Source organism: Mastigoproctus giganteus, chromosome 3 (assembly GCF_048544385.1).
Source record: "Mastigoproctus giganteus isolate SK-2022 chromosome 3, ASM4854438v1, whole genome shotgun sequence".
Taxonomy (NCBI): domain Eukaryota; kingdom Metazoa; phylum Arthropoda; class Arachnida; order Uropygi; family Thelyphonidae; genus Mastigoproctus; species Mastigoproctus giganteus.
In genome coordinates, this window is record NC_143577.1 from 100,624 (window position 1) to 244,802 (window position 144,179).

General features: G+C 38.9%; 1 protein-coding gene across 2 annotated transcripts; it reads right to left on the reverse strand.

The window, feature by feature from the left end:
* Positions 1-22,753: 22,753 nt before the first annotated feature.
* LOC150087597 (actin-related protein 2/3 complex subunit 5-like) lies at positions 22,754-91,390 on the reverse strand. 2 transcript variants are annotated; one of them, XM_090369877.1, is made up of 4 exons: positions 91,121-91,390; positions 76,708-76,779; positions 49,173-49,349; positions 22,754-23,006 (listed from the first exon to the last, which is right to left on the reverse strand). In XM_090369877.1, exons 1-4 carry the CDS (start codon positions 91,265-91,267, stop codon positions 22,944-22,946), a joined length of 459 nt encoding a protein of 152 aa, XP_090226003.1. In that variant the 5' UTR covers positions 91,268-91,390; the 3' UTR covers positions 22,754-22,943. The 2 variants fall into 2 exon arrangements, with proteins under 2 accessions (XP_090226003.1, XP_090226005.1); XM_090369879.1 differs by lacking the exon at positions 22,754-23,006 and adding an exon at positions 24,060-24,181.
* Positions 91,391-144,179: the final 52,789 nt, after the last annotated feature.

The window sequence follows — 144,179 nt, forward strand, 5'->3', positions numbered from 1 at the left end:
AATGTTTTATCGCTTTTTAGCATTAGCATTAGCATTAGCATTAGTAGAGGCATTTGATGCAAGAAAGCAAGCTTATGCAGCATCAGCCAAAAAAAAAAAAAACCCACTTCCACTTCACCCCTCTGTTCGTTCAAAATACCTGTCCAGCTGAGCCTTAAACTTATTTAGGCTATCAACCTCCACCACAAGGGATGGAAGTCTGTTCCACCAACCAACCACCCGCTGGCTAAAGGCAAATTTCCGCACGTCTATCCTACATCTGTCTTTCCTCAATTTGAATTTATACCCTCTCAGGTGATTTTTCTGAGCTAGAGGAAGAATCCCATCAGCATTGAGCATGCTTAAACCATTCAAGGCTTTATACACCTCTATCAGTTCACCTCGCTGGTGCCTAGTCTCCAGACACTGTAATTTGCAAAACTTAAGCCTTTCTTCGTAAGAGCACCCCTTTGTTCCATTCACTAATCTTGTTGCCCTTCTCTGTACTCGTTCCAGCAGCTCTACATCCTTCTTGAAATGAGGCCTCCAGACCTGTATACAGTACTCTAGGTGTGGCCTGACCATTCCCTTATACAATGGAATAATCACCTCCTTATCCCTCCTGGAAAAATTCCTGTATATCATTGACAATACTCCATGAGCTACTCTTGCAGCCCGCCTGCAGTGCTCAGAGAACTTCATATCTGCCTGCACAACCACCCCCAAGTCCCTTTCATTCTTTACCACTGTCACTGTAGTACCACATAGTTGATACGTTGCTCTGGGGTTACTGTTTCCCATGTGTAGTACTTTACATTTGTCATTGTTAAACTTCATTTGCCACCTCTCAGCCCATCTGCTCAACCTTTCCAGATCCTGTTGCAGCAACATAGTGTCAGTAGTGTCCTTGACAACCCTGCCAACCTTTGTATCGTCTGCAAACTTGGGCATTGAGCCCGATATACCATCATCAATATCATTTATAAATACAGAAAACAATAATGGACCCAACACTGAGCCCTGAAGGACTCCACTAATAACATCAGTCCACGATGAGCAGTGTCCATTGATTACCACTCTGTCTTCTTCCCCTCAACCACCCCTTTATCCATAGCAGCAATTTGCCTCCAATGTCACACTGCTCCAATTTGTGTAGCAGTCTTCCATGTGCAACAGTATCAAAAGCCTTTCTAAGATCCAAGTATATAATATCAAACTTATTCCCTGCATCCAGTTCTTTTGCGACTGCATCATAGTATCCAATCAAGTTCGTCAGGCAAGACTTCCCCTTAACAAAACCATGCTGTGTCTGAGCTATAACTGAAGTCTTGTCTAAATGATCCTGCAGTGCTTCTTTAACCAGTGCCTCCATTAATTTTCCTGGAACAGAGGTTAAGCTCACAGGTCTATAATTACTTGTGTCAGCCTTTGATCCTCCTTTGTGAATTGGGGTCACATTGGCACATTTCCAGTCTATGGGTACCTCCCCTGAGTCCAAGGAAGCTCTCATAATTATGGCTAAGGGTTTGCTTACTTCCTTTGCTGCCTCCTTTAATATATAACTGGATAGATCCCATCAACCCCGGGTGCCTTTCTTGTGTTTATCTTCAACAGTTTCTCCTCCACTTTACTCCCAGTTATTTCAAGATTCTGTAGCTTACTGCTAGAGTTGAATACACCTCTGGCATTCCCCTCGCTGAATAACTCCTCATGTGTGAATGTCAATGCAAAATATTCATTTAGTTTGTTAGCTATCTGAGCAGGATCATCAACAGTTGACCCATCAATATCAAGTGGACCAATCTGATTCATCCCCTTCCTTCTAGAGTTTACATAAGTAAAGAACTCTGCTGTTTTTCTTTGCATCCCTTGCCAAGGATTTCTCGTAATCTGCCTTCGCCTGCCTAACCTCCTTTGTAACTTGGTTGCATATCAATTTGTATCTATCATAGGCTTCTGTGTCATGTGTTTATTTGTAAGTATCCCATGAATTTTTCTTCTCTGCCATATGCCTTATTAGTTCATCTGACATCCATTTTGGCCTAAACCTTGAACAATATTAGTTGGTATGTAAAGCCTAGTAGCTTCCAAGATAAGTTCTTTGAATGCTTCCCATTTTGAATTTGCTGTTGGTAGCATCATCAGTTGGTCCCACTGTATAGAATTTAAATACTGTCTCAGTCCATCTAGTCGCCTTAACGGAAGCAATAACCCTTCCCTTTACCCCTAATAGTAGTTCCCTCTTTGAGTAAATCCCACTTCAGCACACTGTGATCACTGCCACCTAGTGGTTCATTTATCTCCAGATTCTTAATGGATGAAGAATCACTACTGATAATCAAATCAAGAGTATTACTCCCTCTAGTTGCCTCCCGAACATGCTGATGTAGAAAACAATCATCCAATAAATCCACAAAAGCCCTGCTAGTGTGTGAGTAACCAGCCCCCAAATTCCAGTCAATATCTGGGAAATTAAAATCTCCCATTATAAGACTCTCTGATTTACTGGCCCCCTCTATTTCCCTGTACAGTTCCTTATTATACTCATCAGAGTCATTAGGCCTATAGCACACTCCTATTCTCAATTTTGATCTCCCAATGTTCATGTCACACCAAACTGACTCAACACTGCACTGTCCAGCGATGTCGACTGGCTTCACTTCCTTGGTTTTTATGTGTTTCTTAACTAATAGCATAACCGCTCCCCCCTTCCTATCCTGTCTATCCTTTCTGTAGACCTTGTACTCCCCAAATTGCAGTTCTGCATCCCTTATATCTGTGTGACACCACGTCTCTGATATCCCAACAATATCTGCCTTCGATGTTTTGAGCAATACCTCAAATTCATCAAATTATTTACTAAACTCCTAGCATTGGTGTACACGCAAGTATACCTGCACCTGTTTCTATTCTTAGCTACCCTAACACAACCCATGTGTTTACTTGTACCGCAATGGCTCCCAGCAGTCTCTGAAATACCATGCATCTTGTATTTCAGTAAATATTCTTGCACCCTTTCTATTTAAGTGTATCCCATCCCTGTAGAAGCAATCCCTCCTGTTAACAAGTACAGTCCAGGCTGAAAAAAATTCTACCCCTTGAGCCTTGCACAATCTTTCCAGGGCCGAATTGATCGACAAGGCTCTCATCATATACTCCCTCCTATCGTGTCTGGGCAGAATTGCAGACACTTTCAAATTCAACCCTAATTCTCGGCTTTTGTTCAACAGTGACCTGTACTTGTTAAGTAATTCTGCCGGTCTCCTACTCTTAATATTATTAGTGCCAACGTGTACAACTATATCGCCTTTTGTGCTCTACAACGTCATCAACCTTTGCCCCTGGCAGACATACCCTGGTCCTGTTCCACCTATCTTTTTTACAAAGCATGTTCCCCGTTTCCCTGACAATAGAGTCACCAACAACTACTAGTTCCTTCGGGACCAGCGCATTCTGCTTTTATCTTTATTGTATTTTAAATATTTTATTTATTTATATTTTATTGTATATTAAAGTTTCATCGTATATTTATTTTGTAAATCGGTCTTTTGCATATATCATTTTACAGTGTAGTATCGTTTGGTACATTTTAGTTTCTAGTATTAAACCATTATAATTAAACGGTTGGTGTATTTGTTTTAAATTCTGGATATGTTGTTGATGATCCTGCTCAGATAGCAAACAAACTGAATCAGTATTTTGCATCTAAATTCACACATGAGGAGTTATTAAGTTTTGAAAATGCCAGGTTATCAAATTGTAGCACAGTGCTTAATGATTTTGTAATAACTGAGAGCAAAGTGGAGGAGAAATTGTTTAAGTTAAACCTTGATTTTTTTTTTTTTTTTTTTTTTTTTTTTTGATTTGGTAGTTGTTGGCGCATTGGCTTCTGTGGCCATATTGCACCTCCCAAGGTTTTTGCAGTACTTTGATCCAAGCCCGAGGCGGGAATCGAACCCGCGACCTTGGGGTTGCCGGGCAGGTACTTTACCCACTCGGCTAGCCCGGTCGGCTAAGTTAAACCTAAGAAAGGCACCAGGGGTGGATGGGATCTATCCAGTTATATTAAAGGAGGTGGCAAAGGAAGTAAGCAAACCCTTAGCCATAATTATGAGAGCATCCTTGGACTCAGGTGAGGTCCTCACGGACTGGAGATGTGCAAATGTATCCCCAATTCACAAAGGGGGATCGAAGGGGGACACAAGTAATTACAGACCAGTAAGTTTAACTAACTGGTCTGTAATAATAGCGAAAGACTTGTCTGACAGATTTGATTTGTTATTATGATGTGGATACAAAGGAACTGGATGCAAAAAATAAATTTCATATCATATACTTGGATTTAAGGAAAGCTTTTGACACTGTTGCACATTGAAGACTACTGTACAAATTGGAGCAGAATGGTATTAAGGGTAAATTGCTACAATGGTTAAAAGGATGGTTGAGTGGGAGAAGACAAAGGGTGGTAATCAATGGGTGCTGCTCTTTGTGGAATCCCACAGGGTTCAGTGTTGGGTCCACTGTAGTTTTGTATATCTATCAATGATATTGATGAAGGTATATCAGGCTTAGTGTAGAAGTTTGCAGATGATACAAAGGTTGGCAGGGTCGTTAATGACAGTAATGGCAGTGTTCTACTGCAACAGGATCTAGAAAATTTGGGCAGATGGGCTGGGAAGTGGCAACTGAAGTTTAACCTCGAAAAATGCATATGGGTATAAGTAACCCCAGAGAAATGTACCAACTGTGTGGTGCTACACTTAAGTTGGTAGAAAATGAAAAAGACCTGGGAGTAATTGTGCAATCAGATATGAAATTTTCTGAGCAATGCAGACAGACTGCCAGGGCAGGTCATGGGGTTTTGTCAATGATATATAGGAATTTTGCCAACAGGGAAAAGGAGGTGATTGTCCCTCTGTATAAGGCAATGGTCAGGCCATGCCTTGAGTACAGGTCTGGAGGCTTCATTTTAGGACGGATGTAGATTTGCTTGAGCGTGTACAGAGAAGAGCAACAAGCAACAAGATTGGTGAGGGGAGTGAAGGGATCCTGTTATCAATAGGGTCTTTTCTGCAAATTTCAGCGGCTGGAGACTAGGCACCTGCAAGGTGATCTGATTGAGGTGTATAAGGCCTTGAATGAGTTGAGCATGCTGAATTCTGATGGGATTCTTCCACTTGTTCAGATTACGAACCTAAGGGTGCATAAATTCTAATTGAGGAAAGGCAGTTTAGGATAGATGTGTGGAAGTTTGCCTTTAGCCAACAGGTGGTTAATTGTTGGAACAAACTTCCATCTGTCGTTGTGGAAGTTGATAGGTTAAATAAATTTAAGGAGGAACTGGACAAACATTTAGAGGGAATGGTTGTGTGAATTTTTTTATTTTTGGCTGATGCTGCATAAGCTCATACACTTGCTTTCTTGCATCACATGCCACTACTACTACTACTGCAAGTAATTATAGACCAATAGTTCATCTTCTGTTCCAGGGAAAGTGATGGAGTCACTGTTCAACAAAGCAATGCAGTAATAGCATTTTCTTAGTAGAAGGAATATGATGCAAGAAAGCTAGCTTATATAGCATCAGTCAAAAAAAAACCCACTTCCCATTTCACACCAAATGCTTCTTTAGTTCTGCCTTGAACTTATTTAAGTTGTCAACCACTACAGCATATTAGAAGTTTGTTCCGTCAACCACCTGCTGGCTTAAGACAAATTTCCGCATATCTATTCTACAATTGACTCTCCTCAATATGAATTTATGTCCCCTCAGGTGAGTAATCTGAGCAAGAGGTAGAATCCCATCAGGATTGAGATTGCTCAAACTATTCAAGGCCTTCTACACCTCAATTCTATTGCCTCACAGGTGCTAGTTTCCAGACACTGCATTTGCAGTACTTAAAGCCTTTCTTGGTAAACAGTAATCCTTTGTTCCACTCGCCAATCTCGTTGCCCTTCTCTGTACTCGTTCCAGCAGCTCTACATCCTTCCTAAAATGCGGCCTCTAGACCTGTATGTAGTACTCAAGGTGTAGTACCCTGCCAAATTCATGTATATCATTGACAAGTCACCATGCACTATTCTTGGAGCCTATCTACACTGCTCAGAAAACTTCATACCTGAATATACAATTACCCCCAGGGCTCTTTCATTCTCCACTTCCCTCAGTGAAGTAGCACCCAGTTGGTACGTTACTACCCATATGCAGTACTTTACATTTGTCAATGTTAAACCTCAGTTGCCCCCTTTCAGCCCATCTGCTGAAATTTTCCAGATCCCGTTGCAGTAGTATACTGCAACGGGATCTGGATGTCATTAATAACCTTGCCAACCTTCGTATCGCCTGCAAATTTGCACATTAAAGCTGATATACCCTCATTAATATCATTGAAAAATACAGCAAACAACAATGGGCCCAACAGCAAACCCTAGGGGAATCTGAGGATCAAGACAAGACTACAGTGATAGGTCAGACACAGCATGGGTTTGTTAAGGGGAAGAATCTTGTGTGGTCAGTTTATTTGGATGCTATGATGAGGTCCCAAAGGAAAAGGATTCAGAAAATAATTTTGATATCATATACTTGGATTTTAGGTAAGCTTTTCATTCTGTTGCACATTAAAGACTGCTGTGAAATTGGTGCAGTATAGCATTAAGGGCATGTTGCTGCTATGGATAAAGGGATGGTTAAATGTGAGAAGACTCTCCTTTGTATTATAATATGTTTTCTTTGTAAAATTACCTTTTTGTAAATAATTGTTCAATTTTCCCAAGTTTGGGAAACTGTAAGCCCCTGGCTTTATGGCCGTGAAGGGTAATAAAGATTATCTCTCTCTAAGACAGTGGTAATCAATGGATACTGCTTTGTAAACTGAAGTCCTTAGTGGAGTTTCCCACGGTTCAGTATTAGGCCCATTGTAGTTTTCTATATTCATTGATATTGAGGTAGGTATCTCAGGCTTAATGTCCAAGTTCACAAATGATATAAAAGGTGGCAAGGTTGATAATGACAGTAACGACAGTACAATACTGCAACAGGATGTAGAAAAGTTGGGTAGGTGGGCTTAGAAGTAGCAATTGAAGTTTAACATTGAAAAATGCAATGTATTACATATGGGTAGCAATAACCCCAGAGTTACGTACTGTGTGGTTCTACTCTCAGAGTAGTGGAGAATGAAAACAATTTGGGATAATGGTGCAGTTAGATACATAGTTTTCTGAGGAGTGCAGCCAGATCATCTAATGGGGTCTTTTCAATGATAAATAGGAATTCTGTAGCAGGGATAAGGAGGGGATTATCCCAATGAATAACACAATGGTAAGGCCATACCTTGAGTACTGCATTCAGGTCTGGGGGGGGGCTCCATTTAGGATGGATGTATAGCTGCTGGAATGAGTACACAGAAGGGCAAGACTGGTGAGGGGATCAAAGGGTTGCTCTTACCAAGAAAATTCTTTCTATCCTTACCAAGAAAATTCTTTCTTGGTAAGGATTAAAGGGTCAATCCTGTCTTACCAAGAAAGGATTAACTTCTGAAAATTGCAGCATCTGGAGACCAGTCACTTGTGAAGTCATCTGATCTGATTGAGGTGTTTAAAGCCTTGAATGGTTGGAGCAAGCTCAATGATGATGGGATTCTTCCTCTTGCTCAGATTACACACTTCAGGGGTCAAAAATTCAAACTTAGGATAGAGAGTTGTAAAATAGATGTGTGGATATTTGTCTTTAGCCAGCAAGTGGTTGATTGTTGGGACAAACTTCCATCTGCTGTGGAAGTTGATAGTTTAAATAAATTGAAGGCAGAACTGGAAAAATATTTTGAGCGAATGAATAGGTGAAATGGGAAGGTTTTTTTTTGTTTTTTTTTGGCTGATGCTGTATAAGCTTTCTTCCTTGTCATATGCCAATACTAATGTAATGGTAATTTCTACATTTGAATGTAGATAACAAAATACTTATCCACTTTGTTAGCAATCTGTGCAGGATTTTCAATAGTTGAACTACTGATATTAACCCATTGACGCCTATAAAAAAACTACTTATCAAAACTCATTTCACTTAATATTATGGTGAGATTATAGGTCAAGGAAACAAACAAACCCAAAATTTCAAAATAAATTATTTATTTTTTCAGAAAAACAGTCGTCTCCAAATGGGGACATTTGGCAGATAACTGGTACTTTTTGAAGCAGCCTTTTTCAATGCACATTGTTTTCTGACAGTTCTTACATGACTACCTAGCTTTCCAATGAAAACACATTTTAATTGTCTATAAACGTTTTCTGGAAAGTGATGGCTTTCGCTAATTTTCATTGAACTTCCGGCTTTTCGCTTCTTATTGCTTCTGGTTGATGCAGCACCTTTCAAATAACTACGTACGATGTTTTGATGAAAATCTAATTGATTCTTTTTTATCTCTGCTGTCATTTGGTGCAACTTCATCACATTAGTGATGATCATATCTAACATGTATCTAAACAGGATACACCACCATTTCTTGCCTCTTACTGCTCTCCTGTATAAAGATATGCATTGGTCATGGATATCTACGCCACCCATTCCACCATTGTAGGATGGAAATTAGCATTACCATTAGAAGAGGCATATGATGCAAGAAAGCAAGCTTATGCAGCATCAGCCAAAAAAAAAAAATGGTTCCCATTTCATCCCTTCGTTCATTCAAAATACCTGTGCAGCTCAGCCTTAAATTAATGTAGGCTACTAACTTCCACAACAGAGGATGGAAGTCTAACCAACTACCCGCTGGCTAAAGGCAAACTTCTGCACATGTATACTACATGTCTTTCCTCAATCTGAATTTATGCCCTCAGGTGATTATTCTGAGCAAGAGAAAGAATCCCATCAGCATTGAGCATGCTCAAACCATTCAAGGCATTATACACCTCAATCATATCACCTGACAGGTACCTAGTCTCCAAACACTATAATTTTCAAAACTTAAGCCTTTCTTCGTAAGAGCAACCCTTTGTTCCATTCGCTAATCTCGTTGCCCTTCTCTGTACTCTTTCAACAGCTCTACTCTTAAAATGAGGCCTCCAGACCTGTATACAGTACTCAAGATGTGGCCTGACCACTGCCTTACACAAAGGGATAATCACCTCCTTATCCTTGCTAGAAAAAATTCCTGTACATCAATGACAAGACACAATGAGCTACTCTTGCAGACCATCTGCACTGCTAAGAAAACTTCATATCGGCCTACACAATTACCCCCCAGGTCCTTTTTGGTCTCTACCACTATCAGTGTAGTACCACAGAGTTGATACGTCACTCTGCAGTTATTGCTTCCCATATGTATTACTTTACATTTGACAATGTCAAACTCAGCCCATCTGCTCGACTTTTCTAGATCCTGTTGCTACAGCGTACTGTTAATAGTGCCCTTAATAACCCTGCCGACCTTTGTATCGTCTGAAAACTTGGACATTAAGCTTGATATACCATCATCAATATCTTAAATACAGAAAACAACAATGGACCCATCACTGAAACATGAGGTACTCCACTAATAACATTAGTCCTAGATGAGCAGTGTCCATTGATTACTACTCCCTGTCTTATCATACTCAACCATCCCTTCATCCATAGCAGTAATTTGCCCCCAAAGCAACAACGCTGCTTCAATTTGTTCAGCAGTCTTCCATTTGGAACAGTATCAAAAGCCTTTATAAGATCCATATATATGATATGTAATCAGTTCCTTTGTGACCACATCATAGTATCCAATCAAATTGGACAGGCAAGACTTTCCCTTCAAAAAACCACTGTGTCCGAACTAAAACTGAACTCTTGTCTAGACGATCCTGCAGTGCTTCTTTAACCAGTGCTTCCATTAATTTTCCTGGAACAGAAGTTAAACTAACAGGTCTATAATTACTTGTGTCACCTTTTGATCCTCCTCTGTGAATTGGGGTCACATTTGCACAACCAAACTCCTAGCATTGGTGTACATGCAAGTATACATGCACCTGTTCCTATTCTTATCTACCCTAACACAACCCATGTGTTTACTTGTACCACAATGACTCCCAACAATTTGTAATACCCTGCATCTTGTTTTCCAGGCTGCTGCTTATTCCAATAGAATCAGTGCAAGAATCACTTTCACCTCTGCCAGTGGCTACTGTTAATCTATTAGTCCTTGTATTCCCCCAAGGTAGCAGTTTTTCGACCCACCTAACACCGCCTCGATAGCATTAGCAAATATTCTTGCACCCTTTCTATTTAAGTGTATCCCATCCCTATAGATGTAGTCTCTCCTGTTAACAAATACAGACGAGGCTGAAAAAAATTCTACCCCTTTGAGCCTTGCACAAAATTTCCAGGGTACAATTGATCGACAAGGCTCTCATCATATACTCCCTCCTATCGTGTTTGGGCAGAATTGCAGACACTCAATTCAACCCTAATTCACGGCTTTTTTTCAACAGTGACCTCTACATGTTAAGTAATTCCGCAATCTCCTACTCTTAATATCATTAGTGCCAACATGTACAACAATACCACCTTTTTTGCCCTTTAAAGATGATATCCGCTCTACGTAATCAACCTTTGCCCTTGGCAGACATACCCTGGTCCTGTTCCACCTATCCTTTTTACATAGCATATTCCCCGTTTCCCTGACAATAGAGTTAACAACAAATGTTCCTGTGGGACCAGTGCATTCTGCCTTAGGGGTTGCCGCTGTGTTGCGTGATGATCAAGTGCAAGCTCTGGCATTGATATGGGCAGCTGAGATCTTGATGGGCCCCTCAAATTTAGATCCTTCGAGGGAATCCACCCTGTCCTATAACAACGCTGAGTTGTCGCCCGATTTCCTCACACTCGTTACATCGCACAAACACACAAAGACATCCCCTTGGCGATATCATGTCCCATAACTGATTGCTCCAGAAACATCAAGCAAGCAGTGCATTTTAAAAGGCTGTGATTCAGAGGGCAACTGTCCCCTCGGTTCTCCCCTGAATCACAGCACTCCATTTAGCTTTAGCCTTTTGCTTTGCTGCTGTGGTCTGAGTCATGATTTTGATTCACTTTCAATAAAATTTCAATTTCAGTACAAAATTATAACCCTAAACTTGTATCCCAAAACAGTTATAACATTATATATCTATATATATTTTTCAGTATCGAGTATTATCTAAGAGTTCCATTTATATAATTCCGTATCAAGTTATGTATTAACTATGTTAATGCTTGTAAAATCTAAGTCGTTATATGTATTTAGTTAAAAAGTACAATTTAATTGACAATGAAGTTTAACAAGATTAATAAATTTTACTGATTAATTAATATTATATACTATACTATACTAAGCTAACACTATCTAGTTGAGGATATAACGTATCGTGTAACAATGGTGGCAAGTTAAGAATGGTAAATCTACGGACACTTAAGTATTAATTAACTTCCGCAATCTCACTGTCTCAATTCAGAATAAACCAAGGATCTTGACTAGGTCTATAAGCTACTTATAGAAAATAATTTAATAGAACAATTAGTCAATAAAGCGACTAAATATAGCTAAAAAACTTCCCATTCAGCAGCTCTGCAAAATTTGTAAAACACGTGGATTGGATACCCTTACCAATACTATGTAATAACCTACAAAATCTCTATCTAAGTTAAAATTTAAACTAAGTATCGTAACTAGGAATATAAAGCTACTCTAGAAAATAAGTTAATATGCCAATTTAACTTAATAAAACAGAAAAAACTTCTATTTTCCGGAGCCATAAAAACTTCGCCTGCACAAGGCTACTCTCATTCCCAAAATGTTGCAGGTTGTTCTCTATTGACCTTAGCTTTTGCAGTTTTTGACCAACATTTTACATATTCTAATGGTTCAACAAAATCATAATTGGTAAGAATAGAACATACGTTCTTATCTTTCCATTTTATACATAATCTGCCATTGATGACATCAAATCTAGTCATAAAACTGAGAATGAGGGTAGCCTTGTGCAGGTGAAGTTTTTACTGCTCCTGGAATAGAGAAGTTTTTTCTGTTTTATTAGATTAAATTGGCATATTAACTTATTTTCTAGAGTAGCTTTATATTCCTAGTTAAGATACTTAGTTTAAAGTTTAACTTAAATAGAGATTTTGTAGGTATTACTTAGTACTGGTAAGGGTATCAAATCCACGTGTTACAAGTTGCTCTGCTGAACGAGAAGATTTTTAGCCATATTTAGCGCTTTATTGACCAATTGTTATATTAAATTATTTTCTATAAGTAGCTTAAGACCTAGTCAGGACCTTAGTTTATTCTCAATTGAGACAGCGAGATTTGGAAGTTAATTAATACTTAAGTGTCTGTAGATTTACCATTCATAACTTGCAGCCATTGTTAAACGATATGTTATATCCCGAACTAGATAGCGTTAGCTTAGTATAATATATAATATTGTCAATTCATCAGTAAAATCTATTAATCTTGTTAAACTTCATTGTCAATTTAATTGTACTTTTTAACTAAATACAGTGAACCCCCACTATTCGCAGTATCTGTTTTCGCGGTCGCTGATTTAATATAAAATGAAACCTAAAAAAAAATGTGAATTTTAAAGTGCCTTGAACATTTTCTGCCATAAAAAAACATGGGCGTGGCTAAAATTATCTTTCCCGGTTAAAGCAGTGCTCGGTGGGTGGGGGGAGAGGGGTGACAAAATCGCGAGTGTGGATGTTTCTCACTAATCCTTGTTCAGTATCTGATATGCGCTTGTCATGGACGGTTTCGTCATTTGCTTTTAATTTACATGCTTATAAATTGAATAAATTTATCAATTTATAAATTGATATGCTTATAAAAGTGATAAATGTACCGTTTTGCAGTGTAAAACAGACTTTTTCGAGTATGTTAACGGAAGAAAGTGACTTTATTGTGGACAAGTTCTTTCTAACCCGTACAAAAATATGGCTATGAATAACAAGGGAAACGTGAAAAGATCAAAGGTGATGACATTAGCAAATAAAATTGAGTTATTAGACAAAATTTCTAATGGTGAAAGTGTCCCCTCAGTGGCAAAACATTATAAAATCAATGAGTCAACGGTACGATCAATCAAAAAATCGGAAGAAAAAATCCGCTGTAGTGTCCATGAAAATGCCCTAATTGCTTCAAAAATTTGCTCTGTAACTTGTAAGGTTAAATTAGAAAAACTGGGAAAAGCTTTAAATCTGTGGATAGAAGACCAAACTCAAAATAAAATTCCGTTAAGTTCACTCATCATTCGTGAAAAGGCAAAACTCCTTTATCAACACTTTAGCAAAACTGGTGATAGCACTGGCGGGATAAGTTTTTTAGCTAGCAAGAGTGTTGGTTTGAAAGATTTGTTTGAAATTTCTAATATTACATTTAATATTAAACTGTTTCTTATTTTCATTTCGATGCCATATGCTTGCATTTCACTATGTACTGTCTATGTACATAGTCATATTTTGAAGGTACATGTACTGCGAGACTAAGTATGTAATACATACTTAGTCTCGCAGGTCATCCCATTTTGCATTCTTGTAATGCCAAACAACACGAGGTTGGGAATAGCCATGAGATAAAGGTTCCATTGGAGAAGAGACAATCATCAAGTTGTGATCTGAAGTGCCTAAAGGACCTCTCACTTCGACCGTGTACTTAGAAGGGTTGTTTGTGAGAAAAAGATCAAGCATATTGGCTGTATGATTAGGATTATCCGGTATTCTTGTAGTTAAATGAATAATCTGTGCTATGTCATTAGTAATGGCAAAAGCCTCAGCATCTCAACCTGCTGGGTCAGTGTTACTAGAAAATGGAAGCCAGCTGGCGTTGTGACCATTAAAATCACCAAGGAAAATTACCTGACTGTTAAGAAAGTTGGACTGGAGAAAGTCAAGTTGCAAAGAGAGGAAGTCAAAGAGCTCCAAGTGATTAGTGGAGTTGGGAGAACGGTAGAGACAACAGATGAATTTTACACATGGAGGTAGAGAGATTTTAAGCCAGAGAAGATCAAAGAGAGGAGATTCCAAATTGCCAAGTCTCTGACAGGGAATATCAGAACGGACATATGCACAAGTACCACCTTTGAGGCGAAAGGAATCATACAGCAAATAATTTGGGCATCTGAGATGAGCAGTAGTTGAATCAACCGATTCTGTCAGAAAAAGTACATCTGGTTTGGCAGACTGCAAGTGGAAATGGACATCACTGAGATTAGAATTGAGACCACGTATATTTGTGAAATGAATTAGGAAGTGCTCGGGAGGTTTAGACCTTTTCGCATATAAGCTTGCTCTATTAGTTTGACAATTTATGGTGTATTCAATAGTGAGAAAAAGTGGGTGGGACATGCTGTATAAGTAATGAAATTTTTGGATATGGCATACATCGATCTCTTAACGTGGCATTATAAATGCACGAGGCACCCAAGTCCTCGTCCAGTGATCAATACATTCTTTGCCAACCGGGCTAGCCGGGTAGGTAAAGTGCCTGCCTGGCAACCCAAAGGTTGCTTGTTCGATTCCTGCCCCTCGGGCTGGATATCACGATGGTGCCGAACCAACCGGTTGGTTGGATACCCCGGCCACAATACACGAAGGAAGCAAGAAAAAACTTGTTTCTTCGTGTATTGATCACATCATACGAAATAAATAAATACATTCTTTCTTTAGGAAGGTTGTGATATCCTGTCAAGAGCAATATTGCAATAAAACTTTGCATTTCTTTGTTGGTGATAGTACATTCATTATTGTTTTTTTTTTTTCGAGCATATATTATCGTTTGATGACAATATAGTCAATGACTTCATCACTAAAAAGTTTTTTGAACATTTTGGATTCACTATAAGCACAAATAAAACAATATAGCAAAGCCTAACGTGCCCGTTGGAGGACAGTAAGATATAAACAAAATAAAAAAAAAATGTAATAAAAGAAATTTTGTTCATACATACAGCATATATTGTGTCCCTAAATTTGATTGTAAAACAAAGACAATTAAAAAACACTGTATTAAAAAAAATTTGATAATTTCCATGGGTCACTATAGAAATAAATCAACCTCTTGCAATGGTTACAAGATCGATACTAAAGACATCTGGCACTGACAGTGGTATATGAATCATTTCTTATATTTATAGTTAATATAGAGAAATATTTTATGGAATTGCGACAGTTTCAAAATAATATTTTGAATTAGCATTCATATAAGAGTACGGCCAGTGCTAGGGGGCTAAGAGGACCAATATGATTCAGCCTTTCCTTCTTGTGTTTATGTAAGTAGTCTTTCCTGGTTTTCGTTACATCCTGTGCCAAAGATTTCTTATAATCTGCCCAAGCTTTCTTACCTCCTTTGTGACTTGTTTAAAGACTAGTTTATATCTACCGTACGCTTGTGTAATCTACCGTAGATGTGAGTAGTCTGATTAGTTTATGTGCCATCCATTTAGGCCTATACATTGAACATTTCTTAGTTGGAATGAAAAGCCTAGTAGCTTCTATCATGATTTTCTTGACTCCTTCGCATTTAGAGTTTGCTGATAGTTACATCATATTTGGTCCCACTGTATAGAATCTAAAAACTCTCTGGGGCTCACATCTGGTGTGAGTGTGGGCTTGGCACACCCAGGGTCCTGAGCTGGATATCATCATTCTTCTCTTCCTTGGTGATTCCCTTTTATCTCTCTCTCTCTCTCTCTCTCTCTCTCTCTCGGGGTAGTTCAGAAATTTTTAGTTTTTTTGGCTGGTGCAGCATAAGCCCCAGGCTTCCTTGCACCATATGGCTAATAATAATAATGTAGCCTCAGAGAGTTTTCACCTTTACGAAAGCAAAAACCTTTCTCTTTACCCTTGATGGTAGTTACATCTTATTTAAATCCCACATAAATAGACTGTGATCACTGCCTCCTTGTGATCTGGGGTTTCTTAATGTAGTCACAAAAGAACTGGATGCAGGGAATAACTTTGATATTATATATTTGGATCTTAGAAAGGCTTTTGATACTGTTGCACATGGAAGACTGCTGCACAAATTGGAGCAGTGTGGCATTGGAGGCAAATTGCTGCTATGGATAAAGGGATGGTTGAGTGGCAGAAGACAGAGTGGTAATCAACGGACACTGCTCAACGTGGACTAATGTTATTAGTGGAGTTCATCGGGGTTCAGTGTTGGGTCCGTTGTTGTTTTCTGTATTTATAAATGACATTGATGATGGTATATCACGCTTAATGTCCAAGTTTGCAGACGATACAAAGGTTGGCAGGGTTGTTAAGGACGCTACTGATGCTATGCTGCTGCAACAGGATCTGGAAAGGTTGAGCAGATGGGCTGAGAGGTGGCAAATGAAGTTTAACATTGACAAATGCAAAGTACTACATATGGGAAACAGTAACTCCAGAGCAACGTATCAACTCTGCGGTACTACACTGACAGTGGTAGAGAATGAAAAGGACCTGGGGGTAATTGTGCAGGGAGATATGAAGTTCTCTGAGCAGTGCAGACGAGCTGCAAGAGTAGCTCATGATGTCTTGTCAATGATGCACCGGCGAGGTGATCTGATAGAGGTGCATAAGGCCTTGAATGGTTTGAGCATGCTCAATGCCGATGGGATTCTTCCTCTTGCTCAGAATAATCGCCTGAGAGGGCATAAATTCAAATTGAGGAAAGACAGATGTAGGATAGATGTGCGGAAATTTTCCTTTAGCCAGTGGGTAGTTGGTTGGTGGAACAGACTTCCATCACTTGTTGTTGAAGTTGATAGCCTAAAGAAATTTAAGGCTCAGCTGGACAGGTATTTCGAACGAATGGAGGGGTGAAATGGGAGTGGTGGGTTTTTTTTTTTTTTTTGGCTGATGCTGAATAAGCTTGCTTTCTTGCATCATATGCCTCTACTAATGCTAATGCATGAATAATCACTGCTGATAATCAGATAAAAGCATTATTTCCTCTTGTTGTCTCTGTAACGTACTGGTGTAAAAAAGTCATCGAATAAATCCACAAAATCTTGCTAATGTATGAGCCCACAAGTTCCAGAAAGTTAAAATCCCCATTAAAAACATTTTGATTTACTATCCCACTCTATACAGTGTTTGTACACATGATGTCAGTGACATTATTCTTGAAGAGATGAAATCCTTTAGTTGTATATTCTGTTCCAAAATCCTATCTTCATCCGAATCTTAGTTTTCCAATAAATGCGGTAAGGCTATTCAAAACGAGAACAAAGCATATTGCAATATGCTTTTATCCAAACCTGTAGCATCATTTTCTGCTTACACTAAACTCACAACAGTTGTAAAAATATAATAATTACTCCAAAAAAAAACAGGATTTTCTGACAAGTTCAAGTATGAAATTTGTTTCCTACTTTAACCTGTTTAAAATCCAGTTTGGATTATTTAATTGTGAAATTGTGACCAAACTGTGGCTTAATTCACATTGCATCTGAACTTAGCCACAATCTGAAATAAGCTCTAATAAGTTGCTCCTCTTGCAACTGAACCTAAGTTATTTTCACATGATGCAGAATAAAATTGATCATAAACAATGCCAGTGAAGAGGACCCATGAGTCGTATTAGCATTAGCATTAGCATTAGCATTAGTAGAGGCATTTGATGCAAGAAAGCAAGCTTATGCAGCATCAGCCAAAAAAAAAAAAAAAAAAAAACCACTTCCACTTCACCCCTCCGTTCGTTCAAAATACCTGTCCAGCTGAGCCTTAAACTTATTTAGGCTATCAACCTCCACCACAAGGGATGGAAGTCTGTTCCACCAACCAACCACCCGCTGGCTAAAGGCAAATTTCCGCACGTCTATCCTACATCTGTCTTTCCTCAATTTGAATTTATGCCCTCTCAGGTGATTATTCTGAGCTAGAGGAAGAATCCCATCAGCATTGAGCATGCTTAAACCATTCAAGGCTTTATACACCTCTATCAGATCACCTCGCTGGTGCCTAGTCTCCAGACACTGTAATTTGCAAAACTTAAGCCGTTCTTCGTAAGAGCACCCCTTTGTTCCATTCACTAATCTTGTTGCCCTTCTCTGTACTCGTTCCAGCAGCTCTACATCCTTCTTGAAATGAGGCCTCCAGACCTGTATACAGTACTCTAGGTGTGGCCTGACCATCGCCTTATACAATGGAATAATCACCTCCTTATCCCTGCTGGAAAAATTCCTGTATATCATTGACAGTACTCCATGAGCTACTCTTGCAGCCCGTCTGCACTGCTCAGAGAACTTCATATCTGCCTGCACAACCACCCCCAAGTCCCTTTCATTCTCTACCACTGTCAGTGTTGTACCACAGAGTTGATACGTTGCTCTGGGGTTGCTGTTTCCCATGTGTAGTACTTTACATTTGTCAATGTTAAACTTCATTTGCCACCTCTCAGCCCATCTGCTCAACCTTTCCAGATCCTGTTGCAGCAGCATAGTGTCAGTAGTGTCCTTGACAACCCTGCCAACCTTTGTATCGTCTGCAAACTTGGACATTAATCCCGATATACCATCATCAATATCATTTATAAATACAGAAAACAATAATGGACCCAACACTGAGCCCTGAGGGACTCCACTAATAACATCAGTCCACGATGAGCAGTGTCCATTGATTACCACTCTCTGTCTTCTCCCCCTCAACCACCCCTTTATCCATAGCAGTAATTTGCCTCCAATGTCACACTGCTCCAATTTGTGTAGCAGTCTTCCATGTGCAACAGTATCAAAAGCCTTTCTAAGATCCAAGTATATAATATCAAAGTTATTCCCTGCATCCAGTTCTTTTGTGACTGCATCATAGTATCCAATCAAGTTGGTCAGGCAAGACTTCCCCTTAACAAAACCATGCTGTGTCTGAGCTATAACTGAAGTCTTGTCTAAATGATCCTGCAGTGCTTCTTTAACCAGTGCCTCCATTAATTTTCCTGGAACAGAAGTTAAGCTCACAGGTCTATAATTACTTGTGTCAGCCTTTGATCCCCCTTTGTGAATTGGGGTCACATTTGCACATTTCCAGTCTATGGGTACCTCCCCTGAGTCCAAGGAAGCTCTCATAATTATGGCTAAGGGTTTGCTTACTTCCTTTGCTGCCTCCTTTAATATAACTGGATAGATCCCATCCACCCCGGGTGCCTTTCTTGTGTTTATCTTCAACAGTTTCTCCTCCACTTTACTCCCAGTTATTTCAAGATTCTGTAACTTACTGCTAGAGTTGAATACACCTCTGGCATTCCCCTCGCTGAATAACTCCTCATGTGTGAATGTCGATGCAAAATATTCATTTAGTTTGTTAGCTACCTGAGCAGGATCATCAACACTTGACCCATCAATATCAAGTGGACCAATCTGATTCATCCCTCTCCTTCTAGAGTTTACATAAGTAAAGAACTCTTTGCTGTTTTTCTTTGCATCCCTTGCCAAGGATTTCTCGTAATCTGCCTTCGCCTGCCTAACCTCCTTTGTAACTTGGTTGCATATCAACTTGTATCTATCATAGGCTTCTGTGTCATGTGTTAATTTGTAAGTATCCCATGCATTTTTCTTCTCTGCCATATGCCTCATTAGTTCATCTGACATCCATTTTGGCCTAAACCTTGAACAATATTTCTTAGTTGGTATGTAAAGCCTAGTAGCTTCCAAGATAAGTTCTTTGAATGCTTCCCATTTTGAATTTGCTGTTGGTAACATCATCAGTTGGTCCCACTGTATAGAATTTAAATACTGTCTCAGTCCATCGTAGTCGCCTTTACGGAAGCAATAACCCTTCCCTTTACCCCTAATGGTAGTTACCTCTTTGAGTAAATCCCACTTCAGCACACTGTGATCACTGCCACCTAGTGGTTCATTTATCTGCAGATTCTTAATGCGTGAAGAATCACTGCTGATAATCAAATCAAGAGTATTGCTCCCTCTAGTTGCCTCCCGAACATGCTGATGTAGAAAACAATCATCCAATAAATCCACAAAAGCCCTGCTAGTGTGTGAGTATCCAGCCCCCAAATTCCAGTCAATATCTGGGAAATTAAAATCTCCCATTATAAGACACTCTGATTTACTGGCCCATTCTATTTCCCTGTACAGTTCCTTATTATACTCATCAGATTCATTAGGCCTATAGCACACTCCTACTCTCAATTTTGATCTCCCAATGTTTATGTCACACCAAACTGACTCCACACTTCACTGTCCAGCGATGTCGACTGGCTTCACTTCCTTGGTTTTTATGTGTTTCTTAACTAATAGCATAACACCTCCCCCCTTCCTATCCTGTCTATCCTTTCTGTAGACGTTATACTCCCCAAATTGCAGTTCCGCATCCCTTATATCTGTGTGACACCACGTCTCTGATATCCCAACAATATCTGCCTTCGATGTTTTGAGCAATACCTCAAATTCATCAAATTTATTTACTAGCTCCTAGCATTGGTGTACACGCAAGTATACCTGCACCTGTTTCTATTCTTAGCTACCCTAACACAACCCATGTGTTTACTTGTACCACAATGGCTCCCAGCAGTCTCTGAAATACCATGCATCTTGTTTTTCAGGCTTCTGCTCATTCTAATAGAAGCAGTGCAAGAATCTCTTTCACCTCTGCCAGTGGCTACTGTCAATCTATTGGTCTTTGTCTCCCCCCAAGCTAGCAGTTTTCCGACCCACCTAACACTGCCTCGATAGCATCAGCAAATATTCTTGCACCCTTTCTATTTAAGTGTATCCCATCCCTGTAGAAGCAATCTCTCCTGTTAACAAGTACAGTCCAGGCTGAAAAAAATTCTACCCCTTGAGCCTTGCACAATCTTTCCAGGGCCGAATTGATCGACAAGGCTCTCATCATATACTCCCTCCTATCGTGTCTGGGCAGAATTGCAGACACTTTCAAATTCAACCCTAATTCTCGGCTTTTGTTCAACAGTGACCTGTACTTGTTAAGTAATTCTGCCGGTCTCCTACTCTTAATATTATTAGTGCCAACGTGTACAACTATATCACCTTTTGTGCCCTTAAAAGATGATATTCGCTCTACAACGTCATCAACCTTTGCCCCTGGCAGACATACCCTGGTCCTGTTCCACCTATCTTTTTTACAAAGCATGTTCCCCGTTTCCCTGACAATAGAGTCACCAACAACTACTAGTTCCTTCGGGACCAGCGCATTCTGCCTTGGGGGTTGTCTCTGTGTCACGCGATGCCCAAGTGCAAGCTCTGGCGTTGATGTGGGCAGCTGAGAGCTTGATGGGCCCCTCAATTTAGTTTCTTCGAGGGCATCCACCCTGTCCTTCAAGCTCTCATATAGGCCCAAAAGAACGCCGAGTTGTTGCCTGATATCGATACACTCCTTGCATCGCGCACACACAAAGACATCCCCCTTGGCAGTATCATGTCCCGTACCCGATTGCTCTGCAAACATCAAGCAAACAGTGCATTTTATAAGGCTGTGAGTCAGAGGACAACTGCCCCCCTCAGTTCTGCTCTGAGCCACAGCACTTCCATTAGCTTGAGCCTTTTGCTTTGCTGCTCTGGTCTGAGTCATGATTCTATTAATTTATTAATTAATTATGTTATGTTATTAATTATATTACGTTTGTAATCTAAGTCGTTATATGTATTTATTTAAACGTACAATTTAACTGCTAACGAAGTTCAACTAACGCTATCTAGTACGGTATATAACCTACGGTATATCTAGTACGGTATCACAATGGCGGGAAAGTTAATAACGGTAGCGGTAGTTACGAACACGTGGAAACCCTTACCGATACTTTTACAAGGCCGAGTAAAGAATAAATACACCAAATTAATCAAAAAATCACAAAATAATGTTATACTACTAAATTTAAATCAAAAGTTTTAGAAAAATAATAATTTCAAATCAATAAATAAGAAAAATCCACTTAGCGGCTTAGAACACGACCGTCACTAGTAGCCTCGTCAGCAGACTCAGTATTATATAAATCAATTCCTAACCTCTGGCTGTGACTAGCTAATTCACAATATTCAAGTCCCCAATAGGTTCTTCATATCATGGATGATATGAAGGATGATTCAAACTCAAACATTTCCAAATGAACGACAAGAAATAACATCATTATCCTGCCATATTTTGCAATTAACTATTTTTATTTGAGGATAAGCAAATGTTTGTTATTTAGGAGCATTAGCAACTAAGGCTATATTGCTCCAGGGATATGCGGTCATTCCCTGACCTTTCAGCATCCTCCGTATTTGGTGGTCACAGGCTCGAACTCCAGTCTAATCAAGATGCGTGTGCTCCACACTGCTGCTCCTGCCCACCTGGCTATGAAGGCGCCGAGGATAAGCAAATACAAAGTAATGTTGCAAGGAGATGCAAAGAAAGGCCATAAAACTGATTTATGGCAATTAATTTATTGGCAATTAACTGCCAATATTAGTAAAGTGGAGTAAAGAAGACACACTACTGATTTGTCTGTCACTCTAGGGGGCTTACACAACATGGTTTAAAGACAATATGCAGTGGAGCTAGAAAGTTCCAGGAATGGTAAAGTAAGGCTAGGGACAATTGAACTACTCTGAACTGAACAAAAGGAAATAACCGGTTAGTTCAGTTGACTTATTTATAAAGTCATTCCTGGCTTTATAAATAATATATCTTATAGCTCCAGGATACAGGTGCAATAAAATATGAGTGAAATAAAGTACTACAACTGATCATATGAAAGTTGAAGAAAGATTCGTGCTGTGTCACTAGGACATTCAAAGAATCCCTCCCAATATTTTTTTCAAGAAACTTCATAAGTGAAAGCAAATTAAATATTTTAATTTCAGTACAATTTGTTTTATGACCATGTTTCAATTTATAAACATTAATACATTTTGAGACAAAAACTATGCATTATTCATTTACAGAATGGCATTCTGTTGAATTTGCCAATTCACAAAAACTGGAATTCAAAGTTAAACTTATGTAAATCTACAGCATCCTGAATTCATACTCGTTTGCGATCTGTTAAAACTCTCACTATAGTACCTACACCACCAGCAAAGTACACCTGTAAAGACATAATAGCCTATTCAATAGAATTCAGAATTCAATTTAGAAATGAAATATTTAGAATTAACATAAAAGGGGAGATTGAAAAGTTTCTAGCCTCTTATAGAAGGAATGCTGGAAAGTTATGAAAACCCATTTATTTTTTTAAGAAAGTCCTACCTTAAGTCAACACACTTTCTGGCACAATCTATTAGCTTTTGTAAGCCACTCAAACAAAATTCAGAAGAATTTGACTCAAACTAGTTGTTGATTGCATACATCATAGCGATTTTCACTGTCAAATTTATATCCTTTCAAGTGGTTTTTTAGATTTGAAAATATAAAAATAGCCTGAAGGAGCCAAATCTGCTGGGTAGAGAGGATGCTGTAATAGTTCGAATGCAGAGTGACTATGTTGCCTCAGTCACAAACACTGTGTGCACCAGTGCATTGTCATTATGCAAGATGGCTCCTTTGGCCAATTTCAGCACCTCTTGAGCTTCAATTCCTTGTGGAAATGTCTCAGTAGGTTAGAATAATGCTTGGCATTGATAGTGGCACCTCGTTTCAGGAAATCAACCAAAATCACTTTTCCAGCTGACTTCTAAACGTGAAACTTTTTTAGAATGGGGGAGAAGAGGGGGATGCTTCCATTGATTCGATTGTTCCTTTGTTTTCAAGGTTGAAGTGGTGCACCTATGTTTCATCAATAATGTCCCCAAAACTGAGCTTCATTAACCTCAAAATGCTGCACAATCTAATTACATCGCCTCACTCTTTCCCACTTCTGATCTGCATCAGTGCTTTAGGGACCCACCTAAAGAAACATTCATTCCTAAAACATTTGTCACAATATCACAAGCCTACTCACAGGAGACTTCAAATGTCATCTCAAAGTGCTCCAATGTTATTCTGTGGCCTTACATGTTTGGGTCATGAATGGCATCCACATTTGCAGGTGTCAACATGGTAACAGGCCTCTTATTGCAGGGTGCACTTTAACTGTCTCATCCACACTTAAGTTTGTTAACCCAGCTTTTGACCATGGCATACGAAGGACAAGGTTCCCTGATGTTAGCTACATGTCTTCATGAATTTCTTTCGGTGACATTCCCTTTAAATGATGGTACTCACTGCCTGCTTGATTCTCTCAATGGTTGCCATCTTCATTCACCTTCCACACTTCAAAGCCCACTGCAAAGGAGAATATAGTTACAAATACCAGGAATTTTTTGTGAACACATAAGAAGAGTTAGCACAGATTGACAAAAACAAGACAACCTTTGCAATTAATACTGGGCTAAAAACTTTTCAACCCATCAAACAAATTACACTAAAAATTTAGTAACAGCCTTTAATATTATTTAATTCATAAATAAAATGACAAAATTATATTAAATTAAAATAATTTTAAAATATTGTTTAAATAAAAATTGAAATAATTAAAATTTCATTCATTATTATTATTATTATTAGCTATATGGTGCAAGGAAGCCTGAGGCTTATGCTGCACCAGCCAAAAAAAAAAAAATTTTTCTCTGTGAGAGCAAGTGAGAGAGAACAAGAGTCAGAAGTAGAAGGGAATCACCAAGGAAGAGAAGAATGATGATATCCAGCTCAGGACCCTGGGGTTATAATATTTATGATTAAATATACAATGAAGCATCAAATATCTTAACTGGCATCTTTTGCATTACAACAGTCTTGTAGCTAAACAAAGAAAGCTTATTATATCCTTTTATTAATCCATAAGGAGTCAAGATAATACTGAAGAGTATTTATAGTTCACTAAATCTCAACAGCAAACTCGCCATACAATTAGGATTCTGATTCTCAATCCACAGTAAGTATTACTTAAGGTAGAGCTTTGCAAAGTTGGGGTCATAGTGTGCCAAAGGGTCTTGCCAAATTTCAGCATCATATCAGCAATGTTTTTCACTATGATTTCCTTTCACTGCACATACTCATGATTGCTTGATTAAAATACAAATATTAATTAATACATTAAAATTTAGGATATTTAATTAAGTTACACAGTAACTTAATTAAATGGAATTAATTTTTCAATGGAATTAAATTTCAATATAACTTTACACTGCTATATGTCAAGCAGATATAATTATAATATCCTGAAAGAGGCCTCTGAGGTCGGGAAAACTCATATCTAGGAAATAAACTCATACACCGACCATTGAACAAAATTTACTGTAACTAAAATTTTTACAAATAGTATAAAAACAAATTATTTACAATAAACTAATAATTGTATATTGCGGAATACTAAAAACTGTAATAAAAGATCGTTTACCATAAAATAAGCTAAAATATAAAATTAAAAGCGCTAAAAACCTGGAGCTTTCGAGAGCATCAGCTCTCTTCTTCAACAGTAATATGACTTTCTGCAACATCTCCTTAAATAGCAGGTTCACGGTACCTCCACACGTGGTATTTCTCCACGTGGTTCAATCGGCACATGGTCAGAACCGGAAGCGGAAATGTCTCGAGTACATGGCAAATAAAATCGTTCATCCGAACTTAATACAATTGTTTCAAAAATAGGATGAATACGCATGCCTCTATCTCTATTCATGGTATTCTTACTGGATGAACCAATCCGTAAACCCTCGAGCCATTTACGCTCCCAGTATCCGTGTGCACGATCCAAAATAATAGCATCCTCCGGGGAGATTTGATGCTGCTTCTCCCAAAAATGTTCGGCCACAGCAGACTTACTGAAATCAGCGGTTCTTATGGCATTTAAATGTTCCCCCAGACGATCCCTAAGTCGTCATTTTGTTTCCCCCACATAACACTCCCCACAATCCGGGCATTCTATTCTATAAATAACTCCGCTACTGAGATCTTTTGGTATACGGTCTTTGACCTGAGACACAGCTGTGCACAGCCTCCGCCCAGGAAGCTGTACAAAGCGTGTCTTATAACCCCGTAAAATTCTTGCCAGATGCTCAGTAAGGCCCGGATAGTAGGGGATGTATGCGGTGGCTACCGGGACGAACGACTCCCTACACCCAGACACCCCTCTACTATATCTATACAGGATCCTCTGGGGGTATCTGCACTTTCTAAGTTCTGCCGTGACACGATTAATTTCTTTCTCTTTATCCTCAGAAGTGGTACAGTGTGATCTTACTCTGTCAAATAAAGCTTTTGCTACACTATTCTTGTATTGTCCAGCTTGTGCTGAATTATAGTGGGTGTATTGGCCTCTACACATGGGTTTTTTAAAAACTGTCTCTTAAGCCTAGAACCCACCCTACAGACCAATACATCCAAAAACGACAGAGTACCGCCCGTTTCCACCTCTGAGGTAAATTGTATAAATTGGGAGAAGCTATTAAGCCAACAAACGGCATCATCCTCCCTCCCCTTCTGGACCAGGGCAAAGGTATCATCAACGTATCTTCTCCAATTCCTGATATGAAACGAACACCCACTAAAAACCCTACTTTCCAACTCCTCCATGGCCAAGTTGGCCACGGTGGCACTAATGGGTGAACCCATGGCCGTACCGCTTATACATAGTTCCTTGAAATAACATTTATAAAAAACAAGGTGGTCCAGAGGAACCCATTGGTGGGTCTGGAACGGCGAGTCAATAAATTGGTACAATCCTGGTTAAACATGGAGAAGATTTCCAAGGAGAGTTACTGGTCATTACACACTACAGGTAGTCAACTCCCGCGATTCTATGGACTGCCAAAAATTCATAAGGCAGAAGTACCCTTGAGACCTATAGTTTCATTTATAGGGAGTCCTTCCTATGCGCTATCAGGGTACTTGGCCAAATTAATTGCACCCATAGTGGGGCAATCCGAGTATGTTGTTAAGGACAGTAGAGAGTTTGTGAATTTTGTGGGGAATTTGACTATAAATGATGATGGGAGCATGATCTCTTTTGATGTTGTATCTTTATTTACATGTATTCCTATTAATCATGCAGTATATTGTGTAAAAATGGCATTGACCAGGGATGCCTCACTTGGTAATAGATCACTGCTCGGTGTGGAAGATATTTGTACCGGGGTAGAATTATGTCTAGCTAGCACTACCATGTTATTTCAAGGAACTATGTATAAGCAGGTTCGCGGTACGGCCATGGGTTCACTCATTAGTGCCACCGTGGCCAACTTGGATATGGAGGAGTTGGAAAGTAGGGTTTTTAGTGGGTGTTCGTTTCCTATCAGGAATTGGAGAAGATACGTTGATGATACCTTTGCCCTGGTCCAGAAGGGAAGGGAGGATGATCCCGTTTGTTGGCTTAATAGCTTCTCCCAATTTATACAATTTACCTCAGAGGTGGAAACAGGCGGTACTCTGTCGTTTTTGGATGTACTGGTCTCTAGGGTGGGTTCTAGGCTTAAGACGTCAGTTTTTAAAAAACCCATGTGTAGAGGCCAATACACCCACTATAATTCAGCACAAGCTGGACAATACAAGAATAGTGTAGCAAAAGCTTTATTTGACAGAGTAAGATCACACTGTACCACTTCTGAGGATAAAAAGAAAGAAATTAATCGTGTCACGGCAGAACTTAGAAAGTGCGGATACCCCCAGAGGATCCTGTATAGATATAGTAGAGGGGTGTCTGAGCGCAGGGAGTCATTCGTCCCGGTAGCCACCGCATACATTACCTACTATCCGGGCCTTACTGAGCATCTGGCAAGAATTTTACGGGGTTATAAGACACGCTGTGTACAGCTTCCTGGGCGGAGGCTGTGCACAGCTGTGTCTCAGGTCAAAGACCGTATACCAAAAGATCTCAGTAGCGGAGTTATTTATAGAATAGAATGCCCGGATTGTGGGGAGTGTTATGTGGGGGAAACAAAACGACGACTTAGGGATCGTCTGGGGGAACATTTAAATGCCATACGAACCGCTGATTTCAGTAAGTCTGCTGTGGCCAAACATTTTTGGGAGAAGCAGCATCAAATCTCTCCGGAGGACGCTATTATTTTGGATCGTGCACACGGATACTGGGAGCGTAAATGGCTCGAGGGTTTACGGATTGGTTCATCCAGTAAGAATACCATGAATAGAGATAGAGGCATGCGTATTCATCCTATTTTTGAAACAATTGTATTAAATTCGGATGAACGATTTTATTTGCCAAGTACCCGAGACGCTTCCGGTTCTGACCATGTGCCGATTGAACCACGTGGAGAAATACCACGTGTGGAGGAACCGTGAACCTGCTATTTAAGGAGATGTTGCAGAAAGTCATATTACTGTTGAAGAAGAGAGCTGACGCTCTCGAAAGCTCCAGGTTTTTAGCGCTTTTAATTTTATATTTTAGCTTAGTTTATGGTAAACGATCTTTTATTACAGTTTTTAGTATTCCGCAATATACAATTATTAGTTTATTGTAAATAATTTGTTTTTATACTATTTGTAAAAATTTTAGTTACAGTAAATTTTGTTCAATGGTCGGTGTATGAGTTTATTTCCTAGATATAATTATAAACAATGAATTGAATTTTAAGACATTCAGTTGTTCCCTGTTAACAAAGATCTTGACATCTTTATGTGGTTCAATCAATTTTCAATAAAATAAAATTCTCAATTGATTGCAATTATTTAGTAAAGCCTAAAACATGCAAGGAAGCCAGTTTTTCCGGATTGTCCAAAAAAAAAAAAAAACACCTTCTCTATGAAACTTGTATTCCTCTTAATTATACACACACTGGCCATAAAATTATGAACCTTTGTATTAAAGCAGTCACACAGAGAAGAAATGCAAATAGATGCAAACAAAACTGATGTGTGTTGATAATATGCCGCCTCAGTGAGTAAAGACTGCAAAAGCTGTTCTCTACAGTCCAAATGGGGAAAACACATGAACCATCAGGCCTGTTGAATAAGGTCTTCTTGTGGGTGCAAGAGCCATGATTCAAAAAAACAAAAGAAATACCTGGTTTCTTAAAAGGGTCCATCTCGAAAGTTTTAGAACAGGAAAGCTAGCAGTTCTTCCTCATCTCAAAGGCATAAATATGACAAGAAAACAATACTTCAAGAGCAAAGCCATCGTAGTCTAGGAAGAAATGTACAGAAAAATTGAGCACCCGGTGTGCAGCAAATAACATCTAAAATTCTGCCAAGCCCACAACTGCCTTATTTCAATCTGTAACATTTGCAGGGAATTGAAGAAATTGGGTATTAGCAGTCACCTGACTATTCAGAATCCACTTGTTTCAAAGAAACAGAAAAATCTGCTCTTGCAGTGGTGCCAAGAACTCATGATTACAAGTGAAACAACAATGAAAGAAAGTTGTGTGCTAACACAAATCACAATACACTTTCATTTGCGCTAATGGTAGGCAGGTAGAGTGTGTGGCGAGAACCAAAGAAAGTGATGGCCCATGCCTGTTGTGGTATGGGGAATGTTTTGTTGGTGTGGACTAGGTTTTTGATACTGGTGAAAGGTCGAATGTCATTCATAGATTACCTGAATTTTAAATTGGACCTACAAGGCTAAAATTTTATTCTGAAGGGGATGGCCATTTCATAGATCCCAATGAAACAGTGCATCATGCTAAAATCGTGCAAGAATGGTTCGGAGAACATTAGAATTAGTAAAGGCACATGATGCAAGAAAGCAAGCTTATATAGCATCAGCCAAAAAAAAAAAAAAAAAAAATTCTCATTTCACCAATCCACTCACTCCAAATGTTTGCATAGTTCTGCCTTGAATCTATTTAAGCTATCAACCTCGATGACGATAGATGGAAATTTGTTCCAGCAATCCACCACCTGCTGGCTAAAGGCAAACTTCCGCACATCTATCCTACAATTGTCTTTCCTCAATTTGAATTTATGCCCTCTCAGGCATTTATTCTGAGCAAGAGGAAGAATCCCATCAGCATAGAGCATGCTCACACCATTCAAGGCTTTATACACCTCAATCAGATCACCTTGCAGATGCCTAGTCTCCAGACACTGTTATTTGCAAATCTTAAGCCTTTCTTCATAACTTTGTTCCATTCACTAATCTTGTTGCCCTTTTCTGTACCCGTTCCAACAAGCTCTACATCCTTCTTAAAATAAGGCCTCCAGAACTGTATACAATACTCAAGGTGTGGCCTGACCATTGCCTTATACAAGGGAATAATCACCTCCTTATCTCTGCTAGGTGGAGCAATATGGCCTTAGTTGCTAATGCTCCTAAAAACCAAACAACAACAACATCTCTGCTAGAAAAATTCCTGGATATCTTTAACAAGACATCATGAGCTACTCTTGCAGACTGTCTGCACTGCTCAAAAAACTTCATATCTGCCTGCACAATTACCCCCAGGTCCTTTTCATTCTCTAACACTGTCAGTGTAGTACCACAGAGTTGATACGTCACTCTAGGGTTACTGCTTCCCATACGTAGTACTTTACATTTGTCAATGTTAAACTTCATTTGCCACCTCTCAGCTCATCTGCTCAACTTTTCTAAATTCTGTTGTAGCAACGTACTGTCATTAGTGTCCTTAACAACCATGCCAACCTTCATATCGTCTGCAAACTTGAACATTAAGCTTGATATACCATCATCAATACCATTTATAAATACAGAAAACAACAATGGACCCAACACTGAACCCTGAGGGACTCCACTAATAACATTAGTCCATGATGAGCAGTGTCCATTGATTACCACTCTCTGTCTTCTCCCACTCAACCATCCCTTTATCCATAGCAGCAATTTGGTTTCAATGCCACACTGCTCCAATTTGTGCAGCAGTCTTCCATGTGCAAAGCAGCAAAAGTCTTTCTAAGATCCAAATATATGATATCAAAATTATTCTTTGCATCCAGTTCCTTTGTAACCACATCATAGTATCCAATCAAACTGGTCAGGCAAGACTTTCCCTTAACAAAACCATGCTGTGTCTGAGGTATAACTGAAGTGTTGTCTAGATGATGCTGCAGTGCTTCTTTAACAAGTGCCTCCATTAATTTTCGTGGAACAGAAGTTAAACTAGCAGGTCTAGCAGGTTGTGTCGCCCTTTGATCCTCCTTTGTGAATTGGGGTCACATTTGCACATCTCCAGTGCATGGGTACCTCCCCTGAATCCAAAGAAGCTCTCATAATTATGGCTAAGGGTTTGCTACAGATAATGTTGTTGTTGTTTTTGGATTTATTGATGCAAGGGCTACTAAGGCCATAATGCACCTATTTCAATCTTATTTGATACATGATTGTTATATTAAATAAAAGGATTCAGATCAGGTGATATTTGTTTATCAATTTGAGGAAGGTAACAACATCATTAATATCTTGTCGGTCTCAGAGAATCTGTGGTAAGGTTAGAAGAATATAGATGTGAAGAGAAAGCTGTTTTTCGTTCTCTCAGATATAATGGGCATTCAATGATCAAGTGGTTTACTGTGAGTTGAGTTTGACAGTTGCTGCATAGTGGAGGGTCATCCTGAGTGAGTAAATAACTATGAGTTAGGTGAGTATGTCCTATTCGAATTCTAGCAAGTACTACTTCTTCCTTTCTATTGCCTCTTAGGCTTGATAGCCACTTCTTGTGATCGTTTTTAATCTGAAAAAGCTTATTGCTTTTTTCTCCCTGCCAAATGGATAGCCATTTTTTTCTAACATTGGTATGTATGATGCGTTTTAAATCTGTGTAAGGTATCTGCATGTCTGATTTTATGTGACTGGCGTTCTTGGCTGCAAGATCCGCTTGTTCGTTTCCTCTGATTCCAGAGTGCCCAGGTATCCAACAGAAAATTAATTTTTGCCCGTTTGCAAGAAGCTGCACTAACTTGGTTTGAATTTGTTGTAGAAATGGATGACTGGAAGGAAATTTACAATGAAGAGCAGATACAGCACTTAAGGAATCGGTGTAGATAATAGTTTGAGGATATAATGACTGTTTTACATTGTCCAGAGCCATCAGGATAGCATACAGTTCTGCGGTGTAAATACTGTACTCCAAAGGGAGCTGCTGGGATATTGTATTGTTTGGTAGAACTGCAGCTGCTCCAACATTACTATCTGTCTTGGAACCATCAGTGTAAATTTGGGTAAAACTAGAGAACTGAAAAGAGTGAGTTGCATGGATCTGCTGAATACTGAAATTTGGAAGTGCATTCTTTCCCCATTGTTGGAAATGTTGGTCAACATTGGCCAAGGGTATTTGCCATGGTGGCATAGCCGTGCTAATATCTAGAATTATGTCATTCATATTTAGTTCCCTGCACGTAGTTATGCTTTGTAATCTAATGCCACATGGTTTATTCTGCAAAGGTTTATTTTGGTACAAATTATGCCATTTTGGGGTGAATAAATACTGTTTTATAGGATGATGTAGGAAACTTCTGATTTTTGCTGCATAACTTAATAACAGAGCTTGCCGACGAAGAAATAGGGGTGGTTCATGTGCTTCCGTATAGAGACTCTGAACTGGCGATGTACGAAAAGCTCCCAGTGCAATTTGGAGGGCATTGTGATGTACTGGGTCGAGCCATTTTAATACACTTTCTCTAGCTGAGGCATATACAGGTGACCCATAGTCTAGTTTGGATCTTATGAGCGACCGGTATAAGTGCAGCAACATGTACCGATCTGCACCCCATGACATAGCGGAAATTGCCCTGAGGAGATAGATTCAGCTTCTTTAGACAGGTTGTACGAATATGTTTAATATGCTCTAAGAAACTAAGTTTTCTATCCAGAATTAATCCAAGAAAGCTAATACTCTGTTGAAAAGAAATTGGATGAGAATTAAGATGTAAATCGGAATCTGGATGTAAATTCCGTTTACGGCAAAAATGAATTGCTGTTGTTTTTTGTTTTGAAAGTCTGTATCCATTATTTTTGGCCCACTGAACAAGCTTGTTAATTGTACCTTGAAGCTGCCTTTCAATGAAACGCATGTTTTGTGAGTGGCTTGAGATCGCCAGATCGTCGGCATACAGTTAAGTTTCAACTGTGTCGGGAATACATTTTGTAATGGAATTAATCCTGAGAGAGAAGAGCGTGGCACTAAGCACAGAACCCTGAGGGACCCCCCTCTTCTTGCACAAATGTTTGTGAGAGAGCAGAGTGAAATCGTACCTGAAAGGTCCTATTGCTCAAAAAGTTCTGGATAAATTTTGGAAGATGACCACGAATACCGGATTCATAGAGATCGTGAAGAATTCCATACCGCCAGGTTGTATCAAAAGCTTTTTCGATGTCAAGACATATCATCACTAGGTGTTCGTTCCTGAGAAATGCATTTCGGATGTTTCCTTCAGCTTTGACCATAAGGTCAAGTGTTGATCTAGTTCTTCGAAATCCATATTGATTTTGACTTAGAATGCATTCAGTCTCTAGGAACCATGTCAATCTGGCATTAATTATTTTTTCTAATGCTTTTTCTATACAACTAGTTAACGCTATCGGTCGGTAATTTGCTGGATCTGAATGGTCCTTTCCTGGTTTTGGGAAAGCTAATACAATAGAATGACGCCAACTGGTAGGGTAGTAGTCTTCGCCAAAGATTCTATTATACAGTTTTAGCAGAGCAGAAAGGGATTCTTCACTCAAGTGATATATCATGGCATAGTACACTCCATCAGGGCCAGCAGCACTATTTTTGGATCTTGCAAGTGCGCTACGTAACTCTGCCATGGTAAGGGGTACATTATATGGATGCTGTCGTGAAGTACTGAAAGTGAGATTATATTTTTCTACTTGTATTTTATGTGCCTGGAAACTTGGCTCAAATGCGGTTACAGTGGAGATTTTTTCAAAGGTTTCACCTAATGTATTAGAAATATCGAGAAGATTGCAGATTTCTTTGCCTTTAGATATATTATCGGAGTGGTTATAGGTGGATATTTTCCATTAATTCTTCGAACTTTAGTCCAAACAGTTCTGATATTTGTGGTCCTGTTTATAGAGGAGGCATATTTAGACCATGTCTCTTTTTTGCTTATTCCTTGTATGTGACGAGATTTAGCTCTAGCTTTCTTGAACTGTATGAGATTAGCTGTGGTTGGGTATTTACGAAATAAGTTCCAGTATCTATTCTTCTCTTTTTTTCGCATTGCTAAAGGCTTCATTCCACCATATTTTTGGGTGGGAGCGAGTTTTCATGGATGATCTGGGTATACTGGTTTCTGCAGCTGCTATCATTTGCTGAGTTATGTAAGTTACGGCAGAGTCAATGGTGAGGGTCTCAATAGTCTGAATATCTAGATGTGCCAGCTCTTGATATTTCTTCCAGTTAGCTTTGTCGAATTTCAAAACAGTTTTTATCTCAGTTTGAGGAGGAGAATTAGCCGATAGTGTGCATATTACTGGAAAGTGGTCACTATTTCGCAGGTTATCAGTGACCGTCCAATCAATAAGAGGAAGGAGGTTTGGCGAGCATATTGAAAGATCAATTGCAGAAGTTGACCTTGAGGAAAGATGCACGTACGTGTGAGTCCCATTGTTTAATAATGTTAAGTTGTGCCTTTCAAGAAATTTTTCAATTAACTGACCTCTCTATCAAGGTGCGAGGAACCCCATAGGAGGTGATGCCCATTCCAGTCACCCAAGATACAGAAAAGCTGAGTAACTAAATCATTCAAATCTACTAGAGAGTATGAATAGTTTGGCGAAAGGTATATGGAAACAACTGTTACCGCTATCTTAACCATAACTCTAGCAGCAATTGCTTCTAAAGTTGTTTGCAGTGGGACTGGTCTGAATGGAGTTCACTAGCAATGCTACACCTGTGCTGTATTAGAGTCGTTCCTATCCTTTCTAAGCATTATATGATGTTTTATGCTCATAGTTATTTTAGGGGTCAGGTTTGTTTCCTGTAGACAAAGAACAGCAGGCTTATATTCGGTAATTAAGTCATAAACATCGTCTGAGTTAGCTTGGAGTCCGCGACAATTCCATTGAATGATTCTATGCATTATTGAGGATTATCGGGTGTGTCTGCTTGCTTACGGGATGTGGTCTGTTTCTGCCTGTCTAGTCTTTTTTCCCTTTTTGGGAAATTTGGTCTAGTGACGTCCATGTACTCCTCTTCTGCATGAAGTTCAAGAAGTGGGTCATCTCGGTGTGAATTTCTATCTATGTCCATGGTATCAGTACTGGTCTTTTGATTATTTCTTTCATAGCTTGTTTGATTAACTGGCTGTTGTACAGAATTTTTATCTGGCGGTATTGTCAATGGTGTGTTTACCGAATGAGTTGATTGCTGTTGGGTAGGCTGTTCTTTTAGTGTAGAGAGGACTGACCTGGCCCAATCAGAAATTGAGATGCTTGGCGGAACTGAACAATCTGTTTGTACTGTTATGGATCGTTGCTTTTTTACAACTGAAGAATAAGATGGCAATTTATTTGAAATTAAACAATTTCAAATAAATTGTTTCAAATTTCAAATAAAAAAAAAAAAAAAAAAAAAAAAAAATTTCAAATAAATAGCAAGAAGCAAAATAAATCTTTTTGCTTCTTGGTATGGCACCTTGTGTTCCACTTTGTACTTTTGTATTTCTTTTCAGTCTGCCACTGGATGCACTCCTTTGAAAATGCTGAATGATTCCCCTTGGGCAGCTTTGTATTTCAGTGGGGCAGTCTGTGTGAACATGCTCTTTTGAACCACAGGAGGCACAGGTGGTTACACCCCTGCAGACTGCTTGTGAGTGTCCAAATTTTTGGCATTTAAAACACCAGACTGGGTTTGGAATATAAGGTCGAATTTTGCACCTTAAATATCCAGCTTTAACAGTTGTTGGTAAAATTGGTGTTTTAAATGTAAGAATGACCGTTCGGGTAGGAGTAAGAACCTCATCTTTCTTAATGACTATCCTTTTGGCATTTATTACATTTTGATCGCCTAATTCCTGAACGATTTCCTCCTCAGATACGTTAAGGAGATCCCACTCGGCTATTACCCCTTTAGAGGGGTTTAAGGTGGCATGCGGGGTAACCTTTGTGGGAATTCCACCAAAAGTCGATATTTTTAATAGTTTTTCCGAGTGTTTATTCTCGTTCATCTCCACTAGAAGGTCTCCGGATTTTAATCTTCTAACCATTTTTGGTGGGCCCGCCACATTCTCAAGATATTTCTGTATTAAGAATGGGGAGAGCTTACTCAAAGGATTGTCAGTCAAAGAATGCAGTATCAAAAAAAGAGGAGCAGGGGTTTCTGTTCTTTCTTTTTTCTGCCGTTTTGCATTTCCTGCATTTAAGTCTTCTCTGTTTGAGAGATCTGGATCATGAGATCCATAAGTGGCATGTCTATTTATGTCCATCTTTGCTCCTTTTTGCCCCGGGAGAGTGTTTTTCTTCTCCCAGGTTTCCAGCCCCGCCACATGGAGGCAGGAGCGGTGCCACCAGTGACCAAGCGGTTTAGAGGTTTAGTTAGGTTAGTACGGATTATATATATATATACACAAGGAAAGAAAGGTGTATTTCCTTTCTGGATTCTACTTCAAAGCTTTTAAGTAAAGAATCACTTAAGAAAAACAAGAAGAATAGTGACACTGGAAAATAAATATAACTAATCCGCTGAGAAAGAACGCTATGTATCGCACAAAATATCGCTTGGGCACTATCGCTTGGCACTCGGGGCCGTGTACAGATAAGGGCAACAAGATTGGTGAGGAGAATGAAGGGATCCACTTAAGTTCTGCAAATTGCAGTGTCTGGAGAAGACTAGGCACCTGCACGGTGATCTGATTGAGGTGTATAAGGCCTTGAATGGGTTGAGCATGCTGAAATCTGATGGGATTCTTCCACTTGTTCAGATTACGAACCTAAGGGGGCATAAATTCAAATTAAGAAAAGACAGATGTAGAATAGATGTGCGGAAATTTGCCTTTAGCCAGTTGGTGGTTAACTGCTGGAACAAACTTCCATCTGTCGCTGTGGAAGTTGATAGGTTAAATAAATTTAAGGAGGAACTGGACAGGCATTTGGAGGGAATGGTGTGATTTTTTTTTTTTGGCTGATGCTGCATAAGCTCAAACTTGCTTTCTTGAATCACATGCCACTACTACTACTACTACACTAAATGCGTGTTGGAAAAATGTTTTGCCAGAGTCAGTTCATTCAGGAAATATGGTCGAACCAACAGAAAGAATCCGTGCAATAGTAAAACTTGCTAAGTTAGTAGGAGGGGAAGGTTTTGATGATATGACTAGTGAGGCCCTTGTAGGTAACCAGTTTTTAGCATTAGCATTAGTAGAGGCATTTGATGCAAGAAAGCAAGCTTATGCAGCATCAGCCAAAAAAAACAAAAAAAAAAAAAAAAAAAACCCACTTCCACTTCACCCCTCTGTTCGTTCAAAATACCTGTCCAGCTGAGCCTTAAACTTATTTAGGCTATCAACCTCCACCACAAGGGATGGAAGTCTGTTCCACCAACCAACCACCCGCTGGCTAAAGGCAAGTTTCCGCACGTCTATCCTACATCTGTCTTTCCTCAATTTGAATTTATGCCCTCTCAGGTGATTTTTCTGAGCTAGAGGAAGAATCCCATCAGCATTGAGCATGCTTAAACCATTCAAGGCTTTATACACCTCTATCAGATCACCTCGCTGGTGCCTAGTCTCCAGACACTGTAATTTGCAAAACTTAAGCCTTTCTTCGTAAGAGCACCCCTTTGTTCCATTCACTAATCTTGTTGCCCTTCTCTGTACTCGTTCCAGCAGCTCTACATCCTTCTTGAAATGAGGCCTCCAGACCTGCATACAGTACTCTAGGTGTGGCCTGACCATCGCCTTACACAATGGAATAATCACCTCCTTATCCCTGCTGGAAAAATTCCTGTATATCATTGACAATACTCCATGAGCTACTCTTGCAGCCCGTCTGCACTGCTCAGAGAACTTCATATCTGCCTGCACAACCACCCCCACGTCCCTTTCATTCTCTACCACTGTCAGTGTAGTACCACAGAGTTGATACGTTGCTCTGGGGTTGCTGTTTCCCATGTGTAGTACTTTACATTTGTCAATGTTAAACTTCATTTGCCACCTCTCAGCCCATCTGCTCAACCTTTCCAGGTCCTGTTGCAGCAGCATAGTGTCAGTAGTGTCCTTGACAACCCTGCCAACCTTTGAATCGTCTGCAAACTTGGACATTAAGCCCGATATACCATCATCAATATCATTTATAAATACAGAAAACAATAATGGACCCAACCAATAATGGTTTTGTAGAATTGCTGTCATTCCCACACCGAAAAGACATAAGTTCAAATCCTATAGATGACAGGAGGAATTTTTATGGGTCCTTTTCACAACGGGGCTGAGTTATTCGGTCTCAGACAAGGGTAGCATGGTTTTCCTCCCAGGAAACTCAGGTTTTTCATCCAGAAAAATAGAAAATCGACCTCAGAACACACAGAGCAACACAGCCTTAGTCGCCGATTCTCCTGAAAAAAAAAACAATACGACTACTGAAAACATTCAAGAATTACTGGTAGAAAAATAAGCTGGCGAAGCGAATTTAGTGGAAATGGCATCGGAGAAAAATCAAATAAATTCAGAGGATGATAGCACTGATGAAAATTTTGAACTTCCAAATTTACACTAAAAAGTATAGGGAAAGATAAAATTATTATTATTACCTATATGGTGCAAAGAAGCCTGAGGCTTATGCTGCACCAGCCAAAAAAAAAAAATTCTCAAGTTACCCTGAGAGAGACAGAGAAGTAGAAGGGAATCATCAAGAAAGAGAAGACTGATGATATCCAGCTCAGGACCCTAGATGTGCCAAGCCCATACTCACCAGATGTGAGCCCCTGGGGTTGTTAGCTGAGTAATTAGAATCTTATTTTTTGAATTCATATTCTTCGACTGAAAGGAGACCAAGTTCAAAAGGGAGCTTCAAAAAAAAATGTTTAGTTCCATATGAAATTACAGATCTATCAAGCAAAAGCAAACAAACCCAGATTAACGATTTTTTAAAAATAGCAGAAGATACATGAAATCTAGAATGGTATATATTTTCCAGTTTTGTTAACATAACTGGAAAATATTGGTGTATTTTTGTTAGCTCTTAGAGCATATCCACCCCTTTTTGTACTGGTTCTTAGTCCCATATAACACAGTTTCACACTACACAAGATTTTATGGGAACCCGACTACTGTGTTATATGAAGGTTATCTCTATTATAATATGTGAATTCTATGCAAGAATTCAGTGTATTATAACACGTGAATTCTGTGCGACAATCCTGCATATAATATGTGAATTCTATACAAGAATTAAGTGTATTATAATATGTGAATTAATTCTGTGCAAGAATTTGGTGTATAGTGATATAAGAATTCTATGCAAGAATTCGGTTCATTTACAGCATGCCATGTTGAATAGTAAATAGTTAATTTATTGATGCTTGAGTTGTTCTTATTTCAAGTACAAAAATGTCCATGTTTATACTTCCAGTACAGCCACCGGGTCAGAGAACTTTACAATAATTCATGAATACAATCATTCATCATATTTGACCATCACAGGGTTGAACCATGGTCCACTCAAAGAGTGTATGCTACTGCACTCTTATTCTTGATCACTTGGTTATGTCGGGGTTCCTTATATGACATTTTTGATAAGGTATGTAATATCCAACTTTGCACATTCTCGATTTTTTACGGTTATCCTATAAAAATAGTACCGTGGACAGGTTAAAGTTTGAGAAACAAGAAAAAACTTTTTTAAACTTTATTTTCACTTCAGTTAGCATTAGTATCAGTAGTGCTACATGATGCAAGAAAACAAGCTTATATATCATCAGCCAAAAGAAAAAAAAAAAAAACCACTTCCCTTCCCATTTCACCAATTTCCATTCCCTCCAAAAGTTTGTCTAGTTCTTCCCTGAATTTATTTAAACTATCAACTCCCCCCAACAACAACAGACGGAAGTTTGTGCCAATCAACCACCCACTGGCTAAAAGCAAATTTCTACATATCTATTCTGTAACTTATCTTTTCTCAATTTGAACTTTCATGACGCTCAAGTGTGTAATCTGAGCAAGAGGAAGAATCCCAACAGCATTGAGAATGCTCTGCTCTTAGCACTGAGGCTGCATCTTTAGAAAATAGATACTGCAGTTGAGTTCTTCCAGAGATCAAAAGTAAAGACCAGCTAGTTAAAGCAAGTCTTCTGACATTTGCAACATCATTCTGACAGTTGAAAGCAGTAAAAGTTAATGCTTTTAATATTCATAAATTAGCACCATGGAGGGATTAAGAGCAGAAGTGTTGAAAGGACACAGGTGGCTGAACGTCCTTACACATTGTGGAAGGAGGTCCCAGAAATGGACTCCCTGACAGTGAAACACTTGGCCTAGTGAGGTGTCCCCCAGGAGGCCCTTTCTAACTTCTGATTAAAGGTGGGTAATTAAAAGTGTATTCATCTTTTCATCAAACAATTAAAAACTTTGAGGTATCCATAATATAACCAACAGCAAATTCAAAATGGGAAGCATTCAAAGAAATAATCTTGGAAGCCACTGGGCTTTTCATGCCAACTAAGATATATTGTTCAAGATTTAGGCCTAAATGGATGTCAGGTGAACTAATTATATATGTGGCAGAGAAGACAAATGCATGGGATACATATAAATTAACAGATGACAGAAGCCTATGATAGATATAAGCTGGACTGTAACCAAGTCACAATGGAGGTTAGGCAGGCATAGGTGAAATTACAAGAAATCTTTGGCAAATGATGCAAAGAAAAACAGCAGAGTTCTTTACTAATGTAAACTCTATAAGGGGATGAATCACACTAGTCCACTTGATATCGATAGTTCAGCGTTGATGATCCTGCTCAGGTAGCTAACAAACTAAATGAATATTTTGCATCTACATTCACACATGAGAAGATATTCAGGGAGGGAAATGCCAGAGGTGTATTAAACTCTGGCAGTAAGCTAGATAATCTTGTAATAACTGAGAGTAAAGTGGAGAAGCAGTTGTTGAGGATAGACATAAGAAAGGCACCTAGGGTGGATGGAATCTATCCAGTTATATTAAAGGAGGCAGCAAAGGAAGTAAGCAAACCCTTAGCCATAATTACGACAGTTTCTTTGGACGCAGGGGAGGTACTCATGGACCGGAAATGTGCAAATGTGACCCCAATCCACAAAGCAGGATCAAAGGGGAGACAGGTAATTACAGACCTGTTAGTTTAACTTCTGTTCCAGGGAAATTAATGAAGGCACTGGTTAAAGAAGCATTGCAAGATCATCTAGACAAGACTTCAGTTATAGCTCGGACACAGCATGAGTTTGTTAAGGGAAAGTCTTGTCTGACCAATTTGATTGGATACTATGATGTAGTCACAAGGAACTGAATGCAAAGAATAATTTTGATATCATATATTTGGATCTTAGAAAGGCTTTTGATACTTTGCACATGGAAGACTGCTGCACAAATTGGAGCAATGTGGCACTGGAGCCAAATTGCTGCTATTGATATGTGGATTGTTGAGTGGGAGAAGACAGAGAGTGGTAATCAATGGACACTGATCTTCATGGACTAATTTTATCAGTGGAGTACCCCAGTGTTCTGTGTTGGGTCCATTGTTGCTTTCTGTATTCATTAATGATATTGATGATGATATCAGGCTTAATGTCCAAGTTTGCAGACCATACAAAGGTTGGCAGGGTTGTTAATGACACTAATGACAGGGATCCAGAAAACTTGAGCAGATGGGGTGAGAGGTGGCAACTGATGTTTAATATTGACAAATGGAAAGTACTGCATATGGGAAGCAGCAACCCCAGGGTAACGTATCAACTCTGTGGTAATACACTGACAGAGGTAGAGTGAAAAGGATCTGTGGGTAATTGTGCAGGCAGATATGAAGTTTTCTGAGCAGTGTAGATGATCTGGAAGAGTAGCCATTGGTGTCTTGTCAATGATATACAGGAATTTTTCTAGCAGGGATAAGGTGATTATCTCCTTGTATAAGGCAATGGTCAGTCCACACCTTGAGTACTGTATACAGGTCTGGAGGCTTCATTTTAAGAAGGATGTAGGCTGTTAGAATGAGAACAGAGAAGGGCAACAAGATTAGTGAATGGAACAAAGGGTTGCTGTTACAAAGAAAGGCTTAAGTTTTGCAAATTACTTTGTCTGGAGACTAGACACATGCGAGGAGATCTGATTAAGGTGTATAAAGCCTTGAATGGTTTGAGCATGGTTGATGCTGATGGGATACTTCCACTTGCTCAGAATAATCACTTGAGGGGGCATAAATTCAAATTGAGGAAGCACAGTTGTAGGATAGATGTGCAGAAGTTTGCCTTTAGCCAGCAGGTGGTTGATTGCTGGAACAAACTTCCATCTGTCGTTATAGAAGTTGATAGCTTAAACTCAGTCTTGTCTTATATCTCACAAAAAAGGATTCTCCTGCTCCTATGCTTTTCTTTGGTGACACTCCGATGTCTAGGCAAAATGATATATCTCTTTTGGGGATTACCCTGACTTCTAATCTCTCTCTTGGCACAAGCACATTACAAATATTGCTTCCTCTGCATCTAAAAAACTTGGTTTTCTCTTTCGCTCTCAGCCTTACTTGTCTTCCAAACAGCTGTTCACTTTGTACAAATCACAAATCCGCCCTACCATGGAATATTGTTCCCACATCTGGGGTGGTACCCCCAAAACCTCTCTCAGGCTTCTAGATTCCCATTCAGAAGAGGGCAGTTGGGTTAATTAATGACTCCTCTTTAACTGAGTCTCTCCACTCTCTGTTTCATAGACGTACTGTTTCTGCTGCATGCCTTTTCTACAGATACTTCCATGAGCACTGTTCTTCTGAATTGGCTTCTATAATTCCTGCTCTCTCTTTGAAAGCAGTCCGAACATGTGCTGCCACCAGCCAACATCCATTTGCTGTCCAACTTCAAATTCACAAAACCAACTTTTCATCTTCCTCGTTTATTCATTCAACTGCTGTTTTCGGGAACAACCGTCCTTCGTACGTATTTCCTGAAAATTACAGTCTTTAGAAGTTCAAGTCTAATGTTAACAAATATCTTCTTTCATCTTCTCAACCTCCAACCCAAGCACAGTACCAAGTACTATAGGTTCTAATACCTCTCGTGTTTGGGGTTTTCATAAAAAAAAAAAAAAAAAAAAAAAAACAGATTCAAGGTAGAACTAGACAAACATTTGTAGTCGGTGGATAAGTGAAATGAGAAGGGTTTTTTTTTTTTTTTTTTTTGGCTGATGCTATATAAACTTGCTTTCTTGCATCATGTGCCCTTGCTAATGCTAATAACAGTTGTAAATTGCATGTACTGTCAGTTTCCTTGTTTGTTAAAAAAAAAATTGCTAAAAGGGGATGAATAGCTCATTAAAATATTCCTTCTGCCATGATGAGATTTGATCAAGCCCTTTTCCATAGAGCATAAGAGGTCAGTTATCCTAACTACTGTGATACCAAAAGGGTATTAATATGGAGACCAGACAAATTTACGCCAAATTATCATGCACAACACTCACAGTCTGCAAATTATATTTTGCCCAGTTGTCATATGATATATTCTCACACACACACTGAACTGTCATACAACAAATTGTGTTGCAAAGCTCCTGAGGTCTAATGTATTAGTAACCACAATAACTTCAGTGGAATTGTCCTTGCAGACCAGAGATGTGAATATGTCTTCCCTATACACAAAGGGAGATAAAAGGACAAAGAGAGTAATCAGAGACCTGTAAGCATGATATCCGTGCCATAAAATAATGGTTAAAAAGCATGGAAAAATAATGGTTAAAAAGCAATGGAGGATCACCTTCACAGGTATATGGTAATCACAGTATGGATTTGGTAAGAAAGAATCTTGTCTCTCTCAATGACCAGATTAGCAAGTGTGGAAGAATTACTTATTACATTCCTTGCTTTGATAGTTACAAAATGTCTTCCCTGGGCAATAATTAGTATAATGTCGATATCTGATGTTAAGTTCGTAACCATACGCCTAATTAGTGAAACTTACTGTTTGCTAAATACATAATAAAAAAGGAAATATGGTTGCAAACGATAAAGAGAAAAAAACATCTGTACTTATTATTATAAATAAGGCTTATATGATCAATATTCAATATTCAATTTCCCTTACAAAAAGTGCATTTATGTGCACTTTTTGTAAAGGAAAGAAACTACATTTTCTTATTTTTAATACTTTTGCACTTATGACAGGCATAAATTGGCACCAGCAACATATTTATTAAAAATATAGACAACAATCAAAGTATTAGTGTGCTTCATAAGATGAAGTAAAAGACATGGCTAGTAATGCTGTTGTAATGAAGGAAAAGAGAAATTTACACAGCAAAGAATGAAGTTGAAGGTAACTGTGTGAAAGGATTAAAAATTCAGTTTATACACTGTGAATTACATAAATGCCAGATACAAATGCCATCCACAAGGATGGCATTTGTATTTGTTTGGGTCGCAAATGCAACCCATCCTTGTGGATGGGCTGCATTTGCATTCAGTAGTGTGATTTTTGTGCTCCTTAATAAAGTAAAATTTAATTACTTTTAATAATACCCTTCAGAATATTCTTAACAAAAATCCTCTCAACCGCCAGTCTTCAAAGGAAACATTTGTGGAACAATTCAATATTTTATCTGCTTGTGGTAAATTAATTTTTCCTATGTGGTAACTTTGAATTTGACAATGGAGTAACAAATGAATATCAAATTTTGCTTTAAACTGGGAAAATCTGCAACAGAAACTTTTTAAACATTAAAAACTGTTTATGGTGCTGAAACACTGTCATACTTGTGTGTGTTTGTATGGTAGTTCAAAGATGGATGTGAGGATGTTTGCGATGAACCAAGAAGAGAGTCCATGAATCCCTCAAAATGAGGACCTAGTTGCAAAAGTTAGGGAAATTGTGTCAAGAGATCATCATTTGACCCTCATGATGATGGCTGATGAGTTAGTTGGATGTAAATAAGGAGATCTGTCAAATTCTATGTGAAGATTTAGGGAAAAGAAAGGTTTATGAAAAATTTTTGCCACAGCCTCACAGAGAAGCAAGGAAGGGTGTCACTGCGTGAAGACTTCATCCCGACTTCTCAAGACAATCCTAATTTCCTTGACTGTACTGTCACTGGAGATGAGTATTGAGTGTTCCAGTACAGAGCATATAGAAGACTACAAAATCAGCTCAAAACATTTCATTTACGGAAGTCCAGGATTAGAATGAAGCTATCATGTTTTTCAACAAACGGTATACAGAGAAACGTTTGTCAAACCAAAATGTGGAGCATAGCATACTATATCTGCAAAACTATACATCATCATCATCAGCCATTTTCAATCCACTGCAGGATGAAGGCCTCTCCAGCAACTTTCCAGTTCTTTCTGTTTTGAGCACTGGCCATCCATTTACTACCCAAAAACTCATGAATTTCATCTATCCATTTCCGCCTTTGTCTACCATGTTTTCTTCTAGCTCGTCTGGGTATTATTCTGTTATTTTCTTAGTCCATCTGTCATCACGTCTTCGAGCTATGTGTCCTGCCCAAGACCATTTTAGTTCTTTAGTTTTGATAAGAATGTCCGTTACTTGAGTTTGCTGCCTAATCCATGTATTTCTCTTCTTATCTAACAGTCTGATTTCCAATATAATTCGTTCCATTCTTTGCTGTGTAGTTCTCAGCTTCTCTTCCATTCTTTTGGTGACTGCCCAAGTTTCACTTCCATAAGTCATGGTGGGGAGTATACATTGGTTCATAATTTTATGTTTCAGACAAACTGGGATATTGCTCTTCAGTACGTGACTATATTTCCTGAATGCTATCCATCCAAAATTTATTCTTCTCTCGACTTCCACCCATTTATCATTATTACAGCTAATAACTTTTCCCAGATAAGTATATGAATCCACCTTTTCAATTACTGCTCCTTCAATCATTATTTCCCTTTCTGTGGCATACTTGTTCATCATTACTTTTGTTTTAGCCATATTCATCTTTTGTCCAAAATCCTTACTAACTGTGCATAACTGATTAAAATTTTCCTCTAATTCTTTGGGATCGTGGCTTATGACCACAATGTCATCTGCAAATCGTAAATGGTTTAGGTACTCTCCATTCACATTGACTCCTTTCTGCGACCAGTCTAATCTTCTAAAAGCTTACTCAAGGGCAGCAGTAAACAGCTTCAGAGATATTGTGTCTCCTTGTCAAACTCCTTTCTCAATTTTAAATTTCCTGCTGTCTTTGTCTAGTCTAATAAAGGAGGTAGCACTGTCATATATTTTCTTCAAAATCATAATATATGAGGTATCTATGCCTTGTCTTTCCAGTGCCCGAAACATTGACTTATGCTGTATGGAGTCAAATGCCTTTTCATAATCCACAAATGCCAGGCATAATGGTGTTTTATATTCATTTTTTTTTTTTTTTTATGTGAACCCCAAACACGAGAGGTATTAGAACCTATAGTACTATAGTCATTTGCTTTCTCCATTAGCTGTGATATTACGTGAAGGTGATCCACAGTTGAGAATCCTGTCCTAAAGCCAGCTTGCTCTTTCGGTTGATTCTCATCAAGTATTCTTTCTAATCTGTTAGTAATGATCCTTTTGAACAACTTGTAGATGTGGGATAACAAGCTAATTGGTCTATAATTTCCAATTTATGATTTATCTCCTTTCTTATACAGCAAAACTATGATTGCATTATTCCACTGATTAGGCGTCACACCTTTTCTAATGCACTTTGTGAAGAGCCTTGCCAGTTTTTGTGTTATGTCTCTTCCTCCCAATTTTAACAACTCTACAGTAACTTCGTCTTTCCCTGGGGCTTTCTGATTCTTCATTTTCTTCAATGCATGTTATACCTCATCAGGAAGAATATCGGGTATGTCGTATGTGTTGCTACTTTGCAATCCCTCTTCCCCCACTGCTGGCATCATTCCCTCGCTCCTTGTATGAATCTCTATAGTAGTCTTCTGCTATTTGAATTATGCCTTCTCTGCTGTTTATAAGTACACCATCGCTATTCTTCAGTTTCAGTATCATTTGTCTTTATGTATTACTGCTCATGGCTGCTGATTTAAATCCTTTGTTTTCCCTTAATGCTTGTTCTACTTTTCTTGTGTTAAATCTTCTTATGTCCTCTCTGAGTCTCTTTCTAATGGCTTTGCATAACTCAGTATACTCAATTTTCTCCCTTTCAGTGTTTTTCTTGCTCTTCATTTGTCGTCTTTGGTTCATCATGACAAGTGTTTCTTGACTAATTTTTTCTTCTTTGGATTTCTTTTTCCCTATAGGTTTCTTGGGCTTTATCACTTTCAGAAAATTGTAATATTCCTCATCGATATCTTGGTCCTGAGCAGTCTGCAGAAACTCAAACTTGTTCTTAAGTTCCGGTACATACTGCTTTTTCTCCAAAACTATACATAGGATATTAAAAATCAAATTGGAAAGTCTCATTACAAAACAGGAGTAATCACCATTCAATTTCTTTTATAATGCTTCTGCAGTCTTCTTCAAATTTAAAGGCTTGTTTGTTTGTTATTTGGTTTTTAAGAGCATTAGCAACTAAGGCCATATTGCTCTGGGGATATGTGGTGGTGATTCCCTGACCTTTCCGCATCCTCCGTATTTGGTGGTCATGGGCTCGAACCCCCAGTATAATCAAGAAGCGTGTGCTACACACTGCTGCCCTTGCCAGTCATTCCCTGACCTTTCCGCATCCTCCGTATTTGGTGGTCTTGGGCTCGAACCCCGGTGTAATCAAGAAGCGTGTGCTACGCACTGCTGCTCTTGCCCACCTGGCTACGGAAGCGCCCAAATTTAAAGGTACAAATTCACAAGGAATTTGTACCTGAAGGTAAGACTCAATTAGATTTCTTCAGAGGTGCCTAGTCTCCAGATGCAGCAATTTGCAGAACTGAAGCCCTTCTCTGTATTTATTCCAACAGATCCACATCCTTCCTAAAACAAGGCTACCAGATTTGTATGCAGTACTCGAAATGTTGAGATGTTGCCTACCCATTACTTGGTACAAAAGGATAATCATCCCCATATTCCTGCTGACAAAATTTCTGTATGTCATTGGCAACACCCAATAAGCTGATGCAGCAGCCTGTCTGCATAATTACTCCAGGTTTGTGTCATTTTCTACTACTCTTAAGTTTGGAGCTCAATTGTAAATGGCTTTAGATGATACACATTTGAAAAAAAAAAGAGGTTGAATTTCAAAGATATGCAGAAAATGAGCAATTATGTAATAGAGAATGCAAATGGAGAGAGAGAGAGAGAGAGAGAGAGAGAGAGAGAGAGAGAGAGAGAGAGAGAGAGAGAGAGAATGTATGTGCATGTGAGGTGAGAGAGATTGTTAATTAATTAATTAACCTGAATGCTCAATTGTGAACACAGCACAGTCTCAAAAAAATATTGAGGATTAATATTACACGGCAGGAAAGATCAGTGACTTGTTTAGTTAGCAGTTATTTACAATAAAACAGATGCCAAGACAAAAAGTCTCTGTGTTGGGGGGGAAAAAAAAAAAAAAAAGTTATTGCTTAGGGATGAAAACTTAATATTGCAAACTGACTTCAGAAACTAATAATACACATATTGGTATAACATACGTTACTTAAAGATTGCTAATAGAACTGCACAAAACTTTTCATGTGATTTGGCAAGAAAGATCAGAAGTCAAGCTAATTCTAATAAAGATATGTATTCCTTAGCACTGAAGAATTACCTGTAGATTAGCATTTAGGAAACTGGTGGTAAATATTCAAGACATTGTGGCAGCTATATACAGAGAAATGTTTGTCAAACCAAAATGGGGAGCATAGCATACTATCATCAGCAAAACTATAGATATGATATTAAAAATCGAATTGGAAAGTCTCATTACAAAACAGGAGTAATCACCATTCAATTTCTTTTCATTTCTTTTATAATGCTTCTGCAGTCTTCTTCAAATTTAAACGGAACTGAGGGTGAATCATGCAAGTATATTAGGTTCTTCCATAAATTATTTAAATGCTTTATGATACTAAAGTTTTCTGATCATTACCTGCCATCACTGATTTCAACCGAAACCTACACTTCAATAGTTTATATAAACAAAATAATTTTTAAAAAGAGAAAACACTGAAAACAGAGCAGAACTACTTCAAAAATGCATCTCAAATATCCCCTTCTATAAATCTAATCATTATAAAATAGAGTTACAAACCTTCTCATGCCATGCCAGCAAATGGCCACTGCTCCCCTCAGATGGGCTTTCAAACCCACGATATATATATTTCATCAAAGTATCAACCTGGTCTCTATCTAAAGTGTTGACTGCTTTGTCAATGTCACCAGCTTTAATTGCGAGTAGTACCCTCAGGACTAAAGTGAAGGCTGAGTCCTATAAATATTGGAAGATTTATATAAGCACTGAAGAAAATCATGTACATGCATTAAATATTATATATGATATTACTATGCAGGAAGAAATCGTTAATATTCTGAAATTTTTTTTTTTTAATTTAGATTTTGTAGGTTATTACTTTAGTATTGGTAAGGGTATCAAATCCACATGTTGGACAAGTTTTTGCAGCTCCAGAGAACGCTAAGTTTTTAATTATATTTAGCCATTTTATTGACCTAATTGTTATATTAAATTATTTTCTGTAAGCAGCTTATAGACCTAGTCAAGCTCCTTGGTTTATTTTGAATTTAGATAGCGTGATTTTTAAAGTTAATTAATATTTAGTGTCTGCAGATTTACCATTCATAACTTGCCGTCATTGTTATAAGATAAAACATATATCCCTAACTAGATAGCATAAGGTTTAACGTAAAAATTCATAGCGAAACATGCAGCACTGTATCAGAAATCTGGTAGCTTAGTATAGTATAGTATTATCAATTAATCAGTAAAATTTATTAATCTTATTAAATTTCATTGTTAATTAAATTATACTTTTTAACTAAATACATATAACAACTTAGATTTTACAAACATAACATTATAAATTAATATATATAACTTGATACCAGATACGAAAGTCATATAACATTAACTCGGAGATAATACTCGATACTGAAATATATAAACACACACTGGCTCAAAGAAAGTGCATCACCCTTAAAATTGTAATTGTCATCCAAATAACATAAGTATACGTCAATATATCTTACACATTTCATCAGATAAGATTGGCAAGCGTAGGTGATGATGTAATGTTGCATCAGCTGTTACTTTCAGCTATATAAGCACGCTCTGCAAGAGTTGCAGACATTCCTTGCTTGTGTCAGGATGGCGAGGAGTTACGTGCAGTTGACACCATGAAGAAAGAGTGCAACTGTTGTTATGTGAGGAAGGATGTTCTTCCCATCATATTTCTTATAGAGTGTCATGTAATCAGTCGACAGTGAGTAGGTTCTGCTGATAGGAAAAAAGGAACCGGACCCAAATGAGTCTCTACGCCAAAACAGGTTCACGTTTTGAAGCGCTTATGCCTTAGAAACAGTAAAGCTTCTTCGTCTGAGCTGAAAAGAGAATGGGAAGAACATACAGGAGTAGCAAGTGCAGTAACAGTCAGCAGACGCCTCTTCAAAAATGGACTTGTAGCCCATCGCTCTAAGAAGAAGTCCCTCCTCACACAAAAAATTATAAAGGCCGGATTAATTTGGTGCAAGGAGCATGTCAAATAGACCCGCGAGCAGTGGAAGTCGGTTATTTTCTCGAATGAGAAGAAATTCAACCTGCATGGCTCTGATGGGACACAAACAATTCGCCGTAGACGTGGTGAAGAATACCAGCCAAAAGAAATTCAACCTGCCAAATAACTGCATCTTTCAGGATGACTCTGCTCCTTGTCATCAGGCAAATAGCGTAAGTAGGCACTTCTGTAGTTACTTTAGCTTCATTTCTGCATTACAGGTTTTACAGGAATGTGTTTACATTTGTTACAGGTTAAAAAATGGTTGGAAGAACGGTCTATTACAACTCTTAGCTGGCCAGGAAACAGCCTGGACCTGAATCCTATAGAGAACTGTTGGCATCGTGAGGAATCTGCAGCTGCCAGAAAGAAACCAAAGACCCTTCGTGAACTTCAGAAAGCCATAATTCATGTTTGGAACCACAAACTATCAGTTAATTATCTTCAGAAACTGATCCTGTTAATGCCTCGACGGTGTGCTGCTGTCATCAGGACCAGAAGCGGTTCAACTAAATATTAGTTTGCACCTGGTGAACTTTTCATTTTGTTTTCCATTTAAAATGATAAACTGAAGCAAATTGAAGGCTTCTGATAACATTTCAGCCATAATTGTCGTGTTTACCAAAACTGTTAAATAAAGGTTGCAAATGCTCACTTTGGAATATTTTCCAAAATGAGCATTTACTGAGAGTACTTAGATTTGCCTTAACTATTAATAAATATCCTTTGTTTATACAGGAGACCCCTGCAAATTCAATTTCAAAGACAAATTCAAATATTTGTACATATAAAATATTTTGCATTACATACGTATATAATTATGTGGTAACTACTTACATATCAAAATTAAACTTAAAATTCCAATTAAAATCATGAATTTAACTGATCTAAATTGATTTTAATTGATTTAATTTAATCGATGTTAATCATGAAAAATGTGTCGATTTTGGGTTGTACTTCGGCCCTCTTCCTGGTAAACTAAAAGGGGTTTTAATTTTAAATCCCCCACAGCGTTACCACCCAACAATAAAGTCAACCAATCCTTCGCCGCTTTGACACCTGGCATGTTTTTTTTCTTCTTTCAATATGAAACTTATTTTAGGCATTCGTTTCCAAAAAAGTCCTGCTTCATCTATGTTAAAAACTTGTTGAGAAGTATAACACATAATACCAATCTTCAATAATTTTAACAAGTTCTGTTTTGTTTTAGGCGCCTCCGTAGCCAGGTGGGAAGGAGCAGCAGTGCGTAGCACACGCTTCTTGATTAGACCGGGGTTCGAGCCAGTTACCACAAAATACGGAGGATGCGGAAAGGTCAGGCATATTCCCAGAGCAATATGGCCTTAGTTGCTAATGCTCCAAAAAACCAAATAACAACAATAACAACATTGAAAGTTTCGGCTCTTTGATCTGCACTTGCAGCTTCTCCCTGGATTTTAAAGCTATTCAACCAGCCCTTACTAGTTTTAAATGGTTCCACACTTTTTTTTTTTTTTTAGGTGAGTTTTCTTCAGATCATCATATAGGCCAGGGGTCACCAAACTTTTTTCACGGCGGGGCAGATAACCGAGAGACTGATGAGCACGGGCTGTATAATCATTTTGTTCAATATGTACAATTCAGTAAATACAACAAAAATGAAGACAACGAATATATTTATTTACCAATACACAAAATATGCAAAAATAAAGAATATATAGAAAAATAAAGATAACAAATATATATATTCATCAAAAACTTATCAAGGAAGGCGACATAAGGAATAACGTTGCACTGCACTCTAACTTTTGACAGCGCTAACATCTATCCCCTGCTGCACCCTAGCGATCATATCCCATAACCATGATCGACGAAGATGGGCAGTAGATACGACTACGTTAACGAATGGTGGGTGTTCCTGATAAAGCACCCTTTTGTGATGTCAGGTGCAGCGCCTCTCGCCGTTGCCAAGGTATAAACCCCTGCTCACAAGCTGTCATTGAAATAGTAGTATTTCGTTGATTCACTATTTATTATATTTCCATATAAATAATTACAATATATTTTAGAAATTTTGATCATTTGTAGCACAGTGCAGGCGGGGCGGGGCGGGCCAGATGAACAAACTACGCAGGCTTGATCTGGCCCATGGGCCGTAGTTTGGTGACCCCTGATATAGGCTAATCTCTCTCTCTCTCTCTCTCTCTTTTTTTTTTTTTTATAATATTTAACTTAACTGAATCCTGCCTTGGATATTATCTTCAATAAAATCAGTTAAAGTCTCTTCATTTCAATCCTAATAGCCGGCCTAGCCCTAGCTGCTTGCAGTGGAACAGCTGTCTTTCCTGCTGCTAAAATTAATTCTTTATTTTTTATAATTGTTCTTACAGTTAAACTTGCCAGTCCTAAATTATGGCACACATCCGCTTGTCGTTGACCAGAATCCATTTTCTCCAAAACGTCTAATTTAATTTTCATTCTAATTTAATTTCGTCTACTTAATTTTCAAATTCAGTCTTTTTCATACATTTGAAGTCTTCGTACTGCTCCAGATGTTGCTTTTTCATTCTTATCCGCCATTATTAACTCTTGGAAAATGTAACTGCATTGGTTGCATTATTTATGATACAATGTTCGGGTAAACTGTTTGTTACACATAATGTCTAATAGTGTACTGAGTGATGACTAGACTTCGGATAAATGCATATAATGCAAATATTACAAGCAATATACTTGATCATTTTTCAAAATATTGATCTAGGAACTACGTAACAAGTCACTGTACTGCAATTAAATTAGCGTGCGAGAAAATTTCACCAAGCATGGGAAAATTTCTGAAGTCTGTGTGGGCAACGCTTTAATGCTGTTTTGCTATTCATTTTCAAGCTATCAACTCCATCAAATGAATTGATTTCATTAAATATGCCAAAAATGCAACCTGTAAAAGAACATTATAGTCAGATACGGGTTATACTATAAGAACAGCATTATAGCAGATCAGCGTAAAGCAAACCGCTGTTGTTGTTATTTGGTTTTTAGGAGCATTAGCAACTAAGGCCATATTGCTCCGAAAGTGAACCAAGTAACCTCAGGGGCTCACATCTGGTGAGTATGGACTTGGCACGCCCAAGGTTCTGAGCTGGATGTCATCAAGGAGTGTAAAGAAATCAGGTGATAACTCAGCATTGTTATGGGCCTATATGAGAGCTTGAAGGACAGGGTGGATGCCCTCGAGGATTAAAAGTGAGGGGCCCATCAAGCTCTCAGCTGCCCACACCAATGCCAGAGCTTGAACTTGGTCATCACGCAACACAGCAGCAGCCCCCAAGGCAGAATGCGCTGGTCTAAAAGGAACTAGTAGTAGTTGGTGACTCTATTGTCAAGGAAACAGGAAACATGCTTTGTAAAAAGGATAGGTGGAACAGGACCAGGGTATGTCTGCCAGGGGAAAAGGTTGATGACGTTGTGCGGATATCATCTTTTAAGGGCACAAAAGGTGATATAGTTGTACACGATGGCACTAATGATATTAAGAGTAGGAGACCGGCGGAATTACTTAACAAGTACAGGTCACTGTTGAAAAAAAGCCATGAATTAGGGTTGAATTTGAAGGTGTCTGCAATTCTGCCCAGACACGATAGGAAGGTGTATATGATGAGAGCCCTGTCGATCAATTCGGCCCTGGAAAGATTGTGCAGGGCTCAAGGGGTAGAATTTTTTTCAGCCTGGTCTGTACTTGTTAACAGAAGAGACTGCTTCTACAGGGAAGGGGTACACTTAAATAGAAAGGGTGCAAGAATGTTTGCTGATGCTATCGAGGCAGTGTAGGTGGGTCGGAAAAACTGCTAGATTGGGGGGATACAAGGACTAATAGATTAACAGTAGCCACTGGCACAAGTGAAAGTGATTCTTGCACTGCTTCTATTGGAATGAGCGGCAGCCTGGAAAATAAGATGCAGGATAGTTCAGAGACTGCTGGCAATCATTGGGGTACAAATAAACACATAGGTTGTGTTAGGGTAGCTAAGAAAAAGAACAGGTGCATGTATACTTGCGTGTACACCAATGCTAGGAGTTAAGTAAATAAATTTGATAAATTTGAGGTATTGCTCAAAACATCAAAGGCAGATATTGTGGGGATTTCAAAGACGTGGTGTCACACAGATATAAGGCATGCAGAACTGGAATTTTGGGAGTACAATGTCTACAGAAAGGATAGACAGGATAGGAAGGGAGGAGGGGTTATGCTATTAGTTAAGAAATACATAAAATCCAAGGAAGTGAAGCTAGTCGACATTGCTGGACAGTGCAGTGTCGAGTCAGTTCGGTGTGACATAAGCATTGGCAGATCAAAATTGAGAGTAGGAGTGTGCTATAGGCCTAATGACTCTGATGAGTATAATAAGAAACTGTTCCGGGAAATAGAGTGGGCCAGTAAATCAGAGTCTTATAATGGGGGATTTTAATTTCCTAGATATTGACTGGAATTTGGGGGATGGTCACTCACACACTAGCAAGGCTTTTGTGGATTTATTGGATGATTGTTTTCTACATCAGCATGTTCGGGAGGCAACTAGAGGGAGTAATACTCTTGATTTGATTATCAGTAGTGATTCTTCATGCATTAAGAATCAGCAGGTAAATGAACCACTAGGTGGCAGTGATCACAGTGTGCTGAAGTGGGATTTACTCAAAGAGGTAACTACCATTAGGGGTAAAGGGAAGGGTTATTGCTTTCGTAAAGGCGACTACGATGGACTGAGACAGTATTTAAATTCTATACAGTGGGACCAACTGATGATGTTACCAACAGCAAATTCATAATGGGAAGCATTCAAAGAACTTATCTTGGAAGCTACTAGGCTTTACATACCAACTAAGAAATATTGTTCAAGGTTTAGGCCTAAGTGGATGTCAGATGAACTAATGAGACATATGGCAGAGAAGAAAAATGCATGGCATACATACAAATTAACACGTGACACAGAAGCCTATGATAGATACAAGTTGATCTGTAACCAAGTTACAAAGGAGGTTAGGCAGGCGAAGGCAGATTACGAGAAATCTTTGGCAAGGGATGCAAAGAAAAACAGCAAAGAGTTCTTTACTTATGTAAACTCTAGAAGGAAGGGGATGAATCAGATTGGTCCACTTGATATTGATGGGTCAGCTGTTGATGATCCTGCTCAGGTAGCTAACAAACTGAATGAATATTTTGCATCGACATTCACACACGAGGAGTTATTCAGCCAGGGGAATGCCAGAGGTGTATTGAACTCTGGCAGTAAGCTAGAGAATCTTGTAATAACTGAGAGTAAAGTGGAGGAGAAATTGTTGAATATAAATACAAGAAAGGCACCTGGGGTGGATGGGATCTATCCAGTTATATTAAAGGAGGCAGCAAAGGAAGTAAGCAAACCCTTAGCCATAATTATAAGAGCTTCCTTGGACTCAGGGGAAGTACCCATGGACTGCAGATGTGCAAATGTGACCCCAATTCACAAAGGAGGATCAAAGGGCGACACAAGTAATTATAGATCTGTTAGTTTAACTTCTGTTCCTGGAAAATTAATGGAGGAACTGGTTAAAGAAGCACTGCAGGATCATCTAGACAAGACTTCAGTTATAGCTCAGACACAGCATGGTTTTGTTAAGGGGAAGTCTTGCCTGACCAATTTGATTGGATACTATGATGCAGTCACAAAACAACTGGATGCAGGGAATAAGTTTGATATTATATCTGCAATAAGGCCTCTAAGGTTGGGATTATTCATACCACAAATTTAAACATATACACCAATTGTTTATAACTGATTTAATAATAAAATAAAATAAAATAAAATGATACAAAAGACTGTAAAATAATATTTGCAAAAAATATGATTATTTACAAAAAACTAATTTACAACAAAAATAAAATAAAATAAGTTAAAATGCATTAAAATATAAATTTAAAATTGATAAAAACACTATTAAAGCTTTCGGAGGTGTCTACCTCCTTCCTCAGCAATAATGAATATTTAATAGTGAATATTGAATATGAATATTGAATATTTAATAGAAAGCTTTAATAGTGTTTTTATCAATTTTATATTTTAATGCATTTTAACTTATTTACTTATTTTATTTTATTTTTGTTGTAAATTAGTTTTTTGTAAATAATCATATTTTTTGCAAATATTATTTTAGTCTTTTGTATCATTTTATTTTATTTTATTATTAAATCAGTTATAAACGGTTGGTGTATATGTTTAAATTTGTGGTATAACTTTTATATTATATACTTGAATCTTAGAAAGGCTTTTGATACCGTTGCACATGGAAGACTGCTGCACAAATTGGAGCAGTGTGACATTGGAGGCAAATTGCTGCAATGGATAAAGGAGTGGTTGAGGGGGAGAAGACAGAGTGGTAATCATATGGACACTGCTCATCGTGGACTAATGTTATTAGTGGAGTCCCTCAGGGTTCAGTATTGGGTCCATTATTGTTTTCTGTATTTATAAATGATATTGATGATGGTATATCAAGCTTAATGTCCAAGTTTGCAGACGATACGAAGGTTGGCAGAGTTGTCAAGGACACTACTGACACTATGCTACTGCAACAGGATCTGGAAAGGTTGAGCAGATGGGCTGAGAGGTGGCAAATGAAGTTTAACATTGACAAATGTAAAGTACTACATATGGGAAACAGCAACCGCAGAGCAACGTATCAACTCTGTGGTACTATACTGACAGTGGTAGAGAATGAAAGGGACCTGGGGGTGGTTGTGCAGGCAGATATGAAGTTTTCTGAGCAGTGCAGACGGGCTGCAAGAGTAGTTCATGGTGTATTGTCGATGACATATAGGAATTTTTCTAGCAGGGATAAGGATGTGATTATTCCCTTATATAAGGCAATGGTCAGGCTACACCTAGAGTACTGTATACAGGTCTGGAGGCCTCATTTCAAGAAGGATGAAGAGATGTTGGAACGAGTACAGAGAAGGGCAACAAGATTAGTGAATGGAACAAAGGGTTGCTCTTATGAAGAAATGCTTAAGTTTTGCAAATTACAGTGTCTAGGGACTAGGCACTAGCGAGGTGATCTGATAGAGGTGTATAAAGCCTTGAATGGTTTGAGCATGCTCAATGCTGATGGGATTCTTCCTTTTGCTCAGAATAATCACCTGAGAGGGCATAAATTCAAATTGAGAAAAGACAGATGTAGGATAGACGTGAGGAAATTTGCCTTTAGCCAGCGGGTGGTTGGTTGGTGGAATAGACTTCCATCCCTTGTCGTGGAAGTTGATAGCCTAAATAAGTTTAAGGCTCAGCTGGACAGGTATTTCGAACGAACAGAGGGGTGAAGTGGAAGTGGTTAGTTTTTATTTATTTATTTATTTATTATTTATTTTTTTTTTTTTTGGCTGATGCTGCATAAGCTTGCTTTCTTGCATAAAACGCCTCTACTAATTCTAATCATTCTTCTCTATCTTAGTGATTCCTCTCTCTCTCTCTCTCTCTCTCTCTCTCTCTCTCTCTCTCTCAGGGTAACTTGGGAATTTTTTTTGATTAGTGCAACATAAGCCTCAGGCTTCCTTACACCATACTGCTAATAATAATAATAATTAAGGTTATATATATATATATATATATATATATACATAACCTTAATTATTATATATATATCCTTAATTTTTTAAATATAATACCAACTGGATAAATTGGAGAATTTAGAATATAAGTATTAAGGAGGCGAACACTATACCCATTAGGTCAAAGGGCCAAGTTTTTTTAGGTAACATAAGTTAGTCTTCTTTGTTGTACCCTATAAATAAACACATAAAATATAATAGTAAAATTAAAATGATGATGTAGCTAATTATAGATATGTGGATAGATTGAATGGAACGTTAACTAGGGCTAGCTCCACTCAATATATCCCATCAATAATTAGCTGAGGCTATCTGTTTCTGTTTGTCATTTGCCAGTTTTTCTATTTTCAAATATACTGAGAATTTACTGCAAATATAATATCAATTTAGTTTAATTACTTTAATATACATTAAATTTAGCAGAAAACTGGCAGAATAACTGCTAGCCTGACAGATAGCAGTGAAAATTAATAATAAAATAATGGAAGTGAATCAAGAATAATAAATGTGAGTACCAACTATTTATTTTTGTAGTGAAAAGGAAAGGCTTATGCCTAAAATTAAGGTGAAGAGGAATAAGGATGGCAATAGACCTCAATCTCTCTCTCTCTCTCTCTCTCTCTCTCTCTCTCTCTCGAATACTCTAATAGATTTTGAGGTATAAAAATTTAGAGTTAGCAAGCAGAAAGCAAAAGCACAGAAACAGCATATTATATAGTTACTTGGGATTTACCGAGAGCATAACTGCCCGACATTTTAGTAAGGATCCTGGTATTATAGTATGTAGTGATATTTGATGTAAATTTTCTATCATTATCTTCCATGGAAATAATAGTTTATTTAAGTTGGTAGTAAGGTAACCAATAATAAGAGGGCACTGCTATCTTTCTTTGTCTTATCTTACTGCATAATCATACTACATTTTCTTCTAGTTCTAATACTTATTTAGGTTTTTAATTTTTAATTCCACTATTTTCTGCCTTTTTCTAACATCATAGGTAGTTCAATTACTAATTTCATTTTAATTATTTCTTTTTCTCTCATTTCATTTATCAAATTAATTAAATATTTAATTGTTCATATAATAACCAATAGTAAAGGGTGCTGTAGTCTTTCTCCATCATATATTAGGCAGCCACCTGAGATATAAATTCCTTTTAGCTTGTTGTACACAACAAGAAGGTATAGTTCATTTTCTATTCATCTAATTTCTGTTTTTACAGAAAATTAATTTTGATTAACTATTTGAACTGCTATTTAAGTAAATGCATATTTATTCTTATGATTTTCTAAGGAGCTTCTATATTTTTATCTTATCCGTATAATCTCCATTATATCAGGTATTTTCTATTCATTACTTTATTTTATATCTTATTCATAGTACTTCTATTCTTATTTTATTTTATTAGTAAAATCTTCTAATATATCAGGTATTTTTTCTAATCATTATTGGATTTATGAAACAATGGGTATTCTAAAATTTCTTCTAATTTACATCAAATATCACTACAATACCAGGATCCTTACTAAAAGGTGGGGCAGTTATGCTTCCAATAAATCCCGAGTAACTACATAATATACTGTTTCTATGCTTTTGCTTTCTGCTTGCTAACTCCAAATTTTTATACTTCAAAATCTATTAGAGTATTCGAGGGAGATTGAGGTCTATTGCTATCCTTATTCCTCTTCGGCTTTATTTTAGGCGTAAGCCTTTCCTTTTCACTACAAAACTAAAATAGTTGGTACTCACATTTATTATTCTTGATTCACTTCCATTATTTTATTATTAATTTTCACTGGTATCTGTTGGGCTAGCAGTTATTCTGCCAGTTTTCTGCTAAATTTAATGTATATTAAAGTAATTAAACTAAATCGATATTATAATTGCAGTAAATTCTCAGTATATTTGAAAATAGAAAAACTGGCAAATGGCAAACAGATAGCCTCAGCTAATTATTGATGGGATATACTGAGTGGAGCTAGCCCTAGTTAACATTCCATTCAATGTATCCATATCTATAAAGCGTTTAGGGGTGAAGCCTCAAGCTATGGAAAAGTCTAGACTATGTATAAGTATAGTGCGAAAGCATCAATAATACATAGCCAAATCTGAATTAACAGAATGTTAGCAAAACAACATCGTTTTAAATTATATCTCGTATTGTGAATACCTTCACAACGACTTGCCATGATATTGCACTACTTCGAATAAGTAACGTTTCACCTGAGGAGAAGACTAATGTTACTTATTCTCAGATGAATACCAACACCCAGACAGCACCGTTTCAGGGCTATTTGGCCCTTCTTCGGTGGGTGGGTGGGTGGGTGGGTAGATTTGCATCACTTGGGTAAACCGAAGAAGGGCCAAATAGCCCTGAAACGGTGCCGTGTGGGTGGTGGTATTCATCTGAGAATAAGTAACATTAGCCTTCTCCACAGGTGAAGCGTTACTTATTCGAAGTAGTGCAATATCATGGCAAGTCGTTGTGAAGGTGATTCACAATACGAGATATAATTTAAAATGATGTCGTTTTGCTAACATTCTGTTAATTCAGATTTGGCTATGTATTATTGATGCTTTCGCACTATAGTTATACATAGTGTATCCATATCTATAATTAGCTACATTATTTTAATTTTACTATTTTATTATATTTTATGTGTTTATTTATAGGGTACAACAAAGAAGACCAACTTAGGTTACATAAAAAAATTGGCCCTTTGACCTAATGGGTATAGTGTTCACCCCCTAGTACTTATATTCTAAATTCTCCAATTTATCCAGTTGGCATTATATTTAAAAAATTAAGGTTATATACAAACTGATGTAATGTTCAATCAATAATGTGATGGCATTAATCTGTTCTGATACTCTTTCTTTTTCTATTTCTCATATTCTTCTACATAACTTCATATATATATATATATATATATATATATATAAGTTAGTAGTCGTGGAGAGCAATGTGCTAACATTACGTTACTAGTAAAATTAATTATGCAGAACAAAGGGCGAATGGAACAGAAATCGCTATCATGGTGAACAAAGAAGGGAGCTAAGATAAAGGAGAGGTAATAAGGAATAATAAGAATTAATAAGAATAACTTAGTGCTGTTTGTCCTGTGACCTCAGCGCCTTTTTCGAGGGCCAGCCACCTAAATCAAAGGAGGAAATGGCAATAAGTGGGTATAGCCTCTGTTTCTGACATGAACAGAGTATACCATATGGTATTCGGGCACTGAATGTGGGCTATGGTATACCATATACTGTAGTCCAGGTTCAGTCTAAACGTTTTATTTCTCCACAGCAGTACAGATCACCACGATCCCAGTACGTTATCCCATTTCTTGCTTTTTATTTTTTTTATTCTTGTTATCTTTACTTCCAGCCTCTGTCGGATCAGCATGAAATATACGCATGCCTCTTGATTAAATTTTAAAAAAATACTTTGACTTTACCTACCTACACAAACTTTACCTACTTTTCATGTATACCACGCACGGCATGTATTTCATTTAAGAAACAGAGGCTATACCCACTTATTGCCGTTTCCTCCTCTGATTTCGGCGGCTGGCCCTTGAAAAAGGCATTAAGGTCACAGGACAAATAGCACTAAGTTATTCTTATTATTCCTTATTACCTCTCCTTTATCTTAGCTCCCTTCTTTGTTCACGGTGATAGCAATTTCTGTTCTGTTCCCCTCTTTGTACTAGTACCGTAACGTTAGCACATTGCCCTTCACCACTACTAACCTATGTAGCAATTATGGTCATTGGGTACTTTCTGCATATAGCAGTGTCCCAGGTCCATAATCCATTATTATTAATAATATCTTATACTGTTGCTTCCTTTAAAACATATATATATATATATATATATATATAATGTGTGGTTTGTAAAATATATAAAGTGTCTGTGAAAATGGAAATGAAAACTACACAAGGTGCCTGAATTAAGAGAAGTTTAAGGGATAGTCAAAAGTGGAAGTGAAGTAGTGGTTAAACAGGTGAAAGAATTTGAAAAACCTAGTACAAATATGAAATGGGACTAAGGAAGCAAAAAAAAATAATAATAATAACAAATAAATAAATAACATTATATTCAATATATGGGAGGGCAATTTTAGCAAGTGGCCGAATCAGGGGATGGCAAATATGCAAAATCTGAATATAGTAGATGAAAAAATTATACATAGTCAGGAAATTCATCAGGGGACTACTCCTGACCATGTACCAAGCACTGCATTTCAAACTTGTCTGTCTATAGTATTAGAAAAAGGAGGAAAGCAAATATGCAGCCTTCATCGTGGTACTAGTACACAAGGTAGTTCCTACGCAGTGTAAAAATAAAGTTAATAATGTAAATTAAAATAAATACAAATTTACAAAAGTGTAATGTGAAATATAATACAAACGTGAAGTACAGAAGGGGTGAAAGGTAATTAAATTAATGTGGCAGAAAATTAAAATAAAAATTTAAATTCAGATATAAAGAATTTTATATCTGAATTTTAATACAATTTTATTTAAACGAAAAAGTATAGCAAGCAAGCAAATGGTATAGGGAATGATAAAATTCTTGGGACGGGGAAGGGAAGAAAGAGATGGTCAAAAGAAGGCGAAAATAGCGATAGGATTGAGGATACAAATAGAACAAAAATAATTCCAAATTACGAGAGATAAATGCTGGGAAAATTTAGATGATCAGAGAACAGGGTTAATAGATCACAGCTCCAAACTTCCAAGATGACAAACCGTGGTAGAAAGAGAAAAACTCAGTTTGGCACAACTCAGGTTGACTGAAGGTTTAGTGAATCCACTGAAGAACATGACAAAAATTCCGGCAGGCGAAAAAACTATAGATGAAAACAGAATTAAAAACCTTGAAGAAGAAGAACTTTCGTATCCAAGGTTTTTAATTTATTAAAATATTGCTTTGCCGCTTTGCAAGAGGCTAAACTTAAACTACAGCCTCTTCTGTTTTATTTCTATTTCGTTTTTATATAGTCCTGTCTGTTGAACTTCTTGCCACTTCTTACCTTTCTTGTCTGAATAAAATTCAGTTTATTTTTCTTTGTTTCTAAAAAGTCTTAAAATCTATTATTGAGGTCACTAGTCCTCCATTTTTTCATAGCTTTCTGTCACGTTATTGCTGTATTTTTTAACAGATTTGTCCCTATTTGTTACTGCTTGGTTTGCAGCTATCAATTTGACCTCGTATGTTCTCGTCGCCATTTTCAGGTATAATTGTTTAATCTTCCAGCTTTTTATTTTCATTTTACTAATTTTTTAAAACTGCGTAGGGACTACCCTGTCCATACTATGTAAGACATAACTTTCCGTTTCGTTTACATTTTTAAAATTTTCTCTTGCACAGCTACTGGCAAGTATGGAAACGCAGTCCTTTGATGCGTGATTAGGTGTTTCCCCAATGAAATTCCTAATCATGCATCAATATTCACTTTGCCTTCATCAGATTTTTTATTAATTGCTTTTCTTCCCCGTTTCCAAGCATTTTTCCAAATTTTTTCCGGCTTTATCTGACGTAGGCTGCTGTTACTTTATTATTTTTTTATTTTTAAAGGTTACAACATTTTTATTTTAAAAGTTACTACATTTTCAGCTATCTTTGTTTTTGGCCGTGGCTTTCCGGACATTTTGTACTACCATCATCATTATTTTTTTGTCATATTTTTTATAATATGCATATACTTACATTTGCATCCATTGCTGCTGCTTTGTGCACTTCAGTGCATTTGCCATATCCTATCCTGTTTATTTAACCTTCAAATATCTTATCTGTTTTAACTCTTTAATACTATCTCTTAAATATTTTATATCTGGTTCGTTGTTCGTCGTTCGTTATTTGGTTTTTAGGAGCATTAGCAACTAAGGCCATATTGCTCCGGGATATGCGGTGGTCATTCCTTGACCTTTCCGCATACTCCGTATTTGGTGGTGACGGGCTCGAACCCCGGTCTAATCAAGAAGCATGTGCTACGCACTGCTGCTCCTTCCCACTAGGCTACGGAGGCGCCCATTTTATATCTCTCTATATATGTATATATATATATATATATATATATATATGTGTGTATATATATATATATATATATATATATATATATATATATATATATATATATATATATATATGTATAACTAATAACTGAGAGTAAAGTGGAGGAGAAATTGTTGAAGATAAACACAAGAAAGGCACCTGGGGTGGATGGGATCTATTCAGTTATATTAAAGGAGGCAGCAAAGGAAGTAAACAAAATCTTAGCCATAATTATGAGAGCTTCCTTGGACTCAGGGAAGGTATCCATAGACTGGAGATGTGCAAATGTGACCCCAATTCACACAGGAGGATCAAAAGCTGACACAAGTAATTATAGACCTGTGAGTTTAACTTCTGTTCCAGGAAAATTAATGGAGGCACTGGTTAAAGAAGCCCTGCAGGATAATCTAGACAAGACTTCAGTTACAGCTCGGACACAGCATGGTTTTGTTAAGGGGAAGTCTTGCCTGACCAATTTGAACGGATACTATGATGCAGTCACAAAAGAACTGTATGCAGGGAATAACTTTGATATTATATACTTGGGTCTTAGAAAGGCTTTTGATACTGTTGCACATGGAAGACTGCTGCACAAATTGGAGGCAAATTGCTGCTATGGATAAAGAGGTGGTTGAGGGGGAGAAGACAAGAGTGTGGTAATCAATCTTCTCTGAGGGACCCCACTAATGTTATTAGTGGGGTCCCTCAGGGTTCGGTATTGGGTCCATTATTGTTTTCTGTATTTATAAATAATATTGATGATGGTATATTAAGCTTAATATCCAAGTTTGCAGATGATACAAAAGTTGGCAGGGTTGTTAAGGACACTACTGACACTATGCTGCTGCAACAAGATCTGGAAAGGTTGAGCAGATGGGCTGAGAGGTGGCAAATGAAGTTTAACATTTACAAAATTAAAGTACTACATATAGGAAACAGCAACCCCAGAGCAACGTATCAACTCTGTGGTACTACACTGACAGTGGTAGAGAATGAAAAGGACCTGGGGGTTATTGTGCAGGCAGATATGAAGTTCTCTGAGCAGTGCAGACGGGCTGCAAGAGTAGTTCATGGTGTCTTATCAATGATATACAGGAATTTTTCTAGCAGGGATAAGGAGATGATTATACCCTTGTATAAGGCAATGGTCAGGCCACACCTTGAGTACTGTATACAGGTCTGGATTGATTTGATTTGATTTTGATTTTATTGGCACAAAAACGACTAAAGTTATACTGCGCCATACAGGTCTGGAGGCCTCATTTCAAGAAGGATGTAGAGCTGCTGGCACGAGTACAGAGAAGGGCAACAAGGTTAGTGAATGGAACAAAGGGTTGCTCTTACGAAGAAAGGCTTATGTTTTTCGAATTACAGTGTCTGGAGACTAGGCACCAGCGAGGTGATCTGATAGAGGTGTATAAAGCCTTGAATGGTTTGAGCATGCTCAATGCCGATGGGATTTCAGCCCCTTTCTCTTGCTGAGAATAATCACCTGAAAGGGCATAAATTCAAATTGAGGAAAGACAGATGTAGGATAGATGTGCGGAAATTTGCCTTTAGCCAGCGAGTAGTTGGTTGGTGAAACGGACTTCCATCCTCTGTTGTGGAAGTTGATAGCCTAAATAAATTTAAGGCTCAGCAGGACAGGTATTTCGAATGAACGGAGGAGGGAAGTGGAAGTTTTTTTTTTTTTTTTTTTTTTCTGGCTGATGCTGCATAAGCTTGCTTTCTTGCATCATATACCTTTACTAATGCTAATGATAACATCACCTGTTATCTTGTGAATACAGCAAATAGAACAGAGGGTGTCTCCAATCAATACAACTGCAGTAAATGGGAAATATACATCTCAACAACATTTGACATTTTTTAAGCTTCGTAAACTTGTATGTATTGCTGTGTCGGTTTTGCATTCACTTGGTTTTACTTGCAAATGAAATAGTGCATGAGCCAAGCCAAAAATCACGTTATACTCGCATTGTTCCCTAATATATCAGTCCCAATGGAGCCAATTCGAGTTGTCAAAATGCACGTTATAGAGTAACTTTTATGCGAGCATCACTAGATTCTAGGGAGATTCCGTTGGATTGGAAAAGTACCAATGTATCTCCCATACATAAGGGTCTCCAATTCACAAAGGGGTTAATGAAATAGTGCATGAGCCAAGCCAAAAATCACGTTATACTCGCACCGTTCCCTAATACATCAGTCACACTGGAGCAAATTCGATTTGTCAAAATGAGCGTTATAGCAGAACTTTTATGCGAGCATCACTAGACTCTGGGGAGATTCCGTTGGATTGGAAAAGTGCCAATGTATCTCCCATACATAAGGGTCCCCAATTCACAAAGGGTGACACAAATAATTATTATTATTTTTATTATTACAAGCCTGAGTGCAAGGAAGCCTGAGGCTTATGCAGCAAGAAAAAGAATTTCTGAGTTACCCTGAGAGAGAGAGAGAGAGAGAGAGAGAGAGAGAGAGAGAGAGAGAGAGAGAGAGAGGTTGTTTGTTGTTATTTGGTTTTTAGGAGCATTAGCAACTAAGGCCATATTGATCCGGGGGTATGCGGGGATATGTACACCGAAATTGAGAGTCTTCTAGATGAGCAGAAAACCCACTACACTATTATTATGGGAGACTTCAATGCTAAGGTTGGAAAAAGACAAAACAGCGCAGAAAGGGGAACTATAGGAAATTTTGGAATTGGTGAAAGAAATGAAAGAGGTGAAAGACTTGTGGAATTTGCAGAATCTCAAGGACTGTCAGTAATGAACACTTTTTTCAAGAAAAGGGTGAACAGAAAGTGGACATGGAAGAGTCCAAATGGATTAACTACTAATGAAATCGACTTCATCATCACTAACAGAAGATATATTGTGAATGATGTTACCATCCTGAATACGGTAAATTTTGGAAGTGATCACAGAATGGTAAGATGTACACTTGATATAGATGTAGGAAAGAAAAGGAAAAAACTGACTCGAGTAAATAATACAAAGGTCTTTGAGATAACAGAAGAGGAGAAAAAGCAGTATGTACTGGAACTTAAGAACAAGTATGAGCTTCTGCAGACTGCTCAGGACCAAGATATCGACGAGGAATATTACAACTTTTTGAAAGTGATAAAGCCCAAGAAACCTATAGGGAAAAAGAAATCCAAAGAAGAAAAAAATAGTCAAGAAACACTTGTCGTGATGAACCGAAGACGACAAATGAAAAGCAAGAAAAACACTGACAGGGAGAAAATTGAGTATACTGAGTTATGCAAAGCCATTAGAAAGAGACTCAGAGAGGACATGAGAAGATTTAACACAAGAAAAGTAGAACAAGCATTAAGGGAAAACAAAGGATTTAAATCAACAGCCATGAGCAGTAATACAGAAAGACAAATGATACTGAAACTGAAGAATAGTGATGGTGTACTTATAAACAGCAGAGAAGGCATAATTCAAATAGCAGAAGACTACTATAGAGAATTATACAAGGAGTAGGGGAATGATGCCAGCAGTGGGGAAGATGGATTGCAAAGTAGCAACACATACGACATACCCGATATTCTTCCTGATGAGGTAGAACATGCATTGAAGAAAATGAAGAATCAGAAAGCCCCGGGGGAAGATGAAGTTACTGTAGAGTTGTTACAATTGGGAGGAAGAGACATAACACAAAAACTTGCAAGGCTCTTCACAAAGTGCATTAGAAAAGGTGTGACGCCTAAGCAGTGGAATAATGCAATCATAGTTTTGCTGCATAAGAAAGGAGATAAATCAGAAATTGGAAATTATAGACCAATTAGCTTTTTAACCCACATCTACAAGTTGTTCACAAGGGTCATTACTAACAGATTAGAAAGAATACTTGATGAGAATCAACCGAAAGAGCAAGCTGGTTTTAGGTCAAGATTCTCAACTATGGATCACCTTCACGTAATATCACAGCTAATGGAGAAAGCAAATGAATATAAAACACCATTATGCCTGGATTTGTGGATTATGAAAAGGCATTTGACTCCATACAGCATGAGGCAATGTTTTGGGCACTGGAAAGACAAGGCATTGATACCCCATATATTATGATTTTGAAGAAAATATATGAGAGTGCTACCTCCTTTATTAGACTAGACAAAGACAGTAGGAAATTTAAAATTGAGAAAGGAGTTCGTGAAGGAGACACAATATCTCCGAAGCTGTTTACTGCTGCCCTTGAGGAAGCTTTCAGAAGATTAGACTGGTCACAGAAAGGAGTCAATGTGAACGGAGAGTACCTAAACCATTTACGATTTGCAGATGACATTGTGGTCATAAGCCATGATCCCAATGAATTAGAGGAAAATCTTAATCAGTTATGCACAGCTAGTAAGGATTTTGGACTAAAGATGAATATGGCTAAAACAAAAGTAATGATGAACAAGTATGCCACAGAAAGGGAAATAATGATTGAAGGAGCAGTAATTGAAAAGGTGGAGTCATATACTTATCTGGGACAAGTTATTAGCTGTAATAATGATAAATGGCTGGAAGTCAAGAGAAGAATAAATTTTGGATGGATAGCATTCAGGAAATATAGTCACGTACTGAAGAGCAATATCCCAGTTTGTCTGAAACGTAAAATAATGAACCAATGTATACTCCCCACCATGAATTATGGAAGTGAAACTTGGGCACTCACCAAAAGAATGGAAGAGAAGCTGAGAACTACACAGCGAAGAATGGAACGAATCATATTGGGAATCAGACTGTTAGATAAGAAGAGAAATACATGGATTAGGCAACAAACTCAAGTAAAGGACATTCTTATCAAAACTAAGAACTAAAATGGTCTTGGGCAGGACCCATAGCTCGAAGACATGATGACAGATGGACTAAGAAAATAACAGAATGGTTATTATACCCAAGAGGAGCTAGAAGAAAACCTGGAAGACAAAGGTGGAGATGGATAGATGAAATTCATGAGTTTGTGGGTAGTAAATGGATGGCCAGTGCTCAAAACAGAAGGAACTGGAAAGTTGCTGGAGAGGCCTTCATCCTGCAGTGGATTGAAAATGGCTGATGATGATGATGATGATATGCGGTGGTCATTCCCTGCCCTTTCTGCATCCTCTGTATTTGGTGGTCACGGGCTCGAACCCCAGTCTAATCAAGAAGCATGTGCTATGCACTGCTGCTCCTGCCCAAAAGAGAAGAATGATGATATCCAGCTCAGGACCCTGGGTGTGCCAAGCCCATACTCATCAGATGTAAGCCCCTGAGGTTATAATTATAGACCTGTTTGTTTAACTTCTGTTCTGGGGAAAATAATGGAATCACTGGTTAAAGAAGCGATGCAAGATCACCTAGACAAGACTGCAGTAATAGTTCAGACACAGCACGGATTTGTTAAGGGGAAGTCTTTTCTCTCCAATTTGATTGGATACTATGACATGATCACATAGGAACTGGATGCAAAAAATAATTTTGTTATCATATACTTGGATTTCAGGAAAACTTTTGATACTGTTGCACATGGAAGATTGAATACAAATTGGAGCAGTATGGCATTAAGTGCAAATTGCTGCAAGGGATAAAGGAATGGTTGAGCGGGAGACAACAGAGAGTGGTAATCAATGGACACTGCTCTTAGTGGAATAATGGTATTAGTGGAGTTTCCCAGGGTTCTGTGCTGGGCACATTGTTGTTTTGTGTATTCATCAATGATATTGATAAATGTATATCAGGCTTAATGTCCAAGTTTGCACATGATACAAAGGTTGGCAGGGTTGTTAATGACAATAAAGACAGTATGCTACTGCAAAGGAATCTAGATATGTTGGGCAAATGGGCTGAAAAGTGGCAATTTAAGTTTAACATTGACAAATGCAAAGTACTGCATATGGGTAGCAGTAACCCAAGAGAAATGTACCAACTGCGTGGTACTACACTAGGGATGTGGAGAGTGAAAAAGACCTGGCGGTAATTTTGCAGTCAGATATGAATTTCGCTTGAAGTGCAGATGGGCTGCTAGAGCAGGTCATGGAATCTTGTCAATGATATATAGGAATTTTCCTAGCAGGGACAAGGAGGTGATTATCCCGTTGTATAACCGACATTTGTCTTGCCTTTGTACAAAGACAAGGGTCAAGGCATCATTTTAGGAAGGATGTAGAGTTGCTAGAACGAGTACAAAGAAGGGCAACAAGATTGGTGAGGGGAACAAAGGGGTGCTCTTACCAAGATAGGCTTAAGTTCTGCAAATTGCAGCCTAGAGACTAGGCACGTGCGAGGGTATCTGATTGAGGTGTATAAAGCCTTAAATGGGTTGAGCACACTCAATGCTGATAAGATTCTTCCTCGTGCTCAGATTAAGAACCTGATGGAGCATAGATTCAAACTGAGGAAAGACAGTTGTAGAATGGATGTGCAGTGGGTTGTTGATTGTGGAACAGACTTCCATCTTTTGTTGTAGAAGTTAATAGCTTAAAAAATTTAAGGCTGAGCTGGATAAGCATTTGGAGAGAATAAAAAGTGAAATGGAAGGTTTTTTTTTTGGCTGATGCTGCATAAAGCTTGCTTTCTTGCATCGTATATCTCTGCTAACTAAATCCCAAGGGTTGGAGGAACAAGTTAATATTATCAAAATGACCGGCAAAGAAAAATCTAAGGGGAAAAAAACAAAAAATACCGATCACAATCCTGACAGGGAAAACTTGCCTGACTGTGAAACAAAGGTACTTAGCGAAAGAACCCCAAACAATGATGAAACTACTTAAAAAAATTTATAACACTGTACTCCTTGCCCTTCCTAATATAAAATGGGTTAGAAAAGAGAAAAACCAGACAGAAAACAGGAACCAAAAGAAGAATGAAAGTTTGGAAGGACAGCTAAAAAAAACAGAAGAGGAGAAGAAATTTGAGCATATAAATCAAATAGAAGATCCTATAAAACAAATTAAAGAAATGAAGCTATTCCTAGAGGAGTTTCTTCATAAGCAGACCACTGGATAAAATCTGCAATAAGGTTGCAGATTATGAGCTGTTCGTCTGTATTGGAACAAAAAAATAATTAGCATTAGTGGAGGCATATGATGCAAGAAAGCAAACTTATATGGCATGGGCCAAAAAAAAAAAAAAGAAACCCTTCCCATTTCACCTATCCATTCACTCCAAATGTTTGTCCAGTTCTGCCTTGAATTTACTTAAGCTGTCAACTTCCACGACAGATGGAAGGTTGTTCCAGCAATCAACCACCTGCTGGGTAAAGGCAAATTTCTGCACATCTATTCTACAACTGTCTTTCCCCAATTTGAATTTATGCCACCTTAGATTCATAATCTGAGCAAGAGGAAGAATGCCATCAGCATTTAGCTGCTCATCCCATTCAAGAGCTTATACACCTCATCAGATCACCTCGCAGGTGCCTAGTCTCCAGGCACTGCAATTTGCAGAACTCAAGCCTTCCTTGGTAAGAGAACTCCTTCCTTCGCAGTACTCAAGGCACGACCTGATCATTTCCTTATACAGAGGGATAATCACCTCCTTATTCCTACTAGCAAAATTCCTGTATATCATTGACAAGACTCCCATGGCCTGCTCTGGCAACCTGAGTGCAGTGCTCAGAAAATATTCAAGTATATGATATCAAAATTATTTTTAGCATCTGTTACTTTGTGACCACATCATAGCATTCAATCAAATTGGTTAGACATGACTTTCCCTTAACAAACCCATGCTGTGTCTGAATTATTACTGCAAACTTTTCTAGATGATAATGCAATGCTTCTTTAGTTGGCAGCTACATGTTCCAATATTCTTAAGGATTTTATGGAAGAGCAAATTCTAGGTACACGGCTAACATACCTAACATATGACAGGGATAACATTTGTTACATAAACAGATATCTTCAATGAGGAAACATTCATTTGTAGCCATGTTGTATGCTTCTAAAGTGTGCAAAACGAAGTTCATGAATCCACACCCACATTACCATATGTATCACTGCTCTAACTGATTAATTAGTAGTGTGGCAAAACCCATTAGAAATAGTGATCATACAGTAAAGTGACAAGACATCCCGTATTATCTGGGACAGTCCCAGATTTCAGTCATTTTTCCCGCATTGCAAACTGTCCCGCAAAATGTTCCGGATTGGACATGTAGCCTCCATACTTAAGGGCAAACATAATGCAAATCATTTGCATTACATTTGCTGGGGACAAATGGTACAACGGAAAGAGTTTTCTTGGTAGTAAATAAGTTGTGGCATCAACAAAATCACAACTGACTGTAGAAATGCTGAAAACAATACTACAAATTAATGAAGAATTATTAAGAAAAATTCACTCAGCAAAAAAATTTAATTTCTCTTGTTTTTATTTTGAAGTATGTGTTTTTATTAGTAGTATTATTTCACATAAAAAACATAACCTTTTTTTCACTAAACAAAAATGAAATTCGATTAAAAACTTGACCGCTTTAATAAGCGACTGTTTTTTCCATCTAATTACAAATATTTTTCTGAGTTCATGTTCTTCACGCAACCTTCTGTTCATCACATAGTGTAACACGAGAGGTACTGTATACTAATCATCATCAGCCATTTTCAATCCACTGCAGGATGAAGGCCTCTCCAGCAACTTTCCAGTTCTTTCTGTTACGTGCAATGGCCATCCATTTACTACCCACGAACTTGTGAATTTCATCTCTCCATCTCCTTCATTGTCTTCCAGGTTTTCTTCTAGCTCCTCTTGAGTACCATTCTGTTAATTTCTTAGTCCATCTGTCATCATGTCATTGAGCTATGTGTCCTGCCCAGACCATTTTAGTTCTTTAGTTTTGATAAGAATGTCCTTTACTTGAGTTTGCTGCCTAATCCATGTGTTTCTCTTCTTATCTAACAGTCTGATTGCTAATATAATTCATTCCATTCTTCGCTGTGTAGTTCTCAGCTTCTCTTCCATAAGTCATGGTGGGGAGTATACATTGGTTCATTATTTTACATTTCAGACTAATTGGTATATTGCTCCTCAGTATGTGACTATATTTCCTGAATGCTATCCATCCAAAATTTATTCTTCTCTTGACTTCCAGCCATTTATCATTATTATTACAGCTGACTTGTCCCAGATAAGTATATGAATCCACCTTTCCGATTACTTCTCCTTCAATGATTATATTCCTTTCCGTGGCATACTTGTTAATCATTACTTTTGTTTTAGCTATATTCATCTTTAGTCAGAAATCCTTACTAACATGCAAAACTGATTTATGTTTTATTCTAATTCTTTGGGATCATGGCTTATGATCACATCATCAGCAAATAATAAATAGTTTGGGTACTCTCCATTCACATTGATTCCTTTTTGCGACCAGTCTAATCTTCTGAAAGCTTCCTCAAAAGCAGCAGTAAACAACTTTGGAGATATTGTGTCACCTTGTCGAACTCCTTTCTCAATTTTAAATTTGCTATTGTCTTTGTCTTGTCTAAAGAAAGGTAGCGTTCTCACATATTTTCTTCAAAATCATAATATATGGGGTATCTATGCTTTGTCTTTCCGGTGCACGAAACATTGCCTTATGATGCTGTATGGAATCAAAGGTCTTTTCATAATGCACCAATGCCAGGCATAATGATGTTTTACATTCATTTGTTTTCTCCATTAGCTGTGATATTAAGTGAAGGTGATCCATAGTTGAGAATCCTGTCCTAAAGCCAGCTTGCTCTTTTGATTGATTCTCATGAAATATTCTTATATTGTGTCACCTTGTCGAACTCCTTTCTCAATTTTAAATTTGCTATTGTCTTTGTCTAGTCTAAAGAAAGGTAGCGTTCTCACATATTTTCTTCAAAATCATAATATATGGGGTATCTATGCTTTGTCTTTCCGGTGCACGAAACATTGTCTTATGCTGTATGGAATCAAATGTCTTTTCATAATCCACCAATGCCAGGCATAATGGTGTTTTACATTCATTTGTTTTCTCCATTAGCTGTGATATTACGTGAAGGTGATCCATAGTTGAGAATCCTGTCCTAAAGCCAGCTTGCTCTTTTGATTGATTCTCATGAAATATTCTTTCTAATCTGTTAGTAATGAATCTTGTGAACAACTTCTATTTGTGGGATGATGAGCTAATTGGTCTATAATTTCCAATTTCTGATTTATCTGCTTTCTTATGCAGCAAAACTATGATTGCATTATTCCACTCCTTAGGTGTCATGCCTTTTCTAACGAATTTTGTGAAGAGTCTTGCCGTTTTTTTGTCATGTCTCTTCCTCCCAATTTTAACAACTCTACAGTAACTTCACCTTCGTGCAGGGCTTTTTGATTCTTCATTTTCTTCAACGTATGTTCTACCTCATCATGGAGGATATCGGGTATGTCATATGTGTTACTAATTTGTGATCCATCTTCCCCACTGCTGGCATTATTCCCGCGCTCCTTGTATAATTCTCTATAGTAATATTCTGCTATTTGCATTATGCTTTCTCTGCTATTTGTAATTCTCTAAACTTCAGTTTCAGTATCATTTGTCTCGCAATTCTTCAGTTTCAGAAACTCGTTCAATTTCAGTATCATTTGTCTTTCTGTATTAGTGCTCATGGCTGCTGATTTAAGTCCTTTGTTTTCGCTTAATACTTGTTCTACTTTTCTTGTTTTAAATCTTCTTATGTCCTCTCTCAGTCTCATTCTAATGGCTTGGCATAACTCAGCATACTCAATTTTATTCTTGTCCGTGTTTATCTTGCTCTTCATATTTCATCTTCGGTTCATCATGACAAGTGTTTCTTGACTAATTTTTTCTTCTTTGGATTTCTTTTTACAGAGGTGTCTTGGGCTTTATCACTTTCAGAAGGTTGTAATATTCCTCATCGATATCTTGGTACTGAATAGTCTGCAGAAGTTCAAACTTGTTCTCAAGTTCCAATACATATACTGCTTTTTCTCCTCTTCTGTTATCTCAAAGACCTTCATATTATTTACTCGTCAGTTTTTCCTTTCTTTTCTTACATCTATATCAAGTGTGCATCTTACCATTCTGTTTACGTCGTTCAGGACGGTAATTTCATTCACAATATATCTTCTGTTAGTGATGATGAAGTCAATTTCATTAGTTGTTAATCCACTTTGGCTCTTCCATGTCCACTTTCTGTTCACCCTTTTCTTGAAAAGAGTGCTCATTACTGACATTCCTCGAGATTCTGCAAATTCCACAAGTCTTTTGCCTCTTTCATTTCTTTCACCAATTCCAAAATTTCCTACAGTTCCCCTTTCTGTGCTGTTTTGTCTCTTTCCAACCTTAGCATTGAAGTCCCCCATAATGATAGTGTAGTGCGTTTTCTGCTCATCTAGAAGCCTCTCAATTTCGGTGTACATTTCTTCAACCTCTTCATCATCATGGCTCGATGTTGGTGCATAAATCATTATAATCTTTAGCTTGTACCTCTTAGAAATCTTGAGTATTAGAGTATTAGTCTTGACACCCTTGGTGATGTACTTTTGAATTCCAAAATGTTGTTTTTTATATCTTTATTGACCAGAAAGCCAACTCCACCTTCGCTCCTTTCACTGTTTCCATTGGTGTACAGCAGATTTCCACTTAATAAACTTATAAGTGATTCATTTCTTCTTCTTGTTTCAGCCAAACCGATGGTATTCCAATTCACATTTTCTAATTCCTTTTCCATCTCTAATATCCTATCTTCACCGATCAGCAATCTTAGGTTGTAACGGGCCAAGTTCAGTTTCCGTGCATGGCAGCCTGGTTGTACCCAGAGATTCTTAGCACCCTCTGCTTCCATTCTGATCCTCTCGCTGCCATAAGAGGGGGCAGTGAAGGCCACTGGAAAGGAGGGCCATTTGTTTCATCATGCTGTCATGCGCTGGAGGGTTTGGTCTTTTCCTCTTCACGCTGACCAGGCCTCTTGAAGAGAACCATTCTACACGTTCGTTGCCACCTAAGTGACGAAACAGGGCTTACCATTGAGGTGTGCATGAGTGGATTTTAGGGAGGCAGGCCAACAGGACTTCTCCTAAATCTTCTGAAATAGAAAGATATTGGATCCATCAGTGTTTAAGACTGAGTGCCTGATAACACACACAATGACTGTTCCCCTCTAAGCACCCTCCGTATACTGAATAAAAAATATTTTAATTAAATATAGGCTGTATTTGTTTTTTGTTTTTTTCAGAAGTGTGATTTTGTTTTTTTCAAATAAGTATATGTATTTAATTTATATTTTGTATGTGAATATTATTTTTATAAATAAAAAATTAAATTTAAAAAAGTGTGTATATTGTTTCTAGGGGGTTGTAAATCCCCCTCCAGATGTCCAGCATTGCAATACTAAGAATCTGGTCACTTTATCATACAGTAATTATATAAAAGTTAAAACTCATACTTTGATAGCTTGATTTTTGGTGCCAAGAGGAGCAGTTTTCATCAAAACTTTGAGTGCTTCTGTATGTTTTGCTATATTAGTTGTTAAGAAAAATATAATAATAATATTACAAATAAAAGAATAATAATCAAAAATAATGAAAACTATTTGAAACTGGAATAATGAAAACAATGTATTACATGCATTTATTATTTTAATATCCTCTTAACCACTCAAAATTAATAACATTTAATGATGACTTCTGAGATGGAATTTTTTTTTTTAATTTTACCAGAAATTTTTTCTACAAATAAATCAGCAGTGTGATCAATAAAATTAACTGAATACTACAGTAGCTCACCTTTGCCAAAGCTTTGTCCAAAGGTCTTTTTCACTTATTGCAAAATAACCTTATTACAGTCAATGGCTAGCTTATTCAACAAAAACAAATTTTCCGGCAATTTTCTCAATGAATTTGAGTACAGTACTTTGAGTTGGTGCATTTTTGGTGCCAGGGACTTAATGAATTCGTTTATTTAGCCATAGATGAAGAGGTTAAACTCATTAGCCATAAATTTTGAGTTTGACTAATGTAGTCAAACTCAGAATTTTTTTTTTTTTTGGCTAATAACACAATGCAGTGTTTTATGGACAGTAATATAGTACTCAATTTGGAACATTAACATGTAACACTTTACCTAAGGCAGGCCTCTTACAGTTTAATGAACATAGTTTAATTAATTTTGTCTGGACTCCATTATAGTTTGTAAACTGTATCACTGTGATGAACTTTTTAAAACCACAAAAGGAACAATCCAAATTTCAGTTATGTGACATGAGCAGCAGCCGGTAAAGCAAGTTGCTGGAGATTTCATATGCTAGAAGTATAGTTAACTATGCTTCAAGCATCTGAAAATCTCCAGTTGTTGGATAATTCCAGATGCTAGAAGTATAGTTCATAAATTTGATGAGTTCAAAGTGGGGGGGTCAAGACATCAAAGGTGGATATTGTTAGGATATCAGAGCCATGGTATCACACAGATATAATGGATTGGAATTTGGGGAGTACAATGTGTACAGAAAGGATAGATAGGACAAGAAGGGGAAGGTGTTATGCTGCTAGTTAAGAAACACAAAATCTACGAAACTGCATCCAACTGACATTGGTGGACAATGCAATGTTGAGTCAGTGTGGTGTGACATAAGCACTGGGAAAGGGAAAATGACATTAGGTGTGTTATAGGCCTAATGAATCTGGTGAATATAATGAGCAATTGTGTAGAGAAATTGAGTGGATCAGTAAATCACAATGTCTTATAATGGGGGATTTTAACTTTCCACATATTGACTGGAACTTGTAGATTGGTCACTTGCACACTAGCAAGACTTTTGTGAATTTATTGGATGAATTTTCTTCAGCAACATGTTCGAGAGGCAACCAGACAGAGTAATACTCTTAATCTGATTATCAGGAGTGATTATTGATACATTAAGAATTTACAGATAAAGGAAAAATCTGAGTGACAGTGATCACATTGTCCTGATGTTAGATCTACTTAAAGATGTAACTACCATCAAGGGTAAAAGGAAGGGAATTTGCTTTCGTAAAGGTGACTACTCAGACAGTTTTTAAATTCTATACAGTGGGATCAACTAATGATGTTACCACTTGGTCACTTGCACACTAGCAAGACTTTTGTGAATTTATTGGATGAATTTTCTTCAGCAACATGTTCGAGAGGCAACCAGACAGAGTAATACTCTTAATCTGATTATCAGGAGTGATTATTGATACATTAAGAATTTACAGATAAAGGAAAAATCTGAGCGACAGTGATCACATTGTCCTGATGTTAGATCTACTTAAAGATGTAACTACCATCAAGGGTAAAAGGAAGGGAATTTGCTTTCGTAAAGGTGACTACTCAGACAGTTTTTAAATTCTATACAGTGGGATCAACTAATGATGTTACCAACGGTGAATTCTAAATCCCCTTCAGGGACTTAATCTTGAAGGCTACTAGGCTTTTCATACCAATTAAGAAATACTGTTCAAGGTTTAGGCCTAAATGGATGTCAGATGAATTAATGAAGCTCCAGCCAGAGAAGAAAAATACGTCAATTGCATATAACTCATCAGGCTCTCTAACAGCCTATGGCTGATATAAGCTACTCTGTAATCAAGTCACAAAGGAGGTTAGGCAGGAAAAGACATATTACGAGAAATCTTCGGCAAAGAACGCAAAGAAAAACAGCAAAGAGTTCTTTATTCGTGTGAACTCTAGAAGGAAAGTTATGAATCAGATTGGTCCACTAAACATAGATGGTTTCACAATTGATGATCATGCTCAGGTAGATGATAAACTGAATAAGTATTTTGCATCTACATTCACGCACATGAGGAATTATTCAAGGAGGGGAATGCCGGAAGCTTATCAAACTCTAACAGGTAGCTAAGTGGTTCTGCAATAACTGACAGCAAAGTGGAGAAGACGTTAAACATAAGGAAGGAACTGGGGTTGATGGGCTATATCCAGTTATATCAGAGGCAGCAAAGGAAGTAAGAAAATGCTTACCCATAATTATAACAGCTTCCTTGGACACAGGGGAGGTCCCCACGGACTGGAGTTGTGAAAATTAGCATTAGTACAGGCATATGATGCAAGAAAGCAAGCTTAATGCCTCAGCCAAAAAAAAAAAAAAAAAAACCTATTCCCATTTCACCCCTCCGTTCGTTCCAAATACCTGTCCAGCTCAGCTTTAAACTTATTTAGGCTATCAACTTCCACAACAAGGGATGGAAGTCTGTTTCATCAGCGGACTACCCTCTGGGTAAAGGCAAACTTCCGCACATCTATCCCACATCTGTCTTTCCTCAATTTCAATTTATGCCTTCTCAGGTGATTATTCTGAGCAGGAGGAAGAATCCCATCAGCATTGAGCATGCTCAACCATTCAAGGCTTTATACACCTCAATCAGATCACCTCGCAGGTGCCTAGTCTCCAGACACTGTAATTTGCAAAAATTAAGCCTTGCTTCTTAGTACTCGTTCCAGCAGCTACATCCTTCTTAAAATGAGGCCTCCAGACCTGTATACAGTACTCAAGGCATGACCTAACCGTTGCCTTATACAAAGGGATAATCATCTCCTTATCCCTGCTAGAAAAATTCCTGTATATCATTGACAAGACACCACGAGCTACTCTTGCAGGCCGTCTGCACTGCTCAGAAAACTTCATATCTGCCTGCACAATTACTCCCAGGTCCTTTTCGTTCTCTACCACTGTCAGTGTAGTACCACAGAGTTGATACGTTACTCTGGGGTTACTGTTTCCCATATGTAGTACTTTACATTTGTCAATGTTTAACTTCATTTTCCACCTCTCAGCACATCTGCTCAACTTTTCTAGATCCTGTTGCAGCAGCGTACTATCAGTAGTGTCCTTAACAACCCTGCTAACCTTTGTATTGTCTGCAAAATTGGACATTAAGCTTGATATACCATCATCAATATCATTTATAAATCGAGTCTGCTGACGAGGCTAGAGGGAGTCAGAAGTGTTCAAAGTCGCTAAGTGGATTTTCTTATTTATTGATTAGGAATTATTGTTTTTCTAAAACTAAAACTTTTGATTTAAATTTAGTTGTATAGCATCATTGTGTGATTTTCTGATTAATCTGGTGTATTTATTCTTTACTCGGCCTTGTAATTACATAAAAGTATCGGTAAGGGTATCAAATCCATGTGTTACAAGTTTCAGCTGTGCTAAACGAGGTTTTTTAGCCATATTTAGCCGCTTTATTGACCAATTGTAACATCAAATTCTTTTCTATAAGTAGCTTAAGACCTAGTCAGGACCTTAGTTTATTTTAAATTGAGACAGCGAGATTTGGAAGTTAATTATTACTTAAGTGTCTGTAGATTTACCGTTTGTAACTTGCCGCCATTGTTATGTTGTTTGTTTGGTTTTTAGGAGCATTAGCAACTAAGGCCATATTGCTCGGGGATATACGGTGGTCATTCCCTGACCTTTCTGCATCCTCCGTATTTGGTGGTGACGGGCTCGAACCCAGGTGTAATCAAGAAGCGTGCGCTACGCACCTGCTCCTTCCCACCTGGCTACGGAGGCACCACCATTGTTATACGACACGTTATATCCCGAACTAGATAGCGTAAGCTTAGTATAGTACAGTATATAATATAATATTGTCAATTAATCAGTAAAATCTATTAATTTTGTTAAACTACTTTGTCAATTAAATTGTACTTTTAACCAAATACATATAACAACTTAGATTACAAACGTAACATAATTAATTAATACATAACTTGATACGGAAGTTACACAAACGGAACTCGTAGATAATACTCAATACTGAAAAATATACATAGTGTTATAACTGTGTTGGGATACAAGTTTAGGGTTTTAATTTTGTACTGAAATTGAAATTTTATTTAAATTAAATCGAAATCATGACACAGACAAGAGCAGCAAAGCAAAAGGCTCAAGTTAATGGGAGTACTGTGGCTCGGGGAGAACTGAGGGGGGGGAGCAGTTGCCCTATGAATCACAGCCTTTTAAAATGCACTGCTTGCATGATGTGGAGCAATCGGGTGTGGGACATGATATTGCCATGGGGGATATCTTTGTGTGCGCACGCGATGCAAGCAGTGTAACGAAATCAGGCGACAATTCAGCGTTGTTATGGGCCTATATGAGAGCTTGAAGGACAGGGTGGATGCCATCGAAGGATCTAAATTGAGGGGCCCATCAAGCTCTCAGCTGCCCACATCAATGCCAGAGCTTGCACATGGTCATCATGCAACACAGCGGCAACCCCCAAGGCAGAATGCACTGGTCCCACAGGAACTAGTAGTAGTTGGTGACTCTATTGTCAGGGAAATGGGGAACATGCTTTGTAAAACGGATAGGTGGAACAGGACCAGGGTATGTCTCCCAGAGGCAAAGGCTGATGACGTTGTAGAGCGGATATCATCTTTTAAGGGCACAAAAGGTGATATAGTTGCACACATTGGCACTAATGATATTAAGAGTAGGAGACTGGCAGAATTACTTAACAAGTATAGGTCACAGTTGAAAAAAAGGAGTGAATTAGGGTTCAATTTGAAAGTGTCTGCAATTCTGCCCAGACACGATAGGAGGGAGTATATAATGAGAGCCTTGTCGATCAATTCGGCACTAGAAAGATTGTGCAAGGCTCGAGTGGTAGAATTTATTTCAGCCTTGTCTATACTTGTTAACAGGAGAGACTGCTTCTACAGGTATGGGATTCACTTAAATAGAAAAGGTGCAAGAATATTTGCTGATGCTATCAAGGCAGTGTTAGGTGGGTCGGAAAACTGTTAGCTTGGGGGGAGACAAAGACCAATAGATTGACAGTAGCCACTGGCAGAGGTGAAAGAGATTCTTGCACTGCTTCTATTAGAATGAGCAGAAGCCTGAAAAACAAGATGCATGATATTTCAGAGACTGCTGGGAGCCATTGCGGTACAAGTAAACACATGGGTTGTGTTAGGGTAGCTAAGAATAGAAACAGGTGAGGGTATACTTGCGTGTACACCAATGCTAGGAGTTTAGTAAATAAATTTGATAAATTTGAGGTATTGCTCAAAACATCAAAGGCAGATATTGTTGGGATATCAGAGACGTGGTGTCACACAGATATAAGGGATGCAGAACTGGAATTTGGGGAGTACAACGTCTACAGAAAGGATAAGACAGGATAGGAAGGGGGGAGGGGTTATCCTATTAGTTAAGAAACACATAAAAACCAAGGAAGTGAAGCCAGTCGACATCGCTGGACAGTGCAGTGTTGAGTCAGTTTGGTGTGACATAAGCATTGGGAGATCAAAATTGAGAGTAAGAGTGTGCTATAGGCCTAATGACTCTGATGAGTATAATAAGAAACTGTACAAGGAAATAGAGTGGGCCAGTAAATCAGAGAGTCTTATAATGGGAGATTTTAATTTCCCAGATATTGACTGGAATTTGTGGGCTGGTCACTCACACACTAGCAGGGCTTTTGTTTGCTTACTTCCTTTGCTTTTGTGGATTTATTGGATGATTGTTTTCTACATCAGCATGTTCGGGAGGCAACTAGAGGGAGTAATACTCTTGATTTGATTATCAGCAGTGATTCTTCATGCATTAAGAATCTGCAGATAAATGAACCACTAGGTGGCAGTGATCACAGTGTGCTGAAGTGGGATTTACTCAAAGAGGTAACTACCATTAGGGGTAAAGGGAAGGGTTATTGCTTCCGTAAAGGCGACTACGATGGACTGAGACAGTATTTAAATTCTATACAGTGGGACCAACTGATGAAGTTACCATCAGCAAATTCAAAATGGGAAGCATTCAAAGAACTTATCTTGGAAGCTACTAGGCTTTACATACCAACTAAGAAATATTGTTCAAGGTTTAGGCCAAAATGGATGTCAGATGAACTAATGAGGCATATGGCAGAGAAGAAAAATGCATGGGATACTTACAAATTAACACATGACATAGAAGCCTATCATAGATACAAGTTGATATGCAACCAAGTTACAAAGGAGGTTAGGCAGGCGAAGGCAGATTACGAGAAATCCTTGGCAAGGGATGCAAAGAAAAACAGCAAAGAGTTCTTTACTTATGTAAACTCTAGAAGGAAGGGGATGAATCAGATTGGTCCACTTGATATTGATGGGTCAACTGTTGATGATCCTGCTCAGGTAGCTAACAAACTAAATGAATATTTTGCATCGACATTCACACATGAGGAGTTATTCAGCGAGGGGAATGCCAGAGGTGTATTCAACTCTAGCAGTAAGCTACAGAATCTTGAAATAACTGGGAGTAAAGTGGAGGAGAAACTGTTGACGATAAACACAAGAAAGGCACCCGGGGGTGGATGGGATCTATCCAGTTATATTAAAGGAGGCAGCAAAGGAAGTAAGCAAACCCTTAGCCATAATTATGAGAGCTTCCTTGGACTCAGGGGAGGTACCCATTGACTGGAAATGTGCAAATGTGACCTCAATTCACAAAGGAGGATCAAAGGCTGACACAAGTAATTATAGACCTGTGAGCTTAATTTCTGTTCCAGGAAAATTAATGGAGGCACTGGTTAAAGAAGCACTGCAGGATCATTTAGACAAGACTTCAGTTATAGCTCGGACACAGCATGGCTTTGTTAAGGGGAAGTCTTGCCTGACCAATTTGATTGGATACTATGATGCAGTCACAAAAGAACTGGATGCAGGGAATAGCTTTGATATTATATACTTGGATCTTAGAAAGGCTTTTGATACTGTTGCACATGGAAGACTGCTACACAAATTGGAGCAGTGTGACATTGGAGGCAAATTGCTGCTATGGATAAAGGGGTGGTTGAGGGGGAGAAGACAGAGAGTGGTAATCAATGGACACTGCTCATCGTGGACTAATGTTATTAGTGGAGTCCCTCAGGGCTCAGTGTTGGGTCCATTATTGTTTTCTGTATTTATAAATGATATTGATGATGGTATATCAAGCTTAATGTCCAAGTTTGCAGACGATACAAAGGTTGGCAGGGTTGTCAAGGACACTACTGACACTATGCTGCTGCAACAGGATCTGGAAAGGTTGAGCACATGGGCTGAGAGGTGGCAAATGAAGTTTAACATTGACAAATGTAAAGTACTACACATGGGAAACAGCATCCCCAGAGCAACGTATCAACTCTGTGGTACTACACTGACAGTGGTAGAGAATGAAAGGGACTTGGGGGTGGTTGTGCAGGCAGATATGAAGTTCTCTGAGCAGTGCAGACAGGCTGCAAGAGTAGCTCATGGAGTATTGTCAATGATATACAGGAATTTTTCCAGCAGGGATAAGGAGGTGATTATTCCCTTGTATGGCAATGGTCAGGCCACACCTAGAGTACTGTATACAGGTCTGGAGGCCTCATTTCAAGAAGGATGTAGAGCTGCTGGAACGAGTACAGAGAAGGGCAACAAGATTAGTGAATGGAACAAAGGGGTGCTCTTACACCCCTTTGTCCTAAAAGAAAGGCTTAAGTTTTGCAAATTACAGTGTCTGGAGACTAGGCACCAGCGAGGTGATCTGATAGAGGTGTATAAAGCCTTGAATGGTCTGAGCATGCTCAATGCTGATGGGATTCTTCCTCTAGCTCAGAATAATCACCTGAGAGGGCATAAATTCAAATTGAGGAAAGACAGATGTAGGATAGACGTGCAGAAATTTGCCTTTAGCCAGCGGGTGGTTGGTTGGTGGAACAGACTTCCATCCCTTGTAGAGGAGGTTGATAGCCTAAATAAGTTTAAGGCTCAGCTGGACAGGTATTTTGAACGAACAGAGGGGTGAAGTGGTTTTTTTTTTTTTTTTTTTTTTTTTTTGGCTGATGCTGCATAAGCTTGCTTTCTTGCATCAAATGCCTCTACTAATGCTAATGCTAACTGAAGTTTAACATTGACAAATGCAAAGTACTGCACAGAAGTAACCACAGAGAAATGTACCAACCGTATGGCACTACACTTAGGGTGATAGAAAATGAAAAACACCTGGGTGAAGTTGTGCAGTCAGATATGAAGTTTCCAGAGCAGTGCAGACAGGCTGCCAGAGCAAGTCATGGGGTATTGTCAATGATATACAGGAATTTTGCTAGTAGGGAAAAGGAGGTGATTATCCCTTTATATACGGCAATGGTCAGGCCACACCTTGAGTACTGTATACAGGTCTGGAGGCCTCATTTTAAGAAGGACGTAGAGCTGCTGGAATGAGTACTAAGAAGCAAGGCTTATGTTTTGCAAATTAGTGTCTGGAGACTAGGCACCTGCAAGGTGATCTGATTGAGGTATATAATGCCTTGAATGGCTTCAGCTTGCTCAATGCTGATGGGATTCTTTCTCATGCTCAGAATAATCACCTGAGAGGGCATAAATTCAAATTGAGGAAAAACAGTTGTAGGGTGGATGTGAGGAAGTTTGCTTTTAGCCAGCGGGTGGTTAATTGCTGGAAGAAACTTCCATCTGTCGTAGAAGTTGATAGCTTAAATATATTCACGGCAGACGTAGACAAACATTTGGAATGAGTGGATCGCTGAAATGAGAAGAGTTTTTTTTTTTTTTTTTTTTTTGGCTGATGCTATATAAGCTTGTTCGGGAGGCACCTAGGGGGAGTAATACTCTTGATCTGATTATCAGTAGTGATTCTTCATGCATTAAGAATCTGAAGATAAAGGAATCATGAGGTGGCAGTGATCACATTGTGCTGAAGTGGGATTAACTGAAAGAGGTAACTACCATCAGGGGTAAATGGAAGGGTTTTTACTTTCGTAAAGCAACTATGATGGTCTGAGACAGCATTTAAATTCTATAGTGGGACCAACTGGTGATGTTGCCAACAGCAAATTCAAAATGGGAAGCATTCAAAGAATTATCTTGGAAGCTACTAGGCTTTACATACCAACTAAGAATGGAAGTCAGATGAACTAATGAGACATATGGCAGAAAAGAAAAATGCATGGGATACATATAAATTAATGGGTGATATGGAAGCCTATGATAGATATAAGCTGGTTTGTAATCAAGTCACAAAGGAGATTAGGCAGGCAAAGGCAGATTATGAGAAATCCTTGGCAAAGGATGCAAAGAAAAACAGAAAAAAGTTCTTTACCTATGTAAACTCTAGAAGAAAAGGGATAAATCACATTGGTCCACTGGATATTGATGGTTCAACAGTTGAGGATCCTGCTCAGCAGGTGGCTAACAAACTAAACAAGTATTTTGCATCTATATTCACAGATGAGGAGTTATTCAGGAAGGGAAATGCCAGGGGTGAAGTAAAGTATGGCGGTGAGCTAGATGATTTTGTAATAACCGAGAGGAAAGTGGAGGATAAACATAAAAAAGGCACCCATGGTGGATGGGATCTATCCAGTTATATTAAAGGAGGCGGCAAATGAAAAACCCTTAGCCATAATTATGAGAGTTTCTTTGGACTCAGGGGAGCTACTGACAGACTGGAGATGTGCAAATGTGACCCCAATTCACAAAGGAGGATCAAAGGCTGACATAAATAATTATAGACCTTTATATTGTAATTATATTGAGTTTAACTTCTGTTCCAGGAAAATTAATGGAGGCACTGGTTAAAGAAGCACTGCAGAATCATCTAGACAAGACTTCAGTTATAGCTCGGACACAGCATGGTTTTGTTAAGGGGAAGTCTTGCCTGACCAATTTGATTGGATACTATGATGCAGTCACAAAAGAACTGGATGCATGGAATAATTTTGATATTATATATTTGGATCTTAGAAAGGCTTTTGATACTGTTGCACATGGAAAACTGCTGCACAAATTGGAGCAGTGTGGTATTGGAGGCAATTTGCTGCTATGGATAAAGGGATGGTTGAGGGGGAGAAGACAGAGTTTTAATCAATGGACACTGCTCATTGTGGACTAATGTTATTAGTGCAGTTCATCAGGGTTCAGTGTTGGGTCCATTGTTGTTTTCTGTATTTATAAATGATATTGATGATGGTATATCCAGCTTAATGTCCAAGTTTGCAGACAATACAAAGGTTGGCGGGGTTGTTAAGGACACTACTGACACTATGCTGCTGCAACAGGATCTGGAAAGGTTGAGCAGATGGGCTGAGAGGTGGCAAATGAAGTATAACATTGACAAATGTAAAGTACTACATATGGGAAACAGTAACCCCAGAGCAATGTATCAATTCTGTGGTACTACACTGACAGTGGTAGAGAATGAAAAGGACCTAGGGGTAATTGTGCAAGCAGATATGAAATTCTCTGAGCAGTGCAGACGGGTGAAAGAGTAGCTCATGGTGTCTTGTCAATGATATACAGGAATTTTTCTAGCAGGGATAAGGAGGTGATTATTCCCTTGTATAAGGCAATGGTCAGGCCACACCTTCAGTTCTGTATACAGGTCTGGAGGCCTCATCTCAAGAAGGATGTAGAGCTGCTGGAACGAGTACAGAGAAGGGCAACAAGATTATTGAATGGAACAAAGGGTTGCTCTTACAAAGAAAGGCTTAAGTTTTGCAAATTACAGTGTCTGGAGACTAGGCACCTGCGCGGTGATCTGATAGAGGTGTATAAAGCCTTGAATGGTATGAGCATGCTCAATGCCGACGGGATTCTTTCTCTTGTTCAGAATAATCACCTGAGAGGATATAAATTCAAATTGAGGAAAGACAGAAGTAGGATAGATGTGGTGAAATTTGCCTTTAGCCAGCGGGTAGTTGGTTGGTGGAACAGACTTCCATCCCTTGTTGTGGAAGTTGATAGCCTAAATAAATTTAAGGCTCAGCTGGACAGGTATTTCGAATGAACGGAGGGGTGAAATCGGAGTTTTTTTTTTTTTTTTTAGCTGATGCTGCATAAGCTTGCTTTCTTACATCATATGCCTCTACTAATGCTAATGCTTGCTTTCTTGCATCATGTGCTTTTACTAATGCTAATGCAGAACTGTTGGTCTGATACCAAACTCTGGGGGACTCCACTAATAACATTAATCCAAGAAGAGCAGTGTCCACTGATTACCACTCTCGGTCTTCTCCCACTCAACCATCCCTTTATCTATAGCAGCAACTTGTCCTTAACAGTTTCCCATAACAAACATATGCTGTGTCTGAAATAAAATTTACAGCATTTTCTAGATGATTCTGCATGATTTGTTTTAGCCAGACTCCATTATTTTCCTTGGAACAAATGTTAAACTAACAGGCCTCTAATTACTCTTGTCATTCCTTGATTCCCTCCCCCCCTGTGAATTGGGGATACCATCTCCAGTCAGTGGGGGTTCTCCACTGATTGATTGGGTTTTATTGGCGCATTAGCAACTAAGGCTATAATGTGCCAAAACCTGGTCATAAAAAGTAAAACTTTCAGTGGCCTAATGAATTGGGTCACTAAGTCAAGGTATAAAAACAAAGTATAAAAACTCTAAAAGACAAATATCAGTAAACAAGTAATGTTCTCCACTGAATACAAGGATACTCTCATAAATATGGCAACAGGTTTGCTTACTTCCTTCACTGCCTCCCTTAATACACTGGATAGAACCCATTCATCCAGTGGTGTATTCTGGCCAGAATGCACTGAAACAACGTTCAGGTACTTTTTTCTAAATGTCATAATAGAAAATCATTAAATTTATACACATATAATGAAACAGTGGCATAATCAAAGGGGAGGGAGAAATATCTAATTCACCCATTGCTACTAAAAATATATATTAATAGTAATCTTTAAAATTAATATACTACTTTAAAAATTATTTTAAAAAAATATATAAATTTTGCAATTAAACTTGAATGTTTCTTACTAAAGTACAATGTATTAGATAATGAGATCGAATGAATGAGATATACTGTGATGCGTGCAAACAGTGCATTTTGATTCGCCACGGTTCATAGAGTCTGATTCAGTTACTGTACAGTCGATGTGGCGTTATCATATAGCCTTCTGGAGAACGAGCGTTACAGTACCATTTTTTTTTACGACAAGCATTCTGGTACTATTTTTTTTTTAGCAATACACCTCTGCATCCATCCCAGGAGGCCCTTCTCATGTTTAACTTCAACAATTTCTCTTTCACTTTCCACTCACTTATTACAAAATCATTCTAGCTCCCTGTTCAGTTTGAAAACCTAACAACCCCTTCCCTAAAGAATTCCTTATGTGTGAATGTAAATGTAAAATACTCATTTATTTTATCAGCAATCTGAGCAGTATCAACAGTTGAAACATCGATATCAAGGGGACCAATCTGATTCATCCACTTCTTGCTAGTGTTTACACAAATAAAGTTGTTGCATTGTTTTGCAAAGATTGCCTAACTTTGTTTGTGACTTGATTACAGACTAATTTATATTTAATCAAAGGCTTCTGTGTCAGCTGATAATTTATATGCATTCTATGCACTTTTCTTCTCTGCTACAAGTCTCATCAGTTCATCTGATATCCATTTAGGCCTATACCTTGAAGAGTATTTCTTACTTTGTTTGAAAAGCCTAGTGGTTTCTATGAATTCTTCCCATTTAGAATTTGCTGATGGGAACATATCATCAATTATGCCCCACTGTATAGAATTTAAAAACTGTCTGAGACCACCACAGTCACATTTACGAAAGCAAAAATCCTCCCTTTATTGGTGATGGTAGTTACATCTTTAAGTAAATCCTAAATACACTGTGATGACTACCACCTAGTGATTCTTTTATCTGCAGATTTTTAATGCATATATAATCACTGCTGATAATCAATTCATGAGTATTACTCGTTGCCTAACATGCTGCTGTAGAAAATGGTCATTCAATAAAACCATAAAAGTCTTGCTAGTGTGTGAATCACCAACCCAGAAATTCCAGTTAATATCTGGAAAGTTAAAATCCCCTCTTATAAGATATTCTTATTTACTGGCCCGCTCTATTTCTCTGTAGAGTTGTTCGTTGTACTCATCATGTCATTAGGCCTATAACACACTCACTGTTACTTTTACTACTGTTACTAGTGTTGATCCAATTGCACATAATCGGTTTAACACTGCACTAACTAAAAGCACAACACCTCCCTTTTATCCTTTCTGTAAACATTGTACTCACTATATTGAAATTCTGCATTGGAGTGCCTCCACATCTGATATTCCAACAATGTCTGCATTTGATGTCATGGCCAGCAATTCAAATTCATTCACTAATTTTATTTTTTATTTATTAATTTAACTAATTTATTTATTATTATGCTAACCTTAATTCGATACTAATAACCATGATTAAAGAAAACTTTAAAATCTTAATACAGCCTTCAGTCATATATATTACCCTTTACAGCAGTCCAAACTGTGGGGCATGAACCGTGCACAGAGGCTATCCTATGGTATGTGGCACCCGGGAGTCAACTGAAATTTGGTGTCCCACTTTAAAATTTTATTCATATGTGAATGTAAGTTTCAAGTTTTCTGGCACCTCTTGAACGTTGGCGCCCTGGTGCAGTGCACCCATGTCACCCTCGGAACGGCACGCCCCTGAGTGTGCATCGAGTTCAAGCAATAAAAGCATGAGTCACGCAACACAGTATTTGTAATACCAGCGAAAGTTCGAACATGCTGAATCTATCGTTGCATTTCCACTATACCATAGGGCCAGTTGTCTACATGTGTGTTAAAGAAACGGTGCATATATTATTCTGTATAGTAGGTCGTTACCCTATCCCCTGCACCAAAAACACTGAAAAACTTCATTGAACTCTGTCGACCACTTCAAGGATCAAGCCGGAAGTACCTACTTTTCTTTTATTTATAAACAAAAATATTAGTTCTTAAATTATTCGCCAAATTATAAATGCACTTAATTCAAAAGAAATGTGCTAATAATAAACGCGATACCAAAAGGATATTGATTCATCAAATTAGCAATTTCTAACTCATCAAGTGCTGTGGGTGGTGACTGAAGTTCACTACCGTCTTCTTCGTTATAATTATCTTCGTTGTACTGATCGACATCAATAGTTCGGAACGCTACAGATGACGTTTGCTTTGCCATTGGAAAAATAAATCTGTTTAGTCAATTCTGTAATATGCAAATTTAAATGATATTCACTATCTTTTTTTAACAAAAAACTTCAAATAAATACCCGTACAACACGACATACACACGATACTTTACTAAGTAGTCTAGAGAGTTACAATGTCGCCACCTCCTCATATATGAAATCCGTCTAGCACTCGAAATGTCTCTTTCTATAATTTTTTAAATTCCTATATAGTATTTTTCAAATGAAATATTTTATAATATATTGGATTATTTTTTCATTGGAAAAACTACATATTGCGCAAGAAGAGTGCACTAACCTCTAGCTTATGTAATAAGCTAGAGGCTTATATACTCACCTCTAGCTTGAGGCCCTGAATGGGTTGAGCAAGCTCAATGCTGATGGGTTTCTTCCTCTTGCTTAGATTAAGAACCTGAATGGGCATAAATTCAAATTGAGGAAAGACAGTTGTAGAATGGATGTGCGGAAATTTGCCTTTAACCAGCGTGTAGTTGATTGGTGGAACAGACTTCCATCTTTTGTTGTGGAAGTCAATAGCCTAAATAAATATAAGGCTGAGCTGGACAAGCATTTGGAATTAACGAGAGGTGAAATGGGCGGGTTTTTTTTTTTTTTTTTTGGCTGATTCTGCATAAGCTTGCTTTCTTGCATCGTATGCCTCTACTAATGCTAATGCTAATATGTAATTAGTGCCGGGGAGAGGTGCACCAAAACGCCATTCCGGTTCATCATAGAAGTCGACATGAAATTAGTGAGGCAATGGCTAACATTAAATATATTCGTAGCATTGGAAACCAACTATACTTTCAAAGCAGGTAGAAATATTATAGTATTTCTACCTGCTTTGAAATACTATAATATTTCTACCTGCTTTGAAATATTATAGTATTGTATAGGGTGTCCGAAAAGTCTGGAACCGATGGTAAAAATATGTTATTCTTTACAGGTGAAAATTGGCATTAACACTGAATGAAACGGTGGGGATAATCCCTCTTAGTGGTCATCAGGGATGGACCCAGAGGGAAATGGCGGACATGTTTAATACTAGACATCCTGAAAAGAAATCCAATAACGCACAGCGCAGTTGGAAAACGAGTGATGAAATTTAAAGAGACTGGATCTGTTGCAGACAATCCTCGATGTGCTCGCCCTTCTGTAAGTGAAGACACTCGAATTGGAGTGGTTGCTAAGTTTCATACCAGCCCACAGAAATCCGTAAGACGGACCAGTGCTGAAATCGGAGTGTCCAAGATCACGGTGCATGACGTTCTGAAAAAAAAAAAAAAAAACCTTTAATCTGCACAAACTTCAAATCCTGCATCATCTGACAGAGAATGAAACTGATCGACGATTCAAATTGTGCCAATGGTTTCTGCACAAAACTGAAACAGACGAGAGTTTCTTGGAAGGTGCAATGTTCTCTGAAGAGGCGAACTTTTATGAAAATGGAGAAGTGAATGAGCGGTATTTCTGATACTGGTCGACCGAAAACTCTCATTGGTTCTCTGGTAGCAAGAAACAAGCGGCAGACAGATTAATGGTATGCTGTACTGCATGGGACATTTATGTCCTCGGACCGTTCTTCTTCGAAAAAACAGTGGATGGCGAAAATGTTGGGTAATGAAATGGTACCAGAACTTGACTTAATATGGGAACGACCCAAATGGTTCATGAAAGACATAACTCCTCTGCATGGAGTGTGCCATTGGCTCGATGGCATGTTTCCGCATAGATGGAGTGGGAAGAGTGGACCAGTGGAGTACGCACCATGATCACTTAACCTGAACTTTGCATTTTGGGAATTCCAGAAGGCACAGGTGTATGCTGTAAAAATCTGAGATCTTTGTAATCTTATGGAGAGAATTACCAAGGTTTCTGCTGCTGTCCAGAAGAAACCAAACAAGCATGGTACACGGGCTAAGCAAATGCGTAGAGAGTAGGGTGGACACGTTGAACACATATTGTAAATGAGAGTAAGTACACATAGTGTAAATCCCATTAGTTCCAGACTTTTCGAACACCCTGTAGTTTGAAGTACAAAGCAAAGGGACAAGATAGGAGTACATGGATACCTGATATCACCCAGCGAAACATGGTCAGTGGAACAAAGAGTCACTAAACGCTAGTTACTTATATATATAAAAATATATATTTATTGCTTATCCCTCAAAGTAAATAATTGCCAAACACGTCAAGTGATCTTTTAAAACATTTTATACAGTTCCAAACGAATTCAATCACCACAGTAAAATTTCTTCAATTGGCAGTCTTACTCCAGGTGGAACCTTTCATATCAATATGTGACTGTATCCAGGAAGAAGCGCTAATGCTTCCACTTTTATGATTAAAGAGACTCTGAATCAAGATGATTATTATTTTTTTAATCTCGATTCAGACAATTCCCTTTAAAAATAGACTACCAGCTTCTGGGAAATAAGAAATGGAGCAATCTACGATTTTAAAAAATCAAAAACCATAGCAGGTAAAAACTTTGTTTATTTAAGAAGGAACAGAAAATCACAGATTTTATTCTTCAACAAACGGTTGCACAGGCAACGCAGGCATGCTATTTTACAGGACTGCACTGGTCCAGCTGGATCTCTGAGGTCCTTCTGCAAAATAGCGTAAAATAGCTGTAAAATAGCGTCCTTCTGTAAATGAGCACTGCAAAGTTCATAATACCTGCAAGATGCGATACCTAAAGACTTCCTAAGGACAGATATCTTAGGTAACATGATAGTTTAAGAATTCCTTAAGTAAATCAGCACACAGAATTGATTGCTAAAGATCAACTCTAAAGTAAAAAATTAGTTAATTATTGGTTAAACTTTTGGAACAAATCACTTGAGAGTTCAAGAGGAAGTTACAGAAGCCATATGAAATGATTAATTTTGACGTAGAATAATAACGAAAAATATCATACCCAAAAAGCGTTGAGTAAACTTACAAAAATTATGGAGTAAATCCTAAATAACATTCCTATTGGCCCATTGTATAAGAAAGAAGGAGTGAACGTTTTCCATAGGTTAGTGCCGAGCAGTGAGGCTGCTGTTCAGCCGTCTCTCTCTCTCTCTCTCTCTCTCTCTCTCTCTCTCTCTCTCTCTCTCTCTCTCTCTCTCTCTCTCTCCGTCCCTCACTTACAAGGCTGGCTTTAGGGTAAGGCCGAGTAGGCACGGGCGTAGGATCGCCAATGCCTCCTAAAATATGGCGCTAATTGTTAAAATTTAGTTCATCATCGAAGTTTATTGCGACTATCGACTAACTAGTTAAAATAACTTTATTAAAATAAAAATGATATATACATAAGATAAAACAGAAATAAAATAAGATAAAAGCGTTAAAATATAATATAATATAAGCGTTAATATACATAGTAACTTTCGAAGCGAAGGCTTATGCTGCACCATCCAAAAAAAATTCCTGAGTTACGCTGAGAGAGAGAGAGAGAGAGAGAGAGAGAGAGAGAGAGAGAGAGAGAGAGAGAGAGAGTCAAAAGTAAAAAGAAATCACCAAGAAAGAGAAGAATGATGATATCCAGCTCAGGACCCTGGGTGTGCCAAGCCCATACCCATTATTATTATTATTAGCTGTATGGTGCAAGGAAGCCTGAGGCTTATGCTGCAACAGCCGAAAAGAAAAAAAAAAAGAAATCCCTAGTTACCCTGAGAAAGAGAGAGCGAGAGAGAGAGAGAGAGAGAGAGAGAGAGAGAGAGAGAGAGAGAGAGAGAGAGAAGTAGAAGGGAATTACCAAGAAAGAGAAGGATGATGATATCCAGCTCATGACCCTGGGTGTGCCAAGACCATACTCGCCAGATGTGAGTCTCCAGAGTTGTCTGTGAATGGTGTACTTCAGTATATGGTTACTATAGCACATGTCAGCTGGGCATGATCATGTATCCCGAGCCTGGTGTCTGTAAAGCAGAATTACATACACGTGATGATCGCCAGCGCTCATCGCTGCAATATAGTACATTCTATAATAGGGTCTAAGTTTACTCCCCTGGTGCGATATATAGTACCATTATTGGTGACTATGTATAGTGCTTCAAGCCATGAGCGCTGGCGGTAGTGAAGTGAAGTGAAGAGTCGACGATTTCAATATCCCGTTGTTTCAATGTCCCGTACTATGTATTTTAACGCTTTTATTATACTGTATTATATTTTAACTCTTTTATCGTATTGTATTTTAACGCTTTTATCTTATTTTATTTCTGTTTTATCTTATGTATATATCATTTTTATTTTAATAAATTTATTTTAACCAGTTAGTCAGTCGTCGCAAGAAACTTTGATGATATAATGTAACCCGACGCACAACGCCTGTTTTCTAAAATTTAGTTGTTCTAAAAATTTAAAATCTTAGCATTCGCAGAAGGGTGTGCCATCAGTCAATATAGCCTAAACATGCCATATACACTTGAGCCTGCGTTGCCCACTTAGTTATTCTTTTCTAGCAACCCATAATTATCTATACATTATACTAATGGAAAAACTATGTATTATTATTATTATTATTATTATTATTATTATTAGCCATATAGTGCAAGGAAGCCAGAGGCTTATGCTGCACCAGCCAAAAAAAAAAAAATTCCCGAGTTACCCTGAGAGAGAGAGAGAGAGAATCAGAAGTAGAAAGGAATCACCAACAAGAAAGAGAAGAATGATGATATCCAGCTCAGGACCCTGGGTGTGCCAAGCCCATACTCACTAGATGTGAGCTCCCGGGGATATATCCCATTAGCTAGTCAGATACCTTCTGTGAACTCAATGATAACTTACTCTTTGTTGAAATCGTTGATTAAAGAAGATGACGTTCAGAGCAGATGTCATCATTTAAGAGCACAAAAGGTGATATTCACTAATGACATTAAGAGCAAGCGATATGCAGATTTATTTAAAAAGTACAGGTCAATGTTGAAAAAAAGTCGCAATATGATGAGAGCCTTATCAATCAAATCAGGCCTATAGAGATTGTACAAGGCTCATGGGATGTTCATGTGGTAAAAATGATAGCCTGTCATCAATAGTTATTCCCAAGTATTTATTTCCTACTACATACGGAATCTGTACGTTGTTTATGGTGATTAAAAATCATCAATTTTGTCTTTGTCTCAGATATTTTTAGTTTATGTTCTCTTGCCCAAGTCTGCAGTCCGTCCAATACTTCCTTGCCTTTTTGTTTCAATATTAATCTGGATCTTCCTGAAACGCAGATGGCCAGGTCATCTGCGTATGGAAGCTTAAGGCTTAAGACAATTTGGATTTTCCTTAATCATCCACTGGTCTAGAACAGCATTCTAGAAGACAGGCACAAGCACAGAGCTCTGTGGGCATCATCTGGAAATGAACCTGGAATAAACAAGGTGGTGAGAGACAATCTTGATCTGTCTTTCGCTGAAGTAGGATCTTAAAACCTGGAATAGAAATCTATTACATCTTTCAAGCCTAAGGGACTTGAGGGTGCTTTCCCACCAGATTGAGCCAAAGGCGCCCTCAAAGTCAACAAAGATTGCCATTTCGTATTTAGCAGTAGATGTTTTGCAATGATCGACAATGAATTTAATAGCGTCTTCAGCAGAAGAACCCTTTTTGAAACCGTATTGTTGAAGTGAAATCATATTATTTTCCATCAGGATATCCATTATCCTTGGAGCCAACAATCTTTCTTATAACTTGCCTAAATTACTGAGGAGTGAAATCGGTCGATAAGCCCTCGGATCCGATTTAGGTTTCCCAAGGCTTATGCAGAATTTTGAGTAAAGCTATCTTCCAAAAACCTGGAAAGATGCCTACCAACAAACATTTGTTAAATAAATTCAGAAGAACTTGTGGGTACAAAAGGTGAAATTTTTTGATGGCCGCATTCTCAACAAGATTTAATCCAAGGCATTTGTTTCTATTTATTTTGGATATAGCCTGGTTCAACTCATTATTACTAAACAATTCCAGGTCCTCTGATCCCAAATTGTACCGGTTGTCACAACGAATTTTAAGTTGTATTGAAGAATCATGTTCAGGCAAATCTTCTGGGGAAAGCTTACCAGTGATTACATCGACAATGGAAATTCAATCATGAGTATCATCAAACTCAACGAGACTGTGTTGTAGATTTCTGGAGTGATTATTTTATCTCGACTCAACTTATATACTAATCCCCAAGGTTCAGAATTGCTCACTTGGGAGACCAAACTTTGCCAAGATACATTTTTCGCTTCGGCAAAGCTTTAAAATATTCTCTTTTTAAATTACAATATATGTATTTAAGACGCTGAACATCCTGAACTGACCAGTGCCTGTGACACTGGAAGTTGTCTTGCGGCCTTTCTCGTCTTCTTAAAATAGACAACCGAGACGTCCACCAAGGGACAGAAGTGAAATCATATTATTTCCCCTTTGAAGATGATAAAAGAGCTCTGTATATTAAATTTTGGATGAAATTTGCATATTCCAGCGGCAAAAGGTTGTTCAACCTTGTCTGATTGTCTTCCGTTAAATCAGAGTGTAGGAAATCACGAAATTTAGTCTGTTTACTTCATAGAGAATCTTCTTAGTTCCTGTAGATTATTATTTACAGTCCTGCCATTGTTAGAAATTACCACTTTAAATGAAATAACTCGATGGTCACTATTACAAATATTTTCGTTAACATTCCATTCAGACACATGATGTGAGAATTCAGGAGACGTAATTGTCAGGTCAATATTTGATTGTCCGTGGACATTCAAAAAAGTCGTTGGCATTTTTGGACAGTTATGAACAGTCCAATGTAAATACATAACAAATTCCTCCAAGATCCGACCTCGAGGGTCATCTATATTGCTAAACCACAAATGCAATTTAGAGTTGGAATCCATTGTGACCAATATGTTAGAATGTGCGAACTGATTACTTCGAGAAGGTGTATTGATACAGTTATATCCTCACTTGGGGCATAGTACAAGGAAATCAGATAAAAATCAATGAGTTGGGCAGAGATATGTACACATGTGGAAATAGCCGTGCAAAAGCGAGAAATCGTTGTAACTGTCAGATTATTATTGAAGATCACAATAGCGGTTTTAGGCTGTACGGAGTCAGTAGCAATAGTTCTCATTATCGTTATTTATATTTACGGAATTTTCTCTCTCATTATCAGTTCCATCAGAATCAGAACTAAGAATTTGCTGCGATGAGGGGACAGAATTAACGCCCTCCTCTCCAGAAGATTGATCTATCCTAGTTCCACCAGAATCAGAACCAAGACTTTCCTGTGACGATGAGATACACTTAGTGCCCTCTTCACCAGAATTTTGATCTATCCTAGTGAGAGTAACTTTCGTTTTCTTGCATTTGGTCTTGGCAGTATGAGGTTGGGTAGTCTGACTAGACTGACTCAATGATGAGGCTGAAAGGGGGGGGGGATATTCCTCCACAACACCATCGTGTTCTTCTGAAGTTGAGTTTGTAACGTCTTTATCATCTTGTTTACCTGACTTACCTTTTTTTTGGCTCCGTAGTCTGTATGTTTGTAAATGTTTATATCTATACAGGGTGTCTCAAAAATACACGGCATAACTTCAGGAATGAGTTCCTCATATGTAGACAATAAAAATATTTTATATCAACATAGTTCCGGAAATGCTTGGTTCCGAGTTATTAACCGGAATGTCTTATTTCCCGCAGGTGATTTCCTTCATCACAAGGTACTGACAGAATCTGGTGGTTTTCTATTCCGACCATGAATCAAATCAGGAGCAAGCGATTAGGCACTTTATGTATGGTTTGGCGGACGACAATGCTGTGAAGGCTCGTCGTTTGTACCACGAAAGGTTCCCAGAAAGAAGATGTCCAGACAGGAAAACGTTTGAAGGTATCCATCGCCGCCTTTGTGAACAAAGGACCTTTACACCTCGTGCTCCCGACAGAGGACGACCAAGATCTACGACTCCTGAAGTAGAGGAGGAGATTTTGGATGTTGTGCATGCCACTCCTGAAATCAACACACGCAGAATAGCAATGCAACTGGCTGTTCAAAGTTCGACTCTTTGGAGAGTGTTGCGAGAACACCAACTGAATCCTTACCATCTGCAACGGGTACAGGCCTTGTCACCATCACATTACCCTCCGCGAGTACTGTTCTGCCAGTGGTTCCTGCAGCAGTGTGGTACAACTCCTCACTTTCCTGCCTTAGTGATATTCACAGATGAAGCACAGTTCACACTAGACGGAATCCAAAACTTTCACAATCAGCATACATGGGCTGAGGAAAACCCACATGCAATTCTTCCATCACATCACCAACAGCAGTTCAGCCTCAACATCTGGGCGGGTGTTTTTGTTGATAAATTATTTGGGCCCCATGTACTTCCAAACAAACTCACAGCGCAGGCGTACAGAAACTTTCTGGAAAACAACATGCCTGATTTCTTGGATGACACGCCACTGATCATTATTCAACAAGTACACTAATGCACGATGGCGCTCGCGCACATTTCAGCCACTTAGCCCGCAATTACCTGAATCGAAGGTTTCCTGGTCGGTGGATAAGTAGAGGTGGACCAACTGCCTGGCCTTCACGCTCACCGATTTAAACCAACTAGATTTCTTCTTGTGGGGCCATTTAAAGTCATTGGTGTATTCAACCCCGGTAGCTGATGTGGGACTCTCCGCAATCGAATTGTGGCAAGTTGTGAGACAATACGAAATATGCCAGGAATTTGGCATCGTCTTCGCGAGTCCATGAGACGTCGATGTGAGGCCTGTATTCAGGCAGAAGGTGGACATTTTAAACAATTACTATAAGGTGATGTGAACAGTTAAGTGTCATCGACAGACCTTCAAAACTCGGAAACCAAGCATTTCCGGAACTACGTTGATATAAAATATTTTTATTGTCTACATATGAGGAACTCATTCCGGAAGTTATGCCGTGTATTTTTGAGACACCCTGTATATATATATATATATACACAAAAGTCTCAAAGTCACAAGGTAATACATTATTTCAAAAATCCTGGAAAAAATTGTCTTTATTTGTAGAGATTTCTTCAATGTCCAGAAAGGAACTGGTTCCAGGAACTCCTCCAAGTCTTCTTATAGACACCAGCAGCACCAATTAATATATTCGAGACCTACCTGATAGTATCTATCTAGATAAGCAGAATTTTATGCTTGTGGCCGACTTTTAAAAGATGGGACAAAATTGAACGGTATTTAAGAAAAACTCAAAATTTTGACTTTTAAATCTGCGAATGGAGCCACCAGGGGAGTCCAAAAATGTACATAAAATAAGCAATTGTAGGAGTGTGGTTAAAAACCACACAACATTCCTGAATGACCAATAGGAAGCTTGTTGGAAGCACATAAAGGTTAGTCCAAAACAAGCCCAACTTTTATATATTCTCTATATATTAGTCAAGCTCATATCCATTTATTCTGTGCTTTCGGAAATAAATTCCCCCCTCTGTAGCCAGATGTGATGACACCCCTCTGTAGCCAGAGGGGTGTCATCGCAATATGGTAGATGTTAATTCCTAAGTTCCCGCCTGATATTGGCGCCAAAAGTTCGCGATGAAGAAGAAGCAACGGCTTCTATAGTAAATCACTATACATAAGCATTACATTTACATTTCATTTCATACTGGCTGTAGCAACTAATGAAAGGGCAGCCATGTTTTTTTTAGCATTAGCATTAGCATTAGTAGAGGCATTTGATGCAAGAAAGCAAGCTTATGCAGCATCAGCCAAAAAAAAAAACCCACTTCACCCCTCTGAACATATTTACATACCTGTTTGAACATATATACAACCTCTACCACATATGCATATATACAACCGCTACCATACATGCATATGTACAACCTCTACCATATATACATTATTTTATTATTATTATCAGCTATGTGGTGCAAGGAAGCCTGAAGCTTATGCTACACCAGCCAAAAAAAATTCCGCAGTTACCCTCAGAGAGAGAGAGAGAGAGAGAGAGAGAGAGACAAAACTAGAAGGGAATCACCAAGAAAGAAGAGAATAATGATATCCAGCTCAAAACCCTGGGTGTGCCAAGCCCATACTGACCAGATGCGAGCCCCTGGGGTTAAATATATATACAACCTCTACCTTACTTTTACTTTACCTGCCAGTCTGCAGATTTTTAAATATTAATAACACAGCAACCCCCTCATTAATGAGACTGAAATAAATACCATTCAACTCACCAAACTTTCATGAATCCTTGAAGACGTATTTCCAAACAGGGGATGGTCTGGAAACAGCTAAAAATAACCACAAGCCAGGAGCACACATAAAATATGCCTCTGCAGCGAGAACTGGTAAGATTTTCTTTGAAAAACATAAACTGGCCTGCATTTGATTCTTCTATTCTTCGGGTCTTCTCGGATACATCGCCTAAATAATTGACAGTCTGCGCGGTAGCACAGTGGTATCGTCACCGTCCTGGCCACACCGGGTGGAAAAGGCCCGGGTTCTAATCCCGTCGATGACGTGAGGAACTTTAATGGGTCTTTTCACTCCGTGGCTGAGTTAGTCGGTCTCAGGAATAGATAGTAAGGTTTTTTTCCACAGAAACTGGAGTTTTTCGTCCAGCAAAACAGGCAAATCGACCAGAGAACACACAATTTACAGATACAAAACACATGGGTAGATGTAATCAATTACAGGTGACCCTAATAAATAATTTAATTTTAAATAATTGACATCCCTTTCAATTCGAAAACTTTTTGACAAAATTCAAAATTCAATAATTAAAGCTTCTTATCGATCTTCTAGAAAAAAGAGGATAACTCTAGAACTTGCCTATGGTAGACACAGGATCTATCCGGACTAAGAAAGCAAGTTCACAATGCAAGCCGTTTTTATCCGAGACATCCGAACTTGGCCTAAGGATGATGTTAGAATATTCTACCAACAGTAGGCAGATTTAAAAAAGAAATACGTTAAGGCTATTGCAACTCGGAAACGGGAAGCCTGGATGACTTTTGTGCAATACTCTAGGAATGTTGATAATTTTTACTCCAAATGTACATGGATCTGTTTTGGCAGACTGGACTGAGACATTAAATTGGGTAGATAGTGTGAATACTATACTAGACAGTCCTGTTTCCGGTGGATGACATGGCCTTCAATTCTTTAGATCATTCACGGGCTCATCTTGCTAACGCCAGTTACAGATGATGTGGTTACAAAGGAACTGGATGCAAATATAATTTTGATATCATATATTTGGATTTCAGGAAAGCTTTTGACACTGTTGCGCATGGAAGACTACTGTACAAATTAGAGAAGAATGGTATTAAGGGTCAGTTGCTACAATCGATTAAAGGATGGTTGAGTGGGAGAAGATAGAGGGTGGTAATTAATAAGTGCTGCTCTTCGTGGACCAATGTTATTAGTGGAGTCCCACAGGGTTCGGCGTTGGGTCCTCTGTTGTTTTGTATAGTTATCACTGATATTGATGAAGGTATATCAGGCTTAATGTCGAAGTTTGCAGATGATACAAAAGTCGGCAGGGTTGTTAATGACAGTAATGGCAGTGTGCTACTGCAACAGGATCTAGATAATTTGGGCAGATGGACTAAGAAGTGGCAACCGAAGTTTAACCTTGACAAATGCAAAGTACTGCATATGGGTAGAAGTAACCCCAGAGAAAAGTACCAACTGTGTGGTACTACATTTAAGGTGGTAGAAAATGAAAAAGACCTGGGAGTAATTGTGCAGTCAGATGTGAAGTTTTCTGAACAATGCAGACAGGCTGCCAGGGCAGGTCATGGGGTTTTATCGATGATATATAGGAATTTTGCTAGCAGGGAAAAGGAGGTGATTGTCCCTCTGTATAAGGCAATGGTCAGGCCACGCCTTTGTACTGCGTACAGGTCTGGAGGCCTCATTTCAGGAAGGATGTAGATTTGCTTGAGCGTGTACAAAGAAGGGCAAGAAGATTGGTGAGGGGAATGAAGGGATCCTCTTACCAAGAGAGGCTTAAGTTCTGCAAATTGCAACGGTTGGAGACTAGGCACCTGCGCGGTTATCTGATTGAGGTATATAAGGCCTTGAATGGGTTGAGCACGCTGAATTCTGATGGGATCCTTCCACTTGTTCAGATTACGAACCTAAGGGGGCATAAATTCAAATTGAGAAAAGACAGATGTAGAATAGATCTGCGGAAATTTGCCTTTAGCCAGCGGGTGGTTAATTGCTGGAACAAACTTCCATCTGTCGTTGTGGAAGTTGATAGGTTAAATAAATTTAAGGAGGAACTGGACAGGTATTTGGAGGGAATGGTGTGATTTTTTTTTTTTTTTTTTTTTTTGGCTGCATCTGCTTGATTGAACACAGCTGCCAAAAAATTGAACATTGCCAAATGTCTAAGCATGGATCTTTTTGAAAGTACCTTTATATTAAGGCTCCTGAAGCTGAAATACTTCTGTTTTTATTAAACGAATGCCTTCGTACGGTTACTTCTCCAGAGGCTTGGAAAATCGTACTGGTCAAAAGTGCCCGGCAAACATAAAAAAGCCCGGCAAACATAAAAAAGCCCGGCAAACATAAAAAAGCCCGGCAAACATAGAAAAGCCCGGCAAACCATCATTTCATCCGAAGTCTTACAGACCAATAGCGCTCTTGGCAAACTTGGGAAAATTACTAGAGCATCTTATGGCTATCCGTCTACACAACCTACTACAACTGCAGGATTTAATATCTCCAAACCAATATGGTTTCTGTCCTGGCAGGTCCTGACAGGATACTTTGGTAAACCTGGTTGTTCATCTGGAAAACTCAACTTATAAATATGTTTTAGCTATATATATTGACTTCGAGGATGCTTTTTCGATTCCATTTGGTGAGAAAGTGCCCTCGAATGTCTTCGCATGGCCAAGTGTCTTTTACAACTATACTTCGTTTTCCGGAGCTATTTGGACAACAGAGTAATAACCGTAAAATCTAAGTTCCATTAAGTTTTTGGGCAAGTCTCTCGAGTATGTCCCCAGGGATCTATCTACCTTGGGACCCTTGTCTGGAACATGTTTCTGCAGCAGTCGATATCTAGAACTTTGAAAATATTAAGATTATAGACTACGCCAATGATCTGACTATCCTCGTTAGTGGCAAAACTCGGTCTAAGTTGGAATTTGCTTCCAATAGTACACTTCAGAACCTATATGAATGAACTCTTCTTAACAAGCTAAAGATTAGCCCTCAGAAGTCAAAGATGATGGTATTCGGAGCAAATTTAAATATCTCTCGTTCTCCTCAAGTTAAAACTCAATGTTTGTCTTCCTTTTGTGACAGAAACTGAAATCCTTGGGTATTTTGGGTACAATAGACTGAAAGCTCAATTTTATGACACTGTTACTAACTTGACAGTTAAAATCAAGAACTTTGCTAGAGCGTTAACAAGAATTTCAAGAGCTGAGTGGGGCTCTCGAGGACTTTAAAAATTTATTATAATGCAGTATTTATCCCAATGGCCACCTACGCCGCAGGCGCCTGGCGCCTGGTTTTATAGAGCATTAATTGTGAGAATTTGAAAAAAATTATATTCTTTGCAGAGAACAATTTAATTATCTATAGTTAAGAGCTCGTCGTACAGTGTCGATCCCTGCCTTACAAGTCTTAGCTGGAGTTTTGCCCTTAGACCTACATTTGATCTTTAAAGAATTGTCTTACAGGTTAAAGAAGCAAATCCCGACAGAGTTTATGGGAATCACTATTGACTGTCAGCAGGATATCAAGCGTGAAAAAAAGATAATCTGGAATGAATTGTTGAATGAGTGGTAGACCTGCTGGGACACAACCTCTTTCTGATTGGTGACAAGATGCTTCTTCCCGGAAGTGACTTTTCTTCACGATAAAAAGGTAAAGTCATGGCTTTCCATCGATCTATACACGTAAAATTGATCAAAGTTCACGAACATTAAATCAGCAACTCTTCAGGTTCAAGTTGGCTACCACAGATTTATGTCTTTGCGGTGAGACAGAGAGTTGGAATCATGTACTGTATTTATATACTAACTACAAGGATCAGAGAAGAACTCTCACAAATTATTGTGTTCTACAGCCTGACCAGGAATCTTCGCTTATCTAGAATGCTGAGATCTTTCGGGCATTTCAAACTTTTGCCAGAAAGGTTTTTGAGAAAAGACGGCAGCTGTTATCTTATTATTATTATTATTATTATTATTAAAATCAGTTTATTTCCCAAGAAACCTTGGGTCACCCTGGGACGGCTCTGTGCCAGAAGGGTGTGAATATTTACAGACTAAGGTGCGAGGCACACAATGTACAATACATGCGTGCTCGACCCGAGACTTTTACAGGATTAAATATACAATAATATACAAAATATACAGTAATATACAAAATATATGATTGCATGAAGACAAAGTCTTTGTCATATACAAATAGGCAAGTTAAAAAAAAAAAAAACAGTCTGTCATGTCCAGGAGCAGGTGAGTATTATAAGTACATTATCTGGTAGCAGTTCTTGAGGATTTCCTTCCTTCAGTACGGCTTGTCTTCACAGAAACTATCAGGGTGGATCCTAAATTTATTGAAGATCCAAAGACAATTGGCTGGAAACATGTTCCTCAGGGAGTCAATGCTTGAGAGCGTAAGACGTAGAGGGAGACAGGAGTCGGGGTGCTCCCCCTCTTGCCCTCCTAGGGCCAGAGATTAATGTGGATGCCGATTGAGCATCAATTCGCCTCGTTATAAGCCGTGCAAGCGTGAGGACATTTTTTGTCATGATGATATGTCTCCAGGGAGTGGTGCCCAGATTTGCCTGTAGGATCGATCTGGAGATAGTACGGGGTGGCCTACCACCCTGTTATCTATCTAACCAACCAGTACTGGCGCAATATGGTCATAGCAGCCCTTGCGCCAATAAATCCCACTCCAACAACAACAACAACAACCAACCAGTACTCTAAATTGAGATATTTCTGAAGGTATGAGGCAGGGGCAGATGACCAATTTTCTGAAGAATAGAGAGGAATCGGCGTAATACACTTCATCTTGTTTCATCTTCAGGATCATCTGGGATCGGGATCACTACCTCATAATTGTTCTCATGGTCTTGAAATGAGACCTCAATTAAGACCTTATTTGACACTGATTGTAACCTCATTTGTCTTAATTTTGTATATAGTATTAGTAATGGCCGCATGGTGCAAGAAAGAATATGGCTTATGCTGCACCAGCCAAAAAAAAAACGAATAACACAATGATAATAAATAAATAATAATAATTAATAAAAGAAAAGGAAATTAAACCTATCATCCTATAAAGTTATACATCATATAATGTATAAATGAATAAAAAAAATTGTTTTCCTCACCCTCTGGAGTGGGCCCCCAGAGGGATATGTCCCACCTTTTGGCTACATCAGGTGGCTTAGCGTCTCGAATTGGGTCAGTACGAGCACTACTGGAACTGGTCCACCTTTTCGTGGTGTGGACAAGTACCCAGAATCATCTGTCCAGGTGAGTGATGCTTCTGGGTAGCCAAGAGGCCAGAACAGAACACACATAATACACACAACGCTACGTCATTCGCATATTTGGCCCATTTGTAGTGATACTGTTCTTTACAGAGATACGAGGCGGAGTTGAACTGAAGTTTTAGGAGCCGCCGCCCTTTACAAAAACACATGTCCACATGGACAAACTTTTGGAGTGAATGGATGTGTGAAATTGGATTTTTTTTTTTTTTTTTTTTTGGCTGATTCTGTATAAGCTTGCTTTCTTGCATTATAATACATGTATTATTAAATTATTAAAATATGTTAATTATCACAAGAAACCTTTGATCATCCTGGGACGGCATTGTGCCAGAAGAGTGTGAATGTTTACAGACTGAGGTGTGAGGAACACATGTACAATATACAAGAGTACGTGCGTTCTCGACCGACACGACAAATTTACAGGATTAAACATAAGCTGCATGGAGACAAAAACAGTCTGTCATGTTCAAATAGGCAAGAAAAAAAAGTAATAATAATAAAAAAAAGGAGTCATGTCCAAGAACAGATGAACATAATAGATTCATTGTCTGGTAGCAGTTCTTAAGAATTTCGTTCCTGTAGAGTTTGTCTTCAAAGAACCTATCAAGGTGTATATCAAATTTATTGAAGATCCGAAGACAGCATGCCTCTACTAATGCTAATGCTAGTTAAATGTGGAGAGGTACAATAATACAAACTCGCTACCATTTTCGCCCTCTGAAATCAATTCGGCAGTTACAAAAACAAGTCCCTTATTGAAGATATATTCATAAACAAACATCAAAAGCTCCCACATATTTTAGTTAAACTATTCAACAGATGCAAAATTCTCCTCAAACCTGCAAACCTATTGAAAACCTTCGTTCTTTTAGGCCTATATCCCTTTTAAGTTACTTAGGAAAAGTTTTTGAGAGACTTTTGTCTTACGGTGTTATTGACTGAAAATAATTTCTATTCTGAAAATCAATTTGGCTTACGTTCTGGAGTTGGTACTGTAGGCGCTCTGTTTACGTTCATATTTGTTGACTTCGAGGTCGCTTTCGACTCTTTGGTGGGAGAGCGTCCTTGAATGTCTTATATCTTTAAACTATCCCTTTGACTTATGTAGCACTATGAGAAGTTGTTTCAGACTGACACATTTGTGCTACTTCCATCTTCTAGGTTGTTTATAAGCAAATTAATCGTGGTTGCCCACAAGGTTCCATACTTGGTTCACTAATCTGAAATTTGGTTTTAAATCAATGGCTGTTTAAACAATACACGATTATTAATCTATAGCTTGGATAAATAAAACAGAGCTATGATAGATACTCAATGAGTTCTACATTTATATTAATATATAGAAATAAAGAGGAATTTACCTGAATGCTTTTTTGTAGAATAACTTCACCACAACATACTCCTGAATTCAATCGGACGTAAAATTATTACTCAATGGCTTCCTTCCCTCAAAGACATGAAAGATCTCCCAACCCAACCACCAACACATTAACCCACACACAACTCTGAAAACCAGAAGACATTAGGTCTAATAATAAAATCATTAAAATGATCGCGGTGTTAAATTAAAATCAATAAATCAGTTAAGATAATTTAAACCAAGGAACGAAAAAAGAAAGTTATTCAAAATTGGTTTAAATTATTTTAACTAATTTAACGATTTTAAATTTTATACACAGCGATAATTTTAATATGAGCGTTTCATGAGATTTATGACGGGATCCGCTACGGGGACGATTGTGTCCGGCTGTTTGTATGATGTGATCCGTAAACTTTGCTTGATTTGTGTGATTTTTTAATTAAAGTATTAAGTTCCTATTAGTGCCACCACATAAAGATAGGCCCTTGGATTCCAGGTGCAAATCCTTTATTATTTGAGCAGAAAACAGATAAGTATTAAATTAATTTCTGCATGTTCATTCTGCTACTCTATACAGAAGCGCTTTCAGCCATTATCTTGTAGTTAAACTTATACATGAGTCCAACAGACACTTGACCTTGACCAGGCATTAGAGTTTCGCATAGCCCCTCTGCTCTCCCCTCCCTAATTAGACCCCTGCTACCTGTGGATTTGGCTGCAGGACAACTAAGGCGACCGGCTGGTCACAGTGCCAATTGCTTGCCAAACCACAACTGGTGGTGATATTGAATTGTCTAGTAACACTACAGTAACTGAATTCAATATGACAAATACTACCTTCTGTCAAAATTCTAGCGTCTGCATCATCTGTGATTCCAGCTCTGACCCCATTGTCCAATGTATTTAGTGTAAGCAATTAATATCCAATGACTGTACCCAATCTTACCTGAAAAAAAATTAAATAAAAGTCGTCGGAAATCATTCTGTTGTGATAGATGTCGACTCAGAAAAGTCCTATAACTGTTGCAATGCAAAACAGCACGGAACCTGACACACTTTCCTCCTCTTCCGCTAACAAAGTTGAAATGCCCTACTCCAGTTCATTTGAGAAAAATATGCCAATAACTAATCTTTCTTTGTTGTCTTCGGGGTCGCATCAACTTTCAGATGCATCAACTCAAACACATATATCTGTGCTGTCAGAAGATCTCAGCGCTAACTCCCTCCCTACTGAAACTCTGAATCCAACCTTTTGTATTCTGCAATCAACTGAATTCCAGGAACTACTCTTTAATACTATGCATAAATCCTCATTCAAACTCAGCTAATCAGCGTACCTCATACTGCAAAATCTGATATTTTCCTGGATTCTAATACACTCAATGAAGGAAACTGCGAGCTATCCATGGAGATTCGTGGTATAAAAACAATATTAACTAATCAACAGGCTGAAATTTCCGACATTAACGCCCAAATTAAAAATCTCAAGTCAATTATGTTTTGCCACTTAAGGGAAGCTAGGAAGAATTCTGAACCTACTCTTGAAACTAATGTGTTCAAAGTGAATAAGAATTCTTCATTACCTGACGATGCCCTTAGTATGGGGACCAGATCTTCATCTTCCACCGGCCTCAATACTCCTACTGCTGCAAATATTAATTTGCCAAAGCCTGCTAACATTCATGATTCAAATCATTCAGCAGAGCAATTTATTGCCAAACAGACTCTGTTCGATGATTCCTCTGATGTAAATCGAACCACTCCTACCACCTACTCTCCTCTGCGGAACAGTTCTGTCTGTACCTCTATTTTACAAGCTCAGAGTCACCAAGTGGAATCCTCTTCAACATCAGTTAAGGCAACATATGCAAAAATAACTGCTGCCACATCTAATGAGGTCTGTAAACCTGCCTGTAGGGCTGCCGCCACAGTGAGTAAACCTGTTTCTGATTGCCCGTCTCAAATATCACACCAAAGATCAAAACAGAACAAACCTTCAGAAAATGTTAAAGCCTCTATATCTCAAGATACTTCCTCCAAGCTTCGAGCCAAAATTCATCAAACACAGAATGCAACTACTGCAGAAAAATCTCAGTTACTCAAACATAAGTACAATATCACAATTTTTCCCACAAAAGGCCGAATTTTTGTTTTTTGGCTTGGACCCACCACTAAATCTGAAGATCTTATAAACTTAATTAAATAAGAATACGGTTTCGGTGTAGATGTCCGTTCTCTGAAGACACGGTGTCCCGCCTACTCATCTTTTATAATAACATGCCTTCCATCAGAAACAGAAAAGGTGCTGAATCTAAGATCCCTCTTGTCAGGGGCTCTAGTAAAACGCTTCACGGACAGATCATCAAGGGAGTCCAAAATCTCTTCTCCACAGGCATAGCAATCAGAAGCCCTGCTATCTACACATACTACGTTCTCCTCTCGTCATAGAATCCCCAGATCTCAACTGTTCAGTGTTTACCTTCAGAATTGCAGGCGTATAATTAGCACCCTAAGCCATTTTAGAGCAATCCAAGGCTCACATATTTACGACATTTACCTGCTCACTGAAACCTGGCTCTCCATAGATATTGACGATCAGGAGATTATAGATGGACAATATACAATACATAGAAAGGACATATACTCTGTGGTATATGGTTAGAATGTATAAAGATCATGATTTCATGATCTTTCGATCATGAAATCATGAATCCACGTTTCGCTTAAACAAGTCTAATTTTATTGCCTTTCAAAAATTTGCTTCTTCCACTTTTCGTCGTCGGATTCCACTTATGGAGCTTCAGTAGTAGTTTAGACTTCCTATAAGGAATCAGACTTATTTTCAATTTTATTTTCTTTATTATTTTTTTTATTTCTCTTTATTATTATTTTATTTTTTTTTTTTTGTCCAGGGCACTGGACAAAAATAAAATAAACTGCCACTGAGGTTGCAGATTTATTGCAGTACTCACTTGTATAGCACTACCCCTAGTGGTGTGCGGAATTTCTCTCGATGATTTTAATGCCTAAAGTCCACCAGGTTTTGCGCTTAATTGTGGACTGTCTTCTCGAGGTGTAGACGGGCACTGGGAAGGGTTTCCTGAGGGGGAAGTGGTGGCCAGAACAACACACACACACACACTGCACAAACATCACACACACACACACACACACACACACACACACACACACACACACACACACACACACACACACACACACACACACACACACACTCTGCAGGCGTCTCTGTAGCCAGGTGGGCAGGAGCAACAGTGTGCAGCACATGCTTCTTGAGTAGACGGGATTCGAGCCCGTGAGCCACCAAATACGGAGGATGCGGAAATGTCAGGGAATGACCACCGCATATACCCGGAGCAATATGTAGCCTTAGTTGTTAATGCTCCTAAAAAAACCAAATAACAATAATAACACACTCTGCACAAACTTAACGTCACACACATTTCTAGCGTTTTATCGATTCTGTATTCATTACAGTGTACCAAAGCGGAGTTGAACTGATGTTCAGGGAGGTTCTACATACGATACCATACATGCCTACATGCTCAAGAAGTTTTCACACGACGAATGACACCAGTTCCAACTTCTGAGAATTCCGATAACGTCCCCGTAGTATGGTATGGATGTAAATACGTGAAATGACAAATGAGTGGTTATTATTACTCCTAGGATTTGCGCTAATCCTTCGCTTCCATACATTCTTTGTATATACTTTTCTGTGAATCTGCAATCGTATATACCTTACTGAATCATAATGTGTATTCAATGTGCGTGATATTCTCGAAGGTTTGAGGAATGGATTAGTTTGAACCTGAATATGAAACTGTACATAATAAAGCATTACAGTTAGATAGACCAGCCAACTATACGTAAGTCAACGATCAACAGACATTTTGTTAGTATGACTCTACGGAAAACGCTGTCTGTTGATGGTTGAGTCACGTATATTTGGCTGGTCTATCTAACTGTAATGCTTTAGTATTATGTTATAATGACAAATACTTTTGGTTATTGTTTTTATGTTAATACTGTCAGAATATTTTAGTTATACTAGTCGTTGCGATTATCGACAATAATTAGCCCCTAAATATGGGGAATCGATTCATGGATTAATTCTAAATATCTGTGTTATTACAACGTTAATATTTAGGCCTAGCTGTTGCCTTATTGAATTTCTCGATAGTGGTATTCTGATTCTCTGTGCCAGAGATCATTTTACTTTGGTATAAATATTTTTATGAAGTATATACTTTTGTTATCGTATTATGTGTTATCTTATAGATGTTGTTTCAACTTTTTCCCCCCCTTATCCTGAGTTGTGCCTCCAGGGTTAATTTTTTTCCCTACATTCATTGGTATTGCACGCTCTCTTGAGAATGTAGGACCTCGTCTCTATTGAACGGAGTGCTAGTAACCTATCTTTCCGTGGTTACCGATGAGTACCCGGAAGTGTTTACTGCTTCCGGTAGCCGAATGACCAGAACAATAGAGTATTCACACCACAACTCACACGAGAACGCATCTGGCCTTTTCTACAGAGTTCTGTATCTTCGGAGTGACACGTTGACTCAACATCGTCTTGTGTCACTGTATCGTCACGGTGACACGAGGTGGAGTTGAACAACGCTCCGAGTGCCACCCTACAAAAATATACATACATGCACAGATATATTTTTAAATAATTTAAACCATTTAAAATATGAATTAAAAATATTTATATATTTTTTTTAATTTATGCACATAATATGCAAAAATAGATGCGTATGAACATGTTTAAAGTTTCTCGCTTTCAACGGTTTTTAAAACTGTAAAAAATGAAGAAGTTAATTGTTCCATCTTTATATTTTATGGCTGTAATGTTTTTTTAAATTTTTATAAGATTTTTTTTTAAATATTAAACTCAGAGCCTTTTTAAATTTTTTTTATTAAGAAAAGATGAAATATCGGTAAACTCCATACAGCATTAAAAAATTCATAATTTCTTTCCATAAATTACAAAGAAAATTTAGTCAGGTGAAGCGCCACTTTTTGTCACAGATATGGGCGCTCCGATTAAACGTTACAGCATTCCTTCTGTTACACGCATTTGACAAATAATGAAAGAACAAAAAATAAATTTCAGCAGTGTCCGTGATGTCCCTGTGGGTTGACTACACTGTTGTTATTGCTTAGACTTCACTGCAATCGATGATTGTTCATCGTATAGGGGAACTACTGTTAATTGAAGGTCAGCATGTGGGAACAATTTTCTTCAAAACTTTACTTTAAATTTTTCTTCAAACCTGTGCCTGACTTAGCCGAGTGCAACAGCACACGCTCTTTGAGTGGACCGGGGTTCAAGACAGTGATTGCCAAATACGATTGACGTTTGTATTGATTGATTTGTTGTAAAGCCCATTCATTGCCCTGCTGGTCGTGCGGGATTATAAACAAGAACATTTTATGTGATCTAGGCAATCTCTTGTACGAGCACCCCCTAAGCAGAGTGGAAATATCAAGTACAAAGAAACATTCGTAGTCGTATTGAGGACATTACTATGCAGATTGGCCTTTGTTCAGAGGGAAGAAGGAGCTGCACAGGTGTAAAATGCAACAAACGAACAGAAGTTTTTTTAATTAACACTGATTAAATCCTCCCTTGCAAGCTCATTTAAGCTGTAAGGAAAAAAGATTATATATATGGTCAATGCAGAGTAATGTCTTAAATTAGATAGCGCACTGGATGCGTAAATTACACAAAATGCCTAATGGGAGAAGGAGAGCAGAAATTGCAGATGTTGAAAGAGAGAGAGAGAGAGAGAGAGAGAGAGAGAGAGAGAGAGAGAGAGAGAGAGAATGTGCATATCCTATATGTCATATAGAATATTCACATTCGTTTGGGATATTATAATTTTTCTTAATTCATTATATCGTATAGTATATGATATAATGAATTAAGAAAAATTATAGGCTGAATTGGGCAGCCAATTAGAGGAAGAGAACTGAAAAGCAAAAAATGATTAAATTAATATATTAAATAATAGCAACCATCAGATAAGGGTGGGAAAGTTTTGTTATAGAAATTGGTAGAAAATTCATAAGATTCTAATCTGATGTTAGCTAAAAATAAATATTGCGCTGAACTCCACTGAACAACACACGGTATTGTTCAGTGGAGTTCAGCTTCAAAATGGCGGGGATAAGCACGTTGTGACTCCGCCCACTCACTGCATCTTCGTTTCAGGCGGACGTCACGTGACAGACGTCACTGAACGCTAAATGCGAAATTCGTCGCGTATGGTTTCGTTTGCATGGCAGTTTCACATCTGAATGAATTAAATGAGCAACCACGCTTACCACGTGGTTGCTCATTTAATCCTGAGTTTGTGTGTCGTGTATTCCGTTCCAACTGTTTCGTTGTTTTTTGCTGACGTCACAATTTCTTATTTTTTTATTTCTTTATATCTTTTTGTGTTTTTTTTTTTTTTTGTCTGTTTTTTTGTTTTTTTTTTGACCTTTGTTCAATCCCAGTGGAGCGAGTTTGTGCGAGAATGCTGCATGGTTTGGAAAGGGACGGGTGTAAGGCTGTGGTTGAATGGCGCAGGACTATGAATTTCATTGCTCCTCAGTATCTCGAGATTGACCCGATGACAAGATGGATAGCCACTGTTTCTCTCTATGCTGCAATGAAAAAAGTAACCATCACAGAGCATTCAAAGGCCTGGTGGAATCCAAAAGTCTCTGAAAGCTTCCACGTCAAACAGAACATGCACAAAAAGTGGAAAAACTGCCGCTCACCCTCGGTCAGAACTGCCTTCTCTCGAGCTAGGGCTCTTTTTATTAAGAAAAAGAAGCAGGCGATAATTTCACCTAGAATATATCATAAATAATGTAGACATGTATAGTATCTTATCGTAAATAAGGGGAAGCCCTTCCACAGAAGCCAATCAGAGGATGTCATTGACTCACTCAATCTGAGCAGTTGGCTCGACCATATAACTAGGTTCGCCGCTCAGCCAGAATCCACTACACCAATGGAATTCCCAATCAATCCGATTTCCACAGACTCCTTAAATTCAGTTCAACTCACCAAATACCAGCTGATCGACGCAATTAATAGCATTTTCCCCTCCCATGTGGCAGGTCTATCTAGTAAGACCGCTGCCGAAAATACACTCTGCTTCTCAGCCCAGTCCAATTTCCACTGCATCAAGCCTATTAAACCATCCAAATTATGCCACAACAGCTTCTGCAGATCCACTATGCTACGTGGTCAAGATCCACCGCTACAAATCTAGTCACCACCACTACCAAGATCCTCGGGGAATTTGGGCACCTTTCGGAAGTCACCGTTACGTATATCGACGTCCAGGCAGCATTCAATTCCATATCCGTTTACGCGTTGGCAAGGCTATTACGTGTGAGTATTACCTCGTTGGTGGAGACTTGCTCTGGTTTATTCACACAATGCTGGAGAACAGGACCATTATTGTTCGCGATGGCAATCTGCGGTACACCAGGACTATTACAGCTGGTGTCCCACAAGGCGGGGTTCTGTCCGGAATCTTGTTCTCAGCTGTTCTCGTGCCATTTGTGACAGTCCGAACAGATAACATCACCTTTGCCGATGACATAAAACTGTTTACTCCCATCAGCCCCGGAAATACTGCTGAATATATCAATGCCTTAATCCTTCAGAAAATCCGGAACCTTGAGGCCTTCCTCTCCTGTTTCAGACTACGCATCAATCCTGAGGAGTCAAAACAGTTGACTTTCTCTCTCAAACGGAACCCGACAATAGCACAACCCATTTTAAGAGGATCCGCGATTTCTCCCGTCCACCAACATACAGATCTGGGCGTTATTTTTGATCAAAAGCTCTGCTTTCTACCGCATATAGAACACTTGCAAATAAAGTTGTCGACTCCGGTGGATGATTAAACAACTTATGCACGTCCATGACCAGCCTGTTGGGTGCAGGTATATTAAAATGTCCTTGTTTATACTCTGACACGACCACCAGGTCAGTAGAGTTTACAATAAATCATCAGTGCAAACATTAATCGTATTTAACAGTCACGGGCTTGAACTCCGGCCCACTCAAAAAGCGCGTGCTGTTGCACTCGCGCTCATGACCAAAGGCATGTGTTTAACCGGTCATACTCTACGGCGCCGAATCTGAACTTCAACTGCTATGACCCATCTTAGACGGATTTTCGCGGGGGAATTCTGGCTACTGAAGTGGGCCATATGGAAATTTCGGCTTCTCCCTGCACCAAGGACCACCGAGATGGCGGTGGTCCTTGCCATCATTGACGACAGAAGACTCGTCTTTGCCATCAGAATGATGGTTGGCATTATTTCAGTACCAGATTTCTGGGCTAACTGCGGATGGAGGATCCCGGTTCAAAGCCTTAGGGCTAATTCAAACCTTCAGGCTATTCCAAACCGGTTAAAGTTATCTGATCGGTTCCTTCCCGTGCAATTGGACTATACAGCCTAACTGGACAACAAGTGACCATCGGGCAATTTCTTTCTCGGTCTCCATACCTTCTCGTCCCTCAGATTTCAGTATCTGTGTGCCTGAGTACGTTCGCTTCTCAATTAATAACAATAATTGGGACATATTTGAACATTCTGTAAATGCTGATTTCTCCAAACTGACTAACTCTCATTTTGACGACATGTCTGTGTCTGAAGCTGCGACACAGATTCAAAAAATTTTGATTAATGCATCATGTAAATCATCAAGGAAAAATCCAGAACTTGTTCCTGGTGGTCGTCAGAATTATCTTCGCTTCGGAAACAGGTCCACCAAGCTCGACGCACCTATCAGCGCAATCGTCATTTGTCTCAGGCTGATGTTCGCATCGTTTATAATTATTATGTTGATTCAAGAAACGTTATGTGAAGGCAATTGCTACCAGGAAGAAGGAAACTTGGACAGAATTTGTGTACAACTCTGGTAATGCAGACCCGTGGGGGCTACTTTATAAAATTGTAAGAAATAAATTATTTACACAAGAAGTGTATGGATCGATCATATACAATGGTCTGGAGACCACTAACTGTCACCCCAGTCATCAAGCACAAAGATCTCGGCGTTATATTCGACCCTAAACTCAGTTTCAAACACCATGTTGCAGACATTCATAACAAGGTATGCAGGGCAAGATGGCTTGCCAAACAACACCTCCTTCATGTCACAGAGCCTGAGTACACGCTCCAATACATATACCGGTTTCTGCAGCCAGTCATCACCTACGGGTCAGAAATCTGGGCGTCGGCAACGAAAACCACGCTAAAAATCATTGCATCTGATGAGTACTGGCTTCTTCGGTGGGTCCTCTTCAAACATAAACTGCCCCCACTCACACATACTTCAGATATCATCCAACTACTAAACTACAGAAAAGTCTCCAAACGGATATTTGACCTCCGCTTGCTTGTGTCAATTAAAATGATAGCGGGGGAAGTCAATACGCCAAATTTTTGGCAGATGTGCAATTGGAGGATCCCCCCAAAACCCTTAAGAGCCCTCCCCTCTCTGCAGTCTGTGGCGTGGAGGCTGCGAATAGGGGATAGATTCCTGCCCATGGAGATGCTCCACAACGTCCAGGAGATAGATGTGGACTACAAAAAGTTCATAAAGGACAAATCGTATAGAAGACGCATCATCAGGGACCAGCTTTCGTCTTCAACCGAGTGACTGCCATCGTCTTTTCATATGTTTTCATTTCCCATGTTAATATCAATTTTAAATGTAAAATACGTAATTATACGTTTATTGTCTTATGTAATTTTACCTGTATTAGTTATTTAATGTGAAACCCCTAGCATTGTCGCTGTTGTGGGTAACATTGCATCAGGCAAGCATGTATCCAATCACTGCCTGCAATAAAAGATATTTATATTTATAAACTGGACGGATTCTGTAAACATTATTCTAGATAATCTTTTTCTACAGGACAATGTGAGCTCCGACTCTGATTTTCACACTAATATTCGTTTTTCCAATTCTCTGTATGTTTCTTCAATTAAGACTGAGCCTTTTAGTGCCTTCGAGTTGGACACAGCGGTCAAACAAGTGAAAGTTAAGAAATGTCCAGGGATGGACATGCTGGAGAGTACCTTTATTGTACAGCTCGCCAAGATTAAGCCCAGTATACTTCTACAACTTTTCAATAAATGTTTAGATGCTGGGACTTTCCCAGATCTGTGGAAGATAGCCCTTATCAAGCTGATTAAGAAACCAGACAAGTCCCCCCCCCAGGAACCGAGGTCTTATCGGCCTATAGTCTTATTGGCCAACCTTGGTAAGCTATTAGAACGTTTAATTGCCCTGCGATTAAACAACTTGTTATTGGAACAGGGACTAATTGCGCCTAATCAATACGGATTCACTCCTGGAAGGTCCTGCGAGGCCGTCCTTGTAGACTTCATTTCTTCTGTTGAATACTCCAGTTTCAAGTATACTCTTGCTATCGTTATTGACTTCGAGGGTGCTTTTGATTCCCATTGGTGGGAAAGTGCCCTCGAACGTTTACGTCATGCCGAATGTTCCCAGCAACTTTATCTTCTAATTAAGGGCTATTTCTCTAACAGATTTATCACCGCCAGATCTAAGTACAGACAAATTTTTGGTCAGGTCTTTCGAGGGTGTCCTCAAGGCTCCATTTTGGGACCACTTTTCTGGAACTTTGTTCTGCAAGTTTGGATTACCCGAACCTTTGACAACGTGAAGATCATGGCATATGCGGATGATTTGACAGTCCTTGTTGGTGGCAATTCAAGGTATTCTATTGAAATATCCGCTGAGAAAGTTCTATCTGATCTTCAACAATGGACAGTTGAAAATAAGTTAAAAATTAGTTCTACCAAGACAAAATTTAGGATCCTTGGCTCTAAATTTGATGTTCGTCGACCACCAGAAGTTAAAATATACAATAGACAAATACCTCTAATAACGGAAATTAAACTTTTCGGAATAACTATTGAGAGCAAGTTAAACTTTCTCCCTCATTTATCCAATGTGCGAATTAAGATCAGAAATTTCACCGGCGCTCTTGTCAGAGTTTTTAGAACTGAGTGGGGTCTTTCTAGAAGATGTTTAAGAATCTACTATAACTCTGTGTTTCTCCCTATGGTTGCCTATGCTGCTGGCGCTTGGTTCCATAGGGTGCGGACTGTACAATTTCAATCAAAATTGATGTCAATCCAGCGTACAATGTTACTTTGTATTTTGAAGATTTGTCGAACAGTTTCAACACCTGCTTTATAGGTATTAGATTCCCACTCAGATCCTTGGTATTTCTATTAACACTCAGGTCGATGTTAAAGCTGAACGACAAAGAATTTAGCAAGAGTTGATCAACTTGTGGCAGAGTAGGTGGGATGGCACAACACTGGGCAGTGTAACGCGTAAGTTTTTTCCTGAAGTTGACTCTCTTACGGATAAAAAATCTACAGTCTGGTTTAGCCTTGACTTGTTTACCTCCTATTTGATATCAGGACATGGATCATTAAATAAGAAATTGTTTAAATTTCGCTTGTCTCCTACGGAACTCTGCCATTGTGGCGGTGTGGAAGATTGGCAGCACGTGTTGTACTATTGTCCCTCATACAATGAATTTCGAGTAATTCTGCAGAATGCAATTCCTAACTTTTCATCAGGATTGGAACCTAATTTTGTATCAAATGCCACTAGTTACAGCACCCTTCAGGATTTTGCTAAGGCAACCTTCAATAAAAGGCTCGCAATCCTTTCTGCAATGACTACACATGCGAATGTTTCAAATTCAGCTCAAGACTCTTCACCTTCACTGCAATGACGTCCATTTTCTCAACAAGATCTACAATTCTGGACTTGTGCTCTGTGTGTTGTGTTTTTTTTGAAACTCTACAAGTGTCCTACAACTACAACTCAATTTGGCGATGAAAATTCCTGTACTCCTTTGCTCGGATGGCTGTTAACTAACTGTGACTTTGTTATTGCTGATTGACTGTGGCTTTGCTACTAATGACTGCAGGACTTACTGGATTTAACCTCAACTGTTTATAAGGTTTGCGCCTGCTTCTGGGCTTGTGTAAAGTTTTGTCGGTTGAATGGTACTGTTATCCTTAATTATTTTCTTTGAACTTGTTTTTTTTTTTTTTATGTTAATATGCATAAGTTACTTTCATTGTTTACTTTGAAGTTTCAAAGTATCATCTGTGTTTACCTCAATCTGTTGAGGTTATCTTTTGTACAGTATTTAATCTTTGTATAAGTTCCTTTTTTTTTACTATTTTTGGCTCGTACTTTGTTGGGCTCTTGGCGTCCCTCTCTTCTTGTAGCCCCTTGGTCTACCTTCCCGTGGCGGTGGTGTTGGCGCGTCTCCGACCTGCTGACTCCGGGTAGCCAAACAGCCAGTTCACTTGTGGCCATTTCTGCAGAATCCTCTAATTTAAAAGTGAAACGAGGCGGAGATGAACTAACGTTCCAGGTGCCGCCCAAGAAAAAATACATTCCCGTGCAAATGCTGCATCCTTGAACGGCGACCTCTACAAATTCGCAGTCGATAAGAAATATAGGCAAAAACTACTCGGTCGACTTCCTTCCCAGGACCACGTCAGTGGACACTAGAACCTGCTCCCGAGGACCTGCCCATCACTGCCATGGAACCATCACTCCAGTGTTCAAACCTTTCTGGAGTCATAATGCTGTTTTTGTTTTTTTGTCATTTTATCTTTGTTTATTTTGTTGTGTGTAATTTCTTTTATGTAAACCCCTGGCTTGTAGCCGTGAAGGGAGTTGTATACAGCAATGCGCCTTCTGTTTATAATAAAGAGTTCTTCTTCTTCGTATAAGTGTTTTCAGTTTGGATGTTCGATGAAACTGGCCGAGACACAATACGCCAAAATTCTATTGGCGTATTGTGCTTATACAAAAAGGAATTTTATTGTTCATTGCACGTGTTAATTGACTTTCATTTCGTGCTTAGCGAAAAAAAGGTTATGTTTTTACGTGAGGGTTATTCAAGCAAAACCCGGTCGTTTGCGGCATGTCGTATTACTTTTTGTTTCTTGTTTTGAAAAAAAAATTTTTTTTTTTTTTTTGTGTTAATTTTTCTTAATTTCAACTCTGAGATGTTATGTTACGTGACATTTTGTCTTCCCCGAATAAATTACATTTCTGTTAGTTGCTGCTCCGAAAAAATTGCTGTTTTGCCGTTAATTTTGTTGTTTTTCGGCTCCGACATAGTTATGTCATGTGACATAACTTCCGGTTGACATTAAGAAAGCCGGAAATGAGCGAGAACACGGTTAGTCGAAACTGCTGCGGTTTTCGGCCTTTAAAGTACCACGAAATGCGATCCAATGCCAATGACAACCCCGCGATCTTTAAAAATGAAACGTGACTTTTTGTGAAAAATCTACAAGCGATGGCAAAAAAGCACTTTCGGAATCAGCACGCAGCAGTTGGAGCTGCGTGACGGGTCAATGTTAACGTAATAAAACTAAGGCCTAGTGAACAGCGAAAGTATTTAACCTTCCCCCGTTCCCCTTTCCAGAAGGAAACGAATGGAGCATCAGAAATGCATACTTACGGAGCACGAGATCCTGGTCGATTTCCGTGCAGAAAATCGTGTCGTTGCGTGTGGTGAGGACGAAGCGGATTCGGTTCACATTCTGAAGTGCAAAGAAAAGAGAAAAGTCAGAGAACAGATTGGTGGCAGCTACTTTTTTAATTCGTTATTTATTTATTTCCTTCGGTTCAGATGCGCTGTCCTCTCCCCACGCCAGCACGTGGAGACCTGAAGAAAGTTCCTTCCGCATCGCCACATAACATATTCCCTGCGGAATGAAGAAGAACTTCGAGAAATAAGCACTTCTTCATTGAGCAAGGTTACATCTGTAGGAGGCCTCCCGAGGGTGCGATGAGTTGCGCAATTATAAGTATCGACAAGACCATATTTCTAACTTTTAGATTTAGATATCCATTTGAAGATTTTTTTCTTTCAGGGTTCTGATGAACCGCCCTGCTCTTGCTGCCTTTTTTCCGATCTAGTCATATAGAAATTAATGTTAAGAGACTGAAATAAAGCTTTACCTCTTTATTTGAAAACTCCTTTCCTTGGTCTCTGTTGAGATTGAAAGGTGTTTCTTTTTTCTTCTTTTTTTTTTATGTAAACCCCAAACACGAGAGGTATTAGAACCTGTAGTACTTACTACTACAGGTTCTAATACCGTGCTTGGGTTGGAGGTTGAGAAGACGAAAGAAGATATTTGTTGACATTGGACTTGAACTTCTGTAATTTTCAGGAAATACGTATGAAGGAAGGTTGTTCCAGAAAACGGCAGTTGAATGAGGAAGATGAAAAGTTGGTTCTGTGAGTCTGAAGTTGTACAGAAAATGGATGTTGGCTGGTGGCTGTTTTGAAAGAGAGAGCGGGAATTATAGAAGCCAATTCAGAAGAACGGTGCCTATGGAAGTATCTGTGGAAGAGGCACCCAGCAGAAACAGAACGTCTATGAGACAGAGAGTGGAGAGACTGTTAGAGATGAGTCATTAATTAACCAAACTGCCCTCTTCTGAATGGAATCAAGAAGCCTGAGAGAGGTTTTGGGGGCACCACCCCAGTTGTGGGAACAATATTCCATGGTAGAGCAGATTTGCGATTTATACAGAGTGAGCAGCTGTTTGGAAGAAAAGTAACGCCGACAGAGGGAACGAGAAAACCAAGTTTTTTAGATGCAGAGGAAGCAATGTTTGTAATGTGCTTGTGCCAAGAGAGATTAGAAGTCAGGTTAATCCCCAAAAGAGATATATCATTTTGCCTAGAAATTGGAGTGTCACCAAACACAAGCATAGGAGCAGAAGAATCCTTTTTTGTGAGATATAAGACAAGACTAAATTTTAGAAAGGTTGAAATCAAATAGGTTGTCTTTGTCACACTGGAGAATTACCTGAAGATCGGCATTTAAGGAATTGGTAGCAGATTTTCGAGAAGTTGAAGTTGATTGAGCAGGGCAAGGTTTCTCAAAATGGAAAGTGGAATGCAATGTGTTATCATCGGCAAAACTATGGATAGGATTTCCAGTCAATGGAAAAAGGTCATTAATATACAAGAGGAAAAGAGTGGGGGAAAGAACTGAACCTTAGGGGACACCGACATTAGCGGAGAAGTTAGAAGACAGAGAGCCATCTACCATCACCGTCAGTGAGCGATCAGAGGGAAAACTGGATAACCAATTACTAAAAACATTTGGCAAACCATAAGATGGAAGCTTGTTTAGAAGACCTTTATGCCAAACACGATCGAAAGCCTTAGAAATGTCAAGAGCAACTACTTGTGTTTCACCAAAACTTTCCATTGAATTAGTCCATAAATGGCTAACATAAGCCAGAATATCACCAGTGGATCGACATATGGAATCCATACTAGCGATCGTTGATCAGACGGAAGGTTTCTAGGTAGTTTAGGAGTTGGCGGTTAATTGATTTCTCCATTACTTTAGAAAGAGTAGAAGTAATTGCAATGGGATGATAATTGGATAGCAGGGATTTGTCACCCTTTTTAGGAACTGGCTGGATATGAGCAAATTTCCAAGCAGAAGGAAAAACACCTTTGGAATAAGAAAGTGAAAAAAGGCGGAAAAGAATAGGAGTAAGTTCAGGAGCACACGTTTTGAGAACAAGTGGAGAAATACCATTGGGACCTGGAGCTTTCTTAGCATCAAGATTCGTCAAAATCCTTCTGACATTCTTTTGACGGAAGGGCACCGGAGGCACTGAATGGAGTGTGTTGGGAATGGTGGGAGGTGTTTTACCAAGATCATTAATACATGAGTTGGAAGAAAAATGGGATGCTAGCAGGTTAGCTTTATCCTTGCCTGAAGTGACAACAGACATTTCTGGTTTGGACAGAGGTGGGAGCAGAGATGGGCAAAAGTTGCTGCCAATAGTTTTGGCAAGAGACCAGAATGCTCGTCTACCATTAGGACAAGACGCAAATTTTCTACTCTTAGCCTGTTCAAACTCTAGTTTGGACTGATTAATAACTGCTTTACAATTGTTGAGAGCTTTGCTGCAGGCAGAAAACGAAACTGAAGAATAAGAAACAAGCCAATAACGATATGCAACATTCTTCTCCTGAACAGCCGTAGAACATTTATTGGAAAACTAAGGTTTAACTAAAGGACAAGTTTAAAGTGGAGTGTGGGATAAAGAATTCCATTCCTTCAAGAATAATTTCACTGACACGATCTGAGCAAACGTTGACATCAGAAGTTTTGAAACAGTAATCCGACCAAGGAAAAGAAGAAAAGAAGTCTCGCAGGTCATCCCATTTTGCATTCTTGTAATGCCAAACAACACGAGGTTGGGAATAGCCATGAGATAACGGCTCCGTTGGAGAAGAGACAATCATCAAGTTGTGATCTGAAGTGCCTAAAGGACCTTTCAGTTCGACCGTGTACTTATAAGGGTTGTGAGAAAAAGTTCAAGCGTGTTGGCTGTATGATTAGTATTTCCGGTATTCGTGTAGGTAAATGAACAATCTGTGCACATTTACGATGGTGGGACTGATAGTAATCCTGGGTATAGCTTCCCTGCACAAATACATGGTGGGTGACCACCCAAGTGGTTGAGGTGTGGCGCCCTCAACGCATGAAGGAATGCCGCCCCTCTGTGTTACCAGGCAATACTAGGTGGAAGATGACTCTCATCAACCGGTGCAAAACCACCACTTTCCTTATTGGAGGCTTGAAGTGGTGGAACCCAAGTTTAGTCCCCACAACTAAGTTCCAGTGAACCCTTCCCTATCTCTTCCATAATGCAGTATGATTGATGACTTTTCAGGTTATGATGAACATCGTGGCAAGATCCAATATTCCTTACATTTCGAGGGTACAGCTCTAAAACGGTGTTCGCAGGCCGGCCGCTAGTTAGTACTCCGGACCGAACCTTTTGGTAACTCTCTAGGAGGCTTCCGGATCAGCTAGTCAAAAACTTGCTACTTCTACTCTGCCAGATAGCGATTGGAGGGAGTCTGAGTAGTGTGTATGCGGGAGGGGGTATTGTCGAGGTCACGCTATGTCAAGGATCTGGGTGTATTCTTACCATGTGTACGCCATGTTAATTGCTGCAACAAACTTCCATCTGTCGTTGTGGAAGTTAACAGGTTGAATAAATTTAAAGAGGAACTGGACAGACATTCGGAGGGAATGGTGTGATTTTTTTTTTTTTTTTTTTTTTTTGGCTGATGCTGCATAAGCTCATACATTTGCTTTCTTGCATCACATGCCACTTTTACTACTACTACTACTATATCCAAAAATTTCATTACTTCATACAGCATGTTCCACCCACTTTTTCTTACTATTGAATACACCATGAATTGGCAAACTAATAGCGTACGTTTATCTGCGAAAAGATCTAAACCTCCCAAACAATTCCTTATTCATTTCACAAATATACGTGGTCTGAATTCTCATCTCAACGATGTCCATTTCCACTTGCAGTCTTCCAAAACCCATGTACTTTTTCTGACAGAATCTCAGTTATCGGTTGATTCAACTACTGCTCATCTCAGATGCCCAAATTATTCGCTGTATGATTCCTTTCGCCTCAAAGGTGGTACTTGTGCATATGTCCGTTCTGATATTCCCTGTCAGAGACTTGGCAATTTGGAATCTCCTCTCTTTGATCTTCTCTGGCTTAAAATCTCTCTACATCATTGTGTCAAATTCATCTGTTGTCTCTACCTTTTATCCCAACTCCACTAATCACTTGAGCTCTTTGACTTCCTCTCTTTGCAACTTGACTTTCTCCAGTCCAACTTTCCTAACAGTGAGATAATTTTCCTTGTTGATTTTAATGTTCACAACTCCAGCTGGCTTCCGTTTTCTAGCCACACCTACCCAGCTGGTCACCCACCCTAGTTATGTGCGACGCAGACCGCAAAGAGTTAATTTCTCCATGAACAAGACAATAGTTCCTGCTCTTCACTACACATTTTGGTGTGATTTAGCAGACGTTTTTGTGCATGGAGGTTATACCCAGGATTACTATCAGTCCCACTATTGTAAAGGTGCAAGCAGAGGATTTAGCTGTCACAGATCGTCCGGACTTCGCCAAAATTGGGTCCACTTGACTTGAGTGTCACCCGAATATCAGTTCCATCACCGTTTTAGACTCCCACGTAGCAAGTACAGCTTGTCTGGCATATCTGAGAGAATGTCTGTGACAACCTCAAGGACTATCTGTTTTCTTCTTTGAAAACAGATTTGAATGCCTTACCCATTTGTTGTTAAGATTTATTTTTAAGTGCTCTCACCCAAACATATCTTGAAAAGACGTGGACAAACGAGGAGACAGGATTTACCTCCGTTCTCTTTAGACAGATTGGAAACTTATGCTAAATCACACCGAAATGTGTAGTGAAGAGCCGGAACTACTATCTTGTTCATGGAGAAATTAACTCAATGCGGTCTGCGTCGCACATAACTAGGGTGGCTTACCAAGTACTCTTTCAAGATACGACTGGGTTACATTGTATGTCTTTTCAATGCCTTAACACCACTGAAACTACCCACTACGCGAGTGTCCCTGTAATCGTCTAACATTTTCTTGTTCTTTTCCAGAATGAGGAAACATACGAAGAAGACTCGCAGGAGGAGTACTCGTGGCCCTTATATTGATAGCGTTGGTCGCTTTCTACGACCTGCCACTGCTGGAGGGGTTACAGAGAAGTGTGAACGAAACAAAAGAATCTACAGTTGAAAAAAATATGTCAATAGCAATCCTCCCTCGTTGTAATTTTGTATATTTATATTCAATTTTTATTTTTTTCACCAATAAAAATTATTCTTTTTTGCTACTGTTATCTGTAACTGTGTGATTCTTTAGTATTATAGAGAAAAATAGCCTTTCAAGCGTTTAACAATTGACAACTGCTTAATTTTAAATCTTAAACTTGTTTACTTTGGAAAATATTTTACGCATCAAGCGTATACAGGGGTTTCAAGAAATATAAAAATCATTGCAGATAAACTTGATAAAATTTCAAAGAAACAACCACACAGGTTTAATTTTTCAGCTTTTCAAGAACAGGTGGAACTACAGCAAGAAAAATTTTAAGAATATTAAGCTGCAGATAATTTTATTTTCAGATCTCAACAACAGATGGAAACAGCGAGGAATTTTTCTTTCGTGTTAAAAAAAAAAGTTTTTCATCCCGCAAACAAACAAGGTGCCGATCTACGACGCAGGCACGGGGCGACCATTTCCCCACAGCATAACCACTCCAAAATAAACATCCCAGCTTACACATTCCTAATTAAGACCCGCAATGCGATACCACATAGTTAACGTTAAAGATATTCACAAAAATTCACTTTGACGTCACAACCGATACATTCATCAAACACTGCATCTAACCCGAAACTAACGGGGAACCCCCAGCAGCCGCGACGAAATGCCAACACCTGCTGAACAAAACAATCCCAGATCAAGCCGTCGCCAACATAACAATAATGCCTTATCACTACGTCATCAGTGGGCTAATCCGTTGTTCTAAGTGGGCTGTGGGGGTAAAGGTCAAGAACTACAGTAATTCTAATAGATAGAGCTTAAGCCCCTTCATTGCCTTTGTTCATTACTGGCATTGCTGTTTCAGTGCGGCTGTGTCTTGTGCTATTTCATCCCTTAAAAGTGCTTGTGTTTATACGTGCCTTGTGTGACTTCATCTCATAAAAGTGCGTTAAGTTTTTAATAATACCTGGAAAATGTTTGTGTTCCTGGATGCCTTGGAAATTATAAAGGTGGTCCGAGAGTACACGTCTTTGGGTTTCCGTTGAAGGATACTGTTTTAACTAACAAATGGTTGAAAGCTATATCAAGGAAAGGCTTTGTGCCATCTGAACATTCAAAGGTAAGTTTGCTAAAATAGGTTTGTGGTACGTTAATAACAGTTCTCTTAATTAGGAGTATTTTAACAATAATCTTAAATTATAGGAGGAAACCTCATACCTTTATTTATAGGACTGTAATTCTCTCAACCTCAATCGCGAATGAACGAATTATTATATGAATTAACGTATCGTGTTTAAAAATAAATCAATTATGTTTTTTTTAAAATAACTACGATTTAAAATCATCGTGTATTCAATACTGACATCGCACGTAACGCATCGAGAAGTGTCGTGGAAAGCCATCAACCTCCAAAACCAACCAATAATGTATGCTAATATGAGAACTGAAAACCAATATTCTTGAAAATCTTGACACACGAAATAAATATACTTCAATTTACAAATAATTTAAAATTGTCTAAAACTTCCTTTAAGGGACCATCTTATTCAGATTATTTCCGTGTTCGCAAGAAGTAAAAAGTAGATCGCGAATGATATCCCCCCTCCTTTTTATATTAACTTTTCAAAACCCGACAGATTATTTATGCTGACCAATATATGAATTAGTGTTCACACATGCGCGTTAGTGTCCACGAATCCAAGATATTGTAAGGTCTACGTACATTAATAGAGACGGGATTTAATCTCATTTCCGAAATGAACAACTTAAAGTATTCCTGCTGTGTATTAAGGACCTTCGATTCATTAAAAAGGAACACGTGCCCATCATTGATAGCACGAAAAGCTAGCCCCGAGGCACAAGTCCTACCTGCCCTAACCGATACCAGAACAAAAATGTAGCGGAATTTTTAATATTAAATACTTTACATTAGCTTTACATTATGTTCAATAAATAATTACCGCGAAAACATTGCTTTCGTTTCATTCGATCAAAGCGAAATTAACCACAATTTTAAACCGACAGTTTTCGTTTAATTGCTCTCCAATTTGTCCAGTAACCACCAGGATCTAACCGAATGCTAAGGTACGTTTCCACCATAAATAAAACAAAACCACTCCGAACAGAAGCAATGATTGACAGAACATTACGATTTCAGAGCTTCGGTGAAAGAACCAAATTAAAGAATTATATTCGAAGTAGGCCAAAACATTAAATAAGCCCAAGTGCAAACTAAAACCAAAACTGTATTTAAATATGAACAGATGTTCGATCTGTTCATATTTATATTTATTCTACTTGGCAATTTAGTAAATTTATACCTTAAATTTAATCATTTACTGGTCCAATACTATTCAAGTTGTAATAAAAAGTTATTAAATTAGCATTAGCATTAGTAGAGGCATTTGATGCAAGAAAGTAAGCTTATGCAGCATCGGCCAAAAAAAACCAAAAAAAAAAAAAAAAAACCACTCCCATTTTACCCCTCCGTTCGTTCGAAATACCTGTCCAGCTGAGCCTTAAACTTATTTAGGCTATCAACTTCCATGACAAGGGATGGAAGTCTGTTCCACCAACCAACCAACCACCCGCTGGCTAAAGGCAAATTTCCGCACATCTATCCTACATCTGTCTTTCCTCAATTTGAATTTATGCCCTCTCAGGTGATTATTCTGAGCAAGAGGTAGAATCCAATCAGCATTGAGAATGCTCATCCCATTCAAGAGCTTATACACCTCTATCAGATCACCTCGCCGGTGCCCAGTCTCCAGACATAGTAATTTGCAAAAACTTAAGTCTTTCTTCGTGAGAGCAACTCTTTGTTCCACTCAACGGGTTCCATTCCATTCAAATATTGTTCAATTTCAGCCTGGAAGAAACTATTAAGTATTAATTAACTGTAGTATTCAGGTTTACGTTTATGGCTGAGTTCAGGCACTTTTTTGGAGACCGGCAAAGCGCGAATGGTACAATTGTTAATTGGGCGATGCAGAAAAAGCGCGCTTCGGTACGTCATTTAGTCTTTGAAATACCACACCATCCAGAAGCTTACCCTTCATCGTTTGTTGGTAGAGTGTGTGTAGAGTAGAGTGTGTTTAGTGTCAAACGGCACCAGGGGTTTCCCCCATCTCCGCGTGCTATACATTATGGGTGTGAAACAGAACACTGTCAATGCCAGAGGTTTAAAAGTGTATGGATTTTGTATTTGTGTAGTGTCGTGTACCGTTGTTCATCTGGTCATTTAGCCGCTGGGCCCCTAATGGGACCCAACGTTGCCCCACTCCGCCCCGTGGAGGCAGACCAGGTACACTACCTAGTTATTTACTCTGGCAGGTCCTGCCACCTAATTTCCTGAGATTTCAGTGGCAAGGACCTAAAAAAAAAAAAAAAAAAAAACACGCTATAGATAGGGGTCAGCCAAAAACAAAGGGAGTACTAGTTGGGCGATTTGATGTTGTTAAGTTTTTGGATGTAGGGCTCAAACATTTTGGAGTTGATTCAGACTAAAACTAGTTCACACCTTAAAATCGCTGACCAATTATGAAATCTGAACCACAAAATCCAGCCCTAAACGTGCGCCTCCCTATTTTAGGTCTGGCCTGGGGGAGGGGTCAAAGCTGACAGGGCAGCAATGCAATCGCAGTTGAGCGGACCGTGGTTCAAGCCGGCCTCATTAATTAATACGGCGAAGGATGGTACTCGTTGTCAAAATATTTAATCGCAAACTCCCCGACCTGCACGTCGCGCAGGCATATAAAATAAAACATTTTTTTAAACTACGGGAAGCGCGCCACTCTGACCCCAAATGTACATTTTTTTATAACGAGAAAAGAAAAGTTCAATTAAATAAAAAAAAATTAAAGCCATTAAAGTAATCGTGCAGCGAGCGATTAATAACGTGCAAGAAATTTACGATAACAGGGTGGAATCTTATTCTAGAAGACCGGCTCCTCAAGGCCATTCAAGGATTCAAATGATGATGACCTAACTCTTCTTCTCGTGTTTGGTACTTCCCGTTGTTTACGGAGAGTGGAAAATTTCGCTCGTTCTGTTGAGTGAACATTTTGTACGAAGATCTGGTACGTGCGCTTGCACTGAATTTAAGAACCAGCCGTCCTGTACTTTTGTACAAATTGAGGGAGTTTTTTGGTCGGTTTGCTTGTTTTGCTGGACGAAAATCCCGAGTATCCGGGGAGGAAACAGCTGCTGTCCTCGCTTGAGACCGACTGACTCAGCCGCAAGTGAAAACAGATTCCTCAAATTCTGCGTCATTGACGGGATTCAAACCGTGTCTTTGCCACGCGGTGTGGAGGAGTACGGTGCTTTTAACCATTTGTTCCGTGCGAAGATACTATCCGTGGGAGGCCCTAAATCGACTACACTTATTCTAAGCAATACCTACCCACTTCCTGGGATTGAAGAAGAAGTTCGTCACGTACATTCTACCTGGCCGCAGTCCCCCAAAGAAGGTGCAGGGGATTCTGTCGTTCGTCGTGATCAACTTGCAGAAGTTGCAGCAGAATGTCGCGAATGTTCTGGCAGGGTCGCCCTCTCCAGAAGTGATGCGCAGCTGCAGATACGTATCGGTCAGCATGTTGGAAGCTATAAGAAAACAATGCGAAAATAAATGCAACGGATATATCTTTATTGCAATCAGTGAATAGAAATGAATGGACTACACGATGCAATACGCATAACAGCAATAATGCCAGGGGTTCAACGTATCATTATAACGAAAATATAATTACAAAGAATAATTATTTACAGCGGATCGTTATTTACGTGATTATTTTACCGCGATGATCATCAGTGACACTTATTGGTATCATTGCTGGATCACTGCTCTTGGAACCGCATAGGCAACCACTCAGCTTATGATAAGAAACAGGCCTGACGTAGCCGAGTGGTCAGGAGCGTCAGCGCAGTGGCACGCACTCTTTGATTGGACCGGGGTTCAACACCTGACCGCTAAATACGATTAACATTTGTATCGATGATTTATTGTAAACACCAGTGACCTGGTGGTCATGCCGGCGTATAAACAACTAGTGCCTGAAGATTTGTCCTCTATAAACTTCTCGAAATCTACTTTTGAACGTTTTGGAACATTTACATGGACATGAACCTGTCAACTTTTCTGAGCCCGGGTGCCACAGATTGAAGCGATTGGAGGGCTCTTAATTTAGGATGACTGGGAGCTCAGAAAAGTCAAGATACCAAATCTCAGTCATAACAGCATTGGCATAACTGCCACAATCGGATGACTAGATATCAGGATCGTCCACTTGCAAGCTCGTGCTCTTTGCCTTTACAAAATAATTTTATTTATTTATTTTTTTTTTCTCGTTTCATACATCTTTTTTCACAGACTCGTTTAAAAACGCCGTATTTGCTTCGGATCGAGAAGAACGGGACCAGTCCGCTCAATCAGGACCAGTTATTTTTATTTTTTTGTGAAAACCCCAAACATGAGAGGTATTAGAGCCTATAGCACTTAGGACAGTGCTAGGGTTGGATGTTGACAAGACGAAAGAAGATATTTTTTGACACTGGACTTGAACTGTAATTTTCAGGAAATACGTATGAAGGAAGGTTGTTCCAGAAAACGACAGTTAAATGAATAAACAAGGAATATGAAAAGTTGGTTCTGTGAGTTTGAAGTTGGACAGCAAATGGATGTTGGCTGGTGGCGGAACGTGTTCGGACTGTTTTGAAAGAGAGAGCGGGAATTATAGAAGCCAATTCAGAAGAACAGTGCCCATGGAAGTATCTGTAGAAGAGGCATGCAGCAGAAACAGTACGTCTATGAGAAAGCGAGTGGAGAGACTCTGTTAGAGATGAATCATTAATTAACCTAACTGCCCTCTTCTGAATGGAATCAAGAAGCCTGAGAGAGGTTTTGGGGGCACCACCCCAGATGTGGGAACGATATTCCATGGCAGGGCGGATTTGCGATTTATACAGAGTGAGCAGCTGTTTGGAAGAAAAGTAACGGCGAGAGCGAAAGAGAAAACCAAGTTTTTTAGATGCAGAGGAAGCAATATTTGTAATGTGCTTGTGCCAAGAGAGATTAAAAGTCAGGATAATCCCTAAAAGAGATATATCAACTTGCCTAGAAATTGGAGTGTCACCAAAGATAAGCATAGGAGCAAAAGAATCCTTTTTGCGAGATATAAGACAGGACTAAGTTTTAGAAGGATTGAAACCATCTAAGTTGTTTTTGTCCCACTGGAGATCGGCATTTAAGGAATTGATAGCAAAGGAATGTAATATGCTATCATCGGCAAAACTATGGATAGGATTTCCAGTCAATGGAAGAAGGTCATTAATATACAAGAGGAAAAGAGTGAAGGAAAGAACTGAACTTTGGGGGACACCAGCATTAGTGGAGAAGTTAGAAGACAGAGAGCAATTTACCATCACCCTCATTGAGCGATCAGAGAGAAAACTGGATAACCAATAACAAAAAACAGTTGGCAAACCATAAGATGGAAGCTTTTTCAGAAGACCTTTATGCCAAACACGATCGAAAGCCTTAGAAATGTCAAGAGCAACTGCTTGTGTTTCACCGAACTTTTCCATTGAATTTGTCCTTAAATGGACAACCTAAGCCAGAATATCACCAGTGGATCGACATTGACGGAATCCATAACTGGCGATCTTTGTTCAGATGGAAGGTTTCTAGGTAGTTTAAGAGTTGGCGGTTAATTGATTTCTCCATTACTTTAGAAAGAGTAGAAGTAATTGCAATGGGACGATAATTGGATGACAGGGATTTGTCACCCTTTTTAGGAACTGGCTGGATATGAGCAAATTTCCACGCAGAAGGAAAAACACCTTTGTAAGAAGATGGTGAAAAAAGGCGGCAATGAAGAGGAGTAAGTTCAGGAGCACAGATTTTAAGAACAAGTGGAGAAATGCTTGGGGGATACACAGACTAAAAGTTTAACAGTGGCCGCAGGCAGAAGCAAAAGTGATTCTTGCACTGCTTCTATTAGAATGAGCGGCAGCCCGGAAAGCAAGGCAATGGAGATTTCCAGGACTGCTGGGAGACATAGTGGAACAAGTAAATACCTGGGCTGTGTTAGGGCAACTAACACAGTAGGAACATGTGCATGTATACTTGCATGTACACCAGTGCTAGGAGTATAGTTAATAAAGTTGATGAGCTTGAAGTGCTGGCCAACACATCAAAGGCAGACTCTGTTGGGATATCAGAGACGTGGTGTCACACAGATATAAGCAGAATTGGAATTTGGAGAGTACAATGTGTACAGGATGGATAGACAGGACAGGAGGAGGGGTTGCGAATGTAAACACGAGTGTAGCCTGTGCGGACGAAGCTCTTTGACGCTCTTGAAACAGAGAAGTTTTTCCAGATTTATTTTCTAATTTATTAGCTTAAATTGTCATATTAACTTATTTCTAGAGTAGCTTTATATTCCTAGTTACGATACTTAGTTTAAAGTTTAACTTAGACAGAGATTTTGTAGGTATTACTTAGTAGCGGTAACGGTATCAAATCCACGTGTTACAAATTGAACGAGAGGTCTTTTTTTTTATCCAAATTTAGTCGATTTATTGACCGGTTGTTATATCAAATTATCTTCTATAAGTAGATTATAGACCTAGTCAGGATCCTTAGTTTATTCTAAATTGAGATAGCGAGATTTGGAAGCTAATCAATACTTACGAGTCCGTAGAAATATCGTTCGTGAATTCCCGCCATTTTTACACGATAGCATAAGCTTAGTGTAGTATAGTGCATAATATAATATTGTCAATTAATCAGTAAATCTATTAATCTTGATAAACTTTATTGTCAATTAAATTGTACTTTTAACTCTATATATATATAACGACTTAATCGTAACAAATAATTAATACATAACTATAGTGGTACACGTGATACGGAAGTTGTATAAAGGGAACTTGTAGAAAACACTAGATACCGGAAAAAAAAATAATATAACATAACTGTTTTGGGATATAACTTAAGGATTTAATTTTTGTTTTGAAATCTTATTGAATTAAATCGGAATCATGACTCTGACCAGAGCAGCAAAACAAAAGGCTCAAGCTAATGGGAGTGCTGTGGTTCAGGGGAGAACTGAGGGGGGCAGTTGCCCTCTGAATAACAGTCTATTAAAATGCACTGTTTGCTTGATGTTTGCGGAGCAGTCGGGTACGGGACATGATACTGCCAAGGGGGATGTCTTTGTGTGTGCACGATGTAAGGAGTGCAAGGAAATCAGGCGACAACTCAGCGTTGTTATGGGCCTTTATGAGAGCTTGAAGGACAGGGTGGATGCCCTCGAAGGAACTAAATTGAGGGGCCCATCAAGCTCTCAGCCGCCCACATCAACGCCAGAGCTTGCACTTGGTCATCAGGCAACACAGAGACAGCCCCCTAGGCAGAATGCGCTGGTCCCACAGGAACTAGTAGTTGTTGGTGACTCTATTGTCAGGGAAGCGGGGAACATGCTTTGCAAAAAGGATAGGTGGAATAGCACCAGGGTATGTCTGCCAGGGGCAAAGGTTGATGACGTTGTAGAGCGGATATCATCTTTTAAGGGCACAAAAGGTGATATAGTTGTACACGTTGACACTAATGATATTAAGAGTAGGAGACCGGCGGAATTACTTAGCAAGTACAGGTCACTGTTGAAAAAAAGCCGTGAATTAGGGTTGAATTTGAAAGTGTCTGCAATTCTGCCCAGACACCATAGGAGAACGTCGAGAACGTCGACTGTAGATGCCCTGAAGAACGTCCTTGCACGTGCAGCTGCCACAGAAAACAAATATTTCCTGGCTATCTCTATCGACTTTGCTGGGGCGTTTGATACCCTTTGGTGGCCGAGCATCCTGGCCCGGCTCCGGGGGAGTGGGATGCCAGGCAACCTCTATCGAGTAATCCAAAGCTACCTCTCCAGTAGACTCATCATGGTGAATGCTCCATATAAAATACTCACCAGAAAAATCAACAGAGGCTGTCCACAAGGCTCCGTTTTAGGACCTACGTTTTGGAACATCGTTTTGGATGAATTCCTAAATACCGATATTGGAGAGGCGTCTTCACAAGCCTTTGCAGACGACCTCATCCTGATGATAGAGGGAAACAGCAGAATCCAGCTGGAAAGAAAGGCAAATCATGCCCTTAAAATCCTACAAGAATGGACCAATATCCACTTCCTTAGGATCTCTGCAACCAAAACGGACTCCATTCTCCTCAAGGGTGCCCTAGATTACAGGAGACCCCCACAGATTAAGATTGATGGTATCACATTACGACTGTCCAAGGAACTTAGATACCTGGGAGTAATACTGGACCCCACTCTCTGCTTCCAGGCACACTTGAAATACATCCGTAAGAAGATACGGGGCTATACAGCCCTTGTTACCAGAGTCGCAAAAAGGGATTGGGGATTGAAAAAGAAGACCCTCAAGCTGTTTTACATAGCCGCCTTCCTGCCGATAGCTACCTATGCTTCCGGAGCTTGGTACCCCAAAGTCACCATGGCTGTAAATCGCAGAATCCTCGACTCTATCCATAGAGCCATGCTGCTCGCTATAACCCGGGCCTGCAGAACAGTTAGCACCCAGGCGCTGCAGGTGCTGGCAGGAACCCTACCTTTAGACCTTGAAGTAGCTAAATGTGGAGTATTATATGAACTCTCCAAGGGAAGAACCTGCACCTTCGCCGGCTTCGACGCAGATCCTACCACAAATCGTTTGACTGAGAAAAAGAGACTTGCAAATCATCTCATGCAAACCTGGCAAACCAGATGGGAGAATTCCCCAAAGGGAGAAGTCACCAAACGATTCTTCCCCAACGTTGGAAAACTCTATCCAATGGCTCCAGCATGGTTCACGCCGGGACTCCACGCGACCTTCCTGCTAACAGGACATGGTGCCTTTAAGGCTAAACTTACAGCCCTGGGCATTACAGATGACCCTACTTGCTGCTGTGGAGAGCTGGAGAGCTGGCACCACCTCATGCATGAATGCCAGCTTTATGATGACCTCCGCTGCCAACTCATCACTCGGATCACTTTTTTGCCCAGAGATAGAGAACAACACCTCCTGGATGGGAGACAGGAATATATTGCCTTCTCAAAGTTCGCTGAAGCCCTGTACAGAAGAAGACGGGACCTGAATGCACATTAGCCACATAATGGCTAGAAGCCAAAATGTGCATAACACCAAAGATGGACTACTAAGCAACCATGAAGATAGACAAAAAATCTGAATGAAGGACGAATAGCAGCTGTTCTGGCGGCCTGAGCCAAGCACTAGCCTGGCTCTCCTTTAATATCCCTTCCTGGCAGGAGGACGAGATGACCAGTCGCCTCGCCCCCTGCTACCCCACCTTTCCTTCTGGTGAGGCATGGGCATGCCTCACTGACCACCTGGGGGAATCTCTTCTGTGTCCCCCATACTTCTGCCTTTTCCCCCCAACCTTCTTCCTCCCCTCCCCCACTCTATCTATACACAACGCGACCGCCCTACACACTAAATTTAATCTAGCAAAAAAATAATGTTCGCCCAGTCTCGGCCTAATTATCCTACGCAATGCCCTACTCCTGCCATATGAATGCATGCACACGTGCTGTATGCAAACATCCAAAGTAATTACGATTGCATGGATGCGTATATATTATGTATCACTGTTGTGTATATGTGCATATATGTGTATGTGTACATAAGTTTTTTTTTTTTTTTTTTTTAGGTCCAAGCTGCCGAAATCTCAGGAAATTAAGCGGCAGGACCTGCCAGAGTAAATCTTAGTCTACTGGTGTTTCCTGGTCTGCCTCCACGGGGCGAAGGTGGGGCAACGCTGGGCTCCAGCAGGGGTCCAGCGGCTAAATGACCAGATGAACAACGGTACACGACATTACACAGGTACAATACCCACACACTTTTAAACCTCTGGCATTCCCAGGAAACTGGTACACCCACAAAGAAAGCAACGCGGAGATGGGGGAAACCCCTGGGGCCGCATGACAACAATATACCTTACACCTTACACCTTACACCATAGGAGGGAGTATATGATGAGAGCCTTGTCGATCAATTCGGCCCTGGAAAGATTGTGCAAGGCTCAAGGGGTTGAATTTTTTTCAGCCTGGACTGTACTTGTTAACAGGAGAGATTGCTTCTACAGGGATGGGATACACTTAAATAGAAAGGGTGCAAGAATATTTGCTGATGCTATCGAGGCAGTGTTAGGTGGGTCGGAAAACTGCTAGTTGGGGTGGGATACAAGGACTAATAGATTAACAGTAGCCACTGGCAGAGGTGGAAGTGATTCTTGCACTGCTTCTATTGAAATGAGCAGAAGCCTGAAAAACAAGTTGCAGGATACTTCAGAGACTGCTGGGAGTCATTGCGGTACAAGTAAACACATGGGTTGTGTTAGGGTAGCCAAGAATAGAAACAGGTGCATGTATGACTGCGTGTAAACCAATGCTAGGAGTTTGGTAAATAAATTTGATGAATTTGAGGTATTGCTCAAAACATCAAAGGCAGATATTGTTGGGATATCAGAGACGTGGTGTCACACAGATATAAGGAATGAAGAACTGGAATTTGGGGAATACAATGTGTATAGAAAGGATAGACAGGACAGGAGGGGAGGAGGGGTTATGCTATTAGTTAAGAAACATATAAAGTCCAAGGAAGTGAAGCCAGTCGACATCGATGGACAGGGCAGTGTCGAGTCAGTTTGGTGTGACATAAGCATTGCGAGATCAAAATTGAGAGTAGGAGTGTGCTACAGGCCTAATGACTCTGATGAGTATAATAAGATAGTGTACAGGGAAATAGAGTGGGCCAGTAAATCGGAGAGTCTTATAATGGGGGTTTTAATTTCCCAGATATTGACTGGAATTTGTGGGTTGGTCACTCGCACACTAGCAAGGCTTTTGTGGATTTATTCGATGATTGTTTTCTACATCAGCATGTTCGTGAGGCAACAAGAGGGAGCAATACTCTTGATCTGATTATCAGTAGTGATTCTTCATGCATTAAGAATCTGCAGATAAATGAACCACTAGGTGGCAGTGATCACAGTGTGTTGAAGTGGGATTTACTCAAGGAGGTAACTACCATCAGAGGTAAAGGGAAGGGTTTTTGTTTTCGTAAAGGCGACTATGATGGTCTGAGACAGTATTTAAATTCTATACAGTGGGACCAACTGATGACGTTACCAACAGCAAACTCAAAATGGGAAGCATTCAAGGAACTAATCTTGGAGGCTACCAGGCTTTACATACCAACTAAGAAATATTGTTCAAGGTTTAGGCCTAAATGGTTGTCAGATGAACTAATGAGACATGTGGCAGAGAAGAAAAATGCATGGGATACATACAAATTAATGGGTGAAATGGAAGCCTACGATAGATATAAGTTGGTCTGTAACCAAGTCACAAAGGAGATTAGGCAGGCAAAGGCAGACTACGAAAAATCCTTGGCAAAGGATGCAAAGAAAAACAGAAAAGAGTTCTTTACCTATTTAAACTCAAGAAGGAAAGGGATGAATCAGATTGGTCCGCTGGATATTGATGGTTCAACAGTTGAGGATCCTACTCACGTGGCTAACAATCTAAAGGAGTATTTTGCATCTACATTCACGCATGAGGAGTTATTCAGGAAGGAGAATGATGTAGGTAAAGTAAACATTGGCAGTGAGCTGGATGATTTTGTAATAACTGAGAGGAAAGTGGAGGAGAGATTGTTGAGGATAAACATAAAAAAGGCACCTGGGGTGGATGGGATCTATACAGTTATATTAAAGGAGGCAGCAAAGGAAGTAAGCAAACCCCTAGCCATAATTATGAGAGCTTCTTTGGACTCAGGGGAGGTACCCATAGACTGGAGATGTGCAAATGTAACCCCATTTCACAAAGGAGGATCAAAGGCTGACACAAGTAATTATAGACCTGTTAGTTTATCTTCTGTTCCAGGTAAATTAATGGAGGCACTGGTTAAAGAAGCACTGCAGGATCATCTAGACAAGAATTCAGTTATAGCTCAGACGCAGCATGGTTTTGTTAAGGGCAGGTCTTGCCTGACCAATTTGATTGGATACTATGATGTAGTCACAAAAGAACTGGATGCAGGGAATAACTTTGATATTATATATTTGGATCTTAGAAAGGCTTTTGATACTGTTGCACATGGAAGACTGCTGCACAAATTGGAGCAGTGTAGCATTGGAGGCAAATTGCTGCTATGGATAAGGAGATGGTTGAGTGGCAGAAGACAGAGAGTGGTAATCAATGGACGCTGCTCAACGTGGACTAATGTTATTAGTGGAGTTCCTCAGGGTTCAGAGTTGGGTCCGTTGTTGTTTTCGGTGTTTATGAATGATATTGATGATGGGATATCAAGTTTAATGTCCAAGTTTGCAGATGATACAAAGGTTGGCAGGGTTGTTAAGGACACCACTGACGCTATGCTGCTGCAACAGGCTGCTGGAAAGGTTGAACAGATGGGCTGAGAGGTGGCAAATGAAGTTTAACATTGACAAATGTAAAGTACTACATATGGGAAACAGTAACCCCAGAGCAACATATCAACTCTGCGGTACTACACTGACAGTGGGGGAGAATGAAAAGGACCTGGGGGTAATTGTACAGGCAGATATGAAGTTCTCTGAGCAGTGCAGACGAGCTGCAAGAGTAGCTCATGGTGTCTTGTCAATGATATACAGGAATTTTTCTAGCAGGGATAAGGAGGTGATTATTCCCTTGTATAAGGCAATGGTTAGGCCTCATCTTGAGTACTGTATACAGGTCTGGAAGCCTCATTTCAAGAAGGATGTAGAGCTGCTGGAACAGGTACAGAGAAGGGCAACAAGATTAGTGAATGGAACAAAGGGTTGCTCTTACGAAGAAAGGCTTAAGTTTTGCAAATTACAGAGTCTGGAGACTAGGCACCGGCGAGGTGATCTGATAGAGGTGTACAAAGCCTTGAATGGTTTGATCATGCTCAATGCCAATGGAATTCTTCATCTTGCTCAGAATAATCAGCTCAGAGGGCAGAAATTCAAATTGAGGAAGGACGGATGTCGGATAGATTGTGCAGAAATTTGCCTTTGGCCAGCGGGTGGTTGGTTGGTGGAACCGACTTCCATCACTTGTTGTTGAAGTTGATAGCCTAAACAAATTTAAGGCTCAACTGGACAGGTATTTCGAGCGAATGGAGGGGTGAAATGGGAGCGGTGTGTTTTTTTTTTTTTTTGGCTGATGCTGAATAAGCTTGCTTTCTTGCTTCATATGCCTCTACTAATGCTAATGCTAAAGGGATTATGCTGTTAGTTAAAAAACACATAAAATCTAAGAAACTGCATCCAATTGATGTTGGTGTACAATGCAATGTTAAGTGTGTTTGGTGTGACAATAAGCACTGGGAAAGGAAAAATGAGAGTAGGTGCGTGTTATAGGGGTAATGAATGTGATGAGCCTAATGAGAAATTGTGCAGAGAAATAGAGTGGGCCAGTAAATAAGAATGTCGTATAATAGGGGATTTTAACCTTCCAGGTATTGACTGGAACTTGTGGTTGGTCACTGGCACACTAGCAAGACATTTGTCGATTAATTGGATGATTGTTTTCTACAGCAACATATTCGCGAGGCAACCAGAGAGAGTGCAACTCTTGATCTGATTATCAGCAATCATTATTCATGCATTAAGAATTTGCAGATAAAGGAACTACTGGGTGACAGTGATCACAATGTATTGATGTGGGATTTACTCAAAGAGGAACTACCATCAGAGGTAAAGGGAAGGGTTTTTGCTTTCGTAAAGGTGACTACAATGGTCTCAGACGGTTTTTAAATTCTGTACATTTGGAACGAATGGAGGGGTGGAATCAATTGATGATGAGTAGGATCAACTGATGATGTTACCAACGTTGAATTCTAAATAGGAAGCGTTTATGGTCTTAATCTTGGAGGCTACTACTAGGCTTTTCATTCCAACTAAGAAATACTGTTCAAGGTTTAGGCCTAGATGGATGTCAGATGAATTTATGATGCTCGTGGCAGACAAGAAGAATGTATGGGATGCATATAAAGTATCAGGTGACACAGAAACCGATGGCAGGTATAAACTAGTCTGTAATCAAGTCACAAAGGAGGTTAGGCAGGCGAAGGCAGATTACGGGAAATCTTTGGCAAAGGATGCAGTGAAAAATAGCAAAGAGTTCTTTACTTATGTAAACTCTAGAAGGAAAGCGATGAATCAGATTGGACCACTTAACATCGATGGTTCGACTATTGATGATCCTGCTCAGGTAACAGATAAATTCAATCAATATTTTGCATTTACATTCACACATGAGGAGTTATTCAATGAGGGGAATGCCAGAAGTTTATCAAACGCTAACAGGGAGCTAAGTGATTTTGTAATAACTGAGAGCAAAGTGGAGAAGAAATTGTTGAAGTTAAACATAAGATGAGCTAGGAGTATAGTTAATAAACCTAGCTCATCTTTAGTTTGATATGTTTGATAAGATGAGCTAGATTCACCTGGGTGGGACGAGATCTAATCAGTTATATTGAACGAAGTGGAAATGGAAGTAAGCAAACCCTTAGCCATAATTATGAGAGCTTCCTTGCTCTCAGGGGAGGTCCCCATGGACTGGAGGTGTCCGAATGTATCACAAATTCACAAAGCGGATTCAAAAGGCGGCACAAGGAACTACAGACCTGTTAGTTTCATTTGTGTTCCGGGAAAATAATGGAATCACTGGTTAAAGATGCAAGATCATCTAAACAAGACTGCAATAATAGTTAAGACACAGCATGGGTTTGTTAAATGGAGTTTTTGTCTTACCAATTTGATTGGATACTATGATGTTGTCACAAAGGAAATGAGTGCCAAAAATAATTTTGATATCTCAGGAAAGCTTTCGATACTGTTGCACATGGAAGACTGCTGTACAAATTGGAGAGGTATGGCATTAAAGGTAAGTTGGTAGAATGGATAAAGGGGTGGTTTAGTGGGAAACGACAGAGAGTGGTAATCAATGGACACTGCTCTTCGTGGACATATATTTATCAATGAAATTGATGAAGGTATATCAGGTTTAATGTCCAAGTTTACAGATGATAAAAAATTGGCAGAGTTGTCAATGACAGTAATAATAGAATGCTACTACAGCTGGATGTAGATAAGTTGGGAAAATTGACTGGGAAGTGGCAACTGAAGTTTAACATTGACAAATGCAAAGTACTGCATATGGGTAGCAGTAACCGAAGAGAAACGTATCAACTGTGTGGCACTACACTTAGGGAATTGGAAAGTGAAAAAAGACCTGGGGGAAATTGTGAAGTCAAATATGAAGTTCGCTGAGCAGTGAAGACTGGCTTCCACGGCAGCTCATGGAGTTTTGTCGATGATATATAGGAATTTTGCTAACAGAGACAGGGTGGTGATTATCCCGTTATACAAGGCAATGGTCAGGCTACACTTAGAGTACTGTGTACAGGTCTCGAGGCCTCATTTTAGGTAGGATGTAAAGTTGATAGAACGAGTACAAAGAAGGGAACAATATTGGTGAGTGGAACAATATTGCTCAGACTAAGAACCTGAGGGGGGCACTGTTTTAAATTGAAGAACGATAGTTTTAGAATAGATGTGCGGAAATTTGCCTTTTGCCAGCGGGAGAGAATTTATTTGGTGGAACAAGCTTCCATCTTTTGTTGTGGAATTTGATAGCTTAAATAAATTTAAGCTGAGGCATTTGGTACGAATGGAGGGGTTGGAATTGGAGGTTTTTTTGTTTTTTTTTAGGCTGATGCTGCATAAGCTTACTTTCTTGCGTCGTATGCCTTTACTAATGCTAAATACCATCAAGACCTGGCGCTTTCTTAGCATCGAAATTCGTCAAAATCCTTCTGACATCCTTTTGACAGAAGACCACAGGAGGCATTGAATGGAGCGTGTTGGGAATGGTGGGAGGTATTTTGCCAAGATCATTAATACATGAGTTGGAAGAAAAATGGGATGCAAGCAGGTCAGCTTTATCCTTGGCTGAAGTGACAACAGAACCATCTGGTTTGGACAGAGGTGAGAGCAGAGATGGGCAAAAGTTGCGGCCAATAGCTTTGGCAAGAGACCAGAATTCTCGGCTACCATTAGGGCAAGAAGCAAGTTTTCTACTCTTAGCCTGTTCAAACTCTAGTTTGGACTGATTAATAATAACTGCTTTACAATTGTTGCGAGCTTTGGTGTAGGCA

Bases quoted from the DNA above. Each gene is read 5' to 3' on its own strand.
- LOC150087597 (XM_090369877.1), bottom strand. From the start codon at position 91,267: ATGGCAAAGCAAACGTCATCTGTAGCGTTCCGAACTATTGATGTCGAT. The intron at 49,350-76,707 runs GTATGAGTTTTA...CAATATTTATAG, and splicing joins CCAAAAATCAAGCTATCAAA to GACTCAGCCTTCACTTTAGT. The intron at 23,007-49,172 runs GTTTGTAACTCT...ATGTCTTTACAG, and splicing joins TGCTGGCATGGCATGAGAAG to GTGTACTTTGCTGGTGGTGT.